Raw genomic sequence first — 131542 nt, forward strand, 5'->3', positions numbered from 1 at the left:
TGCAGAACTCACGAAATGCTTTTTCTCACTTTTCACTGCTTTTTACAAACTTTGGTCGGACGTTCACACCTTCTTGCATCCGAACACCTCCGCTTCCGCTTTTGATGATGTATATTCGGGCATTCGAACCTTTTTTTACCCGCTTTTTACAAACCATTGTCGGACTTTCACACCTTCTTGCAGCCGAACACCACCTCTCCCGCTTTTAATGATGTATGGTCCAGTATTCTTACCTTTTCTAACACATTTTTCAGCAATTATGGTCGGACATTCACACCTACTCACAGCTGGACACCTCCGCTCTCGCTTTTGATTATACAATGAAGGGACATCGCTCCTTGTCTTACCAGCTTTTTACAAACTTTAGTCGAACATTCACACCTTCTTGCAGCTGAACACCTCCGCTCCCGCTTTTGATGATGTATAGTCGGGCTTTCGAGCCTTTTCTTACCCGGTTTTTACAAATTATGGTTGGACATTCAGACCTTGCAGCCGAACACCTCCGCTCTCTCTTTTGATCATACATTGTTGGGCATTCGCACCTTGTCTTACCCGCTTTTTACAAACTATAGTCAGACATTCACACCTTGCAGCTGAACCTCCGCTCCCTGTTTTGATCATGTGTGGTCTGGTAATACTACCTTTTCTTCCCCCGTTTGTGAGTAATTATGGCTGGACATTCACACCTACTTGCAGTCGAACAGCTCTGCTCCCGCTTTTGATTATGTTTGGTTGGATATTCGAACCTTTTCTTAACTGCTTTTTACAAACCATGGTCGGACTTTCACACCTTCTTGTAGCCGAACAACTCCGCTCCCGCTATTGATTGTGTACAGTCGGGTATTTTAACCTTTTCTTACCCGCTTTTTACCAACTATGGTCGGACATTCACACCGTCTTACAGCGGAACACCTCCGCTCCCGCTTTTTATGGTGTATAGTCGGGCATTCGAACCTTTTCTTACCCGCTATTTACAAACTATGGTAGGACATACAAACCTTCGTGTATCCGAAAACCTCCGCTCTCTCTTTTGATCATACATTGTCGGACATTCGCACCTTTTCTTACCCGCTTTTTACAAACCATGGTCGGACTGTCACACCTTCTTGTAGCCGAACACATCCGCTCCCGCTATTGATTGTGTACAGTCGGGTATTTTAACCTTTTCTTACCCGCTTTTTACCAAGTATGGTTGGACATTCACACTTTCGTACAGCGGAACACCTCCGCTCCCTCTTTTGATGGTGTATGTTCGGGCATTCAAACCTTTTCTTACCCGCTTTTTCCAAACTATGGTCGGCTATTCACAGCTTCCTCTCCACCATACTTGTATGGTGGGATATTCACACCCACTTGCATCCGAAAACCTCCGCCCCAAATTTTGTTGATATTTAGTCGGACATTCGCACCTTACCCGCTTCTGGCAAACTATGGCCTTCTTGCAGCCAAACAACTCTGATCTCGCTTTTGATGATGTAAGGTTGGGCATTCAGACCTTGCTTCACCTGCTTTTCACCAAATATAGTCGGACATTCACACCTTCTTGCAGCCGAACACTTCCGCTCCACCTTTTAGTGTTCTATCACACCTTTTTTTTCACCGCATTTTATACATTATGGTTGGAAATTTTCAACCACTTTCATCCGAAGACCTCTCCTCCCGCTTTTGTTAATATATTTGAACTTTACTTTGACATTCAAACCTTCTTGCAGCTGAACCACCTCCGCTCCCTGTTTTGATCATATATGGTCTGGCAATACTACCTTTTCTTACCCGTTTGTGAGTAATTATGGCTGGACATTCACACCTACTCACAGCCGAACACCTCCGCTCCCGCATTTGATGGTGTATAGTCGGGCATTCTCACCCTTTCTCATCAGCTTTTTGCAAATTATGATCTGACATTCACACCTACTTGCAGTCGAACAGCTCTGCTCCCGCTTTTGATTATGTTTGGTTGGATATTCGAACCTTTTCTTAACTTCTTTTTACATATTTTGGTTGGACGTTCACACCTTCTTGTTGCCGAACACTTCCACTCCTGCTTTTGATGATGTATGGTTGGGCATTCACACCTTTTTTTGCCCATTTTTCAGGAATTATGGGTGGACATTCACACCTTGCAGCTGAACACCTCCTATCCCACTTATGATCATGTGCGGTTTGATTTTCGAAAAGTTTCTTTCATGTTTTCTAGCAATTATTGATGGACATGTAGACCTTCTTGCAGCTGAACACCTCCGCTCCCGCTTTTGATCATACATTGTCAGGCATTCGCACCTTGTCTTACCCACTTTTTACAAACTTTAGTCGAACAGTCACATCTTTTTGCAGCCGAACACCACCTCTACCGCTTTTGATGATGTATGGTCCAGCATTCTTACCTTTTCTAACACATTCTTCAGCAATTATGGTCGGACATTCACACCTACTCAGAGCCGAACACCTCCGCTCCCGCATTTGATGGTCTATAGTCGGGCATTCTACAGCGGAAAAGACTCATTCTTATGTTTGGTTAGATATTCGAACCTTTTCTTAACTGCTTTTTACAAACTTTGGTCGGACGTTCACAATATATTGCAGCCGAACACCTCCGCTTCCGCTTTTGATGGTGTATATTCGGGCATACGAACCTTTTCTTACCCGCTTTTTACAAACCAAGGTCGGACTTTCACACCTTCTCTTAGCTGAACAACTCCGCTCCCTCTTTTGATGGTGTACAGTCGGGTAATTTAACCTTTTCTTACCCGCTTTTTACCATCTATGGTCGGACATTCACACCGTCTTACAGCGGAACACCTCCGCTCCCTCTTTTGATGATGTATGGTTAGGCAATCGCACCTTTTCTTACCCATTTTTCAGTAATTATGGGTAGACATTCACACCTTCTTGCAGCTGAACACCTCCTCTCCTGCTTATGATCATGTGCAGTTTGATATTTGAAAATTTTCTTTCATGTTTTCTAGCAATTATTGATGGACATTCAGACCGTCTTGAAGTTGAACACCTCCGCTCCCACTTTTGATGGTGTATAGTCGGGCTTTCGAGCCTTTTCTTCCCCGGTTTTTACAAATTATGGTTGGACATTCAGACCTTCTTGCAGCCGAAAACCTCCACTCCCTCTTTTGATCATACATTGTCGGGCATTCGCACCTTTTCTTACCCGCTTTTTACAAACCATGGTCGGACTTTCACACCTTCTTGTAGCGGAACAACTCCGCTCCCGCTATTGATTGTGTACAGTCGGGTATTTTAACCTTTTCTTACCCGCTTTTTACCAACTATTGTTGGACATTCACACCGTCTTACAGCGGAACACCTCCGCTCCCTCTTTTGATGGTGTATGTTCGGGCACTCGAACCTTTTCTTACCCGCTTTTTACAAACTATGGTCAGACATTCAAACCTTCTTGTAGCCGAACACATCCACTCCTGCTTTTGATGATGGGTATTCAAACCTACTTGTTGCCCGCTTTTTATTAATTATGGGTGGACATACACACCTTGTCGCAGCCAAACACCTCCGCTCCCTGTTTTGATCATGTATGATTGGACATTCGCACCTTTTCTCACCCGCTTTTTACTATGGTCGGCCATTCACAGCTTCCTCTCCACCATACTTGTATGGTGGAATATTCACACCCACTTGCATCCGAAGACCTCCGCCCCCACTTTTGTTGATATTTAGCCGGTCATTCGCAGCTTACCCGCTTTTGGCAAACTATGGCCTTCTTGCAGCCAAACACCTCTGATCTCGTTTTTGATGATGTAAGGTTGGGCATTCAGACCTTGCTTCACCTGCTTTTCACCAAATATAGTCGAACAGTCACACCTTCTTGCAGCCGAACACTTCTGCTCCACCTTTTAGTGTTCTATGGGGTATTCACACCTTTTTTTTCATCGCATTTTATTGATTATGGTTGGAAATTCTCACCCACTCTTATCCGAAGACCTCTCCTTCTGCTTTTGTTAATATATAGTCGAGCATTCAAACCTTTTCTTACCCGCTTTTTACAAATTATGGTTGAACATTCACACCTACTTGCAGCCGAACACCTCCGCTCCCGCTTTTGATGGTGTATAGTCGGGCTTTCGAGCCTTTTCTTCCCCGGTTTTTACAAATTATGGTTGTACATTCAGACCTTGCAGCCGAAAACCTCCGCTCCCTCATTTGATCATACATTGTCAGGCATTCGCACCTTGTCTTACCCGCTTTTTATAAACTTTAGTCAGATATTCACACCTTGCAGCTGAACCACCTCCGCTCCCTGTTTTGATAATGTATGGTCTGGCAATACTACCTTTTCTTACCGGTTTGTGAGTAATTATGGCTGTATATTCACACCTACTTGCAGCCGAACACCACTTTTCCCGCTTTTGATGATGTATGGTCCGGCATTCTAGTCTTTTCTAACACATTTTTCAGCAATTATGGTTTGACATTCACACCTACTCACAGCCGAACACTTCCGCTCCCGCATTTGATGGTGTATAGCCGGGCATTCTCACCCTTTCTCATCAGCTTTTTGCAAATTATGATCTGACATTCACACCTACTTGCAGTCGAACAGCTCTGCTCCCGCTTTTGATTATGTTTGGTTGGATATTCGAAACTTTTCTTCACTGCTTTTTACAAACTTTGGTCGGACGTTCACACCTTCTTGTAGCCGAACACATCCACTCCTGCTTTTGATGATGGGTATTCAAACCTACTTGTTGCCCGCTTTTCATTAATTATGGGTGGACATACACACCTTGTCGCAGCCAAACACCTCCGCTCCCTGTTAGGATCATGTATGGTTGGGCATTCGTACCTTTTCTTACCCATTTTGCAGTAATTATGGGTGGACATTCACACCTTCTTGCATTTGAACACCTCCTCTCCCGCTTATGATCATGTGCGGTTTGATATTCGAAAATTCTCTTCCATGTTTTCTAGCAATTATTGATGGACATTCAGACCTTCTTGCAGCTGAACACCTCCGCTCCAGCTGTTGATGGTGTATAGTCGGGCTTTCGAGCCTTTTCTTCCCAGATTTTTACAAAATATGGATGGACATTCAGACCTTGTTTCAGCCGAAAACCTCCTCTCCCTCTTTTGATCATACATTGTCGGGCATTCACACCTTTTCTTACCCGCTTTTTACAAACCATGGTCGGACTTTCACACCTTTTAGTAGCGGAACAACTCTGCTCCCGCTATTGATTGTGTACAATCGGGTATTTTAACCTTTTCTTACCTGCTTTTTGCCAACTATGGTCGGACATTCACACCTTCTTACAGCTGAACACCTCCGCTCCCTCCTTTGATGGTGTATGTTCGGGCATTCGAACCTTTTCTTACCCGCTTTTTACAAACTATGGTCAGACATTCACACCTTCTTGCAGCCGAACACTTCCGCTCTACCTTTTAGTGTTCTATGGGGTATTCACACCTTTTTTTTCACCGCATTTTATAGATTATGGTTGTAAATTCTCACCCACTCTTATCCGAAGACCTCTCCTCCTGCTTTGGTTAATATATAGTCGGGCATTCGAACCTTTTCTTACCCGCTTTTTACAAATTATGGTCGAACATTCACACCTACTTGCAGCCGAACACCTCCGCTCCCGCTTTTGATGGTGTATAGTCGGGCTTTCGAGCCTTTTCTTCCCCGGTTTTTACAAATTATGGTTGGACATTCAGACCTTGCAGCCGAAAACCTCCGCTCCCTCTTTTGATCATACATTGTCATGCATTCGCACCTACTTGCAGCCGAATACTTCCGCTCCACCTTTTAGTGATGTATGGTTGGCATTTGCACCTTTTCTTACCCTTTCTTACCCTACTGATTGCTTAAGATGAAGTTGTTTTTTCTCAAACTACAACATTTTTTTAATTGTTGAAACTTGATTTGAAGTGGATAAATAAGGAGGACAAACAGTTTTAAGTCAGGCTGATAGAAGGAATTAATTTTATAGCAAAATCTGTATTTCGTCATATGTCGAGAGATGCTTATTGCTGAAGAAGTTCTTTCTCATTCTAGAAAGTACAACGTTGTTTATCGTTGAAACTTGATTAGACATGAATAAATATGAAGTACAAAGCAGTCTTAACTTGGTTAGAGTTAAGGAATTCGTTTTATAGGAGAATCCGAATTCGTGCATAACTCGTAAAATAGAGCTTATTTTCGGATTCCTGAAGAATGAGTCTGGTTCTTTCTCATAATACAAAGTTTGTTGTTTATTGTTGAAACTTCATCAGAAGTGAAGAAATAAATGAATGCCTATCAACAAATGTGGGATCTAAACTCTAGTGCTTCCTCTAAAATAATTTCCTTTCTCAATTCAGAAATGTGTGTGTGTAAGTCACAACACCCGTGACACCAAAACGGCTTTCTTTTCTCTCTTTTCTCTACACTCTGCACTGTGAGCACACACACCAAATCAGAAAGGCTTTTTTCTCTCTTTTCTACATTATGGACTGTGGGGACACAAAACCGCTCTCTCTTTTTTTTTTTGATTGTGTGCCAGGGCGTTGTCTCACGTATTAGATTATGCTTACGATACGAATGGGTTTATCAGTCACATCAGAATCCATACATACTGATCCTCCCCTAATAAAATGGTCGGATCTTATCAAACACACTTTGTTTCTTGTGACAATCAAGTCAGCGAAACAGCGTATACACGTCAAGACACTGAATCAAGTTTGCCACAAGAACTCATAAGTTTGGCAGTATTGCTCTGCCGTCAGCAATCATACACCCATTTTATTTTCGTGAGACATGTGCAGGCACCTGTTCATCTACTGTTCTATCACTATGAATTAGTTTATCTATTATCAATAAGGATACTTCTACAACTACTCTATCAAAGTATGTCCAGACTTCTTATGTTGTCAGTTGCTATATATGAATAAGTGGGTAGCTACTGACAAGCATTAAGCATGTCACACAGCCCAAACATATAACATTTCAGGACACACCACACAGTTAACAACCACAGTGAAGTGTCAAAGCCCAAACATGTAACATTCAACAGGACACTTACACAACACATTCAAATCAAACAGTCAGACAACATACAAGAACATATACCCCAGCCGGCATTGCTCCCTGCCTATTTTCCTACAGCTCACTATGTGTGCGCACACCTTTATTCACAAACTCTTCAACTTATACTCTTTTACCAAAGCTGCTACAGCTCGATTGGCCGAATACCGAATAATCCTAATTCGGTGAATTTGACATCTGCCTTACATGTAACAGATTAGCGGTTTAGCAGTTTTAATTTAGTTTGAGTGAAGGAATTCATTTTATAGCAAAATCCGAAATCGTGAAGAACTCATGAAAGTAAGCTTATTCTCGGATTCCTGAAACTTTAGATTTGCTATTTCTTTTACTGCAAAGTACAACGTTGTTTTTTTTGTTTAAATCTTTCAAGACATGGTAAATATGAAGGACAAAGCAGTTTTAACATAGTTTGAGTGAAGGAATTCATTTTATTGATAAAATCCCAAGAGTCTGCTGAGAAAAGAGAGTGAATGCGAAGTAGACTTTAACACGGCTCTGGGAGCGAGCCGAGTGCGGGCTAACCGGGAGAATTGCTTGAAAGAAACGCGACACCGAATGAGCGGTCAGAACAAAGCCTCAATACGGTTTTCCCGTGGTGTTTTTGTTGCTGCCTTGTCTTTTGCACAGAGTAAAAGACAAGGCAGCCATCGAATAGGGCCCGATTGTTCCTACTTGGTCAGCCGAGGAGCAAGGGGGGGGGGCAAGCGTCTCAACCAAGCAAAGCTCACCATGGGGAAGGTGGCTATGACAACTAGCCTGCACTAATGCACGAGCAGCACTAATGAGTTGTTTCTATTTTTGGCAGGCTTTACCTTTGCGGGTGAAGCCCTTTCTGTCTGTGCAAAAGAAATCTTGTTACTGTGCAGAGTGACTTCTCTGAGTAGAGTCGCCTTACTTGTTGCGACTGTGCCGATGTTCGAAGCTGGAGTGCAAAGTTGTTGCTTGAATGGTGCTTGCTGGAGCGTGCGGGAGAGCAAAGTTATACCATTTAAAAGGGCTGAAGAGTGCTCAGTGCAGCAGGTGGGCGGAGGTGCAAAGTGACACTCTGGCCACCTATGGCCATAAAAAGAACAGGGGTGTTAGCGGACAAGTGCGCATTGTGCCAGGAAGGGCCCTCGGACGTGAACCAGTGCATAGTTGTCGCTTCTCGGCCTTTTGGCTAAGATCAAGTGTAGTATCTGTTCTTATCAGTTTAATATCTGATATGTCCTCTATACGAGGACTACATATTAAATGGATTTTTAGCAATAGGAGTTGAAAAATTAGCTTGCTCCGTTCACTCCAAGCATTGACCCCGTACTGCAGTGCCGCTGGGAACGGTGCGCTCTTCTCTACTCTTGTGAAAAAGCAAACAGCGGTGCAGGATGCAAGTTTCAGGGAGCCCAAGATGAAACTTTCTTTTAGTCTGCTGAGAAAAGAGAGTGAATGCGAAGTAGACTTTAACACGGCTCTGGGAGCGAGCCGAGTGCGGGCTAACCGGGAGAATTGCTTGAAAGAAAAGCCATACCAAATGAGCGGTCAGAACAAAGCCTCAATACAGTGTTCCCGTTGTGTTTTTGTTGCTGCCGCTGTTTGCTTTTTCACAAGAGCGCACCTGTTGAGGGGGGTTCTGGGGGGGCCTGGGTGATGGTGGGTCTCAGGCCTGGGCTGCTGCGACTGGTGTGACCGGGTGGTTTGTTTGTTTGTTTTTTGTTGTTGTTTGTTTGTTTTTTGTAGAGGTCCTCCGGAGTGGGGTTGGGTTGAGTGGGGTGGGGCGGGATGGGTACCTTCTGGGGGTACAGTAGCTCCCAGAATATGGTCGCTGCAGGCCCCGAGCCTGGTGGACATCAGGCCCTCCTGTCCTGTGTTGGCTCCCTGGTAGCGGGGATGCCTATTGCAGCCAGTCCCTGGCTGCCCCCAGTGTATATCCCCATACCCCTCTCCCTTCTGGCTCCTGTACACAGCACACACTCACACATGAAGGGTATTGGGGGCGTGTGTGTTCGGTGGGGTGTAGTGGACTCTGCAGTAGTTGCACTCTGCAGTTCCCACCCCTGTTTTAATTACACCTTAGACATTACTACTTATCAAACACACTCACACACACACATTAGGTCTTGGGGGGTGGTTACACTGAGTGGCATCTGGTGGGCGGGGCTCTTTGGGTATGTAGGCTTCCCAGAGGGCCACGCTCCCAGTTCTACAAGTTTGGCTGCCCCTCAATTTTAATTGCTCACTATTAGAAAATATTGAAGAGCCAGAAGGGTGAGGGGAGGGGTCTTCTTCGCACACCCCTGCTTCCTGGTTGCTGCTCGGGGTGGGAGGGGCCAGGAGGATTAATTAATTGTTCTGCTGGTTTGGGGTCTGTGGTGGCTGGGGGGCTGCTGGCCCCCTGGTGTGCCCGCTGCACTACACCCCAGCGGAGTCGAGGGAGGGAGGACGTGTGGATGTATGGGACATGAAAGTGTGTGTGGTAATGATTGGGCCTGGATCTTGGACTTGCTGTCGCCTGGCCTGCCTGTGCTTCTCCCGATGGGGGGGGGCGGCGTGGCCTCTCTCCGCTGCTCGCGACTTCACCCACCTGTGGGCACGTCTTGACTCCCAGGGCACTTGGCCAGGGGTGCTGGGGCAGGCGCTGACCCACTGTGTGGCTGTCTGGGGCGCTTGGCCCTCCTGGGTATTGGGTGGGGCCTCTGCCGGGGGGTTTGGGGGCGCTCGGGCTCCTGGGGCCCGGATCCAGTGCACGGCCCATGTCTGGGCGGCTGGGGCCTGGCGACGTCGGTGGGCTGTTGCCCCTGGCTCCCGGAGGGCCTCTGCCCTATGCTTATGGGGGCTCTTTCCGGGGGCTTCCTCTGCAGTCTTCTGGGTGGATGCGTGGTTGCCCCTGCGGTGGGCTTCCTGGGTTCTGTGCTCTGTGGGGGCTGCTGGTGGCCCGGGTCTTGTGGCCCTCTCTGCCTGCTTCTGATTGCTTGGGGGGGCTGTGGATTGTGGCCCTGTATGCTTATACACTCATAACTAAGCACGGTTATCATGTAGGTCCTGTGCCATGGGTGTTGCATGTTCTCACACACACACAACCACATTCATTAGTCCAGTAGCATGGTCGCTAAGCAGTTGATGTATTATCATGTCGTCTCAGGTCATCTATATCCACAGCTGTGTTGTATGCGATGTATGTTCTGTTTTTCTCTTCTTTCCTCTTCTTCTTTCCTTGTCCCCCGGTCCGGTTCAGTTCTATTACATGTCATATATTGTAAACAGAAATAAATAAATGGGCATCAAGGGGAGCTTTACATTTATAAAACTTCCCTTGGCAAAGCAAATCTGTTTGGCATCAAAGGTATTCAGACTACAATTCTGCTGCCATAATGCTGAACACGATAAGGGGAAAAAAAAGTAAAGAAGACAGTTCTGCCGAAAGCCAGGGACTAGACCTGTTCTAAGTTCTGTACTTTTTAAAAGGGAGCCAACACAGGACAGGAGGGCCTGATGTCCACCAGGCTCGGGGCCTGCAGCGACCATATTCTGGGAGCTACTGTACCCCCAGAAGGTACCCATCCCGCCCCACCCCACTAAACCCAACCCCACTCCGGAGGACCTCTACAAAAAACAAACAAACAACAACAAAAAACAAACAAAGAAACCACCCGGTCACACCAGTCGCAGCAGCCCGGGCCTGAGACCCACCATCACCCAGGCCCCCCCAGGCCCCCCCTCAACAGGTGCGCTCTTGTGAAAAAGCAAACAGCGGCAGCAACAAAAACACAACGGGAACACCGTATTGAGGCTTTGTTCTGACCGCTCATTTGGTATGGCGTTTCTTTCAAGCAATTCTCCCGGTTAGCCCACACTCGGCTCGCTCCCAGAGCTGTGTTAAAGTCTACTTCGCATTCACTCTCTTTTCTCAGCAGACTAAAAGAAAGTTTCATCTTGGGCTCCCTGAAACTTCCATCCTGCACCGCTGTTTGCTTTTTCACAAGAGCAGAGAAGAGCGCACCGTTCCCAGCGGCACTGCAGTACTGGGTCGATGCTTGGAGTGAACGGAGCAAGCTTCTTTTTCAACTCCTATTCTTAAAAATCCATTTAATATGTAGTCCTCGTATAGAGGACATATTAAACTGATAAGAACAGATACTACACTTGATCTTAGCCAAAAGGCCGAGAAGCGATAACTGTCCACTGTTTCAGGTCCGAGGGCCCTTGCTGGCACAATGCGCACTTGTAGCAGTGTTCTTTTTATGGCCATAGGTGGCCAGAGTGTCACGTTGCACCTCCGCCCACCCGCTGCACTGAGCACTCTTCAGCCCTTTTAAATGGTATAACTTTGCACTCCCGCATGCTCCAGCAAGCACCATTCAAGCAACAACTTTGCACTCCAGCTTCGAACATCGGCACAATCGCAACAAGTAAGGCGACTCTACTCAGAGAAGTCACTCTGCACAGTAACAAGATTTCTTTTGCACAGACAGAAAGGGCTTCACCCGCAAAGGTAAAGCCTGCCAAAAATAGAAACAACTCATTAGTGCTGCTCTCCACGAAAGTCTTTAGTAAAAGGCGAAAGACTTGTATGTTATGAAGAGAAACCAGAGTACGATTATCCGTCACTGCGGGAGCAGGGCATCAGGCTAGTTGCCATAGCCACCTTCCCCATGGTGAGCGTTGCTTGGTTGAAACGCTTGCCCCTGTGCAATCGACAAGGCAGCAACAAAAACACCACGGGAACACCGTATTGAGGCTTTGTTCTGACCGCTCATTTGGTGTCGCGTTTCTTTCAAGCAATTCTCCCGGTTAGCCCACACTCGGCTCGCTCCCAGAGCCGTGTTAAAGTCTACTTCGCATTCACTCTCTTTTCTCAGCAGACTCTTGGGATTTTATCTATAAAATGAATTCCTTCACTCAAACTATGTTAAAACTGCTTTGTCCTTCATATTTACCATGTCTAGAAAGATTTAAACAAAAAAAAAACAACGTTGTACTTTGCAGTAAAAGAAAGAGCAAATCTAAAGTTTCAGGAATCCGAGAATAAGCTTACTTTCATGAGTTCTTCACGATTTCGGATTTTGCTATAAAATGAATTCCTTCACTCAAACTAAATTAAAACTGCTAAACCGCTAATCTGTTACATGTAAGGCAGATGTCAAATTCACCGAAATAGGATCTAAGGGTATTCGGCCAATCGAGCTGTAGCAGCTTTGGTAAAAGAGTATAAGTTGAAGAGTTTGTGAATAAAGGTGTGCGCACACATAGTGAGCTGTAGGAAAATAGGCAGGGAGCAATGCCGGCTGGGGTATATGTTCTTGTATGTTGTCTGACTGTTTGATTTGAATGTGTTGTGTAAGTGTCCTGTTGAATGTTACATGTTTGGGCTTTGACTGTGTGGTTGTTAACTGTGTGGTGTGTCCTGAAATGTTATATGTTTGGGCTGTGTGACATGCTTAATGCTTGTCAGTAGCTACCCACTTATTCATATATAGCAACTGACAACATAAGAAGTCTGGACATACTTTGATAGTAGTTGTAGAAGTATCCTTATTGATAATAGATAAACTAATTCATAGTGATAGAACAGTAGATGAACAGGTGCCTGCACATGTCTCACGAAAATAAAATGGGTGTATGATTGCTGACGGCAGAGCAATACTGCCAAACTTATGAGTTCTTGTGGCAAACTTGATTCAGTGTCTTGACGTGTATACGCTGTTTCGCTGACTTAATTGTCACAAGAAACAAAGTGTGTTTGATAAGATCCGACCATTTTATTACGGGAGGATCAGTATGTATGGATTCTGATGTGACTGATAAACCCATTCGTATCGTAAGCATAATCTAATACGTGAGACAACGCCCTGGCACACAATCAAAAAAAAAAAGAGAGAGCGGTTTTGTGTCCCCACAGTCCATAATGTAGAAAAGAGAGAAAAAAGCCTTTCTGATTTGGTGTGTGTGCTCACAGTGCAGAGTGTAGAGAAAAGAGAGAAAAGAAAGCCGTTTTGGTGTCACGGGTGTTGTGACTTACACACACACATTTCTGAATTGAGAAAGGAAATTATTTTAGAGGAAGCACTAGAGTTTAGATCCCACATTTGTTGATAGGCATTCATTTATTTCTTCACTTCTGATGAAGTTTCAACAATAAACAACAAACTTTGTATTATGAGAAAGAACCAGACTCATTCTTCAGGAATCCGAAAATAAGCTCTATTTTACGAGTTATGCACGAATTCGGATTCTCCTATAAAACGAATTCCTTAACTCTAACCAAGTTAAGACTGCTTTGTCCTTCATATTTATTCATGTCTAATCAAGTTTCAACGATAAACAACGTTGTACTTTGTACTTCTTCAGCAATAAGCATCTCTCGACATATGACGAAATACAGATTTTGCTATAAAATTAATTCCTTCTATCAGCCTGACTTAAAACTGTTTGTCCTCCTTATTTATCCACTTCAAATCAAGTTTCAACAATTAAAAAAATGTTGTAGTTTGAGAAAAAACAACTTAATCTTAAGCAATCAGTAGGGTAAGAAAGGGTAAGAAAAGGTGCAAATGCCAACCATACATCACTAAAAGGTGGAGCGGAAGTATTCGGCTGCAAGTAGGTGCGAATGCCTGACAATGTATGATCAAAAGAGGGAGCGGAGGTTTTCGGCTGCAAGGTCTGAATGTCCAACCATAATTTGTAAAAACCGGGGAAGAAAAGGCTCGAAAGCCCGACTATACACCATCAAAAGCGGGAGCGGAGGTGTTCCGCTGCAAGTAGGTGTGAATGTTCGACCATAATTTGTAAAAAGCGGGTAAGAAAAGGTTCGAATGCCCGACTATATATTAACCAAAGCAGGAGGAGAGGTCTTCGGATAAGAGTGGGTGAGAATTTACAACCATAATCTATAAAATGCGGTGAAAAAAAAGGTGTGAATACCCCATAGAACACTAAAAGGTAGAGCGGAAGTGTTCGGCTGCAAGAAGGTGTGAATGTCTGACCATAGTTTGTAAAAAGCGGGAAAGAAAAGGTTCGAATGCCCGAACATACACCATCAAAGGAGGGAGCGGAGGTGTTCCGCTGTAAGAAGGTGTGAATGTCCGACCATAGTTGGCAAAAAGCAGGTAAGAAAAGGTTAAAATACCCGATTGTACACAATCAATAGCGGGAGCAGAGTTGTTCCGCTACTAAAAGGTGTGAAAGTCCGACCATGGTTTGTAAAAAGCGGGTAAGAAAAGGTGCGAATGCCCGACAATGTATGATCAAAAGAGGGAGCGGAGTTTTTCGGCTGAAACAAGGTCTGAATGTCCATCCATATTTTGTAAAAATCTGGGAAGAAAAGGCTCGAAAGCCCGACTATACACCATCAACAGCTGGAGCGGAGGTGTTCAGCTGCAAGAAGGTCTGAATGTCCATCAATAATTGCTAGAAAACAGGGAAGAGAATTTTCGAATATCAAACCGCACATGATCATAAGCGGGAGAGGAGGTGTTAAAATGCAAAAAGGTGTGAATGTCCACCCATAATTACTGCAAAATGGGTAAGAAAAGGTACGAATGCCCAACCATACATCATCAAAAGCAGGAGTGGATGTGTTCGGCTACAAGAAGGTTTTAATGTCCGACCATAGTTTGTAAAAAGCGGGTAAGAAAAGGTTCGAGTGCCCGAATATACACCATCAAAAGAGGGAGCGGAGGTGTTCCGCTGTAAGACGGTGTGAATGTCCAACAATAGTTGGTAAAAAGCGGGTAAGAAAAGGTTCGTATGCCCGAATATACACCATCAAAAGCGGAAGCGGAGGTGTTCGGCTGCAAGATATTGTGAACGTCCGACCAAAGTTTGTAAAAAGCAGTTAAGAAAAGGTTCGAATATCTAACCAAACATAAGAATGAGTCTTTTCCGCTGTAGAATGCCCGACTATAGACCATCAAATGCGGGAGCGGAGGTGTTCGGCTCTGAGTAGGTGTGAATGTCCGACCATAATTGCTGAAGAATGTGTTAGAAAAGGTAAGAATGCTGGACCATACATCATCAAAAGCGGTAGAGGTGGTGTTCGGCTTCAAAAAGGTGTGACTGTTCGACTAAAGTTTGTAAAAAGTGGGTAAGACAAGGTTGCTAATGCCTGACAATGTATGATCAAAAGCGGGAGCGGAGGTGTTCAGCTGCAAGAAGGTCTACATGTCCATCAATAATTGCTAGAAAACATGAAAATCATGAACATCGAAAATCATACCGCACATGATCATAAGTGGGATAGGAGGTGTTCAGCTGCAAGGTGTGAATGTCCACCCATAATTCCTGAAAAATGGGCAAAAAAAAGGTGTGAATGCCCAACCATACATCATCAAAAGCAGGAGTGGAAGTGTTCAGCTACAAGAAGGTGTGAACGTCCAACCAAAATATGTAAAAAGAAGTTAAGAAAAGGTTCGAATATCCAACCAAACATAATCAAAAGCGGGAGCAGAGCTGTTCGACTGCAAGTAGGTATGAATGTCAGAACATAATTTGCAAAAAGCTGATGAGAAAGGGTGAGAATGCCCGACTATACATCATCAAATGCGGGAGCGGAGTTGTTCGGCTGTGAGTAGGTGTGAATCTCCGACCATAATTGCTGAAAAATGTGTTAGAAAAGGTAAAAATGCCGGTCCATACATCATCAAAAGCGAGAGAGGTTGTGTTCGGCTGCAAGTAGGTGTGAATGTCCAGCCATAATTACTCACAAACGGGTAAGAAAAGGTAGTATTGCCAGACCATATATGATCAAAACAGGGAGCGGAGGTGGTTCAGCTGCAAGAAGGTTTGAATGTCAAACTAAAGTTAAAATATATTAACAAAAGCGGGAGGAGAGGTCTTCGGATGAAAGTGGTTGAAAATTTCCAACCATAATGTATAAAATGCGGTGAAAAAAAAGGTGTGATAGAACACTAAAAGGTGGAGCGGAAGTGTTCGGCTGCAAGAAGGTGTGAATGTCCGACTATATTTGGTGAAAAGCAGGTGAAGCAAGGTCTGAATGCCCAACCTTACATCATCAAAAGCGAGATCAGAGTTGTTTGGCTGCAAGAAGGCCATAGTTTGCCAAAAGCGGGTAAGGTGCGAATGTCCGACCAAATATCAACAAAATTTGGGGCGGAGGTTTTCGGATGCAAGTGGGTGTGAATATCCCACCATACAAGTATGGTGGAGAGGAAGCTGTGAATAGCCGACCATAGTTTGGAAAAAGCGGGTAAGAAAAGGTGCGAATGTCCGACAATGTATGATCAAAAGAGAGAGCGGAGGTTTTCGGATACACGAAGGTTTGAATGTCCTACCATAGTTTGTAAATAGCGGGTAAGAAAAGGTTTGAATGCCCGACTATACACCATCAAAAGAGGGAGCGGAGGTGTTCCGCTGTACGAAGGTGTGAATGTCCGACCATACTTGGTAAAAAGCGGGTAAGAAAAGGTTAAAATACCCGACTGTACACAATCAATAGCGGGAGCGGAGTTGTTCGGCTACAAGAAGGTGTGAAAGTCCGACCATGGTTTGTAAAAAGCAGTTAAGAAAAGGTTCGAATATCCAACCAAACATAATCAAAAGCGGGAGCAGAGCTGTTCGACTGCAAGTAGGTGTGAATGTCCAGCCATAATTACTCACAAACGGGGGAAGAAAAGGTAGTATTGCCAGACCATACATGATCAAAACAGGGAGCGGAGGTTCAGCTGCAAGGTGTGAATGTCTGACTATAGTTTGTAAAAAGCGGGTAAGACAAGGTGCGAATGCCCAACAATGTATGATCAAAAGAGAGAGCGGAGGTGTTCGGCTGCAAGGTCTGAATGTCCAACCATAATTTGTAAAAACCGGGTAAGAAAAGGCTCGAAAGCCCGACTATACATCATCAAAAGCGGGAGCGGAGGTCTTCAGCTGCAAGAAGGTGTGAATGTTCGACTAAAATTTGTAAAAAGCTGGTAAGACAAGGAGCGATGTCCTGACATTGTATGATCAAAAGCGGGAGCGGAGGTGTCCAGCTGTGAGTAGGTGTGAATGTCCGACCATAATTGCTGAAAAATGTGTTAGAAAAGGTAAGAATACTGGACCATACATCATCAAAATTGGGAGAGGTGGTGTTCGGCTGCAAGAAGGTGTGAAAGTCTGACAATGGTTTGTAAAAAGCGGGTAAAAAAAGGTTCAAATGCCCGAATATACATCATCAAAAGCGGAAGCGGAGGTGTTCGGATGCAAGAAGGTGTGAACGTCCGACCAAAGTTTGTAAAAAGCAGTGAAAAGCGAGAAAAAGCATTTCGTGAGTTCTGCATGATTTGGGATTTTGCTTATAAAATGCATTACTTCACTCAAACTATGTTAAAACTGATTTGTCCTTCATATTTACCATGTCTAGAAATATTTAAACAAAGCACAGACAGAAAGGGCTTCATTCGCAAAGGTAAAGCCTGCCAAAAACAGAAACAACTCATTAGTGCTGCTCAACGTTGTACTTTGCAGTAAAAGAAAGAGCAAATCTAAAGTTTCAGGAATCCGAGAATAAGCTTGCTTTCATGAGTTCTGCACGATTTTGAATTTTGCTATAAAATGAATTGCTTTGCTCAAACCAAGTTAAAACTGCTTTGTCCTTCCATATTCATCAATGTCTAGATCGACTTCAACAAAGAAAAACATTGGACTTTGCAGTAGAAGAAGTTGAAATCCATCTACACATTGATAATTATGAAGGACAAAGCAGTTCCCACTTGCCCATAAGAAAATAAGCTTATTCTCGGATTCCTGATCCTTCAGTGTTGCTCTTTCTTCTACTGCAAAATACAATGTTGTTCTTTGTTGAAGTCGATCTAGACATTGATAAATATGAAGGAAAAAGCAGTTTTAACTTGGTTTGAGTGAATGAATTCATTTTATACATAAAATCCGAAATCGTGCAGAACTCATGAAAATAAGCTTATTCTCGGATTCCTAAAACTTTTGATTGGCTCTTTCTTTTACTGCAAAGTACAACGTTGTTTTTTTGTTTAAATCTATCGAGACATTGATAAATATGAAGGTAAAAGCCGTTTTAACATAGTTTGAGTGAAGGAATTGATTTTATAGATAAAATCCCAAATCATGCAGAACTCCTCAAAAGGGGCGTATGGCTTAATCACAAGTGTGGTTCTTTCTCATTCAGGGTAGTATGAGGAAGTTTATGCTTGAAATATATGTAGAAATGGGTACATATGAAGGACAAAGCAGTGTTAACTTAGTTTGAGTGAAGGAATTCATTTTATACATAAAATCCCAAATCATGCAGAACGTATGAAAAGAAGCTTATTCTCGGATTCCTGATCCTTCAGTTTTGCTCTTTCTTCTACTGCAAAATACAATGTTGTTCTTTGTTGAAGTCGATCTAGACATTGATAAATATGAAGGAAAAAGCAGTTTTAACTTGGTTTGAGTGAATGAATTCATTTTATACATAAAATCCGAAATCGTGCAGAACTCATGAAAATAAGCTTATTCTCGGATTCCTAAAACTTTTGATTTGCTCTTTCTTTTATTGCAAAGTACAACGTTGTTTTTTTTGTTTAAATCTATCGAGACATTGATAAATATGAAGGTAAAAGCCGTTTTAACATAGTTTGAGTGAAGGAATTAATTTTATAGATAAAATCCCAAATCATGCAGAACTCCTCAAAAGGGAGGTATGGCTTAATCACAAGTGTGGCTCTTTCTCATTCAGGGTAATATGAGGAAGTTTATGCTTGAAATATATGTAGAAATGGGTACATATGAAGGACAAAGCAATGTTAACTTAGTTTGCGTGAAGAAATTCATTTTATACATAAAATCCGAAATCGTGCAGAACTCATGAAAATAAGCTTATTCTCGGATTCCTAAAACTTTTGACTTGCACTTTCTTTTACTGCAAAGTACAACGTTGTTTTTTGTTGAAATCTATCTAGACATTGATAAATACCAGCCGAAACTCTGCTGCCGCTTATGATAATTTATGGTTGGGCATTCTTACCTTTTCTTACCCGCTTTTTACAAATTATGATCTTACATTCACACCTACTTGCAGTCGAACACCTTCTCATCCACTTATGATCATGTGCGGTTGGGCTTTCGCACCTTTTCTTACCCATTTTTCAGTAATTATGGGTGGACATTCAGACCTTCTTGCAGCCGAAAACCTCCGCTCCTCTTTTGATCATACATTGTCGGGCATTCACACCTTGTCTTACCCGCTTTTTACAAACTTTAGTCGGACTTTCAAACCTTCTTGCAGCTGAACCACCTCCGCTCCCTGTTTTGATCATATATGGTCTGGCAATAGTACCTTTTCTTACCCGTTTGTGAGTAATTATGGCTGGACATTCACACCTTCTTGCAGCCGAACACAACCTCTCCCGCTTTTGATGATATATGGTCCGGCATTCTTACCTTTTCTAACACATTTTTCAGCAATTATGGTCGGACATTCACACCTACTCACAGACGAACACCTCCGCTCCCACATTTGATAGTGTATAGTCGGGCATTCTCACCCTTTCTCATCAGCTTTTTGCAAATTATGATCTGACATTCACACCTACTTGCAGTCGAAAAGCTCTGCTCCCGCTTTTGATTATGTTTGGTTGGATATTCGAACCTTTTCTTAACTGCTTTTTACATATTTTGGTTGGACGTTCACACCTTCTTGTAGCCGAACACTTCCACTCCTGCTTTTGATGATGTATGGTTGGGCATTCACACCTTTTTTTTGCCCATTTTTCAGGAATTATGGGTGGACATTCACACCTTGCAGCTGAACACCTCCTATCCCACTTATGATCATGTGCGGTTTGATTTTCGAAAAGTTTCTTTCATGTTTTCTAGCAATTATTGATGGACATTTAGACCTTCTTGCAGCTGAACACCACCTCTCCCGATTTTGATTATGTATGGACCGGCATTTTTACCTTTTCTAACACATTTTTCAGCAATTATGGTTGGAGATTCACACCTACTCACAGCCGAACAACTCCGCTCCCGCATTTGATGGTGTATAGTCGGGCATTCTCACCCTTTCTCATCAGCTTTTTGCAAATTATGATCTGACATTCACACCTACTTGCAGTTGAACAGCTCTGCTCCCGCTTTTGATTATGTATGGTTGGATATTCGAACCTTTTCTTAACTGCTTTTTACAAACTTTGGTTGGACGTTCACACCTTCTTGTAGCCGAACACATGTACTCCTGCTTTTGATGATGTATGGTTGGGCATTCGCACCTTTTTTTTTACCCATTTTTCAGGTATTATGGGTGGACATTCACACCTTTTTGCAGCTGAACACCTCCTCTCCCACTTATGATCATGTGTGGTTTGATTTTCGAAAATTTTCTTTCATGTTTTCTAGCAATTATTGATGGACATTTAGACCTTCTTGCAGCTGAACACCACCTCTCCCGATTTTGATTATGTATGGACCGGCATTTTTACCTTTTCTAACACATTTTTCAGCAATTATGGTTGGAGATTCACACCTACTAACAGCCGAACAACTCCGCTACCGCATTTGATGGTGTATAGTCAGGCATTCTCACCCTTTCTCATCAGCTTTTTGCAAATTATGATCTGACATTCACACCTACTTGCAGTCGAACAGCTCTGCTCCCGCTTTTGATTATGTTTAGTTAGATATTCGAACCTTTTCTTAACTGCTTTTTACAAACTTTGGTCGGACGTTCACAATATCTTGCAGCCGAACACCTCCGCTTCCGCTTTTGATGGTGTATATTCGGGCATACGAACCTTTTCTTACCCGCTTTTTACAAACCAAGGTCGGACTTTCACACCTTCTCTTAGCTGAACAACTCCGCTCCCTCTTTTGATTGTGTACAGTCGTGTAATTTAACCTTTTCTTACCCGCTTTTTACCATCTATGTTCGGACATTCACACCGTCTTACAGCGGAACACCTCCGCTCCCTCTTTTGATGATGTATGGTTAGGCATTCGCACCTTTTCTTACCCATTTTTCAGTAATTATGGGTAGACATTCACACCTTCTTGCAGCTGAACACCTCCTCTCCCGCTTATGATCATGTGCAGTTTGATATTCGAAAATTTTCTTTCATGTTTTCTAGCAATTATTGATGGACATTCAGACCGTCTTGCAGCTGAACACCTCCGCTCCCACTTTTGATGGTGTATAGTCGGGCTTTCGAGCCTTTTCTTCCCCGGTTTTTACAAATTATGGTTGGACATTCAGACCTTCTTGCAGCCGAAAACCTCCACTCCCTCTTTTGATCATACATTGTCGGGCATTCGCATCTTTTCTTACCCGCTTTTTACAAACCATGGTCGGACTTTCACACCTTTTAGTAGCCGAACAACTCCGCTCCCGCTATTGATTGTGTACAGTCGGGTATTTTAACCTTTTCTTACCCGCTTTTTACCAACTATGGTTGGAAATTCACACCTTCTTACAGCAGAACACCTCCGCTCCCTGTTTTGATTATGTATGGTTTGACATTCGCACCTTCTCTCACCCGCCTTTTACTATGGTCGGCCATTCACAGCTTCCTCTCCACCATACTTGTATGGTGGGATATTCACACCCACCTGCATCCGAAGACCTCCGCCCCCACTTTTGTTGATATTTAGTCGGTCATTCGCACCTTACCCGCTTTTGGCAAACTATGGCCTTCTTGCAGCCCAACACCTCTGATCTCGCTTTTGATGATGTAAGGTTGGGCATTCAGACCTTGCTTCACCTGCTTTTCACCAAATATAGTCGGACATTCACACCCACTTGCATCCGAAGACCTCCGCCCCAAATTTTGTTGATATTTAGTCGGACATTCGCACCTTACCCGCTTTTGGCAAACTATGGCCTTCTTGCAGCCAAACACCTCTGATCTCGCTTTTGATGATGTAAGGTTGGGCATTCAGACCTTGCTTCACCTGCTTTTCACCAAATATAGTCGGACATTCACACCTTCTTGCAGCCGAACACTTCCGCTCCACCTTTTAGTGTTCTATCACACCTTTTTTTCACCGCATTTTATACATTATGGTTGGAAATTTTCAACCACTCTCATCCGAAGACCTCTCCTCCCGCTTTTGTTAATATATTTGAACTTTAGTCGGACATTCAAACCTTCTTGCAGCTGAACCACCTCCGCTCCCTGTTTTGATCATATATGGTCTGGCAATACTACCTTTTCTTACCCGTTTGTGAGTAATTATGGCTGGACATTCACACCTACTTGCAGCCGAACACAACCTCTCTCGCTTTTGATAATGTATGGACCGGCATTCTTACCTTTTCTAACACATTTTTCAGCAATTATGGTCGGAGATTCACACCTACTCACAGCCGAACAACTCCGCTCCCGCATTTGATGGTGTATAGTCGGGCATTCTCACCCTTTCTCATCAGCTTTTTGCAAATTATGATCTGACATTCACACCTACTTGCAGTCGAACAGCTCTGCTCCCGCTTTTGATTATGTATGGTTGGATATTCGAACCTTTTCTTAACTGCTTTTTACAAACTTTGGTTGGACGTTCACACCTTCTTGTAGCCGAACACATGCACTCCTGCTTTTGATGATGTATGGTTGGGCATTCGCACCTTTTTTTTACCCATTTTTCAGGTATTATGGGTGGACATTCACACCTTCTTGCAGCTGAACACCTCCTCTCCCACTTATGATCTTGTGTGGTTTGATTTTCGAAAATTTTCTTTCATGTTTTCTAGCAATTATTGATGGACATTTAGACCTTCTTGCAGCTGAACACCACCTCTCCCGATTTTGATTATGTATGGACCGGCATTTTTACCTTTTCTAACACATTTTTCAGCAATTATGGTTGGAGATTCACACCTACTAACAGCCGAACAACTCCGCTACCGCATTTGATGGTGTATAGTCGGGCATTCTCACCCTTTCTCATCAGCTTTTTGCAAATTATGATCTGACATTCACACCTACTTGCAGTCGAACAGCTCTGCTCCCGCTTTTGATTATGTATGGTTGGATATTCGAACCTTTTCTTAACTGCTTTTTACAAACTTTGGTCGGACGTTCACACCTTCTTGTAGCCGCACACATGCACTCCTGCTTTTGATGATGTATGGTTGGGCATTCGCACCTTTTTTTTACCCATTTGTCAGGTATTATGGGTGGACATTCACACCTTCTTGCAGCTGAACACCTCCTCTCCCACTTATGATCATGTGTGGTTTGATTTTCGAAAATTTTCTTTCATGTTTTCTAGCAATTATTGATGGACATTTAGACCTTCTTGCAGCTGAACACCACCTCTCCCGATTTTGATTATGTATGGACCGGCATTTTTACCTTTTCTAACACATTTTTCAGCAATTATGGTTGGAGATTCACACCTACTCACAGCCGAACAACTCCGCTACCGCATTTGATGGTGTATAGTCGGGCATTCTCACCCTTTCTCATCAGCTTTTTGCAAATTATGATCTGACATTCACACCTACTTCCAGTCGAACAGCTCTGCTCCCGCTTTTGATTATGTTTAGTTAGATATTCGAACCTTTTCTTAACTGCTTTTTACAAACTTTGGTCGGACGTTCACAATATCTTGCAGCCGAACACCTCCGCTTCCGCTTTTGATGGTGTATATTCGGGCATACGAACCTTTTCTTACCCGCTTTTTACAAACCAAGGTCGGACTTTCACACCTTCTCTTAGCTGAACAACTCCGCTCCCTCTTTTGATTGTGTACAGTCGTGTAATTTAACCTTTTCTTACCCGCTTTTTACCATCTATGTTCGGACATTCACACCGTCTTACAGCGGAACACCTCCGCTCCCTCTTTTGATGATGTATGGTTAGGCATTCGCACCTTTTCTTACCCATTTTTCAGTAATTATGGGTAGACATTCACACCTTCTTGCAGCTGAACACCTCCTCTCCCGCTTATGATCATGTGCAGTTTGATATTCGAAAATTTTCTTTCATGTTTTCTAGCAATTATTGATGGACATTCAGACCATCTTGCAGCTGAACACCTCCGCTCCCACTTTTGATGGTGTATAGTCGGGCTTTCGAGCCTTTTCTTCCCCGGTTTTTACAAATTATAGTTGGACATTCAGACCTTCTTGCAGCCGAAAACCTCCACTCCCTCTTTTGATCATACATTGTCGGGCATTCGCACCTTTTCTTACCCGCTTTTACAAACCATGGTCGGAATTTCACACCTTTTAGTAGCCGAACAACTCCGCTCCCGCTATTGATTGTGTACAGTCGGGTATTTTAACCTTTTCTTACCCGCTTTTTACCAACTATGGTTGGACATTCACACCTTCTTACAGCAGAACACCTCCGCTCCCTGTTTTGATTATGTATGGTTTGACTTTCGCACCTTCTCTCACCCGCCTTTTACTATGGTCGGCCATTCACAGCTTCCTCTCCACCATACTTGTATGGTGGGATATTCACACCCACCTGCATCCGAAGACCTCCGCCCCCACTTTTGTTGATATTTAGTCGGTCATTCACACCTTACCCGCTTTTGGCAAACTATGGCCTTCTTGCAGCCCAACACCTCTGATCTCGCTTTTGATGATGTAAGGTTGGGCATTCAGACCTTGCTTCACCTGCTTTTCACCAAATATAGTCGGACATTCACACCTTCTTGCAGCCGAACACTTCCGCTTTTAGTGTTCTATGAGGCATTCACATATTTTCTTTCACCGTATTTTATAGATTATGGTTGGAAATTCTCACCCACTCTCATCCGAAGACCTCTCCTCCCGCTTTTGTTAATATATAGTCGGGCATTCGAACCTTTTCTTACCCGCTTTTTACAAATTATGGTCGAACATTCACACCTACTTGCAGCTGAATACTTCCGCTCCACCTTTTAGGTATGTATGGTTGGCATTTGCACCTCTTTTTATACTGATTGCTGAAGATTAAGTTGTTCTTTCTCAAACTACAAATTTTTTTTAATTGTTGAAACTTGATTTGAAGTGGATAAATAAGGAGGACAAACAGTTTTAAGTCAGGCTGATAGAAGGAATTAATTTTATAGCAAAATCTGTACTTCGTCATATGTCGAGAGATGCTTATTGCTGAAGAAGTTCTTTCTCATTCTACAAAGTACAACGTTGTTTATCGTTGAAACTTGATTAGACATGAATAAATATGAAGGACAAAGCAGTCTTAACTTGGTTTGAGTTAAGGAATTCGTTTTATAGGAGAATCCGAATTCGTGCATAACTCATAAAATAGAGCTTATTTTCGGATTCCTGTAGAATGATTCTGGTTCTTTCTCATAATACAAAGTTTGTTGTTTATTGTTGAAACTTCATCAGAAGTGAAGAAATAAATGAATGCCTATCAACAAATTGACCTTCTGTTGACCTTCGGGGAGGTGAGTATCTTCACTAGACTCACCTGTCTGCTCTTCCTCCTCATTTAGCGTAGCTCCACCCTCTGCCTTTGAATTCTCACAGACTTCAACACTGAGTGGTGAGGCCTCTACAGGCCCCTCCCCTTTTTGCTCCTCACTTCCAATCCAAGCTTTTGGCGGGAAGTTTGAATTTATTGGGTCAACCTCTTCACTTTGTTCACCAACTGCCACCTTTGGTCCTTCTCTTTGTTGGCTTGACTGTGGCTTTACCGTCTTTAATTTGTTGGCAAAAGATTTAGGGCAATCTCTGAAGAGGTGATTTAATTCTCCACAGAGATTACATTTCCTGCCATTTGGACACTCTCCAAAAGTTTGCCCAATTTCTCTGCTCTTCCCACATAACACCTTGGTACAAGCCTCAACCAGGTGCCCATGCTCACCACACTTGCGGCAGAACTTGGGCTGACCCTGGTAGTGGATGTAACCTCGGTTTTCAAGGTGGCCAGAGTGTCGCCCACCCGCTGCACTGAGCACTCTTCAGCCCTTTTAAATGGTATAACTTTGCACTCCCGCACGCTCCAGCAAGCACCATTCAAGCAACAACTTTGCACTCCAGCTTCGAATATCGGCACAGTCGCAAATAGTAAGGCGACTCTACTCAGAGAAGTCACTCTGCACAGTAAGAAGATTTCTTTTGCACAGACAGAAAGGGCTTCACCCGCAAAGGTAAAGCCTGCCAAAAATAGAAACAACTCATTAGTGCTGCTCTCCACAGAAATCTTTAGTAAAAGGCGAAAGACTTGTACGTTATGAAGAGAAACCAGAGTACGATTATCCGTCACTGCGGGAGCAGGGCATCAGGCTTGTTGGCATAGCCACCTTCCCCATGGTGAGCTTTGCTTGGTTGAGACGCTTGCTCCCCCCCCTTGCTCCTCGGCTGACCAAGTAGGAACAATCGGGCCCTATTCGATGGCTGCCTTGTCTTTTACTCTGTGCAAAAGACAAGGCAGCAACAAAAACACCACGAGAATCCCGTATTGAGGCTTTGTTCTGACCGCTCATTCGGGGTCGCGTTTCTTTCAAGCAATTCTCCTGGTTAGCACACACTCGGCTCGCTCCCATAGCCGTGTTAAAGTCTACTTCGCATTCACTCTCTTTTCTCAGCAGACTCTTGGGATTTTATCTATAAAATTAATTCCTTCACTCAAACTATGTGAAAACTGCTTTGTCCTTAATATTTACCATGTCTAGAAAGATTTAAACAAAAAAAACAACGTTGTACTTTGCAGTAAAAGAAAGAGCAAATCTAAAGTTTCAGGAATCCGAGAATAAGCTTACTTTCATGAGTTCTTCACGATTTCGGATTTTGCTATAAAATGAATTCCTTCACTCAAACTAAATTAAAACTGCTAAACCGCTAATCTGTTATATGTAAGGCAGATGTCAAATTCACCGAAATAGGATCAAAGGGTATTCGGCCAATCGAGCTGTAGCAGCTTCGGTAAAAGAGTATAAGTTGAAGAGTTTGTGAATAAAGGTGTGCGCACACATAGTGTGCTGTACGAAAATAGGCAGGGAGCAATGCCGGCTGGGGTATATGTTCTTGTATGTTGTCTGACTGTTTGATTTGAATGTGTTGTGTAAGTGTCCTGTTGAATGTTACATGTTTGGGCTTTGACACGCTTCACTGTGGTTGTTAACTGTGTGGTGTGTCCTGAAATGTTATATGTTTGGGCTGTGTGACATGCTTAATGCTTGTCAGTAGCTACCCACTTATTCATATATAGCAACTGACAACATAAGAAGTCCGGACATACTTTGATAGTAGTTGTAGAAGTATCCTTATTGATAATAGATCACTAATTCATAGTGATAGAACAGTAGATGAACAGGTGCTTGCACATGTCTCACGAAAATAAAATGGGTGTATGATTGCTGACGGCAGAGCAATACTGCCAAACTTATGAGTTCTTGTGGCAAACTTGATTCAGTGTCTTGACGTGTATACGCTGTTTCGCTGACTTGATTGTCACAAGAAACAAAGTGTGTTTGATAAGATCCGACCATTTTATTACGGGAGGATCAGTATGTATGGATTCTGATGTGACTGATAAACCCATTCGTATCTTAAGCATAATCTAATACGTGAGACAACGCCCTGGCACACGATAAAAAAAAAAAAAGAGAGAGAGCGGTTTTGTGTCCCACTCTAAAACTATCAGGCAGTCGGTCGAGTTTTTCAAAATCTTTAAAAACATCTAAAATGTCTGATGATAAAAGGTCCCAATAGGTCAGATAGAATTCTGCAGGAAGCCCGTCTAAACCCGGAGCTCGACTTCTCTTAAAACCTGTTAGGCATTTTTTTTACTCTAAAGCAGTAAAATTCTGTTTCAAGTGTGCATTCTCTTTTACGGTTTTGTCAACGAATTTTAAGATTTCTGCCGATGTTTCCAAGTGCACTGGTTTCTCTTTGTACATGTTACTATAAAAGGTATGTACAGTTTCAATCATCTCTTGTGTGGATTTTGTTAAAAACCCATCTTCTCTTTTTAGATTTTGAATACACTCCTTTTTATTTATAACTTTCTTTCTTTTTCACCTTCCTCAATTTCCTGCTCCCTGCTTCTTACAAAAATTCCTTTACTCTTTATTTCTGCTAAAACTGACATTTCCTTTTTGACATCTTTGATTTCTTCTTTAAAGTCTATGCCACACTGATTTAGTTTAAAGTAGCGCTGTAAGCGTTTATGTAGTCCCATCATACATCTATTCTCTTTCCTTTTTTTACGTTTACCTTGCTGTTTAAAAAAAGTCTGGGTCGTTTCCTTCACCATTTCCCACCATTGTGCATGTGTTTCGTAGAGGTCTTGAAGGGTCTGCCACTCTTTATAACATTCCCTGTACTGACTGACTATGATTTCATCCTCCAACAGGGAACAGTTGAGTTTCCACAGACCACTTCCTACCGTCACACCAGAAGGGGGTGAAAGGGTGCAGGAGAGCATAAGGTGGTCTGAAAAGAAAACAGGGGTTAATCTAACATCAGTGGGTGGGCAATCTCTCGTAAAGAAATAATCAATGCGAGAGGCTCTGGTGCCATCATGACTAAACCAGGTGAAGCCCTCCTCTCTGGGATGCATGGTTTTAAAACAGTCAGTAAGCTTAAAATCCCTGCATATGCCCTGAAATAAAATCGAAGTCTTATCCACTTTAAAATCTACCCCTGCTCTTTTTCTATCTTTCCTGCTCAAGATACAGTTAAAATCCCCTCCTACAACTAAAGGTACTTGCCCTAGCATGTAAAGCTGTATATCTTCTAAAAGGTCATACCTTTCATTTTTTCCATTGAAACCATAAATATTTAAGAGGTTAAAGTCTTGCCCCATAAAATTCAAGTGTGTTAAAAGTGCCCGTCCGTCTCTCACCACTGTGCTACCTTTCACCAGAACATGCGGATTTTTAATTAGAATGGCCACACCATCATTTTTATTTTGATTTGAGCCACTCCATATCGATAAATGGGGCCACATTTCCTCCCATTGTCTATGGTTTTTTAAAAAAGGTAGTCCACATTCTTGTATTAAAAACACATCTGATTTTATGGAGTCTAAGAAGGATAAAATACTCTGGGCTCTTGTCTTTGATTTCACACTTCTCACATTTAGTGTTGAGAAGGTGAGAACCATTAAAAGCATAAAGGAAAGTAGGTATGTCATTTTCGTTTTTCTAAGTTATCAAAACAAATTACACACAGGTTATTTCTTGGGAAACTAGCTCTTCCTTCATTTCTTTAGGTGAAAAGTGAGTAGGGTGATCTATATTTCCTTTTCGGACTCTCGGTGTTGGCCTCTGACGCAATGTTGCATTTAACTTTGAGTCCCTGGGGGTTGATTGCAGAGCTGAAGTTAAAAAGGAGACCTCATTTGGTGAGTCGGAGGGGAAGACTCTAGGTTCTTCCACTGAAGAACTGTCTGAAAGGGACCTAACCCTTCCCCTCTTCTCTGATACCACTGGGGAATCAGAGGCTCAGATGCCGTCCTCTTCGGCTGTTGACCTTCGGGGAGGTGAGTATCTTCACTAGACTCACCTGTCTGCTCTTCCTCCTCATTTAGCGTAGCTCCACCCTCTGCCTGTGAATTCTCACAGACTTCAACACTGAGTGGTGAGGCCTCTACAGGCCCCTCCCCTTTTTGCTCCTCACTTCCAATCCAAGCTTTTGGCGGGAAGTTTGAATTTATTGGGTCAACCTCTTCACTTTGTTCACCAACTGCCACCTTTGGTCCTTCTCTTTGTTGGCTTGACTGTGGCTTTACCGTCTTTAATTTGTTGGCAAAAGATTTAGGGCAATCTCTGAAGAGGTGATTTAATTCTCCACAGAGATTACATTTCCTGCCATTTGGACACTCTCCAAAAGTTTGCCCAATTTCTCTGCTCTTCCCACATAACACCTTGGTACAAGCCTCAACCAGGTGTCCATGCTCACCACACTTGCGGCAGAACTTGGGCTGCCCCTGGTAGTGGATGTAACCTCGGTTTTCAAGGTGGCCAAAGTGTCGCCCACCCGCTGCACTGAGCACTCTTCAGCCCTTTTAAATGGTATAACTTTGCACTCCCGCACGCTCCAGCAAGCACCATTCAAGCAACAACTTTGCACTCCAGCTTCGAACATCGGTACAGTCGCAACAAGTAAGGCGACTCTACTCAGAGAAGTCACTCTGCACAGTAAGAAGATTTCTTTTGCACAGACAGAAAGGGCTTCACCCGCAAAGGTAAAGCCTGCCAAAAATAGAAACAACTCATTAGTGCTGCTCTCCACAGAAATCTTTAGTAAAAGGCGAAAGACTTATGAGAAAGAGTTATGAAGAGAAACCAGAGTACGATTATCCGTCACTGCGGGAGCAGGGCATCAGGCTAGTTGGCATAGCCACCTTCCCCATGGTGAGCTTTGCTTGGTTGAGACGCTTGCCCCCCCCCCTTGCTCCTCGGCTGACCAAGTAGGAACAATCGGGCCCTATTCGATGGCTGCCTTGTCTTTTACTCTGTGCAAAAGACAAGGCAGCAACAAAAACACCACGAGAATCCCGTATTGAGGCTTTGTTCTGATCGCTCATTCGGTGTCGCGTTTCTTTCAAGCAATTCTCCCGGTTAGCCCACACTCGGCTCGCTCCCATAGCCGTGTTAAAGTCTACTTCGCATTCACTCTCTTTTCTCAGCAGACTCTTGGGATTTTATCTATAAAATTAATTCCTTCACTCAAACTATGTGAAAACTGCTTTGTCCTTAATATTTACCATGTCTAGAAAGATTTAAACAAAAAAAACAACGTTGTACTTTGCAGTAAAAGAAAGAGCAAATCTAAAGTTTCAGGAATCCGAGAATAAGCTTACTTTCATGAGTTCTTCACGATTTCGGATTTTGCTATAAAATGAATTCCTTCACTCAAACTAAATTAAAACTGCTAAACCGCTAATCTGTTATATGTAAGGCAGATGTCAAATTCACCGAAATAGGATCAAAGGGTATTCGGCCAATCGAGCTGTAGCAGCTTCGGTAAAAGAGTATAAGTTGAAGAGTTTGTGAATAAAGGTGTGCGCACACATAGTGTGCTGTACGAAAATAGGCAGGGAGCAATGCCGGCTGGGGTATATGTTCTTGTATGTTGTCTGACTGTTTGATTTGAATGTGTTGTGTAAGTGTCCTGTTGAATGTTACATGTTTGGGCTTTGACACGCTTCACTGTGGTTGTTAACTGTGTGGTGTGTCCTGAAATGTTATATGTTTGGGCTGTGTGACATGCTTAATGCTTGTCAGTAGCTACCCACTTATTCATATATAGCAACTGACAACATAAGAAGTCCGGACATACTTTGATAGTAGTTGTAGAAGTATCCTTATTGATAATAGATCACTAATTCATAGTGATAGAACAGTAGATGAACAGGTGCTTGCACATGTCTCACGAAAATAAAATGGGTGTATGATTGCTGACGGCAGAGCAATACTGCCAAACTTATGAGTTCTTGTGGCAAACTTGATTCAGTGTCTTGACGTGTATACGCTGTTTCGCTGACTTGATTGTCACAAGAAACAAAGTGTGTTTGATAAGATCCGACCATTTTATTACGGGAGGATCAGTATGTATGGATTCTGATGTGACTGATAAACCCATTCGTATCTTAAGCATAATCTAATACGTGAGACAACGCCCTGGCACACGATAAAAAAAAAAAAAGAGAGAGAGCGGTTTTGTGTCCCCACAGTCCATAATGTAGAAAAGAGAGAAAAAAGCCTTTCTGATTTGGTGTGTGTGCTCATAGTGCAGAGTGTAGAGAAAAGAAAGCCGTTTTGGTGTCACGGGTGTTGTGACTTACACACACACATTTCTAAATTGAGAAAGGAAATTATTTTAGAGGAAGCAGTAGAGTTTAGATCCCACATTTGTTGATAGGCATTCATTTATTTCTTCACTTCTGATGAAGTTTCAACAATAAACAACAAACTTTGTATTATGAGAAAGAACCAGACTCATTCTTCAGGAATCCGAAAATAAGCTCTATTTTATGAGTTATGCACGAATTCGGATTCTCCTATAAAACGAATTCATTAACTCAAACCAAGTTAAGACTGCTTTGTCCTTCATATTTATTCATGTCTAATCAAGTTTCAACGATAAACAACGTTGTACTTTGTAGAATGAGAAAGAACTTCTTCAGCAATAAGCATCTCTCGACATATGACGAAATACAGATTTTGCTATAAAATTAATTCCTTCTATCAGCCTGACTTAAAACTGTTTGTCCTCCTTATCTATCCACTTCAAATCAAGTTTCAACAATTAAAAAAAAATTGTAGTTTGAGAAAGAACAACTTAATCTTCAGCAATCAGTATAAAAAGAAGTGCAAATGCCAACCATACATACCTAAAAGGTGGAGCGGAAGTATTCAGCTGCAAGTAGGTGTGAATGTTTGACCATAATTTGTAAAAAGCGGGTAAGAAAAGGTTCGAATGCCCGACTATATATTAACAAAAGCGGGAGGAGAGGTCTTCGGATGAGAGTGGGTGAGAATTTCCAACCATAATCTATAAAATACGGTGAAAGAAAATATGTGAATGCCTCATAGAACACTAAAAGCGGAAGTGTTCGGCTGCAAGAAGGTGTGAATGTCCGACTATATTTGGTGAAAAGCAGGTGAAGCAAGGTCTGAATGCCCAACCTTACATCATCAAAAGCGAGATCAGAGGTGTTTGGCTGCAAGAAGGCCATAGTTTGCCAAAAGCGGGTAAGGTGCGAATGTCCGACTAAATATCAACAAAATTTGGGGCGGAGGTCTTCGGATGCAAGTGGGTGTGAATGTCCGACTATATTTGGTGAAAAGCAGGTGAAGCAAGGTCTGAATGCCCAACCTTACATCATCAAAAGCGAGATCAGAGGTGTTTGGCTGCAAGAAGGCCATAGTTTGCCAAAAGCGGGTAAGGTGCGAATGACCGACTAAATATCAACAAAAGTGGGGGCGGAGGTCTTCGGATGCAAGTGGGTGTGAATATCCCACCATACAAGTATGGTGGAGAGAAAGCTGTGAATGGCCGACCATAGTAAAAGGCGGGTGAGAGAAGGTGCGAATGTCAAACCATACATAATCAAAAAAGGGAGCAGAGGTGTTATGCTGTAAGAAGGTGTGAATGTCCAACCATAGTTGGTAAAAAGCGGGTAAGAAAAGGTTAAATTACCCGACTGTACACAATCAAAAGAGGGAGCGGAGTTGTTCAGCTAAGAGAAGGTGTGAAAGTCCGACCTTGGTTTGTAAAAAGCGGGTAAGAAAAGGTTCGTATGCCCGAATATACACCATCAAAAGCGGAAGCGGAGGTGTTCGGCTGCAAGATATTGTGAACGTCCGACCAAAGTTTGTAAAAAGCAGTTAAGAAAAGGTTCGAATATCTAACCAAACATAATCAAAAGCGGGAGCAGAGCTGTTCGACTGGAAGTAGGTGTGAATGTCAGATCATAATTTGCAAAAAGCTGATGAGAAAGGGTGAGAATGCCCGACTATATACTATCAAATGCGGTAGCGGAGTTGTTCGGCTGTGACTAGGTGTGAATCTCCAACCATAATTGCTGAAAAATGTGTTAGAAAAGGTAAAAATGCCGGTCCATACATCATCAAAATCGGGAGAGGTGGTGTTCAGCTGCAAGAAGGTCTAAATGTCCATCAATAATTGCTAGAAAACATGAAAGAAAATTTTCGAAAATCAAACCACACATGATCATAAGTGGGAGGGGAGGTGTTCAGCTGCAAGAAGGTGTGAATGTCCACCCATAATACCTGAAAAATGGGTAAAAAAAAGGTGCGAATGCCCAACCATACATCATCAAAAGCAGGAGTGCATGTGTTCGGCTAGAAGAAGGTGTGAACGTCCAACCAAAGTTTGTAAAAAGCAGTTAAGAAAAGGTTCGAATATCCAACCATACATAATCAAAAGCGGGAGCAGAGCTGTTCGACTGCAAGTAGGTGTGAATGTCTGATCATAATTTGCAAAAAGCTGATGAGAAAGGGTGAGAATGCCCGACTATACACCATCAAATGCGGTAGCGGAGTTGTTCGGCTGTGAGTAGGTGTGAATCTCCGACCATAATTGCTGAAAAATGTGTTAGAAAAGGTAAAAATGCCGGTCCATACATAATCAAAATCGGGAGAGGTGGTGTTCAGCTGCAAGAAGGTCTGAATGTCCATCAATAATTGCTAGAAAACATGAAAGAAAATTTTCGAATATCAAACTGCACATGATCATAAGCGGGAGAGGAGGTGTTCAGCTGCAAGAAGGTGTGAATGTCTACCCATAATTACTGAAAAATGGATAAGAAAAGGTGCGAATGCCTAACCATACATCATCAAAAGAGGGAGCGGAGGTGTTCCGCTGTAAGACGGTGTGAATGTCCGACCATAGATGGTAAAAAGCGGGTAAGAAAAGGTTAAATTACCCGACTGTACACAATCAAAAGAGGGAGCGGAGTTGTTCAGCTAAGAGAAGGTGTGAAAGTCCGACCTTGGTTTGTAAAAAGCGGGTAAGAAAAGGTTCGTATGCCCGAATATACACCATCAAAAGCGGAAGCGGAGGTGTTCGGCTGCAAGATATTGTGAACGTCCAACCAAAGTTTGTAAAAAGCAGTTAAGAAAAGGTTCGAATATCTAACCAAACATAATCAAAAGCGGGAGCAGAGCTGTTCGACTGAAAGTAGGTGTGAATGTCAGATCATAATTAGCAAAAAGCTGATGAGAAAGGGTGAGAATGCCCGACTATACACCATCAAATGCGGTAGCGGAGTTGTTCGGCTGTGAGTAGGTGTGAATCTCCAACCATAATTGCTGAAAAATGTGTTAGAAAAGGTAAAAATGCCGGTCCATACATAATCAAAATCGGGAGAGGTGGTGTTCAGCTGAAAGAAGGTCTAAATGTCCATCAATAATTGCTAGAAAACATGAAAGAAAATTTTCGAAAATCAAACCACACATGATCATAAGTGGGAGAGGAGGTGTTCAGCTGCAAGAAGGTGTGAATGTCCACCCATAATACCTGAAAAATGGGTAAAAAAAAGGTGCGAATGCCCAACCATACATCATCAAAAGCAGGAGTGCATGTGTTCAGCTACAAGAAGGTGTGAACGTACAACCAAAGTTTGTAAAAAGCAGTTAAGAAAAGGTTCGAATATCCAACCATACATAATCAAAAGCGGGAGCAGAGCTGTTCGACTGCAAGTAGGTGTGAATGTCAGATCATAATTTGCAAAAAGCTGATGAGAAAGGGTGAGAATGCCCGACTATACACCATCAAATGCCGTAGCGGAGTTGTTCGGCTGTGAGTAAGTGTGATTCTCCAACCATAATTGCTGAAAAATGTGTTAGAAAAGGTAAGAATGCCGGTCCATACATCATCAAAAGCGGGAGAGGTGGTGTTCGGCTGCAAGTAGGTTTGAATGTCCATTAATAATTGCTTTAAAACATGAAAGAAAATTTTCGAATATCAAACCTTACATGATCATTAGCGGGAGAGGAGGTGTTCAGCTGCAAGAAGATGTGAATATCCACCCATAATTACTGAAAAATGGATAGTAAAAGATGCGAATGTCCAACTATAAATCATCAAAATTAGGAGTGGAGTTGTTCAGCTACAAGAAGGTATGAATGTCCAACCATGGTTTGTAAAAAGCGGGTAAGAGAAGGTTCGAATACCCGAATATATACCATCAAAAGCGGAAGCGGGGGTGTTCGGCTGCAAGAAGGTGTGAACGTCCGACCAAAGTTTGTAAAAAGCAGTTAAGAAAAGGTTTGAATATCCAACCGAACATAATCAAAACCGGGAGCAGAGCTGTTCGACTGCAAGTAGGTGTGAATATCAGATCATAATTGCTGAAAAATGTGATAGAAAAGACTAGAATGCCGGACCATATATCATCAAAAGCGGGAGAGGTTGTGTTCGGCTGCAAGAAGGTGTGAATGTCCAGCCATAATTACTCACAAACGGGTAAGAAAAGGTACTATTACCAGACCATATATGATCAAAACAGGGAGCGGAGGCGGTTCAGCTGCAAGAAGGTTTGAATGTCCGACTAAAGTTTGTAAAAAGCGGGTAAGACAAGGTGTCAATGCCCGACAATGTATGATCAAAAGAGGAGCGGAGGTTTTCGGCTGCAAGAAGGTCTGAATGTCCACCCATAATTACTGAAAAATGGGTAAGAAAAGGTGCGAAAGCCCAACCGCACATGATCATAAGTGGATGAGAAGTTGTTCGACTGCAAGTAGGTGTGAATGTAAGATCATAATTTGTAAAAAGCGGGTAAGAAAAGGTAAGAATGCCCAACCATAAATTATCAAAAGCGGCAGCAGAGTTTCGGCTGGTATTTATCAATGTCTAGATAGATTTCAACAAAAAACATCGTTGTACTTTGCAGTAAAAGAAAGTGCAAATCAAAAGTTTTAGGAATCCGAGAATAAGCTTATTTTCATGAGTTCTGCACGATTTCGGATTTTATGTATAAAATGAATTTCTTCACGCAAACTAAGTTAACACTGCTTTGTCCTTCATATGTACCCATTTCTACATATATTTCAAGCATAAACTTCCTCATATTACCCTGAATGAGAAAGAGCCACACTTGTGATTAAGCCATACCTCCCTTTTGAGGAGTTCTGCATGATTTGGGATTTTATCTATAAAATTAATTCCTTCACTCAAACTATGTTAAAACGGCTTTTACCTTCATATATATCAATGTCTCGATAGATTTAAACAAAAAAACAACGTTGTACTTTGCAATAAAAGAAAGAGCAAATCAAAAGTTTTAGGAATCCGAGAATAAGCTTATTTTCATGAGTTCTGCACGATTTCGGATTTTATGTATAAAATGAATTCATTCACTCAAACCAAGTTAAAACTGCTTTTTCCTTCATATTTATCAATGTCTAGATCGACTTCAACAAAGAACAACATTGTATTTTGCAGTAGAAGAAAGAGCAAAACTGAAGGATCAGGAATCCGAGAATAAGCTTCTTTTCATAAGTTCTGCATGATTTGGGATTTTATCTATAAAATCAATTCCTTCACTCAAACTATGTTAAAACGGCTTTTACCTTCATATTTATCAATGTCTCGATAGATTTAAACAAAAAAACAACGTTGTACTTTGCAGTAAAAGAAAGAGCCAATCAAAAGTTTTAGGAATCCGAGAATAAGCTTATTTTCATGAGTTCTGCACGATTTCGGATTTTATGTATAAAATGAATTCATTCACTCAAACCAAGTTAAAACTGCTTTTTCCTTCATATTTATCAATGTCTAGATCGACTTCAACAAAGAACAACATTGTATTTTGCAGTAGAAGAAAGAGCAACACTGAAGGATCAGGAATCCGAGAATAAGCTTATTTTCTTATGGGCAAGTGGGAACTGCTTTGTCCTTCATATTTATCAATGTGTAGATGGATTTCAACTTCTTCTACTGCAAAGTCCAATGTTTTTCTTTGTTGAAGTCGATCTAGACATTGATGAATATGGAAGGACAAAGCAGTTTTAACATAGTTTGAGTGAAGTAATGCATTTTATAAGCAAAATCCCAAATCATGCAGAACTCACGAAATGCTTTTTCTCGCTTTTCACTGCTTTTTACAAACTTTGGTCGGACGTTCACACCTTCTTGCATCCGAACACCTCCACTTCCGCTTTTGATGATGTATATTCGGGCATTCGAACCTTTTTTTACCCGCTTTTTACAAACCATTGTCGGACTTTCACACCTTCTTGCAGCCGAACACCACCTCTCCCGCTTTTGATGATGTATGGTCCAGTATTCTTACCTTTTCTAACACATTTTTCAGCAATTATGGTCGGACATTCACACCTACTCACAGCTGGACACCTCCGCTCCCGCTTTTGATCATACAATGTCGGGACATCGCTCCTTGTCTTACCAGCTTTTTACAAACTTTAGTCGAACATTCACACCTTCTTGCAGCTGAACACCTCCGCTCCCGCTTTTGATGATGTATAGTCGGGCTTTCGAGCCTTTTCTTACCCAGTTTTTACAAATTATGGTTGGACATTCAGACCTTGCAGCCGAACACCTCCGCTCTCTCTTTTGATCATACATTGTTGGGCATTCGCACCTTGTCTTACCCGCTTTTTACAAACTATAGTCAGACATTCACACCTTGCAGCTGAACCTCCGCTCCCTGTTTTGATCATGTATGGTCTGGCAATACTACCTTTTCTTCCCCCGTTTGTGAGTAATTATGGCTGGACATTCACACCTACTTGCAGTCGAACAGCTCTGCTCCCGCTTTTGATTATGTTTGGTTGGATATTCGAACCTTTTCTTAACTGCTTTTTACAAACCATGGTCGGACTTTCACACCTTCTTGTAGCCGAACAACTCCGCTCCCGCTATTGATTGTGTACAGTCGGGTATTTTAACCTTTTCTTACCCGCTTTTTACCAACTATGGTCGGACATTCACACGTCTTACAGCGGAACACCTCTGCTCCAGCTTTTGATGGTGTATAGTCGGGCATTCGAAGCTTTTCTTACCCGCTTTTTACAAACTATGGTCGGACATTCAAACCTTCTTGTATCCGAAAACCTCCGCTCTCTCTTTTGATCATACATTGTCGGACATTCGCACCTTTTCTTACCCTCTTTTTACAAACCATGGTCGGACTTTCACACCTTCTTGTAGCCGAACACATCCGCTCCCGCTATTGATTGTGTACAGTTGGGTATTTTAACCTTTTCTTACCCGCTTTTTACCAACTATGGTCGGACATTCACACCTTCGTACAGCGGAACACCTCCGCTCCCTCTTTTGATGGTGTATGTTCGGGCATTCAAACCTTTTCTTACCCGCTTTTTCCAAACTATGGTCGGCTATTCACAGCTTCCTCTCCACCATACTTGTATGGTGGGATATTCACACCCACTTGCATCCGAAGACCTCCGCCCCAAATTTTGTTGATATTTAGTCGGACATTCGCACCTTACCCGCTTTTGGCAAACTATGGCCTTCTTGCAGCCAAACACCTCTGATCTCGCTTTTGATGATGTAAGGTTGGGCATTCAGACCTTGCTTCACCTGCTTTTCACCAAATATAGTCGGACATTCACACCTTCTTGCAGCCGAACACTTCCGCTCCACCTTTTAGTGTTCTATCACACCTTTTTTTCACCGCATTTTATACATTATGGTTGGAAATTTTCAACCACTCTCATCCGAAGACCTCTCCTCCCGCTTTTGTTAATATATTTGAACTTTAGTCGGACATTCAAACCTTCTTGCAGCTGAACCACCTCCGCTCCCTGTTTTGATCATATATGGTCTGGCAATACTACCTTTTCTTACCCGTTTGTGAGTAATTATGGCTGGACATTCACACCTACTTGCAGCCGAACACAACCTCTCTCGCTTTTGATGATGTATGGACCGGCATTCTTACCTTTTCTAACACATTTTTCAGCAATTATGGTCGGAGATTCACACCTACTCACAGCCGAACAACTCCGCTCCCGCATTTGATGGTGTATAGTCGGGCATTCTCACCCTTTCTCATCAGCTTTTTGCAAATTATGATCTGACATTCACACCTACTTGCAGTCGAACAGCTCTGCTCCCGCTTTTGATTATGTATGGTTGGATATTCGAACCTTTTCTTAACTGCTTTTTACAAACTTTGGTTGGACGTTCACACCTTCTTGTAGCCGAACACATGCACTCCTGCTTTTGATGATGTATGGTTGGGCATTCGCACCTTTTTTTTACCCATTTTTCAGGTATTATGGGTGGACATTCACACCTTCTTGCAGCTGAACACCTCCTCTCCCACTTATGATCATGTGTGGTTTGATTTTCGAAAATTTTCTTTCATGTTTTCTAGCAATTATTGATGGACATTTAGACCTTCTTGCAGCTGAACACCACCTCTCCCGATTTTGATGATGTATGGACCGGCATTTTTACCTTTTCTAACACATTTTTCAGCAATTATGGTTGGAGATTCACACCTACTTGCAGCCGAACAACTCCGCTACCGCATTTGATGGTGTATAGTCGGGCATTCTCACCCTTTCTCATCAGCTTTTTGCAAATTATGATCTGACATTCACACCTACTTCCAGTCGAACAGCTCTGCTCCCGCTTTTGATTATGTTTGGTTAGATATTCGAACCTTTTCTTAACTGCTTTTTACAAACTTTGATCGGACGTTCACAATATCTTGCAGCCGAACACCTCCGCTTCCGCTTTTGATGGTGTATATTCGGGCATACGAACTTTTTCTTACCCGCTTTTTACAAACCAAGGTTGGACTTTCACACCTTCTCTTAGCTGAACAACTCCGCTCCCTCTTTTGATTGTGTACAGTCGGGTAATTTAACCTTTTCTTACCCGCTTTTTACCATCTATGGTCGGACATTCACACCGTCTTACAGCGGAACACCTCCGCTCCCTCTTTTGATGATGTATGGTTAGGCATTCGCACCTTTTCTTACCCTTTTTTCAGTAATTATGGGTAGACATTCACACCTTCTTGCTGCTGAACACCTCCTCTCCCGCTTTTGATGGTGTATAGTCGGGCTTTCGAGCCTTTTCTTCCCCGGTTTTTACAAATTATGGTTGGACATTCATACCTTCTTGCAGCCGAAAACTTCCACTCCCTCTTTTGATCATACATTGTCGGACATTCGCACCTTTTCTTACCCGCTTTTTACAAACCATGGTCGGACTTTAACACCTTTTAGTAGCCAAACAACTCCGCTCCCGCTATTGATTGTGTACAGTCGGGTATTTTAACCTTTTCTTACCCGCTTTTTACCAACTATGGTTGGACATTCACACCTTCTTACAGCAGAACACCTCCGCTCCCTGTTTTGATTATGTATGGTTTGACATTCGCACCTTCTCTCACCCGCCTTTTACTATGGTCGGCCATTCACAGCTTCCTCTCCACCATACTTGTATGGTGGGATATTCACACCCACTTGCATCCGAAGACCTCCGCCCCCACTTTTGTTGATATTTAGTCGGTCATTCACACCTTACCCGTTTTCTTGCCGCCAAACACCTCTGATCTCGCTTTTGATTATGTAAGATTGGGCATTCAGACCTTGCTTTTCCTGCTTTTCACCAACTATATATATAACATTCACACCTTCTTGCAGCCGAACACTTCCGCTCCACCTTTTAGGTATCTATCACACCTTTTTTTTTCACCGCATTTTATAGATTATGGTTGGAAATTCTCGACCACTCATCCGAAGACCTCTCCTCCCGCTTTTGTTAATATATTTGAACTTTAGTCAGACATTCACACCTACTTGCAGCCGAACACCACCTCTTTAGCTTTTGATGATGTATGGTCCGGCATTCTTACCGTTTCTAACACATTTTTCAGCAATTATGGTAGGACATTCACACCTTCTTGCAGCTGAACACCTCCTCTCCCACTTATGATCATGTGCGGATTGATTTTCGAAAATTTTCTTTCATGTTTTCTATTAATTAAAAATGGACATTTAGACCTTCTTGCAGCTGAACACCTCCGCTCCCGCTTTTGATCATACATTGTCAGGCATTCGCACCTTGTCTTACCCGCTTCTAACAAAATTTAGTCGAACATTCACACCTTTTTGCAGCCGAACACAGTTTTTTGCAGCCGAATTTGGGCATTCGAACCTTTTCATACCCACTTTTTACCAACTATGGTCGGACATTCACACCGTCTTACAGCGGAACACCTCCGCTCCCTCTTTTGATGGTGTATGTTCGGGCATTCGAACCTTTTCTTACCCGCTTTTTACAAACTATGCTCGGACATACAAACCTTCTTGTAGCCGAACACATCCACTCCTACTTTTGATGATGTATGGTTGGGCATTCGAACCTACTTGTTGCCCGCTTTTCATTAATTATGGGTGGACATTCACACCTTCTTGCAGCGAAACACCTCCGCTCCCTCTTTTGATTGTGTATGTACAGGCATTCGAACCTTTTCTTACCTGCCTTTTACAAACTATGCTCGGACATTCAAACGTTCTTGTGGCCGAACACATCCACTTCTGCTTTTGATGATGTATAGTTGGGCATTCACACCTTTTCTTACCCATTTTTCAGTAATTATTGGTGGACTTTCACACCTTCTTGTAGCCGAACAACTCCGCTTCCGCTATTGATTGTGTACAGTCGGGTTTTTTAACCTTTTCTTACCCGCTTTTTACCAACTATGGTCGGACATTCGCAGCATCTTACAGCGGAACACCTCCGCTCCCTCTTTTGATGGTGTATGTTCGGGCATTCGAACTTTTTCTTACCAACTTTTTACAAACTATGGTCGGACATTCAAACCTTCTTGTAGCAGAACACATCCACTTCTTCTTTTGATGATGTATGGTTGGGCATTCGCACCTTTTCTTACCCATTTTTCAGGAATTATGGGTGGACATTCACACCTACTTGCAGTCGAACAGCTCTGCTCCCACTTTTGATTATGTTTGGTTGGATATTCGAACCTTTTCTTAACTGCTTTTTACAAACTTTGGTCGGACGTTCACAACTTCTTACAGCTGAACACCTCCGCTTCCGCTTTTGATGGTATATATTCGGGCATTCGAACCTTTTCTTACCCGCTTTTTACCAACTATGTTCGGACATTCACACCGTCTTTCAGCGGAACACCTCCGCTCCCTCTTTTGATGGTGTATGTTCAGGCATTCGCACCTTTTCTTACCCGCTTTTTACAAACTATGCTCGGACATTCAAACCTTCTTGTAGCCAAACACATCCACTCCTGCTTTTGTTGATGTATGGTTGGGCATTCGAACCTACTTGTTGCCCGCTTTTCATTAATTATGGGTGGATATTCACACCTTGTCGCAGCCAAACACCTCCGCTCCCTGTTTTGATCATGTATGGTTGGACATTCGCACCTTTTCTCACCCGCTTTTTGCAAACTATGGTCGGCCATTCACAGCTTCCTCTCCACCATACTTGTATGGTGGGATATTCACACCCACTTGCATCCGAAGACCTCCGCCCCCACTTTTGTTGATATTTAGTCGGTCATTCACACCTTACCCGTTTTCTTGCCGCCAAACACCTCTGATCTCGCTTTTGATTATGTAAGATTGGGCATTCAGACCTTGCTTTTCCTGCTTTTCACCAACTATATATATAACATTCACACCTTCTTGCAGCCGAACACTTCCGCTCCACCTTTTAGGTATCTATCACACCTTTTTTTTTCACCGCATTTTATAGATTATGGTTGGAAATTCTCGACCACTCATCCGAAGACCTCTCCTCCCGCTTTTGTTAATATATTTGAACTTTAGTCAGACATTCACACCTACTTGCAGCCGAACACCACCTCTTTAGCTTTTGATGATGTATGGTCCGGCATTCTTACCGTTTCTAACACATTTTTCAGCAATTATGGTAGGACATTCACACCTTCTTGCAGCTGAACACCTCCTCTCCCACTTATGATCATGTGCGGATTGATTTTCGAAAATTTTCTTTCATGTTTTCTATTAATTAAAAATGGACATTTAGACCTTCTTGCAGCTGAACACCTCCGCTCCCGCTTTTGATCATACATTGTCAGGCATTCGCACCTTGTCTTACCCGCTTTTTACAAAATTTAGTCGAACATTCACACCTTTTTGCAGCCGAACACAGTTTTTTGCAGCCGAATTTGGGCATTCGAACCTTTTCATACCCACTTTTTACCAACTATGGTCGGACATTCACACCGTCTTACAGCGGAACACCTCCGCTCCCTCTTTTGATGGTGTATGTTCGGGCATTCGAACCTTTTCTTACCCGCTTTTTACAAACTATGCTCGGACATACAAACCTTCTTGTAGCCGAACACATCCACTCCTGCTTTTGATGATGTATGGTTGGGCATTCGAACCTACTTGTTGCCCGCTTTTCATTAATTATGGGTGGACATTCACACCTTGTCGCAGCCAAACACCTCCGCTCCCTGTTTTGATCATGTATGGTTGGACATTCGCTCCTTTTCTCACCCGCTTTTTGCAAACTATGGTCGGCCATTCACAGCTTCCTCTCCACCATACTTGTATGGTGGGATATTCACACCCACTTGCATCCGAAGACCTCCGCCCCCACTTTTGTTGATATTTAGCCGATCATTCACACCTTACCCGCTTTTGGCAAACTATGGCCTTCTTGCAGCCAAAAACCTCTGATCTCGCTTTTGATGATGTAAGGTTGGGCATTCAGACCTTGCTTCACCTGCTTTTCACCAAATATAGTCGGACATTCACACCTTCTTGCAGCCGAACACTTCCGCTCCACCTTTTAGTTTTCTATGGGGCATTCACACCTTTTTTTACACCGCATTTTATAAAAACACCACAGGAACACCGTATTGAGGCTTTGTTCTGACCGCTCATTCGGTGTCGCGTTTCTTTCAAGCAATTCTCCTGGTTAGCCCGCACTCGGCTCGCTCCCAGAGCCGTGTTAAAGTCTGCTTTGCATTCACTCTCTTTTCTCAGCAGATTAAAAGAAACTTCCATCCTGCACCGCTGTTTGCTTTTTCACAAGAGCAGAGGAGAGCGCACCGTTCCCAGCGGCACTGCAGTACCGGGTCAATGCTTGGAGTGAACGGAGCAAGCTCCTTTTTCAACTCCTATTGATAAAAATCCATTTAATATGTAGTCCTTGCATAGACATATCACATATTAAACTGATAAGAACAGATACTACACTTGATCTTAGCCAAAAGGCCGAGAAGCGATATCTGTCCACTGGTTCACGTCCGAGGGCCCTTCCTGGCACAATGCGCACTTGTAGCGGTGTTCTTTTTATGGCCATAGTGTCACTTTGCACCTCCGCCCACCCGCTGCACTGAGCACTCTTCAGCCCTTTTAAATGGTATAACTTTACACTACCACACGCTCCAGCGAGCACCATTCAAGCAACAACTTTGCACTCCAGCTTCAAACATCGGCACAGTCGCAACAAGTAAGGCGACTCTACTCAGAGAAGTCACTCTGCACAGTAACAAGATTTCTTTTGCACAGACAGAAAGGGCTTCACCCGCAAAGTTAAAGCCTGCCAAAAATAGAAACAACTCATTAGTGCTGCTCTCCACGGAAGTCTTTAGCAAAAGGCGAAAGACTTGTACATTATGAAGAGAAACCAGTGTATGATTATCCATCACTGCAGGAGCAGGGCATCAGCCTAGTTGGCATAGCCACCTTCCCCATGGTGAGCTTTGCTTGGTTGAGACGCTTGCCCCCCCCCCTTGCTCCTCGGCTGACCAAGTAGGAACAATCAGGCCCTATTCGATGGCTGCCTTGTCTTTTAATCTGTGCAAAAGACAAGGCAGCCACAAACAACACGGGAACACCGTATTGAGGCTTTGTTCTGACTGCTCATTCGTATCTTAAGCATAATCTAATACGTGAGACAACGCCCTGGCACACAATCAAAAAAAAAAAGAGAGAGAGCGGTTTTGTGTCCCCACAGTCCATAATGTAGAAAAGAGAGAAAAAAGCCTTTCTGATTTGGTGTGTGTGCTCACAGTGCAGAGTGTAGAGAAAAGAGAGAAAAGAAAGCCGTTTTGGTGTCACGGATGTTGTGACTTACACACACACATTTCTGAATTGAGAAAGGAAATTATTTTAGAGAAGCACTAGAGTTTAGATCCCACATTTGTTGATAGGCATTCATTTAATTTATCTTTTAATCAGTTTTAAAGTGAATACTAACTGAGAAATGAAAAAGGTGAAGAGTTTAGAAGCTTGGTTCAAGAGCAAAACTTGGTTTATGATCAGCTGAGTCTCTAAACAGAACAGCAAAGGGCTTCATCGAACATTTAAAAAAGATTCAGATTGTTAGAATATCCAGAATTTATAGGAATGGTGGTGATTACTCTTATTTTCTAGAATGGAAATAACTGCACCATGTCTGTTTTATGAATTTAAGGGGCTAAAAAGTTTTGTTCTCGTTTTTCTATGATTAACCGAATGTATGTGAGAGTCCAAACAGACAGAAGGGTTACGGCCGAGCGCTGGACCTTCCAAAAAAGATGAGACAGGCTGGACCTGTGCCATACTAGTTAAGACCTGCCTGTGGATAACAGGTTCATTAAACTCTCACATACACAAACTCACACACGTTCGCACACATACACCCATTCACACACACATTCTTGAACTTGCTGCAAGATTAAACATTTGCATTAACTGACTCCAGCAACTCTGAGTCTCATTGAGAGACTTTTCTCAACAATTGGGTTCTCAAACCAGATCTCAACGTTTTTTCCGCTTTCCAGGGTCGGAGCTGAAACCGTGCACGGGGGAGTCCAGTACTCCTAATGAAAGACCCCCTGCTGAATTGCGGTAATTAGGGGCCAGTGTCCACTGAAAGGGGGAAAAAGGGACGAGATCGTACTTTTGAATCAATGGCCAGAAGCCATTGGCAGTGCAGGCATCAACAATAATGGTGTTATTTCACCCATTAACACTTAAGGTACCTCATGCAGTGGCTGTGATATGGTTACTTAACAAAATATCTTTACCAGACATCTCTCCTACATAACAGTTCTTCTTTCACAGCCACACCTTGTTGTCGAGAGATGTGCTACACTTAATCCATCCACACTGCTACCTACCCCACAGATGGAAAGCCTCATGATTGCATGTCAGAAATAACCATCAGTGTTTTACCCAGGCCAGACTTAACTGATATACGTTATGAAAATGCAGAAATAACTATATTTATTCAACAGGTCAAGCAAAAAACCCTGATGGCACAAATGCTACAGGATTTGCAGTAGTAACAGAAACTGAAGTTTTCTTAAAACAACCACTACCAAAAAATTACTCGAATTGGTAGCTTTAACTGAAGCTTGTAAATTAAATAACAAAAAGGTTGTTAACCTTTACACTGACAGTCAGTATGCCTTCTCAACTGTACATGTGTTAACACAGCATTGGAAAAACAGGTATGTAGACATCCACAGCTAAATGTATAAACTACAAATATTTTAGCATTATTAGATGTTATTCAATTGCCATCTACAATAGACTCGTATGAATGACCGGAAGGAAAACCATACTGCCAAAGAATTTGTTTAAATATGCTGCAGTATTGAGCCACGGACCATGTCATGTCTCAACAGGAGGGATGGAAGCAATAATGAACCAGGTTTTTACAGCATATGGTTTTACTAATTATTGAATTTTTTTTTTAGAATAAATAAATTAATAAAGTTTTGTCTAGCAGGTCAAATATGTGCAAAATACATTCCACAGGGCAATCTAAGACCAAAACGAAGATAATTCCCTAAGCCAGTGTATCTTTTTCAACATATTTGTTTGGATTTCATTATTTCATTATTGTGTAGATTTCATTGAACTAAATAAATGTTAAGGGAAACGATTCTGCTCAGTGACAACAGAGGTTTTTACCAAATGGTCTGAAATATTTCCATGTGCACAAGCAGATGCACTCTCAGTAGCAAAATCACGCGTAAAATAACTCATTTCTAGATTTGAAATTCCTGAAAAGATCTTCAGTGATAATTTGACACACTTTGTAAACAATGTCATCTCACTGATGGCAAAGAACTTAAAATAGACCTTAGAAACCACTGTGATATAGAAGGTTTCGCTAACACATTGGAAATGTTTTACTATTTACATATGCATGTGCAGTGAAGAATTGCTTGCTGCTGATAAATGCAAAGAAGAACAGCTTACACATAGATGCTCACATATAGGCTGCTGAATGCAATGAAGACCTGCTTATCCAGTAAAGTTCAATGTCAATGTGTAATATTCAATTTTTATTCAATATTCTGATTTGCAAAACAGTGAAGTTAAACAATGAATGGGTCCATAGTCGGTATGAGAAGACTACAGGAATATTTACCTGGGTGTACGTTCAAACAGAGATGAGAAAATTGCGATAAATTATTGTTTGTTTGTTTGTTAGTATGTATATGAATGTTATGTGTATAAACTGTGTTGAGTTATAGTTACTCAGTAGTGTCTCAGTGAAACAACCGACGGGGGAAGCCTTGCGGTGACAACAAAAGCAGTGTTTTACTGATCAGTCAAGTTGCTCCAGTGTACTCCATACAAACTGGTTGGCTACTGAAGGGATAGAAAATGGGGAATACTTGTTTTAAAGCAAACAAGGAATTAGATGGGAAAAATACATGTTTTAACGGGACCCAGACAATATTATATAGATGTCGCCACTGAAGTAAAGAACATTTACGTGGGATGGTGTGAGGGTCCTCGTTTGGCTGACGTTCGCCGATATGCTCGCCATGCTCAGAACCAAGTTGAGACGCGTAAGACAACCAAAAGGGACAAGTGTGAAAAGGAGCTGCATTTGGCAACCATGACCATGTATTACGCAGTTGGTGTAAACAGAGGACGAGGCCGAAGTCGAAGACGTGGACGTGTGGGAGAGGAGGTCAAAATGGGCCACGCCAGAGCTATGATCCGAATATTTGTTTTTACTGTGGCCAGACTGGACACTGGAAAAAGGACTGTCCACAGCTAAAAAGTGATGAAATTGGGCAAAAGGCTGACTGAGGGTGGGAGGCAGGTTCTGGACGTCACACGGCAGCGGAGCTTCCACTAATGGGTGATAGCACAAACACACTCACACATTTTTCCTGCTCTGTGTAGTGAAGCAACGCTTGCCGACTGTGATTCACGTAGTAAAGTTTTGCATGCTATTTCCGTCCTAGAGCAAAGATATTTCTCTCAGAATATAGGAACTTATGTTCATCAGTAGTGACGTCAGGGGAGTTTGATTGTCCTCCAAAGTTAAGTGGAAACCACGTTTACTGTATGTCTGCATCAGGCCAGGTTGTGAAGGAGAAAATGACAATGCCCATTGCGTGTTGTCACTCCCGATGAGCTCTCCTTCAAACACTCATTTTTGTTATCAGAGTTGTGTCCCATTAACCTGATGGGCTGTGATCTCATGTGTAAATTAGGCATTATTTTAACTTCTACACCAGAGGGTGTTAAGGTTATGTTACAGCCTGACAAAGTTTTCACAGCAGTGCAGTTTGATTCATCGGCACTTACATATGCTTATGAGTGGAAACTTCCCAGCTCTCCTTTTTCACAACAACTAGTGGAAGAAGCAAAAGCGTTAGTTTCACCCCTTTCTGATTTCATGCAACCTACTGATTTGCACTGCACATCACACATTTCTTTGGGGCCTGACAATGAAGAAGAATGAGAAGAAGTGAAAAAATATGTGCGCCTACTTTATTGGCTGTGTCGCTCACTCCAGAGCACTTCGATTTTTTTAATGTTTGTGGTACTCGCCCTCACATTTCCTTGGCCAAACGTACACACTGGCAGTGACAAGGTGTGGGAGAGTTTGTTGCTACATGTCAGAAAGAAATGGAGTGGACTGTTTCACCTGCTGATCCAAATTTGATGTTTTCTGAACGATTGTCAGCATACAAAAAAATATTTTTGAGTACAATGCATTGTCAAAGAACTGTGGACTTAATTCCTACCACAGAATCACATTTTGAAGCATGTTTTTTATCTGAAACAGATTTGTCTTCGATACCCATGTTGGCTGAAGTGCCCAATGATCTTTGGGCTAAGAGCAAATATGATGTGGGGTTGATAAAAGGCTGTGAACCAGTAATTGTCACCCCTAAATCAGACTTTTGTCGATGTAAAAAACAATACCCTTTTAAGCCTGAAGCAATTAAAGGGATTAAACCTGTTTTTCAATCTTTTCAGAAAACAGGCGTTATTGTTCCTTTTGAAAATTCACCTGTGCTTACTCCATTGTTTCCTGTTAAAAAGATTAAAGATGCTGGCCAGCCAGATGAATGGCGTTTTGTACAGGACCTCCAAGCGGTGAATGCTGCAGTTCAGCCACATGCTCCTACTGTGCCCAACCCACACACTATTTTGTCTCAAATTACATCAGATGCACAGTTTTTCTCAGTGGTTGACTTGTCGCCAGTGCACCCTGATAGCCCATTTTGGTTTGCTTTTTAGTTTGAAGGGAGATCTTGGACTTTTACCCGGTTATGCCAGGGGTACTGTGAAAGTCCCACTATTTACAATGCTGCCCTCAAAGCTAGTCTGGATTAACTTCAATCAACCACAGGCTCTGCTCTTTTGCAGTATGTGGATGACATCCTTTTATGTAGTCCATCTAAACAACAGTGTGAAAAAGACCAAATGACTCAAATAACTTTCTTGCTTTCAAAATTTTTCCTCTAGTGACGCTGACTTAGAGAGGGATGAAGATAATCATGTTTAATTGTTCATGTTTTGATTGTTTATCATTGGACCCTTTATTACTATGATGCCTGCATTTTAAACTCACGTTGTGTGCAAATGCAGGCTGATGTTTTACAGATAAAGTTATTATTTTCCTTGTTTCTTTTGGGTTGATTAATATAATGGTATTATTATAATCAAAAGGGAGGAATGTAATGGAAAATAATTCTTATATGCATTGTATTGAGTGTTACTGTGTATAACCTGCAAATGACCGAGCTGCAAGGTACCACCCTGCCCTGTTTTCTTAAATTCCTCTTTACAATGGTGGGCTTGTTATAATGAGATAGGTGCACTTTAGGGGGGACAGGGTTAGGCTGGTATTTACGAGTGTGTCTGGGTAACCTCAACTGATGGTTGGGGAGGAAAGTTAGAAGAACAATCAATTATACCCAAAAACAGATGACGTGATGAGCGGGCAATATAACTGTGTGTTTTTGCTTCAGTGGTCAGAGCAACTCTGTATTCTGTACTGTGTTGTTCTCTCTTGCAAGATATTATTATTAAAGCCTCTTATCTCCTCACAAGAAAATAACTGACTCCCCAAATGCAAGTGTCAGGACAAATGATCAAACTTCTCCAAGCTTCAGTCTGCAGAGAAGTACAAGACAGGGTTGCTCACTTTCTCCCTCACTTTTTGCTATTTTCATCAAACCTTTAGCAGCTGCTATCAGACAAGATAGAAATATTAAAGACATCCAACCCCAAAATATTGAGCATAAAATAAGTCTTTATGCTGATGATGTATTACTTTTCCTTCAGAACTCACAGACGTCTCTCACTCACACGATCACACTCATAAATAAATTCTCAGCACTTTCTGACTACTCTATCAATTGGTCTAAGACCACAGTTCTGCCCATTAACTGTAGGGTCCAGAATATACCTGCGATCACTTTACAGTCAGGAAATATTAGATATTTAGGCATAAACATTTCCTCCAGGCTCTCAGAGCTAACAAAGCTAATTTATGTGCAATTATTAAAGACAGTAGAGGACAATCTCTCTCGTTGGAAGTCCTTACCTATATCACTTATGGGGAGTGTTACAACCATTAAAATGATGATACTACCAAAAGTTAACTATTTGTTCTCAATGATCCCCATAAAACCAACCTGCTACTTGGTTTAAGTCACTAGATTCATGCATCTCCAAATTTCTGTGGAAAAACAAACCACCGCGTATTAGTTTAAAAACCCTACAGAAGACCAAGGACAGTGGTGGATTAGATTTACCTAATTTTCAGCACTATTCCTTAGCCAATAGGTTACGGTATATATCAAAATGGTTTAAACCTAGCCCAATAGATGAACATGGATAAATATAGAACAAGCATTGTGTGATAATCTGTAAATCTCTGACCTGCCACTTATTAGTCAAAACGTAAAAAATCACAAATGTTTCAAAAGCATTAACATCAGCACCTCTCTGACAGCCTGGTGGGAATTTCTTAAAATAACAAAGTCTTCACTTGTCCCGTGTAAGCTTACACCCATCTGGAACAATCCTGACATCCTGCAAAACAAAAAAATGCTAAACTTTACTCTATGGAAGATCAAAGGAATCAAACATCTGGAACATATAATCCAAAATGGACATTTTATTTCATTTGATGAGCTCATATCACAACATGAGATAGGCAGCAATAAATTCCTAGAATATCAACAACTTAAGTCTATAATAACAAAGAAATATATCCTCCACCAACCAGACTTACAACTCCCAATTAGGGTAGCAGAATTTCTAAGCATCTGCACCCCAAAACTACTATCAAAAATATATAAATTATTGTCTAAGATAGATGACACAATGTCTCTACCGTCCTCAAAATGGGAGGCAGATTTATCCATCAGTTCTAGTCATAGCTTCTGGCCACAAATATGTTTGAACACCTTCAGAATGACTCAAAATCCTAATTTACAGCTCATACAATACAAAATTCTTCATAGAACACACTATACAGGACAAAGGATGTTCAGGATGGGTCTAACACACTCAAACATCTGCTCACATTGCACAGATAACACACCTGATGATTATGCACACGCTTTGTGGTTTTGTGCGCCTGTCCAGAAGTTCTGGCTTGAAGTCTGTGCGGACCTGTCAACATGGCTAAAGTGTAGCATTCCTGCATGCCCCACACTGTGCATACTGGGTGACTTAGACAACATCAACGTGGAATTTAGCTTAGCACACATGATCCTCACAGTGTTATGTATAGCAAAGAAAACTATTCTCATGAACTGGAAAGCGAAGAACAATCTGTGTATTAACCAGTTTAGAAATCGCTCTGGGCGGTTGGGTGTGTGCTGGGGGGGGCTGTGTGGCTTCGGGCGTCTGGTGGTCTCTCGGGTCGTGGGGACCGGGTTGGTCATTGTTGGGGGGGACTGTGTGTCGGGCTTGGAGGGCAGTTTTGGGGGCTTGCGGGTGGGGCTGTCTTGCGGTGTGGGGCGGGGTCCCTTAGGGGCCTTGGGGTGGTGGCTGCTGGCTCTGTACCGGGTGACCGGGCCGCTCTGGCGTGGGTGGTGGAGCTGGGCCTGGACCTGGTGGCTTGCCGCTGCCTTGCGCCCGGGGCGGGGCCCTGCCTGTGCCTGGGGGGTCTGGGTTGCCCTGGACATGCCACAGTATGCGTGGGTTGGTGCAGGTCCTGGTGCCGGCCTTGTTGCTCTGGGAACTCCAAGGTGTCCGCAGGTGGTTGTTTTTTTTAGGGTGTTGGGGCGTGCGGTGAGGAGGAGGGGGTCTGTATGGGGGTGTGCTTTTCCCCAGTTGGGGGGGGCCTGGGGGGGCCTGGGTGATGGTGGGTCTCAGGCCCGGGCTGCTGCGACTGGTGTAACCGGGTGATTTGTTTGTTTGTTTGTTTGATTTTTGTTGTTGTTTGTTTGTTTTTGTAGAGGTCCTCCGGGATGGGGTTGGGTTGAGTGGGGTGGGGCGGGATGGGTTCCTTCTGGGGGTACAGTAGCTCCCGGAATATGGTGACTGCAGGCCCCGAGCCTGGTGGACATCAGGCCCTCCTGCCCTGTGTTGGGTCCCAGGTAGCGGGGATGCCTATTGCAGCCAGTCTCTGGCTGCCCTCTCTGGGGTGGGAGGGACAAGGAGGATGAATTAATTATTCTGCTAGTTTATATATTGTAAACATAAACAATAAACATTTATAAAACTTCCCTTGGCAAAGCAAATCTGTTTGGCATAAAGGTATTCAGACTACAATTCTAGTGCAGCAAGTTCAAGAATGTGTGTGTGTATGGGTGTATGTGTGTGAACGTGTGTGAGTTTGTGTGTGTGAGAGTTTAAAGAACCTGTTATCCACAGGCAGGTCTTAACTAGTATGGCACGGGTCCAGCCTGTCTCATCTTTTTTGAAGGTTCAGCGCTCGGCCGTAACCCTTCTGTCTGTTTGGACTCTCACATACATTCGGTTAATCATAGAAAAACGAGAACAAAACTTTTTAGCCCCTTAAATTCATAAAACAGATATGGTGCAGTTATTTCCATTCTAGAAAATAAGAGTAATCACCACCATTCCTATAAATTCTGGATATTCTAACAATCTGAATCTTTTTTAAATGTTCGATGAAGCCCTTTGCTGTTCTGTTTAGAGACTCAGCTGATCATAAACCAAGTTTTGCTCTTGAACCAAGCTTCTAAACTCTTCACCTTTTTCATTTCTCAGTTAGTATTCACTTTAAAACTGATTAAAAGAAAAATTAAATGAATGCCTATCAACAAATGTGGGATCTAAACTCTAGTGCTTCCTCTAAAATAATTTCCTTTCTCAATTCAGAAATGTGTGTGTGTAAGTCACAACACCCGTGACACCAAAACGGCTTTCTTTTCTCTCTTTTCTCTACACTCTGCACTGTGAGCACACACAACAAATCAGAAAGGCTTTTTTCTCTCTTTTCTACATTATGGACTGTGGGGACACAAAACCGCTCTCTCTTTTTTTTTTTTTGATTGTGTGCCAGGGCGTTGTCTCACGTATTAGATTATGCTTAAGATACGAATGGGTTTATCAGTCACATCAGAATCCATACATACTGATCCTACCGTAATAAAATGGTCGGATCTTATCAAACACACTTTGTTTCTTGTGAAAAGTCAGCCAAACAGCGTATACACGTCAAGACACTGAATCAAGTTTGCCACAAGAACTCATAAGTTTGGCAGTATTGCTCTGCCGTCAGCAATCATACACCCATTTTATTTTCATGAGACATGTGCAGGCACCTGTTCATCTACTGTTCTATCACTATGAATTAGTTTATCTATTATCAATAAGGATACTTCTACAACTACTATCAAAGTATGTCCGGACTTCTTATGTTGTCAGTTGCTATATATGAATAAGTGGGTTGCTACTGAAAAGCATTAAGCATGTCACACAGCCCAAACATATAACATTTCAGGACACACCACACAGTTAACAACCACAGTGAAGCATGTCAAAGCCCAAACATGTAACATTCAACAGGACACTTACACAACACATTCAAATCAAACAGTCAGACAACATACAAGAACCTATACCCCAGCCGGCATTGCTCCCTGCCTATTTTCCTACAACTCACTATGTGTGCGCACACCTTTATTCACAAACTCTTCAACTTATACTCTTTTACCGAAGCTGCTACAGCTCGATTGGCCAAATACCCTTAGATCCTATTTCGGTGAATTTGACATCTGCCTTGTATGTAACAGATTAGCGGTTTAGCAGTTTTAATTTAGTTTGAGTGAAGGAATTCATTTTATAGCAAAATCCGAAATCGTGAAGAACTCATGAAAGTAAGCTTATTCTCGGATTCCTGAAACTTTAGATTTGTTCTTTCTTTTACTGCAAAGTACAACGTTGAGCAGCACTAATGAGTTGTTTCTATTTTTGGCAGGCTTTACCTTTGCGAATGAAGCCCTTTCTGTCTGTGCAAAAGAAATCTTGTTACTGTGCAGAGTGACTTCTCTGAGTAGAGTCGCCTTACTTGTTGCGACTGTGCCGACGTTCGAAGCTGGAGTGCAAAGTTGTTGCTTGAATGGTGCTCGCTGGAGCGTGTGGTAGTGTAAAGTTATACCATTTAAAAGGGCTGAAGAGTGCTCAGTGCAGCGGGTGGGCGGAGGTGCAAAGTGACACTATGGCCATAAAAAGAACACCGCTACAAGTACGCATTGTGCCAGGAAGGGCCCTCGGACGTGAACCAGTGGACAGTTATCGCTTCTCGGCCTTTTGGCTAAGATCAAGTGTAGTATCTGTTCTTATCAGTTTAATGTCTGATATGTCCTCTATGCGAGACTACATATTAAATGGATTTGTATCAATAGGAGTTGAAAAAGGAGCTTGCTCCGTTCACTCCAAGCATCGACCCGGTACTGCAGTGCCGCTGGGAACGGTGCGCTCTTTGCTGCTCTTGTGAAAAAGCAAACAGCGGTGCAGGATGGAAGTTTCAGGGAGCCTAAGATGAAACTTTCTTTTAATCTGCTGATAAAAGAGAGTGAATGCGAAGCAGACTTTAACGCGGCTCTGGGAGCGAGCCGAGTGCGGGCTAACCGGGAGAATTGCTTGAAAGAAACGCGACACCGAATGAGCAGTCAGATCAAAGCCTCAATACGGTGTTCCCGTGTTGTTTGTGGCTGCCTTGTCTTTTGCACAGAGTAAAAGACAAGGCAGCCATCGAATAGGGCCCGATTGTTCCTACTTGGTCAGCCGAGGAGCAAGGGGGGGGAGCAAGCGTCTCAACCAAGCAAAGCTCACCATGGGGAAGGTGGCTATGCCAACTAGCCTGATGCCCTGCCCCGCAGTTCACTGGTTTCTCTTCATAATGTACAAGTCTTTCGCCTTTTACTAAAGACTTCCGTGGAGAGCAGCACTAATGAATTGTTTCTATTTTTGGCAGGCTTTACCTTTGCGGGTGAAGCCCTTTCTGTCTGTGCAAAAGAAATCTTGTTACTGTGCAGAGTGACTTCTCTGAGTAGAGTCACCTTACTTGTTGCGACTGTGCCGATGTTGCTTGAATGGTGCTCGCTGGAGCGTGCGGTAGTGTAAAGTTATACCATTTAAAAGGGTTGAAGAGTGCTCAGTGCAGCGGGTGGGCGGAGGTGCAAAGTGACACTATGGCCATAAAAAGAACACCGCTACAAGTGCGCATTGTGCCAGGAAGGGCCCTCGGACGTGAACCAGTGGACAGTTATCGCTTCTCGGCCTTTTGGCTAAGATCAAGTGTAGTATCTGTACTTATCAGTTTAATATGTGATATGTCTATGCAAGGACTACATATTAAATGGATTTTTATCAATAGGAGTTGAAAAAGGAGCTTGCTCCGTTCACTCCAAGCATCTACAAGAAGGTGTGAATGGCCGACCATTTTTTGTAAATAGCGGGTAAGAAAAGGTGCGAATGCCCGACAATACACCATCAAAAGCGGGAGCAGAGGGGTTCAGCTGCAAGAAGGTCTGAATTTCCAACCATAATTTGTAAAAACCGGGGAAGAAAAGGCTCGAAAGCCCGACTATACACCATCAAAAGCGGGAGCAGAGGGGTTCAGCTGCAAGAAGGTCTGAATTTCCATCAATAATTGCTAGAAAACATGAAAGAAAATTTTCGAATATCCAACCGCACATGATCATAAGTGGGAGAGGAGGTGTTCAGCTGCAAGAAGGTGTGAATGTCCACCCATAATTCCTGAAAAATGGGTAAAAAAAGGTGCGAATGCCCAACCATACATCATCAAAAGCATGTGTGAATGTCAGATCATAATTTGCAAAAACCTGATTGTGTGCAGCTGAACACCTCTGCTCCCGCTTTTGATGGTGTATAGTCGGGCTTTCGAGGCTTTTCTTCAACGGTGTTTACAAATTATGGTTGGAAATTCAGACCTTGCAGCCGAACACCTACGCTCCCTCTTTTGATCATACATTGTCGGGCATTCGCACCTTGTCTTACCCGCGTTTTACAAACCATGGTCGGACTTTCACACCTTCTTGTAGCTGAACAACTCCGCTCCCGCTATTGATTGTGTACAGTCGGGTATTTTAACCTTTTCTTACCCGCTTTTTACCAATTATGGTCGGACATTCACACCGTCTTACAGCGGAACACCTCCGCTCCCTCTTTTGATGATGTATGGTCCGGCATTCTTACCGTTTCTAACACATTTTTCAGCAATTATGGTAGGACATTCACACCTTCTTGCAGCTGAACACCTCCTCTCCCACTTATGATCATGTGCGAATTGATTTTCGAAAATTTTCTTTCATGTTTTCTATTAATTAAAAATGGACATTTAGACCTTCTTGCAGCTGAACACCTCCGCTCCCGCTTTTGATCATACATTGTCAGGCATTCGCACCTTGTCTTACCCGCTTTTTACAAAATTTAGTCGAACATTCACACCTTTTTGCAGCCGAACACAGTTTTTTGCAGCCGAATTTGGGCATTCGAACCTTTTCATACCCACTTTTTACCAACTATGGTCGGACATTCACACCGTCTTACAGCGGAACACCTCCGCTCCCTCTTTTGATGGTGTATGTTCGGGCATTCGAACCTTTTCTTACCCGCTTTTTACAAACTATGCTCGGACATTCAAACCTTCTTGTAGCCGAACACATCCACTCCTGCTTTTGATGATGTATGGTTGGGCATTCGAACCTACTTGTTGCCCGCTTTTCATTAATTATGGGTGGACATTCACACCTTGTCGCAGCCAAACACCTCCGCTCCCTGTTTTGATCATGTATGGTTGGACATTCGCACCTTTTCTCACCCGCTTTTTGCAAACTATGGTCGGCCATTCACAGCTTCCTCTCCACCATACTTTTATGGTGGGATATTCACACCCACTTGCATCTGAAGACCTCCGCCCCCACTTTTGTTGATATTTAGCCGATCATTCGCACCTTACCCGCTTTTGGCAAACTATGGCCTTCTTGCAGCCAAAAACCTCTGATCTCGCTTTTGATTATGTAAGGTTGGGCATTCAGACCTTGCTTCACCTGCTTTTCACCAAATATAGTCGGACATTCACACCTTCTTGCAGCCGAACACTTCCGCTCCACCTTTTAGTTTTCTATGGGGCATTCACACCTTTTTTTACACCGCATTTTATAAAAACACCACAGGAACACCGTATTGAGGCTTTGTTCTGACCGCTCATTCGGTGTCGCGTTTCTTTCAAGCAATTCTCCTGGTTAGCCCGCACTCGGCTCGCTCCCAGAGCCGTGTTAAAGTCTGCTTTGCATTCACTCTCTTTTCTCAGCAGATTAAAAGAAAGTTTCATCTTAGGCTCCCTGAAACTTCCATCCTGCACCGCTGTTTGCTTTTTCACAAGAGCAGAGGAGAGCGCACCGTTCCCAGCGGCACTGCAGTACCGGGTCGATGCTTGGAGTGAATGGAGCAAGCTCCTTTTTCAACTCCTATTGATAAAAATCCATTTAATATGTAGTCCTCGCATAGAGGACATATCAGACATTAAACTGATAAGAACAGATACTACACTTGATCTTAGCCAAAAGGCCGAGAAGCGATAACTGTCCACTGGTTCACGTCCGAGGGCCCTTCCTGGCACAATGCGCACTTGTAGCGGTGTTCTTTTATGGCCATAGTGTCACTTTGCACCTCCGCCCACCCGCTGCACTGAGCACTCTTCAGCCCTTTTAAATGGTATAACTTTACACTACCACACGCTCCAGCGAGCACCATTCAAGCAACAACTTTGCACTCCAGCTTCGAACATCGGCACAGTCGCAACAAGTAAGGCGACTCTACTCAGAGAAGTCACTCTGCACAGTAACAAGATTTCTTTTGCACAGACAGAAAGGGCTTCACCCGCAAAGGTAAAGCCTGCCAAAAATAGAAACAACTCATTAGTGCTGCTCAACGTTGTACTTTGCAGTAAAAGAAAGAGCAAATCTAAAGTTTCAAGAATCCGAGAATAAGCTTACTTTCATGAGTTCTTCACGATTTTGGATTTTGCTATAAAATGATTTCCTTCACTCAAACTAAATTAGAACTGCTAAACCGCTAATCTGTTACATACGAGGCAGATGTCAAATTCACCGAAATAGGATCTAAGGGTATTTGGCCAATCGAGCTGTAGCAGCTTCGGTAAAAGAGTATAAGTTGAAGAGTTTGTGAATAAAGGTGTGCGCACACATAGTGAGTTGTAGGAAAATAGGCAGGGAGCAATGCCGGCTGGGGTATATGTTCTTGTATGTTGTCTGACTGTTTGATTTGAATGTGTTGTGTAAGTGTCCTGTTGAATGTTACATGTTTGGGCTTTGACATGCTTCACTGTGGTTGTTAACTGTGTGGTGTGTCCTGAAATGTTATATGTTTGGGCTGTGTGACATGCTTAATGCTTTTCAGTAGCAACCCACTTATTCATATATAGCAACTGACAACATAAGAAGTCCGGACATACTTTGATAGTAGTTGTAGAAGTATCCTTATTGATAATAGATAAACTAATTCATAGTGATAGAACAGTAGATGAACAGGTGCCTGCACATGTCTCATGAAAATAAAATGGGTGTATGATTGCTGACGGCAGAGCAATACTGCCAAACTTATGAGTTCTTGTGGCAAACTTGATTCAGTGTCTTGACGTGTATACGCTGTTTCGCTGACTTGTCACAAGAAACAAAGTGTGTTTGATAAGATCCGACCATTTTATTACGGGAGGATCAGTATGTATTGATTCTGATGTGACTGATAAACCCATTCGTATCTTAAGCATAATCTAATACGTGAGACAACGCCCTGGCACACAATCAAAAAAAAAAAGAGAGAGAGCGGTTTTGTGTCCCCACAGTCCATAATGTAGAAAAGAGAGAAAAAAGCCTTTCTGATTTGGTGTGTGTGCTCACAGTGCAGAGTGTAGAGAAAAGAGAGAAAAGAAAGCCGTTTTGGTGTCACGGGTGTTGTGACTTACACACACACATTTCTGAATTGAGAAAGGAAATTATTTTAGAGAAAGCACTAGAGTTTAGATCCCACATTTGTTGATAGGCATTCATTTAATTTTTCTTTTAATCAGTTTTAAAGTGAATACTAACTGAGAAATGAAAAAGGTGAAGAGTTTAGAAGCTTGGTTCAAGAGCAAAACTTGGTTTATGATCAGCTGAGTCTCTAAACAGAACAGCAAAGGGCTTCATCGAACATTTAAAAAAGATTCAGATTGTTAGAATATCCAGAATTTATAGGAATGGTGGTGATTACTCTTATTTTCTAGAATGGAAATAACTGCACCATGTCTGTTTTATGAATTTAAGGGGCTAAAAAGTTTTGTTCTCGTTTTTCTATGATTAACCGAATGTATGTGAGAGTCCAAACAGACAGAAGGGTTACGGCCGAGCGCTGGACCTTCCAAAAAAGATGAGACAGGCTGGACCTGTGCCATACTAGTTAAGACCTGCCTGTGGATAACAGGTTCATTAAACTCTCACATACACAAACTCACACACGTTCGCACACATACACCCATTCACACACACATTCTTGAACTTGCTGCAAGATTAAACATTTGCATTAACTGACTCCAGCAACTCTGAGTCTCATTGAGAGACTTTTCTCAACAATTGGGTCCTCAAACCAGATCTCAACGTTTTTTCCGCTTTCCAGGGTCGGAGCTGAAACCGTGCACGGGGGAGTCCAGTACTCCTAAAGAAAGACCCCCTGCTGAATTGCGGTAATTAGGGGGCAGTGTCCACTGAAAGGGGGAAAAAGGGACGAGATCGTACTTTTGAATCAATGGCCAGAAGCCATTGGCAGTGCAGGCATCAACAATAATGGTGTTATTTCACCCATTAACACTTAAGGTACCTCATGCAGTGGCTGTGATATGGTTACTTAACAAAATATCTTTACCAGACATCTCTCCTACATAACAGTTTTTCTTTCACAGCCACACCTTGTTGTCGAGAGATGTGCTACACTTAATCCATCCACACTGCTACCTACCCCACAGATGGAAAGCCTCATGATTGCATGTCAGAAATAACCATCAGTGTTTTACCCAGGCCAGACTTAACTGATATACGTTATGAAAATGCAGAAATAACTATATTTATTCAACAGGTCAAGTAAAAAACCCTGATGGCACAAATTCTACAGGATTTGCAGTAGTAACAGAAACTGAAGTTTTCTTAAAACAACCACTACCAAAAAATTACTCGAATTGGTAGCTTTAACTGAAGCTTGTAAATTAAATAACAAAAAGGTTGTTAACGTTTACACTGACAGTCAGTATGCCTTCTCAACTGTACATGTGTTAACACAGCATTGGAAAAACAGGTATGTAGACATCCACAGCTAAATGTATAAACTACAAATATTTTAGCATTATTAGATGTTATTCAATTGCCATCTACAATAGGCTCGTATGAATGACCGGAAGGAAAACCATACTGCCAAAGAATTTGTTTAAATATGCTGCAGTATTGAGCCACGGACCATGTCATGTCTCAACAGGAGGGATTGAAGCAATAATGAACAAGGTTTTTACAGCATATGGTTTTACTAATTATTGAATTTTTTTTTTTAGAATAAATAAATGAATAAAGTTTTGTCTAGCAGGTCAAATATGTGCAAAATACATTCCACAGGGCAATCTAAGACCAAAACGAAGATAATTCCCTAAGCCAGTGTATCTTTTTCAACATATTTGTTTGGATTTCATTATTTCATTATTGTGTAGATTTCATTGAACTAAATAAATGTTAAGGGAAACGATTCTGCTCAGTGACAACAGAGGTTTTTACCAAATGGTCTGAAATATTTCCATGTGCACAAGCAGATGCACTCTCTGTAGCAAAATCACGCGTAAAATAACTCATTTCTAGATTTGAAATTCCTGAAAAGATCTTCAGTGATAATTTGACACACTTTGTAAACAATGTCATCTCACTGATGGCAAAGAACTTAAAATAGACCTTAGAAACCACTGTGATATAGAAGGTTTCGCTAACACATTGGAATTGTTTTACTATTTACATATGCATGTGCAGTGAAGAATTGCTTGCTGCTGATAAATGCAAGGAAGAACAGCTTACACATAGATGCTCACATATAGGCTGCTGAATGCAATGAAGACCTGCTTATCCAGTAAAGTTCAATGTCAATGTGTAATATTCAATTAGGATTTGCAAAACAGTGAAGTTAAACAATGAATGGGTCCATAGTCGGTATGAGAAGACTACAGGAATATTTACCTGGGTGTACGTTCAAACAGAGATGAGAAAATTGCGATAAATTATTGTTTGTTTGTTTGTTAGTATGTATATGAATGTTATGTGTATAAACTGTGTTGAGTTATAGTTACTCAGTAGTGTCTCAGTGAAACAACCGACGGGGGAAGCCTTGCGGTGACAACAAAAGCAGTGTTTTACTGATCAGTCAAGTTGCTCCAGTGTACTCCATACAAACTGGTTGGCTACTGAAGGGATAGAAAATGGGGAATACTTGTTTTAAAGCAAACAAGGAATTAGATGGGAAAAATACATGTTTTAACGGGACCCAGACAATATTATATAGATGTCGCCACTGAAGTAAAGAACATTTACGTGGGATGGTGTGAGGGTCCTCGTTTGGCTGACGTTCGCCGATATGCTCGCCATGCTCAGAACCAAGTTGAGACGCGTAAGACAACCAAAAGGGACAAGTGTGAAAAGGAGCTGCATTTGGCAACCATGACCATGTATTACGCAGTTGGTGTAAACAGAGGACGAGGCCGAAGTCGAAGACGTGGACGTGTGGGAGAGGAGGTCAAAATGGGCCACGCCAGAGCTATGATCCGAATATTTGTTTTTACTGTGGCCAGACTGGACACTGGAAGAAGGACTGTCCACAGCTAAAAAGTGATGAAATTGGGCAAAAGGCTGACTGAGGGTGGGAGGCAGGTTCTGGACGTCACACGGCAGCGCAGCCTCCACTAATGGGTGATAGCACAAACACACTCACACATTTTTCCTGCTCTGTGTAGTGAAGCAACGCTTGCCGACTGTGATTCACGTAGTAAAGTTTTGCATGCTATTTCCGTCCTAGAGCAAAGATATTTCTCTCAGAATATAGGAACTTATGTTCATCAGTAGTGACGTCAGGGGAGTTTGATTGTCCTCCAAAGTTAAGTGGAAACCACGTTTACTGTATGTCTGCATCAGGCCAGGTTGTGAAGGAGAAAATGACAATGCCCATTGCGTGTTGTCACTCCCGATGAGCTCTCCTTCAAACACTCATTTTTGTTATCAGAGTTGTGTCCCATTAACCTGATGGGCTGTGATCTCATGTGTAAATTAGGCATTATTTTAACTTCTACACCAGAGGGTGTTAAGGTTATGTTACAGCCTGACAAAGTTTTCACAGCAGTGCAGTTTGATTCATCGGCACTTACATATGCTTATGAGTGGAAACTTCCCAGCTCTCCTTTTTCACAACAACTAGTGGAAGAAGCAAAAGCGTTAGTTTCACCCCTTTCTGATTTCATGCAACCTGCTGATTTGCACTGCACATCACACATTTCTTTGGGGCCTGACAATGACTATGAGAAGAAGTGAAAAAATATGTGCGCCTACTTTATTGGCTGTGTCGCTCACTCCAGAGCACTTCGATTTTTTTAATGTTTGTGGTACTCGCCCTCACATTTCCTTGGCCAAACGTACACACTGGCAGTGACAAGGTGTGGGAGAGTTTGTTGCTACATGTCAGAAAGAAATGGAGTGGACTGTTTCACCTGCTGATCCAAATTTGATGTTTTCTGAACGATTGTCAGCATACAAAAAAATATTTTTGAGTACAATGCATTGTCAAAGAACTGTGGACTTAATTCCTACCACAGAATCACATTTTGAAGCATGTTTTTTATCTGAAACAGATTTGTCTTCGATACCCATGTTGGCTGAAGTGCCCAATGATCTTTGGGCTAAGAGCAAATATGATGTGGGGTTGATAAAAGGCTGTGAACCAGTAATTGTCACCCCTAAATCAGACTTTTGTCGATGTAAAAAACAATACCCTTTTAAGCCTGAAGCAATTAAAGGGATTAAACCTGTTTTTCAATCTTTTCAGAAAACAAGCGTTATTGTTCCTTTTGAAAATTCACCTGTGCTTACTCCATTGTTTCCTGTTAAAAAGATTAAAGATGCTGGCCAGCCAGATGAATGGCGTTTTGTACAGGACCTCCAAGCGGTGAATGCTGCAGTTCAGCCACATGCTCCTACTGTGCCCAACCCACACACTATTTTGTCTCAAATTACATCAGATGCACAGTTTTTCTCAGTGGTTGACTTGTCGCCAGTGCACCCTGATAGCCCATTTTGGTTTGCTTTTTAGTTTGAAGGGAGATCTTGGACTTTTACCCGGTTATGCCAGGGGTACTGTGAAAGTCCCACTATTTACAATGCTGCCCTCAAAGCTAGTCTGGATTAACTTCAATCAACCACAGGCTCTGCTCTTTTGCAGTATGTGGATGACATCCTTTTATGTAGTCCATCTAAACAACAGTGTGAAAAAGACCAAATGACTCAAATAACTTTCTTGCTTTCAAAATTTTTCCTCTAGTGACGCTGACTTAGAGAGGGATGAAGATAATCATGTTTAATTGTTCATGTTTTGATTGTTTATCATTGGACCCTTTATTACTATGATGCCTGCATTTTAAACTCACGTTGTGTGCAAATGCAGGCTGATGTTTTACAGATAAAGTTATTATTTTCCTTGTTTCTTTTGGGTTGATTAATATAATGGTATTATTATAATCAAAAGGGAGGAATGTAATGGAAAATAATTCTTATATGCATTGTATTGAGTGTTACTGTGTATAACCTGCAAATGACCGAGCTGCAAGGTACCACCCTGCCCTGTTTTCTTAAATTCCTCTTTACAATGGTGGGCTTGTTATAATGAGATAGGTGCACTTTAGGGGGGACAGGGTTAGGCTGGTATTTACGAGTGTGTCTGGGTAACCTCAACTGATGGTTGGGGAGGAAAGTTAGAAGAACAATCAATTATACCCAAAAACAGATGACGTGATGAGCGGGCAATATAACTGTGTGTTTTTGCTTCAGTGGTCAGAGCAACTCTGTATTCTGTACTGTGTTGTTCTCTCTTGCAAGATATTATTATTAAAGCCTCTTATCTCCTCACAAGAAAATAACTGACTCCCCAAATGCAAGTGTCAGGACAAATGATCAAACTTCTCCAAGCTTCAGTCTGCAGAGAAGTACAAGACAGGGTTGCTCACTTTCTCCCTCACTTTTTGCTATTTTCATCAAACCTTTAGCAGCTGCTATCAGACAAGATAGAAATATTAAAGACATCCAACCCCAAAATATTGAGCATAAAATAAGTCTTTATGCTGATGATGTATTACTTTTCCTTCAGAACTCACAGACGTCTCTCACTCACACGATCACACTCATAAATAAATTCTCAGCACTTTTTGACTACTCTATCAATTGGTCTAAGACCACAGTTCTGCCCATTAACTGTAGGGTCCAGAATATACCTGCGATCACTTTACAGTCAGGAAATATTAGATATTTAGGCATAAACATTTCCTCCAGGCTCTCAGAGCTAACAAAGCTAATTTATGTGCAATTATTAAAGACAGTAGAGGACAATCTCTCTCGTTGGAAGTCCTTACCTATATCACTTATGGGGAGTGTTACAACCATTAAAATGATGATACTACCAAAAGTTAACTATTTGTTCTCAATGATCCCCATAAAACCAACCTGCTACTTGGTTTAAGTCACTAGATTCATGCATCTCCAAATTTCTGTGGAAAAACAAACCACCACGTATTAGTTTAAAAACCCTACAGAAGACCAAGGACAGTGGTGGATTAGATTTACCTAATTTTCAGCACTATTCCTTAGCCAATAGGTTACGGTATATATCAAAATGGTTTAAACCTAGCCCAATAGATGAACATGGATAAATATAGAACAAGCATTGTGTGATAATCTGGAAATCTCTGACCTGCCACTTATTAGTCAAAACGTAAAAAATCACAAATGTTTCAAAAGCATTAACATCAGCACCTCTCTGACAGCCTGGTGGGAATTTCTTAAAATAACAAAGTCTTCACTTGTCCCGTGTAAGCTTACACCCATCTGGAACAATCCTGACATCCTGCAAAACAAAAAAATGCTAAACTTTACGCTATGGAAGATCAAAGGAATCAAACATCTGGAACATATAATCCAAAATGGACATTTTATTTCATTTGATGAGCTCATATCACAACATGAGATAGGCAGCAATAAATTCCTAGAATATCAACAACTTAAGTCTATAATAACAAAGAAATATATCCTCCACCAACCAGACTTACAACTCCCGATTAGGGTAGCAGAATTTCTAAGCATCTGCACCCCAAAACTACTATCAAAAATATATAAATTATTGTCTAAGATAGATGACACAATGTCTCTACCGTCCTCAAAATGGGAGGCAGATTTATCCATCAGTTCTAGTCATAGCTTCTGGCCACAAATATGTTTGAACACCTTCAGAATGACTCAAAATCCTAATTTACAGCTCATACAATACAAAATTCTTCATAGAACACACTATACAGGACAAAGGATGTTCAGGATGGGTCTAACACACTCAAACATCTGCTCACATTGCACAGATAACACACCTGATGATTATGCACACGCTTTGTGGTTTTGTGCGCCTGTCCAGAAGTTCTGGCTTGAAGTCTGTGCGGACCTGTCAACATGGCTAAAGTGTAGCATTCCTGCATGCCCCACACTGTGCATACTGGGTGACTTAGACAACATCAACGTGGAATTTAGCTTAGCACACATGATCCTCACAGTGTTATGTATAGCAAAGAAAACTATTCTCATGAACTGGAAAGCGAAGAACAATCTGTGTTTTAACCAGTTTAGAAATCGCTCTGGGCGGTTGGGTGTGTGCTGGGGGGGGCTGTGTGGCTTCGGGCGTCTGGTGGTCTCTCGGGTCGTGGGGACCGTGTTGGTCATTGCTGGGGGGGACTGTGTGTCGGGCTTGGAGGGCAGTTTTGGGGGCTTGCGGGTGGGGCTGTCTTGCGGTGTGGGGCGGGGTCCCTTAGGGGCCTTGGGGTGGTGGCTGCTGGCTCTGTACCGGGTGACCGGGCCGCTCTGGCGTGGGTGGTGGAGCTGGGCCTGGACCTGGTGGCTTGCCGCTGCCTTGCGCCCGGGGCGGGGCCCTGCCTGTGCCTGGGGGGTCTGGGTTGCCCTGGACATGCCACAGTATGCGTGGGTTGGTGCAGGTCCTGGTGCCGGCCTTGTTGCTCTGGGAACTCCAAGGTGTCCGCAGGTGGTTGTTTTTTTTAGGGTGTTGGGGCGTGCGGTGAGGAGGAGGGGGTCTGTATGGGGGTGTGCTTTTCCCCAGTTGGGGGGGGCCTGGGGGGGCCTGGGTGATGGTGGGTCTCAGGCCCGGGCTGCTGCGACTGGTGTAACCGGGTGATTTGTTTGTTTGTTTGTTTGATTTTTGTTGTTGTTTGTTTGTTTTTGTAGAGGTCCTCCGGGGTGGGGTTGGGTTGAGTGGGGTGGGGCGGGATGGGTTCCTTCTGGGGGTACAGTAGCTCCCGGAATATGGTGACTGCAGGCCCCGAGCCTGGTGGACATCAGGCCCTCCTGCCCTGTGTTGGGTCCCAGGTAGCGGGGATGCCTATTGCAGCCAGTCTCTGGCTGCCCTCTCTGGGGTGGGAGGGACAAGGAGGATGAATTAATTATTCTGCTAGTTTATATATTGTAAACATAAACAATAAACATTTATAAAACTTCCCTTGGCAAAGCAAATCTGTTTGGCATAAAGGTATTCAGACTACAATTCTAGTGCAGCAAGTTCAAGAATGTGTGTGTGTATGGGTGTATGTGTGCGAACGTGTGTGAGTTTGTGTGTGTGAGAGTTTATAGAACCTGTTATCCACAGGCAGGTCTTAACTAGTATGGCACGGGTCCAGCCTGTCTCATCTTTTTTGGAAAGTTCAGCGCTCGGCCGTAACCCTTCTGTCTGTTTGGACTCTCACATACATTCGGTTAATCATAGAAAAACGAGAACAAAACTTTTTAGCCCCTTAAATTCATAAAACAGACATGGTGCAGTTATTTCCATTCTAGAAAATAAGAGAAATCACCACCATTCCTATAAATTCTGGATATTCTAACAATCTGAATCTTTTTTAAATGTTCGATGAAGCCCTTTGCTGTTCTGTTTAGAGACTCAGCTGATCATAAACCAAGTTTTGCTCTTGAACCAAGCTTCTAAACTCTTCACCTTTTTCATTTCTCAGTTAGTATTCACTTTAAAACTGATTAAAAGAAAAATTAAATGAATGCCTATCAACAAATGTGGGATCTAAACTCTAGTGCTTCCTCTAAAATAATTTCCTTTCTCAATTCAGAAATGTGTGTGTGTAAGTCACAACACCCGTGACACCAAAACGGCTTTCTTTTCTCTCTTTTCTCTACACTCTGCACTGTGAGCACACACAACAAATCAGAAAGGCTTTTTTCTCCCTTTTCTACATTATGGACTGTGGGGACACAAAACCGCTCTCTCTTTTTTTTTTTTGATTGTGTGCCAGGGCGTTGTCTCACGTATTAGATTATGCTTAAGATACGAATGGGTTTATCAGTCACATCAGAATCCATACATACTGATCCTCCCGTAATAAAATGGTCGGATCTTATCAAACACACTTTGTTTCTTGTGACAAGTCAGCCAAACAGCGTATACACGTCAAGACACTGAATCAAGTTTGCCACAAGAACTCATAAGTTTGGCAGTATTGCTCTGCCGTCAGCAATCATACACCCATTTTATTTTCATGAGACATGTGCAGGCACCTGTTCATCTACTGTTCTATCACTATGAATTAGTTTATTTATTATCAATAAGGATACTTCTACAACTACTATCAAAGTATGTCCGGACTTCTTATGTTGTCAGTTGCTATATATGAATAAGTGGGTTGCTACTGAAAAGCATTAAGCATGTCACACAGCCCAAACATATAACATTTCAGGACACACCACACAGTTAACAACCACAGTGAAGCATGTCAAAGCCCAAACATGTAACATTCAACAGGACACTTAAACAACACATTCAAATCAAACAGTCAGACAACATACAAGAACCTATACCCCAGCCGGCATTGCTCCCTGCCTATTTTCCTACAACTCACTATGTGTGCGCACACCTTTATTCACAAACTCTTCAACTTATACTCTTTTACCGAAGCTGCTACAGCTTGATTGGCCAAATACCCTTAGATCCTATTTCGGTGAATTTGACATCTGCCTTGCATGTAACAGATTAGCGGTTTAGCAGTTTAAATTTAGTTTGAGTGAAGGAATTCATTTTATAGCAAAATCCAAAATCGTGAAGAACTCATGGAAGTAAGCTTATTCTCGGATTCCTGAATCTTTAGATTTGCTCTTTCTTTTACTGCAAAGTACAACGTTGAGCAGCACTAATGAGTTGTTTCTATTTTTGGCAGGCTTTACCTTTGCGGATGAAGCCCTTTCTGTCTGTGCAAAAGAAATCTTGTTACTGTGCAGAGTGACTTCTCTGAGTAGAGTCGCCTTACTTGTTGCGACTGTGCCGATGTTGCTTGAATGGTGCTCGCTGGAGCGTGCGGTAGTGTAAAGTTATACCATTTAAAAGGGCTGAAGAGTGCTCAGTGCAGCGGGTGGGCGGAGGTGCAAAGTGACACTATGGCCATAAAAAGAACACCGCTACAAGTGCGCATTGTGCCAGGAAGGGCCCTCGAACGTGAACCAGTGGACAGTTATCGCTTCTCGGCCTTTTGGCTAAGATCAAGTGTAGTATCTGTACTTATCAGTTTAATGTCTGATGTGTCCTCTATGCAAGGACTACATATTAAATGGATTTGTATCAATAGGAGTTGAAAAAGGAGCTTGCTCCGTTCACTCCAAGCATCGACCCGGTACTGCAGTGCCGCTGGGAACGGTGCGCTCTCCTCTGCTCTTGTGAAAAAGCAAACAGCGGTGCAGGATGGAAGTTTCTTTTAATCTGCTGAGAAAAGAGAGTGAATGCGAAGCAGACTTTAACACGGCTCTGGGAGCGAGCCGTGTGCGGGCTAACCGGGAGAATTGCTTGAAAGAAATGCGACACCGAATGAGCGGTCAGAACAAAGCCTCAATACGGTGTTCCTGTGGTGTTTTTATAAAAAAAAAGGTGTGAATGCCCGATAGAAAACTAAAAGGTGGAGCGGAAGTGTTCGGCTGCAAGAAGGTGTGAATGTCCGACTATATTTGGTGAAAAGCAGGTGAAGCAAGGTCTGAATGCCCAACCTTACATCATCAAAAGCGAGATCAGAGGTTTTTGGCTGCAAGAAGGCCATAGTTTGCCAAAGGTGCGAATGACCGACTAAATATCAACAAAAGTGGGGGCGGAGGTCTTCGGATTCAAGTGGGTGTGAATATCCCACCATACAAGTATGGTGGAGAGGAAGCTGTGAATGGCCGACCATAGTTTGCAAAAAGCGGGTGAGAAAAGGTGCGAATGTCCAACCATACATGATCAAAACAGGGAGCGGAGGTGTTTGGCTGCGACAAGGTGTGAATGTCCACCCATAATTAATGAAAAGCGGGCAACAAGTAGGTTCGAATGCCCAACCATACATCATCAAAAGCAGGAGTGGATGTGTTCGGCTACAAGAAGGTTTGTATGTCCGAGCATAGTTTGTAAAAAGCGGGTAAGAAAAGGTTCGAATGCCCGAACATACACCATCAAAAGAGGGAGCGGAGGTGTTCCGCTGTAAGACGGTGTGAATATCCGACCATATTTGGTAAAAAGTGGGTATGAAAAGGTTTGAATGCCCAAATTCGGCTGCAAAAAACTGTGTTCGGCTGCAAAAAGGTGTGAATGTTTGACTAAAGTTTGTAAACAGCGGGTAAGACAAGGTGCGAATGCCTGACAATGTATGATCAAAAGCGGAAGAAGAGGTGTTCAGCTGCAAGAAGGTCTAAATGTCCATCATTAATTGCTAGAAAACATGAAAGAAAATTTTCGAAAATCAATCCGCACATGATCATAAGTGGGAGAGGAGGTGTTCAGCTGCAAGAAGGTGTGAATGTCCTACCATAATTGCTGAAAAATGTGTTAGAAACGGTAAGAATGCCGGACCATACATCATCAAAAGCTAGAGAGGTGGTGTTCGGTTGCAAGTAGGTATGAGTGTCTGACTAAAGTTGAAATATATTAACAAAAGCGGGAGGAGAGGTCTTCGGATGAGTGGTTGAGAATTTTCAACTATAATCTATAAAATGCGGTGAAAAAAAAGGTGTGATAGAAACCTAAAAGGTGGAGCGGAAGTGTTGCAAGAAGGTGTGAATGTCCGTCTATAGTTGGTGAAAAGCAGGAAAAGCAAGGTCTTATTGCCCAATCTTACATCATCAAAAGCGAGATCAGAGGTGTTTGGCTGCAAGAAAACGGGTAAGGTGTGAATGACCGACTAAATATCAACAAAAGTGGGGGCGGAGGTCTTCGGATGCAAGTGGGTGTGAATATCCCACCATACAAGTATGGTGGAGAGGAAGCTGTGAATGGCCGACCATAGTTTGCAAAAAGCGGGTGAGAAAAGGTGCGAATGTCCAACCATACATGATCAAAACAGGGAGCGGAGGTGTTTGGCTGCGACAAGGTGTGAATGTCCACCCATAATTAATGAAAAGCGGGCAACAAGTAGGTTCGAATGCCCAACCATACATCATCAAAAGCAGGAGTGGATGTGTTCGGCTACAAGAAGGTTTGTATGTCCGAGCATAGTTTGTAAAAAGCGGGTAAGAAAAGGTTCGAATGCCCGAACATACACCATCAAAAGAGGGAGCGGAGGTGTTCCGCCATAAGAAGGTGTGAATGTCCGACCGTAGTTGGTAAAAAGCGGGTAAGAAAAGGTTAAAATACCCGACTGTACACAATCAATAGCGGGAAGGGATGTGTTCGGCTACAAGAAGGTGTGAAAGTCCGACCATGTTTTGTAAAAAGCGTTTAAGAAAAGGTGCGAATGCCCGACAATGTATGATCAAAAGAGGGAGCGGAGGTTTTCGGCTGCAAGAAGGTCTGAATGTCCAACCATAATTTGTAAAAACCGGGGAAGAAAAGGCTCGAAAGCCCGACTATACACCATCAAAAGCGGGAGCAGAGGTGTTCAGCTGCAAGATGGTCTCAATGTCCATCAATAATTGCTAAAAAACATGAAAGAAAATTTTCGAATATCAAACCGCACATGATCATATGCGAGAGAGGAGGTGTTCAGCTGCAAGAAGGTGTGAATGTCCACCCATAATTCCTGAAAAATGGGTAAAAAAAGGTACGAATGCCCAACCATACATCATCAAAAGCCGGTGTGAATGTCAGATCATAATTTGCAAAAACCTGATGAGAAATGGTGAGAATGCCTGACTATACATCATCAAATGCGGGAGCGGAGGTGTTCGGCTGTGAGTAGGTGTGAATGTCCGACCATACTTGCTGAAAAATATGACAAAGCAGTTTTCACTTGGTTCTAGTGAAGGAATTCATTTTATATCAAAATCCGAAATTGTGTAGAACTCGTGGAAATAAGTTTATTCTTTGATTCCTAAAGGTTTAATGTTGTTCTTTGGTATACTGCAAAGTAATACTTTCTATTTTGTTGAAACCGATTCAGACATAGATGAATATGAAGGACAAAGCAGTTTTAACTTGGTTTGAGTGAAGGAATTCATTTTATATCAAAATCCGAAATTGTGTAGAACTTGTCAATCGACGCTTATTCTCGGATTCCTGAAAAGGTTTAGAGTTGTTCTTTCCTATCCTGCAAAGTACAACGTTCTTTTTTTGTTTAAAGCTATTTAGACATGGATGAATATGAAGGACAAAGCAGTTCCTTCTGTGGGTACAGTAGCTCCCGGAATATGGTGACTGCAGGCCCTGAGCCTGGTGGACATAAGGCCCTCCTGCCCTGTGTTGGGTCCCAGGTTGCGGGGATGCCTATTGCAGCCAGTCTCTGGCTGCCCTCTCCGGGGTGGGAGGGACCAGGCGGATGAATTAATTATTCTGCTAGTTTATATATTTTAAACATAAACAATAAACATTTATAAAACTTCCCTTGGCAAGGCAAATCTGTTTGGCATAAAAGGTATGCAGACTACAATTCTGCTGCCATAATGCACAACTCTGGATTTTGATATAAAATGAATTCCTTCACTCAAACCAAGTTAAAACTGCTTTGTCCTTCATATTTATCCATGTCATAATAGCTTTAAAGAAAAAAAGAACGTTGTACTTTGCAGGATAGGAAATAACAACACTAAACCTTTAGGAATCCGAGAATAATCTTATTTTCACGAGTTCTACACAATTTCGGATTTTGATATAAAATGAATTCCTTCACTCAAACCAAGTTAAAACTGCTTTGTCCTTCATATTTATCCATGTCTAAATAGCTTTAAACAAAAAAAGAACGTTGTGCTTTGCAGGATAGGAAAGAACAACTCTAAACCTTTTCAGGAATCCGAGAATATGCGTCGATTGACGAGTTCTACACAATTTCGGATTTTGATATAAAATGAATTCCTTCACTCAAACCAAGTTAAAACTGATTTGTCCTTCATATTTATCCATGTCTGAATAGGTTTCAACAAAAAAGAAAGTATTACTTTGCAGTATAGGAAAGAACAACACTAAACCTTTAGTAATCCGAGAATAAGCTTCTTTTCACCAGTTCTACACAATTTAGGATTTTGATATAAAATGAATTCCTTCACTCAAACCAAGTTAAAACTGCTTTGTCCTTCATATTTATCCATGTCTGAATCGGTTTCAACAAAATAGAAAGTATTACTTTGCAGTATACCAAAGAACAACACTAAACCTTTAGGAATCCGAGAATAAACTTATTTCCACGAGTTCTACACAATTTCGGATTTTGATATAAAATGAATTCCTTCACTCAAACCAAGTGAAAACTGCTTTGTCATATTTTTCGGCAAGTATGGTCGGACATTCACACCTACTCACAGCTGAACACCTCCGCTCCCGCATTTGATGGTGTATAGTCGGGCATTCTCACCATTTTTCATCAGGTTTTTAAATTATGATCTGACATTCACACCTGCTTTTGATGTTGTATGGTTGGGCATTCGCACCTTTTTTTTATCCATTTTTCAGGAATTATGGGTGGACATTCACACCTTCTTGCAGCTGAACACCTCCTCTCCCGCATATGATTGTGTGCGGTTTGATATTCAAAAAATTTTCTTTCATGTTTTCTAGCAATTATTGATGGACATTGAGACCTTCTTGCAGCTGAACACCTCTGCTCCCGCTTTTGATGGTGTATAGTCGGGCTTTCGAGCCTTTTCTTCCCCGGTTTTTACAAATTATGGTTGGACATTTAGACCTTCTTGCAGCCGAAAACCTCCGTTCCCTCTTTTGATCATACATTGTCCGGCATTCGCACCTTTTCTTACCCGCTTTTTACAAACCATGGTCGGACTTTCACACCTTTTAGTAGCCAAACAACTCCGCTCCCGCTATTGATTGTGTACAGTCGGGTATTTTAACGTTTTCTTACCCGCTTTTTACCAATTATGGTCGGACATTCACACCTTCTTACAGCGGAACACCTCCGCTCCCTGTTTTGATCATTTATGGTCTGGCAATACTACCTTTTCTTACCCATTTTTGAGTAATTATGGCTGGACATTCACAGCTTCTTGCAGCCGAACACCTCTTCTCCTGCTTTTGATGATGAATGGTCCGGCATTCTTACCTTTTCTAACACATTTTTCAGCAATTATTGTCGGTCATTCACACCTTTCTCATCAGCTTTTTGCAAATTATGATTTGACATTCACACCTACTTGCAGCTGAACACCTCGGCTTCCGCTTTTGATGGTGTATATTTTGGCATTCGAACCTTTTCTTACCCGCTTTTTACAAACCATGGTCGGACTTTCACACCTTCTTTTAGCCGAACAACTCCGCTCCCGCTATTGATTGTGTAGAGTCGGGTATTTTAACCTTTTCTTACCCGCTTTTTACCAACTATGGTCGGACATTCACACCTTCTTGCAGCGAAACACCTCCGCTCCCTCTTTTGATTGTGTATGTTCGGTCATTCGAACCTTTTCTTACCCGCCTTTTACAAACTATGGTCGGACATTCAAACCTTCTTGTGGCCGAACACTTCCACTTCTGCTTTTGATGATGTATAGTTGGGCATTCACACCTTTTCTTACCCATTTTTCAGTAATTATTGGTGGACATTCAGACCTTCTTGCAGCTGAACACCTCCGTTCCCTCTTTTGATCATACATTGTCCGGCATTCGCACCTTTTCTTACCCGCTTTTTACAAACCATGGTCGGACTTTCACACCTTTTAGTAGCCAAACAACTCCGCTCCCGCTATTGATTGTGTACAGTCGGGTATTTTAACGTTTTCTTACCCGCTTTTTACCAATTATGGTCGGACATTCACACCTTCTTACAGCGGAACACCTCCGCTCCCTGTTTTGATCATTTATGGTCTGGCAATACTACCTTTTCTTACCCATTTTTGAGTAATTATGGCTGGACATTCACAGCTTCTTGCAGCCGAACACCTCTTCTCCTGCTTTTGATGATGAATGGTCTGGCATTCTTACCTTTTCTAACACATTTTTCAGCAATTATTGTCGGTCATTCACACCTTTCTCATCAGCTTTTTGCAAATTATGATCTGACATTCACACCTACTTGCAGCTGAACACCTCGGCTTCCGCTTTTGATGGTGTATATTTTGGCATTCGAACCTTTTCTTACCCGCTTTTTACAAACCATGGTCGGACTTTCACACCTTCTTTTAGCCGAACAACTCCGCTCCCGCTATTGATTGTGTAGAGTCGGGTATTTTAACCTTTTCTTACCCGCTTTTTACCAACTATGGTCGGACATTCACACCTTCTTGCAGCGAAACACCTCCGCTCCCTCTTTTGATTGTGTATGTTCGGTCATTCGAACCTTTTCTTACCCGCCTTTTACAAACTATGGTCGGACATTCAAACCTTCTTGTGGCCGAACACTTCCACTTCTGCTTTTGATGATGTATAGTTGGGCATTCACACCTTTTCTTACCCATTTTTCAGTAATTATTGGTGGACATTCAGACCTTCTTGCAGCTGAACACCTCCGCTCCCGCTTTTGATGGTGTATGGTCAGGCTTTCAAGGCTTTTCTTCAACGGTGTTTACAAATTATGGTTGGAAATTCAGACCTTGCAGCCGAACACCTCCGCTCCCTCTTTTGATCATACATTGTCGGGTATTCGCACCTTGTCTTACCCGCGTTTTACAAACCATGGTCGGACTTTCACACCTTCTTGTAGCCGAACAACTCCGCTCCCGCTATTGATTGTGTACAGTCGGGTTTTTTAACCTTTTCTTACCCGCTTTTTACCAACTATGGTCGGACATTCGCAGCATCTTACAGCGGAACACCTCCGCTCCCTCTTTTGATGGTGTATGTTCGGGCATTCGAAGTTTTTCTTACCCACTTTTTACAAACTATGGTCGGACATTCAAACCTTCTTGTAGCAGAACACATCCACTTCTTCTTTTGATGATGTATGGTTGGGCATTCGCACCTTTTCTTACCCATTTTTCAGGAATTATTGGTGGACATTCACACCTACTTGGAGTCGAACAGCTCTGCTCCCACTTTTGATTATGTTTGGTTGGATATTCGAACCTTTTCTTAACTGCTTTTTACAAACTTTGGTCGGATGTTCATACCTTCTTGCAGCCGAACACCTCCGCTTCCTCTTTTGATGGTATATATTCGTGCATTCGCACCTTTTCTTACCCGCTTTTTACAAACTATGGTCGGACATTCAAACCTTCTTGTAGCCGAAAACCTCCACTCCCTCTTTTGATCATACTTTGTCGGGCATTCGCACCTTTTCTTACCCGCTTTTTACAAACTATGCTCGGACATTCAAACCTTCTTGTAGCCAAACACATCCACTCCTGCTTTTGTTGATGTATGGTTGGGCATTCGAACCTACTTGTTGCCCGCTTTTCATTAATTATGGGTGGACATTCACACCTTGTCGCAGCCAAACACCTCCGCTCCCTGTTTTGATCATGTATGGTTGGACATTCGCACCTTTTCATACCCGTTTTTTGCAAACTATGGTCGGTCATTCACAGCTTCCTCTCCACCATACTTGTATGGTGGGATATTCACACCCACTTGCATCCGAAGATCTCCGCCCCCACTTTTGTTGATATTTAGTCGGTCATTCACACCTTATCCGTTTTCTTGCCGCCAAACACCTCTGATCTCACTTTTGATGATGTAAGATTGGGCATTCAGACCTTGCTTTTCCTGCTTTTCACCAACTATAGATGGACATTCACACCTTCTTGCAGCCGAACACTTCCGCTCCACCTTTTAGGTTTCTATCACACCTTTTTTTTCACCGCATTTTATAGATTATGGTCGGAAATTCTCAACCACTCATCCGAAGACCTCTCCTCCCGCTTTTGTTAATATATTTCAACTTTAGTCAGACATTCACACCTACTTGCAGCCGAACACCACCTCTCTAGCTTTTGATGATGTATGGTCCGGCATTCTTACCGTTTCTAACACATTTTTCAGCAATTATGGTAGTACATTCACACCTTCTTGCAGCTGAACACCTCCTCTCCCACTTATGATCATGTGCGGATTGATTTTCGAAAATTTTCTTTCATGTTTTCTAGCAATTAATGATGGACATTTAGACCTTCTTGCAGCTGAACACCTCCGCTCCCGCTTTTGATCATACATTGTCAGGCATTCGCACCTTGTCTTACCCGCTTTTTACAAACTTTAGTCAAACATTCACACCTTTTTGCAGCCGAACACAGTTTTTTGCAGCCGAATTTGGGCATTCGAACCTTTTCATACCCACTTTTTACCAAATATGGTCGGACATTCACACAGTCTTACAGCGGAACACCTCCGCTCCCTCTTTTGATGGTGTATGTTCGGGCATTCGAACCTTTTCTTACCCGCTTTTGACAAACTATGCTCGGACATACAAACCTTCTTGTAGCCGAACACATCCACTCCTGCTTTTGATGATGTATGGTAGGGCATTCGAACCTACTTGTTGCCCGCTTTTCATTAATTATGGGTGGACATTCACACCTTGTCGCAGCCAAACACCTCCGCTCCCTGTTTTGATCATGTATGGTTGGACATTCGCACCTTTTCTCACCCGCTTTTTGCAAACTATGGTCGGCCATTCACAGCTTCCTCTCCACCATACTTGTATGGTGGGATATTCACACCCACTTGCATCCGAAGACCTCCGCCCTCACTTTTGTTGATATTTAGTCGGTCATTTGCACCTTACCCGCTTTTGGCAAACTATCGCCTTCTTGCAGCCAAAAACCTCTGATCTCGCTTTTGATGATGTAAGGTTGGGCATTCAGACCTTGCTTCACCTGCTTTTCACCAAATATAGTCGGACATTCACACCTTCTTGCAGCCGAACACTTCCGCTCCACCTTTTAGTTTTCTCTGGGGCATTCACACCTTTTTTTTCAACGCATTTTATAAAAACACCACAGGAACACCGTATTGAGGCTTTGTTCTGACCGCTCATTCGGTTCGCGTTTCTTTCAAGCAATTCTCCTGGTTAGCCCGCACTCGGCTCGCTCCCAGAGCCGTGTTAAAGTCTACTTCGCATTCACTCTCTTTTCTCAGCAGATTAAAAGAAAGTTTCATCTTGGGCTCCCTGAAACTTCCATCCTGCACCACTGTTTGCTTTTACACAAGAGCAGAGGAGAGCGCACCGTTCCCAGCGGTACTGGAGTACCGGGTCGATGCTTGGAGTGAACGGAGCAAGCTCCTTTTTCAACTCCTATTGATAAAAATCCATTTAATATGTAGTCCTCGCATAGAGGACATATCAGACATTAAACTGATAAGAACAGATACTACACTTGATCTTAGCCAAAAGGCCGAGAAGCGATAACTGTCCACTGGTTCACGTCCGAGGGCCCTTCCTGGCACAATGGGCACTTGTAGCAGTGTTCTTTTTATGGCCATAGTGTCACTTTGCACCTCCGCCCACCCGCTGCACTGAGCTCTCTTCAGCCCTTTTAAATGGTATAACTTTACACTACCGCATGCTCCAGCGAGCACCATTCAAGCAACAACTTTGCACTCCAGCTTCGAACATCGGCACAGTCGCAACAAGTAAGGCGACTCTACTCAGAGAAGTCACTCTGCACAGTAACAAGATTTCTTTTGCACAGACAGAAAGGGCTTCATCCACAAAGGTAAAGCCTGCCAAAAATAGAAACAACTCATTAGTGCTGCTCAATGTTGTACTTTGCAGTAAAAGAAAGAGCAAATCTAAAGTTTCAGGAATCCGAGAATAAGCTTACTTTCTTCTTTCTTCTTCACGATTTTGGATTTTGCTATAAAATGAATTCCTTCACTCAAACTAAATTAAAACTGCTAAACCGCTAATCTGTTAAATGCAAGGCAGATGTCAAATTCACCGAAATAGGATCTAAGGGTATTTGGCCAATCGAGCTGTAGCAGCTTCGGTAAAAGAGTATAAGTTGAAGAGTTTGTGAATAAAGGTGTGCGCACACATAGTGAGTTGTAGGAAAATAGGCAGGGAGCAATGCCGGCTGGGGTATATGTTCTTGTATGTTGTCTGACTGTTTGATTTGAATATGTTGTGTAAGTGTCCTGTTGAATGTTACATGTTTGGGCTTTGACACGCTTCACTGTGGTTGTTAACTGTGTGGTGTGTCCTGAAATGTTATATGTTTGGGCTGTGTGACATGCTTAATGCTTTTCAGTAGCAACCCACTTATTCATATATAGCAACTGACAACATAAGAAGTCCGGACATCTTTGATAGTAGTTGTAGAAGTATCCTTATTGATAATAGATAAACTAATTCATAGTGATAGAACAGTAGATGAAGAGTTGCCTTCATATGTCTCATGAAAATAAAATGGGTGTATGATTGCTGACGGCAGAGCAATACTGCCAAACTTATGAGTTCTTGTGGCAAACTTGATTCAGTGTCTTGACGTGTATACGCTGTTTCGCTGACTTGTCACAAGAAACAAAGTGTGTTTGATAAGATCCGACCATTTTATTACGGGAGGATCAGTATGTATTGATTCTGATGTGACTGATAAACCCATTCGTATCTTAAGCATAATCTAATACGTGAGACAACGCCCTGGCACACAATCAAAAAAAAAAAAAGAGAGCGGTTTTGTGTCCCCACAGTCCATAATGTAGAAAAGAGAGAAAAAAGCCTTTCTGATTTGGTGTGTGTGCTCACAGTGCAGAGTGTAGAGAAAAGAGAGAAAAGAAAGCCGTTTTGGTGTCACGGGAGTTGTGACTTAAACACACACATTTCTGAATTGAGAAAGGAAATTATTTTAGAGGAAGCACTAGAGTTTAGATCCCACATTTGTTGATAGGCATTCATTTAATTTTTCTTTTAATCAGTTTTAAAGTGAATACTAACTGAGAAATGAAAAAGGTGAAGAGTTTAGAAGCTTGGTTCAAGAGCAAAACTTGGTTTATGATCAGCTGAGTCTCTAAACAGAACAGCAAAGGGCTTCATCGAACATTTAAAAAAGATTCAGATTGTTAGAATATCCAGAATTTATAGAAATGGTGGTGATTACTCTTATTTTCTAGAATGGAAATAACTGCACCATGTCTGTTTTATGAATTTAAGGGGCTAAAAAGTTTTGTTCTCGTTTTTCTATGATTAACCGAATGTATGTGAGAGTCCAAACAGACAGAAGGGTTACGGCCGAGCGCTGGACCTTCCAAAAAAGATGAGACAGGCTGGACCCGTGCCATACTAGTTAAGACCTGCCTGTGGATAACAGGTTCTTTAAACTCTCACAAACTCACACACGTTCGCACACATACACCCATACACACACACATTCTTGAACTTGCTGCAAGATTAAACCTTTGCATTAACTGACTCCAGCAACTCTGAGTCTCATTGAGAGACTTTTCTCAACAATTGGGTCCTCAAACCAGATCTCAACGTTTTTTCTGCTGTCCAGGGTCGGAGCTGAAACCATGCACGGGGGAGTCCAGTACTCCTAATGAAAGACCCCCTGCTGAATTGCGGTAATTAGGGGCCAGTGTCCACTGAAAGGGGGAAAAAGGGACGAGATCGTACTTTTGAATCAATGGCCAGAAGCCATTGGCAGTGCAGGCATCAACAATAATGGTGTTATTTCACCCATTAACACTTAAGGTACCTCATGCAGTGGCTGTGATATGGTTACTTAACAAAATATCTTTACCAGACATCTCTCCTACATAACAGTTCTTCTTTCACAGCCACACCTTGTTGTCGAGAGATGTGCTACACTTAATCCATCCACACTGCTACCTACCCCACAGATGGAAAGCCTCATGATTGCATGTCAGAAATAACCATCAGTGTTTTACCCAGGCCAGACTTAACTGATATACGTTATGAAAATGCAGAAATAACTATATTTATTCAACAGGTCAAGCAAAAAACCCTGATGGCACAAATGCTACAGGATTTACAGTATTAACAAAAACTGAAGTTTTCTTAAAACAACCACTACCAAAAAATTACTCTGTTCAAGCGGTCGAATTGGTAGCTTTAACTGAAGCTTGTAAATTAAATAACAAAAAGGTTGTTAACGTTTACACTGACAGTCAGTATGCTAAGTGTGACCAAATTTCATCTGCAGAGGCAAAAGTTTGCAAAGCATGGAGATCTGTGAGGGAGTCTTCTGCCTGCAAAGAGAGGGAAGCGAAAACAGGAAAAGATTTAGCTGCTTGCTTAGCTGCAGCATCAGCTCTGGCATTGCCACAAGCAACAGGATCGTCTGAGTTAGTGTGAGCCGCACACTTACAGACCGAGATTGCTGTAGGCAAAAGGATCGCATCAAGAAGATCAGAAACCTGCTTGGAGTTCAGAATAGTTTTACCATCTGATTTAAGGAAATGCCTGTGTTTCCACAGCGCACCAAAGTCATGAACAACACCAAAAGCATATCTGGAATCTGTGTAAATAGTGACTTACCAGCTGCCAACTTACAAGCTTCAGTAAGTGCAATAAGCTCAGTAGTTTGAGCAGAGAAATGTTTAGGAAGAGAACCAGACAACAAAGTGTCATGTGAAGAACATACTGCAAACCAAACACAGTTAGTACCTGTGGCTGGATCACGCAAAGCTGATCCATCTACAAAAAGAATCATGTCAGAGTTTGGAAGAGGAGTCTCTAAAAGATCAGGTCGGGGTGTACAAACTTGTTCCAAAACAGCTTCACAGTCATGAGGCTCCCCATCCTCAGGAGTCGGAAGCAAAGTAGCAGGATTCAGAACAGTACAACGTTTAACAGTGACATTTGGCATATCACAGAGGTGTATCTGAGCCAACGAGCAGTTGAAAGATGTGAAGTTTTCTGCTCGAGAAGAATAAAGGCAACAGCATGAGGAACCAAAACAGTCAAATTAGCGTAGCCCACAATATCTTGGGAGGCCAGGACAGCTTTCTCTGCAGCTGCAACAGCACGAAGACAACCAGGCAGGCCTGCAGCCACAGAGTCCAGTTTTGCTGAGAAATGAGCCACTGGCCTTTGCCTGCCCCATGTTCCTGCATAAGAACAGATGTCATACAACCATGCTTCTCATCAACTGCCTGTATGAAAGGTTTATGAGGATCTGGAATGCCAAGTGTTGGTGCTGTTTGAAGAGCCAGCTTAAGCTGACTAAAGGCTGATTCAGCCTCAGGAGTCAGCTGACTGGAGGCCTTTACCATGGATAAGAGCACCTAAGAGAGCTTCGAGAAAAGAGTAGTTAGGAATAAAGTTCCTGCAGTAAGATGTTATACCTAAGAATGACATAAGCTGTTTTTTAGTAACCGGTTTAGGAATGATCTGAACTGCAGCAACACGTTTAGGAGAAAGTGAGCGCCCATCCTTAGAAATCACATGACCCAAAAAGGTGACTTCGTCCTGTACAAACTGTAAAACTGTAAAAAATTTTGAAAGCAAGAAAGTTATTTGAGTCATTTGGTCTTTTTCACACTGTTGTTTAGATGGACTACATAAAATGATGTCATCCACATACTGCAAAAGAGCAGAGCCTGTGGTTGATTGAAGTTAATCCAGACTAGCTTTGAGGGCAGCATTGTAAATAGTGGGACTTTCACAGTACCCCTGGCATAACCGGGTAAAAGTCCAAGATCTCCCTTCAAACTAAAAAGCAAACCAAAATGGGCTATCAGGGTGCACTGGCGACAAGTCAACCACTGAGAAAAACTGTGCATCTGATGTAATTTGAGACAAAATAGTGTGTGGGTTGGGCACAGTAGGAGCATGTGGCTGAACTGCAGCATTCACCGCTTGGAGGTCCTGTACAAAACGCCATTCATCTGGCTGGCCAGCATCTTTAATCTTTTTAACAGGAAACAATGGAGTAAGCACAGGTGAATTTTAAAAAGGAACAATAACGCCTGTTTTCTGAAAAGATTGAAAAACAGGTTTAATCCCTTTAATTGCTTCAGGCTTAAAAGGGTATTGTTTTTTACATGGACAAAAGTCTGATTTAGGGGTGACAATTACTGGTTCACAGCCTTTTATCAACCCCACATCATATTTGCTCTTAGCCCAAAGATCATTGGGCACTTCAGCCAACATGGGTATCGAAGACAAATCTGTTTCAGATAAAAAACATGCTTCAAAATGTGATTCTGTGGTAGGAATTAAGTCCACAGTTCTTTGACAATGCATTGTACTCAAAAATGTTTTTTTGTACGCTGACAATCGTTCAGAAAACATCAAATTTGGATCAGCAGGTGAAACGGTCCACTCCATTTCTCTCTGACATGTAGCAACAAACTCTCCCACACCTTGTCACTGCCAGTGTGTACGTTTGGCCAAGGAAATGTGAGGGCGAGTACCACAAACATTAAAAAAATCGAAGTGCTCTGGAGTGAGCGACACAGCCAATAATAACAATAATAACACATATTTTTTCACTTCTTCTCATAGTCATTGTCAGGCCCCAAAGCAATGTGTGATGTGCAGTGCAAATCAGTAGGTTGCATGAAATCAGAAAGGGGTGAAACTAACGCTTTTGCTTCTTCCACTAGTTGTTGTGAAAAAGGAGAGCTGGGAAGTTTCCACTCATAAGCATATGTAAGTGCCGATGAATCAAACTGCACTGCTGTGAAAACTTTGTCAGACTGTAACATAACCTTAACACCCTCTGGTGTAGAAGTTAAAATAATGCCTAATTTACACATGAGATCACAGCCCATCAGGTTAATGGGACACAACTCTGATAACAAAAATGAGTGTTTGAAGGAGAGCTCATCGGGAGTGACAACACGCAATGGGCATTGTCATTTTCTCCTTCACAACCTGGCCTGATGCAGACATAGAGTAAACGTGGTTTCCACTTAACTTTGGAGGACAATCAAACTCCCCTGACGTCACTACTGATGAACATAATTTCCTATATTCTGAGAAAAATATCTTTGCTCTAGGACGGAAATATCATGCAAAACTTTACTACGTGAATCACAGTCGGCAAGCGTTTCTTCACTACACAGAGCAGGAAAAATGTGTGAGTGTGTTTATGCTATCACCCATTAGTGGAGGCTCCGCTGCCGCGTGACGTCCAGAACCTGCCTCCCACCCTCAGTCAGCCTTTTGCCCAATTTCATCACTTTTCAGCTGTGGACAGTCCTTCTTCCAGTGTCCAGTCTGGCCACAGTAAAAACAAATATTCGGATCATAGCTCTGGCGTGGCCCATTTCGACCTCCTCTCCCACACGTCCACGTCTTCGACTTCGGCCTCGTCCTCTGTTTACACACACTGCGTAATACATGGTCATGGCTGCCAAATGCAGCTCCTTTTCACACTTGTCCCTTTTGGTTGTCTTACGCGTCTCAACTTGGTTATGAGCATGGCGAGCATATCGGCGAACGTCAGCCAAACGAGGACCCTCACACCATCCCACGTAAATGTTCTTTACTTCAGTGGCGACATCTGGCATGAGGCCTTTAATTATTGCATCGCAAACTGTGGCCTTCTCTCAGCCAAACACCTCTGATCTCGCTTTTCATGATGTAAGTTCCTGCGTATGCTGCCGCTTACCTGGATGACGTCATCATCCATAGCAACAGCTGGGCGGAGCATGTTCAGCAGATGGCGGCAGTGCTGGAGTCACGGGGCTCACGGCCAAACCAAAGAAGTGTGCAGTTGGATGGAGGGAGGTACGGTATCTGGGGTACCACTTGGGCGGCGGACAGGTGCGTCCACAGGTAGACAAGACAGCAGCGATTGCAGCCTGCCCAAAACCTAAGACCAAGAAAGAGGTGAAGCGGTTTTTGGGGCTGGCCGGATATTACCGGCGATTTATTCCCAACTTCGCGGAGCTGACCAGCCCTTTGACCAACCTTACCCGAAAAGGTGCCTCTGATCCGGTCCGGTGGACGAAGCAGTGCCAGGTGTCACTTGAGAGGGTAAAGCAGACCCTCTGTGGGGAGCCTCTTCTCCACACACCTAACTCCTCTCTCCCATTTGTCCTGCAGACTGATGCATCGGGAAGGGGGTTGGGGGCTTTTCTGTCCCAGCAGGTGCGGGGCGTTGACCACCCAGTGCTTTACATCAGCCAGAAACTATCCGAGAGGGAGACCAGATACAACACGGTGGAGAGGGAGTGCCTGGCCATCCGGTGGGTGGTCGGCGCTCTGCGATATTACTTGCTGGGGCGCCCATTCACCCTTTGCTCGGACCTTGCTCCCCTCCAGTGGCTCCACCGAATGAAAAATGTCAATGCACGGATCACCCGCTGGTATCTGGCACTACAGCCTTTTAAATTCAAAGTGGTCCATAGGCCGGGGGCACAGATGGCTGTGGCCGACTTCCTTTACAGCTCGCATGGCGAGGTGTGTGTGTGTGTGTGTGTGAGTGTGTGTGTGTGTGTGTGGGGGGGGGGGGTTAGGCTGGACCGCTCCCCGGCCAAGGTCAGGCGGTGGAGGTATGTGGAGGGGGCGTGGTGCATCAGCTGCAGGAGAGAGCTGTGGAGAGAGCTCTGGGGAGCAGGACTAGGTGAGTGATTAGTACACCGGCAGTCACTTGTCTAATCACTCTCCTCTTTAAAAAACTCAGAGCTGTAAGGAGGATTGAAGTGGAGTCGGCAGCACGAACCGGGAGGGAAGGCCTGCGAACGACTCCACATTCATGAAAAAGGGTTAAATAAACTATACGTTGAACCGTCCTCTGTCTCTGAGTCTCTCTGAAAGAACCCGCAGTGGCAACAGGCCGCCTCAATGTGGAATTATTAAAGACAGTAGAGGACAATCTCTCTCGTTGGAAGTCCTTACCTATATCACTTATGGGGAGAGTTACAACCATTAAAATGATGATACTACCAAAAGTTAACTATTTGTTCTCAATGATCCCCATAAAACCAACCTGCTACTTGGTTTAAGTCACTAGATTCATGCATCTCCAAATTTCCGTGGAAAAACAAACCACCACGTATTAGTTTAAAAACCCTACAGAAGACCAAGGACAGTGGTGGATTAGATTTACCTAATTTTCAGCACTATTCCTTAGCCAATAGGTTACAGTATATATCAAAATGGTTTAAACCTAGCCCAATAGATGAACATGGATAAATATAGAACAAGCATTGTGTGATAATCTGGAAATCTCTGACCTGCCACTTATTAGTCAAAACGTAGAAAATCACAAATGTTTCAAAAGCATTAACATCAGCACCTCTCTGACAGCCTGGTGGGAATTTCTTAAAATAACAAAGTCTTCACTTGTCCCGTGTAAGCTTACACCCATCTGGAACAATCCTGACATCCTGCAAAACAAAAAAATGCTAAACTTTACTCTGTGGAAGATCAAAGGAATCAAACATCTGGAACATATAATCCAAAATGGACATTTTATTTCATTTGATGAGCTCATATCACAACATGAGATAGGCAGCAATAAATTCCTAGAATATCAACAACTTAAGTCTATAATAACAAAGAAATATATCCTCCACCAACCAGACTTACAACTCCCGATTAGGGTAGCAGAATTTCTAAGCATCTGCACCCCAAAACTACTATCAAAAATATATAAATTATTGTCTAAGATAGATGACACAATGTCTCTACCGTCCTCAAAATGGGAGGCAGATTTATCCATCAGTTCTAGTCATAGCTTCTGGCCACAAATATGTTTGAACACCTTCAGAATGACTCAAAATCCTAATTTACAGCTCATACAATACAAAATTCTTCATAGAACACACTATACAGGACAAAGGATGTTCAGGATGGGTTTAACACACTCAAACATCTGCTCACATTGCACAGATAACACACCTGATGATTATGCACACGCTTTGTGGTTTTGTGCGCCTGTCCAGAAGTTCTGGCTTGAAGTCTGTGCGGACCTATCAACATGGCTAAAGTGTAGCATTCCTGCATGCCCCACACTGTGCATACTGGGTGACTTAGACAACATCAACGTGGAATTTAGCTTAGCACACATGATCCTCACAGTGTTATGTATAGCAAAGAAAACTATTCTCATGAACTGGAAAGCGAAGAACAATCTGTGTATTAACCAGTTTAGAAATTTTCTTTTAGATTATATTAGCATGGAAACAATGTCTGCCTCCTCAAAACATCAATTGGCTGAATTTAATTCTCTCTGGTCCCCTCTGATTAGCTTGATCACATAGTGTTGGTGGTGGGTTGCTGTCCCGTCGCTCTGGGCGGTTGGGTGTGTGCTGGGGGGGGTTGTGTGGCTTCGGGCGTCTGGTGGTCTCTCGGGTCGTGGGGACCGGGTTGGTCATTGCTGGGGGGGACTGTGTGTCGGGCTTGGAGGGCAGTTTTGGGGGCTTGCGGGTGGGGCTGTCTTGCGGTGTGGGGCGGGGTCCCTTAGGGGCCTTGGGGTGGTGGCTGCTGGCTCTGTACCGGGTGACCGGGCCGCTCTGGCGTGGGTGGTGGAGCTGGGCCTGGACCTGGTGGCTTGCCGCTGCCTTGCGCCCGGGGCGGGGCCCTGCCTGCGCCTGGGGGGTCTGGGTTGCCCTGGACATGCCACAATATGCGTGGGTTGGTGCAGATCCTGGTGCCGGCCTTGTTGCTCTGGGAACTCCAAGGTGTCCGCAGGTGGTTATTTTTTTTAGGGTGTTGGGGCGTGCGGTGAGGGGGAGGGGGTCTGTGTGGGGGTGTGCTTTTCCCCTGTTGGGGGGGGCCTGGGTGATGGTGGGTCTCGCTGCTGCGACTGGTGTGACCGGGTGATTTGTTTGTTTGTTTGTTTGATTTTTGTTGTTGTTTGTTTGTTTTTGTAGAGGTCCTCCGGGGTGGGGTTGGGTTGAGTGGGGTGGGGCGGGATGGGTTCCTTCTGGGGGTACAGTAGCTCCCGGAATATGGTGACTGCAGGCCCCGAGCCTGGTGGACATCAGGCCCTCCTGCCCTGTGTTGGGTCCCAGGTAGCGGGGATGCCTATTGCAGCCAGTCTCTGGCTGCCCTCTCCGGGGTGGGAGGGACCAGGAGGATGAATTAATTATTCTGCTAGTTTATATATTGTAAACATAAACAATAAACATTTATAAAACTTCCCTTGGCAAAGCAAATCTGTTTGGCATAAAGGTATTCAGACTACAATTCTGCTGCCATAATGCACAATTCCGGATTTTGATATAAAATGAATTCCTTCACTCAAACCAAGTTAAAACTGCTTTGTCCTTCATATTTTTGCATGTCTAAATAGGTTTCAGGCATAAAATTCTTCATATTACCCTGTATGTGAAAGAAGCATACTTGTGATGGAGCAATACACTCCTTTTGGGTAACCTAAACTGATGGTTGGGGAGGAAAGTTAGAAGAACAATCAACTATCAACCAAAGACAGATGACGTGATGAGCGGGCAATATAACTGTGTGTTTTTGCTTCAGTGGTCAGAGCAACTCTGTATTCTGTACTGTGTTGTTCTCTCTTTCAAGATATTATTATTAAAGCCTCTTATCTCCTCAGAAGAAAATAACTGACTCTGTGCGTTACTAAATTTCCACCACAATTTTGGCGTCACGAACAGGATCCCTCGACTGGTGTCTCTGGACCGGATCGCAGTGCATGGCCAGCCTGGACTGAAGTAGCTGTTCCAGCCTCATACCTCCAAGGCCTTTTCTGAGAGAGAGGACTGGCAGGTCCTTTTCTTGAATACCAGCGCTGGGATCATTTTTGAAATATGATAGTCTGAGACGATAGGACTGCTTTTTAGTTTTTATTTGAATAAAAGAGTGTTTCCCGGTTGTGTCATCAGTGAGACAGAGATTTCATGAGTAAGTGAAACTTTTGAAGCAGTCCGAAGAAGTGTGAAGTACTCCGAAGAAGTGTGAGTACAGATTAAGGTCCTCATTGGAGACGTCCTTTGAGTGAAGGAATATATTTCCCCATTCCAAGTCTGAGAATGGGAAACAGTAGGTCTCAGACTTTTGACCCTACCGGGGGACCTAAGCATGATGAAATGAAAAAGACATATGGTCCAGAGGTTTTCCACCTGAAGGTTCTTTTAGTATGTTAGAAATAAGAAAATTAGAAGAAAAGTTTTGCAAATATGAGAAAGAGATGAAGCAAAAAAAAGAAAATTAAGTTTAAATAAGAAGTAAGAAAGGTATAGAATTTTGGAAAAAATAAAGTGTATTAAGAGAAAGAAAGGAAAATGTTAAACAAATGCCATGACGGAATGATGATAATAATTTAGTATTAGCTGTGCCGGATCCAGACCTGGACTCCTGCCCTGCAACAACAACAGCCAGCCCTGCCACAAGCCTCTCGGGAAGAAGGGACTTCTTCCATCCTCCCTCTGGAAGAAATTCCATCATTCTCACAACATCAGTTACATAGGTCTGATGATGAGGAAAAGGAAGACGTTTGGTTCTCCAGCGTACCTGCCCAAGAACTTTTAACGCAAGTGACAAAAATCCTTTACCCACAATCTGGACTTCAGAGATCTAAACGTGAGAAAAAACAAAACCAGATTCAAACCATGCCTATGGTTAAAGTTGCAGTTCCCACTGGACCATTACTGGTTTATCGACCCTGGACTGAGACTGACATCATGGAAGCATAACAATGCTTACCAGATCCAGAGATTTCTGGACCCCATTTTGCTGACGAGTTGCGAGATTTCTGCGCACAATCTGCCCGACTGGGGTTGAATTGCGTCGCACATTGGCAAAAAAGTTCAAACCGACCGACCTCTGCAAAATAGAGGCCAGTATGCTACAACTGGATTTGCGACCTACCAACAGTGAACGAGGACATAATGATAACGCTCAATATGAAGCAGCCATCCAAAGACTGTGTCAAGCCATCACCACTCAATTTCCAACCAAAATCAATATGTCCCACATTTACACCTGCAAACAGAAACCCGGTGAAGGGACTGATGATTTTGTACACCGCATCCTTGAGGAAGTCAGCAAGCACAGCGGTCATCAGAGACCAAGGGATTTGGGTAATGAATCAGGACCATGGGAGAGTATTGCATGCAATGCAATAATTAAAGGCCTCATGCCAGATGTCGCCACTGAAGTAAAGAACATTTACGTGGGATGGTGTGAGGGTCCTCGTTTGGCTGACGTTCGCCGATATGTTTGCCATGCTCATAACCAAGTTGAGACGCGTAAGACAACCAAAAGGGACAAGTGTGAAAAGGAGCTGCATTTGGCAGCCATGACCATGTATTACGCAGTTGGTGTAAACAGAGGACGAGGCCGAAGTTGAAGACGTGGACGTGTGGGAGAGGAGGTCGAAATGGGCCACGCCAGAGCTATGATCCGAATATTTGTTTTTACTGTGGCCAGACTGGACACTGGAAGAAGGACTGTCCACAGCTGAAAAGTGATGAAATTGGGCAAAAGGCTGACTGAGGGTGGGAGGCAGGTTCTGGACGTCACGCGGCAGCGGAGCCTCCACTGATGGGTGATAGCACAAACACACTCACACATTTTTCCTGCTCTGTGTAGTGAAGAAACGCTTGCCGACTGTGATTCACGTAGTAAAGTTTTGCATGCTATTTCCGTCCTAGAGCAAAGATATTTCTTTCAGAATATAGGAACTTATGTTCATCAGTAGTGACGTCAGGGGAGTTTGATTGTCCTCAAAAGTTAAGTGGAAACCACGTTTACTGTATGTCTGCCTCAGGCCAGGTTGTGAAGGAGAAAATGACAATGCCCATTGCGTGTTGTCACTCCCGATGAGCTCTCCTTCAAACACTCATTTTTGTTATCAGAGTTGTGTCCCATTAACCTGATGGGCTGTGATCTCATGTGTAAATTAGGCATTATTTTAACTTCTACACCAGAGGGTGTTAAGGTTATGTTACAGCCTGACAAAGTTTTCACAGCAGTGCAGTTTGATTCATCGGCACTTACATATGCTTATGAGTGGAAACTTCCCAGCTCTCCTTTTTCACAACAACTAGTGGAAGAAGCAAAAGCGTTAGTTTCACCCCTTTCTGATTTCATGCAACCTACTGATTTGCACTGCACATCACACATTTCTTCGGGGCCTGACAATGACTATGAGAAGAAGTGAAAAAATATGTGCGCCTACTTTATTGGCTGTGTCGCTCACTCCAGAGCACTTCGATTTTTTTAATGTTTGTGGTACTCGCCCTCACATTTCCTTGGCCAAATGTACACACTGGCAGTGACAAGGTGTGGGAGAGTTTGTTGCTACATGTCAGAAAGAAATGGAGTGGACCGTTTCACCTGCTGATCCAAATTTGATGTTTTCTGAACGATTGTCAGCATACAAAAAAACATTTTTGAGTACAATGCATTGTCAAAGAACTGTGGACTTAATTCCTACCACAGAATCACATTTTGAAGCATGTTTTTTATCTGAAACAGATTTGTCTTCGATACCCATGTTGGCTGAAGTGCCCAATGATCTTTGGGCTAAGAGCAAATATGATGTGGGGTTGATAAAAGGCTGTGAACCAGTAATTGTCACCCCTAAATCAGACTTTTGTCCATGTAAAAAACAATACCCTTTTAAGCCTGAAGCAATTAAAGGGATTAAACCTGTTTTTCAATCTTTTCAGAAAACAGGCGTTATTGTTCCTTTTGAAAATTCACCTGTGCTTACTCCATTGTTTCCTGTTAAAAAGATTAAAGATGCTGGCCAGCCAGATGAATGGCGTTTTGTACAGGACCTCCAAGCGGTGAATGCTGCAGTTCAGCCACATGCTCCTACTGTGCCCAACCCACACACTATTTTGTCTCAAATTACATCAGATGCACAGTTTTTCTCAGTGGTTGACTTGTCGCCAGTGCACCCTGATAGCCCATTTTGGTTTGCTTTTTAGTTTGAAGGGAGATCTTGGACTTTTACCCGGTTATGCCAGGGGTACTGTGAAAGTCCCACTATTTACAATGCTGCCCTCAAAGCTAGTCTGGATTAACTTCAATCAACCACAGGCTCTGCTCTTTTGCAGTATGTGGATGACATCCTTTTATGTGGTCCATCTAAACAACAGTGTGAAAAAGACAGTGAATCTGTTGAAACATCTTCCTTCTTATGGCCATAAAGCCAGCCTTTCTAAGTTACAGTTTGTACAGGACGAAGTCACCTTTTTGGGTCATGTGATTTCTAAGGATGGGCGCTCACTTTCTCCTAAACGTGTTGCTGCAGTTCAGATCATTCCTAAACCGGTTACTAAAAAACAGCTTATGTCATTCTTAGGTATAACATCTTACTGCAGGAACTTTATTCCTAACTACTCTTTTCTCGAAGCTCTCTTAGGTGCTCTTATCCATGGTAAAGGCAGCTGCAGTTCTGACATGCAGCTCCAGCCTTTAGTCAGCTTAAGCTGGCTCTTCAAACAGCACCAACACTTGGCATTCCAGATCCTCATAAACCTTTCATACAGGCAGTTGATGAGAAGCATGGTTGTATGACATCTGTTCTTATGCAGGAACATGGGGCAGGCAAAGGCCAGTGGCTCATTTCTCAGCAAAACTGGACTCTGTGGCTGCAGGCCTGCCTGGTTGTCTTCGTGCTGTTGCAGCTGCAGAGAAAGCTGTCCTGGCCTCCCAAGATATTGTGGGCTACGCTAATTTGACTGTTTTGGTTCCTCATGCTGTTGCCTTTATTCTTCTCGAGCAGAAAACTTCACATCTTTCAACTGCTCGTTGGCTCAGATACACCTCTGTGATATGCCAAATGTCACTGTTAAACGTTGTACTGTTCTGAATCCTGCTACTTTGCTTCCGACTCCTGAGGATGGGGAGCCTCATGACTGTGAAGCTGTTTTGGAACAAGTTTGTACACCCCGACCTGATCTTTTAGAGACTCCTCTTCCAAACTCTGACATGATTCTTTTTGTAGATGGATCAGCTTTGCGTGATCCAGCCACAGGTACTAACTGTGTTTGGTTTGCAGTATGTTCTTCACATGACACTTTGTTGTCTGGTTCTCTTCCTAAACATTTCTCTGCTCAAACTACTGAGCTTATTGCACTTACTGAAGCTTGTAAGTTGGCAGCTGGTAAGTCTGTCACTATTTACACAGATTCCAGATATGCTTTTGGTGTTGTTCATGACTTTGGTGCGCTGTGGAAACACAGGCATTTCCTTAAATCAGATGGTAAAACTATTCTGAACTCCAAGCAGGTTTCTGATCTTCTTGATGCGATCCTTTTGCCTACAGCAATCTCGGTCTGTAAGTGTGCGGCTCACACTAACTCAGACAATCCTGTTGCTTGTGGCAATGCCAGAGCTGATGCTGCAGCTAAGCAAGCAGCTAAATCTTTTCCTGTTTTCGCTTCCCTCTCTTTGCAGGCAGAAGACTCCCTCACAGATCTCCATGCTTTGCAAACTTTTGCCTCTGCAGATGAAATTTGGTCCTCTGGACGCATTTGGTCCTCTGTGGGTGCAACTTATATGGATGGTGTTTGGATGGGACCTGATGGTAAACCCTGTCTACCTAAACATTTTTTTCCTCATTTTTCAAAATTGACACATGGGTTGGACCATGTGTCAAAAGGGGGGATGCTGAATGCACTCACTGCTCAGTGGTTCACAAAAGGGTTCAGTTCATATGCGCAAAAATACTGTCAGTCATGTATGGTTTGTGCCACACATAATGTAGGAAAGGCATTACACACATCGCAAGTTGCACACCCTCCATCAGAGAAACCTTTTGAACATTTGATGATGGATTTTGTTGAACTCACACCAGCTGAAGGAAAGAAATATGCACTAGTAATAGTGGACGTGTTTAGTAAATGGGTTGAAGTTTTCCCTGCAAAACATGCAAACAGTAATGCAGTGACTAAAGCACTGCTAAACAGAAATCATTCCTAGATGGGGCATTCCAGAGAAGATCAGCAGTGATAATGGCACACATTTTGTAAACACTGCATTGACTGAGGTTGGTAAATTCCTGGGAATAACCTTGCGCACACATTGTGCTTATCATCCACAGAGTGGAGGTGCTGTGGAAAGAGAAAATGGTACATTAAAGTCCAAGTTAGCCAAATGTTGTGAAGAAACAGGTCTGCCATGGACAAAAACATTACCTATTGTGCTTACCTACATGAGAATGAGAATCAGAGCTCAAGTGAATCTCAGCCCATTTGAAATTTTATTTGGCAGACCTCCTAACCTGGGATTGGGACCTGTAACCAGACCCCTCCCTTCCACAACTGTTTGTGATGATGCTATGTTGTCTTACTGTCGAAACCTTTCCACTGTTCTATCTCAAGTTTCACAGACAGTAAAAGCAGCCCTTCCAGCCACAGAAAACACACCACTCCAACCAGATGACAGGTGGTGAAGGAACTTCGCAGGAAACATTGGAAGTCCAAACGTTGGCAAGGCCCGTTCCAGGTGCTACTGGTCACTCATACAGCTGTTAAAGTTGCAGAGAGAGCAACCTGGATTCATGCCAGTCACTGTAAGAAGGTACCAGAACCAGTAGATGACTTCCACCCTGACATACATCAGCCTAACCAACACGCCCGGAAGGACAAAGATAAGAGTCAGCAGTAAAAGCTGTACTCCACCGGTGTGTTAAGTGCTAGTAACCTCTGACACCGAAGATTGAAACATCCTTACTGAGACCTGTGATGAAGATGATCATACACATGCTGTGAACCATGGAAGAAACTGTTTGTTGTTTGTATTTTCTTATTTGTAACCAGCATGTGCACATTGTATCTTGATTTCACAGGAAGCAATAATACAGGGCTGCTGTATTTTTCCCTGTGTGAAAGGCCTCATTGTATGTATCTCACCAAATGATTCAAATGACTCAAAGAACTTTTTTGCTTTCAAAATTTTTCCTCTAGTGACGCTGACTTAGAGAGGGATGAAGATAATCATATTTAATTGTTCATGTTTTGATTGTTTATCATTGGACCCTTTATCACTATGATGCCTGCATTTTAAACTCACGTTGTGTGCAAATGCAGGCTGATGTTTTACAGATAAAGTTATTATTTTCCTTGTTTCTTTTGGGTTGATTAATATAATGGTATTATTATAATCAAAAGAGAGGAATGTAATGGAAAATAATTCTTATATGCATTGCATTGAGTGTTACTGTGTATAACCTGCAAAACACTGAGCTGCAAGGTACCACCCTGCCCTGTTTTCTTAAATTCCTCTTTACAATGGTGGGCTTGTTATTATGAGATAGCTGCACTTTAGGGGGGACAGGGTTAGGCTGGTATTTACGAGTGTGTCTGGGTAACCTCAACTAATGGTTGGGGAGGAAAGTTAGAAGAACAATCAACTATACCCAAAAACAGATGACGTGATGAGTGGGCAATATAACTGTGTGTTTTTGCTTCAGTGGTCAGAGCAACTCTGTATTCTGTACTGTGTTGTTCTCTCTTGCAAGATATTATTATTAAAGCCTCTTATCTCCTCAAAAGAAAATAACTGACTCCCCAAGTGCAAGTGTCAGGACAAATGATCAAACTTCTCCAAGCTTCAGTCTGCAGAGAGGTACAAGACAGGGTTGCCCACTTTCGCCCTCACTTTTTGCTATTTTCATCGAACCTTTAGCAGCTGCTATCAGACAAGATAGAAATATTAAAGGCATCCAACCCCAAAATATTGAGCATAAAATAAGTCTTTATGCTGATGATGTATTACTTTTCCTTCAGAACTCACAAACGTCTCTCACTCACACGATCACACTCATAAATAAATTCTCAGCACTTTCTGACTACTCTATCAATTGGTCTAAGACCACAGTTCTGCCCATTAACTATAGGGACCAGAATATACCTGCGATCACTTTACAGTCAGGAAATATTAGATATTTAGGAATAAACATTTCCTCCAGGCTCTCAGGGCTAACAAAGCTAAATTATGTGCAATTATTAAAGACAGTAGAGGACGATCTCTCTCGTTTGAAGTCCTTACCTATATCACTTATGGGGAGAGTTACAACCATTAAAATGATGATACTACCAAAAGTTAACTATTTGTTCTCAATGATCCCCATAAAACCATCTGCTACTTGGTTTAAGTCACTAGGTTCATGCATCTCCAAATTTCTGTGGAAAAACAAACCACCACGTATTAGTTTAAAAACCCTACAGAAGACCAAGGACAGGGTGGATTAGATTTACCTAATTTTCAGCACTATTCCTTAGCCAATAGGTTACAGTATATATCAAAATGGTTTAAACCTAGCCCAATAGATGAACCATGGATAAATATAGAACAAGCATTGTGTGATAATCTGGAAATCTCTGACCTGCCACTTATTAGTCAAAACGTAAAAAATCACAAATGTTTCAAAAGCATTAACATCAGCACCTCTCTGACAGCCTGGTGGGAATTTCTTAAAATAACATAGTCTTCACTTGTCCCGTGTAAGCTTACACCCATCTGGAACAATCCTGACATCCTGCAAAACAAAAAAATGCTAAACTTTACTCTCTGGAAGATCAAAGGAATCAAACATCTGGAACATATAATCCAAAATGGACATTTTATTTTATTTGATGAGCTCATATCACAACATGAGATAGGCAGCAATAAATTCCTAGAATATCAACAACTTAAGTCTATAATAAAAAAGAAATATATCCTCCACCAACCAGACTTACAACTCCCGATTAGGGTAGTAGAATTTCTAAGCATCTGCACCCCAAAACTACTATCAAAAATATATAAATTATTGTCTAAGATAGATGACACAATGTCTCTACCGTCCTCAAAATGGGAGGCAGATTTATCCATCAGTTCTAGTCATAGCTTCTGGCCACATATATGTTTGAACACCTTCAGAATGACTCGAAATCCTAATTTACAGCTCATACAATACAAAATTCTTCATAGAACACACTATACAGGACAAAGGATGTTCAGGATGGGTTTAACACACTCAAACATCTGCTCACATTGCACAGATAACACACCTCACACCTTCTTACAGCGGAACACCTCCGCTCCCTCCTTTGATGGTGTATGTTCGGGCATTCGAACCTTTTCTTACCCGTTTTTACAAACTATGGTCAGACATTCACACCTTCTTGCAGCCGAACACTTCCGCTCTACCTTTTAGTGTTCTATGGGGTATTCACACCTTTTTTTTCACCGCATTTTATAGATTATGGTTGTAAATTCTCACCCACTCTTATCCGAAGACCTCTCCTCCTGCTTTGGTTAATATATAGTCGGGCATTCGAACCTTTTCTTACCCGCTTTTTACAAATTATGGTCGAACATTCACACCTACTTGCAGCCGAACACCTCCGCTCCCGCTTTTGATGGTGTATAGTCGGGCTTTCGAGCCTTTTCTTCCCCGGTTTTTACAAATTATGGTTGGACATTCAGACCTTGCAGCCGAAAACCTCCGCTCCCTCTTTTGATCATACATTGTCAGGCATTCGCACCTACTTGCAGCCGAATACTTCCGCTCCACCTTTTAGTGATGTATGGTTGGCATTTGCACCTTTTCTTACCCTTTCTTACCCTACTGATTGCTAAAGATGAAGTTGTTTTTTCTCAAACTACAACATTTTTTTAATTGTTGAAACTTGATTTGAAGTGGATAAATAAGGAGGACAAACAGTTTTAAGTCAGGCTGATAGAAGGAATTAATTTTATAGCAAAATCTGTATTTCGTCATATGTCGAGAGATGCTTATTGCTGAAGAAGTTCTTTCTCATTCTAGAAAGTACAACGTTGTTTATCGTTGAAACTTGATTAGACATGAATAAATATGAAGTACAAAGCAGTCTTAACTTGGTTAGAGTTAAGGAATTCGTTTTATAGGAGAATCCGAATTCGTGCATAACTCGTAAAATAGAGCTTATTTTCGGATTCCTGAAGAATGAGTCTGGTTCTTTCTCATAATACAAAGTTTGTTGTTTATTGTTGAAACTTCATCAGAAGTGAAGAAATAAATGAATGCCTATCAACAAATGTGGGATCTAAACTCTAGTGCTTCCTCTAAAATAATTTCCTTTCTCAATTCAGAAATGTGTGTGTGTAAGTCACAACACCCGTGACACCAAAACGGCTTTCTTTTCTCTCTTTTCTCTACACTCTGCACTGTGAGCACACACACCAAATCAGAAAGGCTTTTTTCTCTCTTTTCTACATTATGGACTGTGGGGACACAAAACCGCTCTCTCTTTTTTTTTTTTGATTGTGTGCCAGGGCGTTGTCTCACGTATTAGATTATGCTTACGATACGAATGGGTTTATCAGTCACATCAGAATCCATACATACTGATCCTCCCCTAATAAAATGGTCGGATCTTATCAAACACACTTTGTTTCTTGTGACAATCAAGTCAGCGAAACAGCGTATACACGTCAAGACACTGAATCAAGTTTGCCACAAGAACTCATAAGTTTGGCAGTATTGCTCTGCCGTCAGCAATCATACACCCATTTTATTTTCGTGAGACATGTGCAGGCACCTGTTCATCTACTGTTCTATCACTATGAATTAGTTTATCTATTATCAATAAGGATACTTCTACAACTACTATCAAAGTATGTCCAGACTTCTTATGTTGTCAGTTGCTATATATGAATAAGTGGGTAGCTACTGACAAGCATTAAGCATGTCACACAGCCCAAACATATAACATTTCAGGACACACCACACAGTTAACAACCACAGTGAAGTGTCAAAGCCCAAACATGTAACATTCAACAGGACACTTACACAACACATTCAAATCAAACAGTCAGACAACATACAAGAACATATACCCCAGCCGGCATTGCTCCCTGCCTATTTTCCTACAGCTCACTATGTGTGCGCACACCTTTATTCACAAACTCTTCAACTTATACTCTTTTACCGAAGCTGCTACAGCTCGATTGGCCGAATACCGAATAATCCTAATTCGGTGAATTTGACATCTGCCTTACATGTAACAGATTAGCGGTTTAGCAGTTTTAATTTAGTTTGAGTGAAGGAATTCATTTTATAGCAAAATCCGAAATCGTGAAGAACTCATGAAAGTAAGCTTATTCTCGGATTCCTGAAACTTTAGATTTGCTATTTCTTTTACTGCAAAGTACAACGTTGTTTTTTTTTGTTTAAATCTTTCAAGACATGGTAAATATGAAGGACAAAGCAGTTTTAACATAGTTTGAGTGAAGGAATTCATTTTATTGATAAAATCCCAAGAGTCTGCTGAGAAAAGAGAGTGAATGCGAAGTAGACTTTAACACGGCTCTGGGAGCGAGCCGAGTGCGGGCTAACCGGGAGAATTGCTTGAAAGAAACGCCATACCAAATGAGCGGTCAGAACAAAGCCTCAATACAGTGTTCCCGTTGTGTTTTTGTTGCTGCCGCTGTTTGCTTTTTCACAAGAGCGCACCTGTTGAGGGGGGTTCTGGGGGGGCCTGGGTGATGGTGGGTCTCAGGCCTGGGCTGCTGCGACTGGTGTGACCGGGTGGTTTGTTTGTTTTTTGTAGAGGTCCTCCGGAGTGGGGTTGGGTTGAGTGGGGTGGGGCGGGATGGGTACCTTCTGGGGGTACAGTAACTCCCAGAATATGGTCGCTGCAGGCCCCGAGCCTGGTGGACATCAGGCCCTCCTGTCCTGTGTTGGCTCCCTGGTAGCGGGGATGCCTATTGCAGCCAGTCCCTGTCTGCCCCCAGTGTATATCCCCATACCCCTCTCCCTTCTGGCTCCTGTACACAGCACACACTCACACATGAAGGGTTTTGGGGGCGTGTGTGTTCGGTGGGGTGTAGTGGACTCTGCAGTAGTTGCACTCTGCAGTTCCCACCCCTGTTTTAATTACACCTTAGACATTACTACTTATCAAACACACTCACACACACACATTAGGTCTTGGGGGGTGGTTACACTGAGTGGCATCTGGTGGGCGGGGCTCTTTGGGTATGTAGGCTTCCCAGAGGGCCACGCTCCCAGTTCTACAAGTTTGGCTGCCCCTCAATTTTAATTGCTCACTATTAGAAAATATTGAAGAGCCAGAAGGGTGAGGGGAGGGGTCTTCTTCGCACACCCCTGCTTCCTGGTTGCTGCTCGGGGCGGGAGGGGCCAGGAGGATTAATTAATTGTTCTGCTGGTTTGGGGTCTGTGGTGGCTGCTGGCCCCCTGGTGTGCCCGCTGCACTACACCCCAGCGGAGTCGAGGGAGGGAGGACGTGTGGATGTATGGGACATGAAAGTGTGTGTGGTAATGATTGGGCCTGGATCTTGGACTTGCTGTCGCCTGGCCTGTCTGTGCTTCTCCCGATGGGGGGGGCGGCGTGGCCTCTCTCCGCTGCTCGCGACTTCACCCACCTGTGGGCACGTCTTGACTCCCAGGGCACTTGGCCAGGGGTGCTGGGGCAGGCGCTGACCCACTGTGTGGCTGTCTGGGGCGCTTGGCCCTCCTGGGTATTGGGTGGGGCCTCTGCCGGGGGGTTTGGGGGCGCTCGGGCTCCTGGGGCCCGGATCCAGTGCACGGCCCATGTCTGGGCGGCTGGGGCCTGGCGACGTCGGTGGGCTGTTGCCCCTGGCTCCCGGAGGGCCTCTGCCCTATGCTTATGGGGGCTCTTTCCGGGGGCTTCTTCTGCAGTCTTCTGGGTGGATGCGTGGTTGCCCCTGCGGTGGGCTTCCTGGGTTCTGTGCTCTGTGGGGGCTGCTGGTGGCCCGGGTCTTGTGGCCCTCTCTGCCTGCTTCTGATTGCTTGGGGGGGCTGTGGATTGTGGCCCTGTATGCTTATACACTCATAACTAAGCACGGTTATCATGTAGGTCCTGTGCCATGGGTGTTGCATGTTCTCACACACACACAACCACATTCATTAGTCCAGTAGCATGGTCGCTAAGCAGTTGATGTATTATCATGTCGTCTCAGGTCATCTATATCCACAGCTGTGTTGTATGCGATGTATGTTCTGTTTTTCTCTTCTTTCCTCTTCTTCTTTCCTTGTCCCCCGGTCCGGTTCAGTTCTATTACATGTCATATATTGTAAACAGAAATAAATAAATGGGCATCAAGGGGAGCTTTACATTTATAAAACTTCCCTTGGCAAAGCAAATCTGTTTGGCATCAAAGGTATTCAGACTACAATTCTGCTGCCATAATGCTGAACACGATAAGGGGAAAAAAAAAAAAGTAAAGAAGACAGTTCTGCCGAAAGCCAGGGACTAGACCTGTTCTAAGTTCTGTACTTTTTAAAAGGGAGCCAACACAGGACAGGAGGGCCTGATGTCCACCAGGCTCGGGGCCTGCAGCGACCATATTCTGGGAGCTACTGTACCCCCAGAAGGTACCCATCCCGCCCCACCCCACTAAACCCAACCCCACTCCGGAGGACCTCTACAAAAAACAAACAAACAACAACAAAAAACAAACAAACAAACCACCCGGTCACACCAGTCGCAGCAGCCCGGGCCTGAGACCCACCATCACCCAGGCCCCCCCAGGCCCCCCCTCAACAGGTGCGCTCTTGTGAAAAAGCAAACAGCGGCAGCAACAGAAACACAACGGGAACACCGTATTGAGGCTTTGTTCTGACCGCTCATTTGGTATGGCGTTTCTTTCAAGCAATTCTCCCGGTTAGCCCACACTCGGCTCGCTCCCAGAGCTGTGTTAAAGTCTACTTCGCATTCACTCTCTTTTCTCAGCAGACTAAAAGAAAGTTTCATCTTGGGCTCCCTGAAACTTCCATCCTGCACCGCTGTTTGCTTTTTCACAAGAGCAGAGAAGAGCGCACCGTTCCCAGCGGCACTGCAGTACTGGGTCGATGCTTGGAGTGAACGGAGCAAGCTTCTTTTTCAACTCCTATTCTTAAAAATCCATTTAATATGTAGTCCTCGTATAGAGGACATATTAAACTGATAAGAACAGATACTACACTTGATCTTAGCCAAAAGGCCGAGAAGCGATAACTGTCCACTGTTTCAGGTCCGAGGGCCCTTGCTGGCACAATGCGCACTTGTAGCAGTGTTCTTTTTATGGCCATAGGTGGCCAGAGTGTCACGTTGCACCTCCGCCCACCCGCTGCACTGAGCACTCTTCAGCCCTTTTAAATGGTATAACTTTGCACTCCCGCATGCTCCAGCAAGCACCATTCAAGCAACAACTTTGCACTCCAGCTTCGAACATCGGCACAATCGCAACAAGTAAGGCGACTCTACTCAGAGAAGTCACTCTGCACAGTAACAAGATTTCTTTTGCACAGACAGAAAGGGCTTCACCCGCAAAGGTAAAGCCTGCCAAAAATAGAAACAACTCATTAGTGCTGCTCTCCACGAAAGTCTTTAGTAAAAGGCGAAAGACTTGTATGTTATGAAGAGAAACCAGAGTACGATTATCCGTCACTGCGGGAGCAGGGCATCAGGCTAGTTGCCATAGCCACCTTCCCCATGGTGAGCGTTGCTTGGTTGAAACGCTTGCCCCTCTGCAATCGACAAGGCAGCAACAAAAACACCACGGGAACACCGTATTGAGGCTTTGTTCTGACCGCTCATTCGGTGTCGCGTTTCTTTCAAGCAATTCTCCCGGTTAGCCCACACTCGGCTCGCTCCCAGAGCCGTGTTAAAGTCTACTTCGCATTCACTCTCTTTTCTCAGCAGACTCTTGGGATTTTATCTATAAAATGAATTCCTTCACTCAAACTATGTTAAAACTGCTTTGTCCTTCATATTTACCATGTCTAGAAAGATTTAAACAAAAAAAAAACAACGTTGTACTTTGCAGTAAAAGAAAGAGCAAATCTAAAGTTTCAGGAATCCGAGAATAAGCTTACTTTCATGAGTTCTTCACGATTTCGGATTTTGCTATAAAATGAATTCCTTCACTCAAACTAAATTAAAACTGCTAAACCGCTAATCTGTTACATGTAAGGCAGATGTCAAATTCACCGAAATAGGATCTAAGGGTATTCGGCCAATCGAGCTGTAGCAGCTTTGGTAAAAGAGTATAAGTTGAAGAGTTTGTGAATAAAGGTGTGCGCACACATAGTGAGCTGTAGGAAAATAGGCAGGGAGCAATGCCGGCTGGGGTATATGTTCTTGTATGTTGTCTGACTGTTTGATTTGAATGTGTTGTGTAAGTGTCCTGTTGAATGTTACATGTTTGGGCTTTGACACTTCACTGTGGTTGTTAACTGTGTGGTGTGTCCTGAAATGTTATATGTTTGGGCTGTGTGACATGCTTAATGCTTGTCAGTAGCTACCCACTTATTCATATATAGCAACTGACAACATAAGAAGTCTGGACATACTTTGATAGTAGTTGTAGAAGTATCCTTATTGATAATAGATAAACTAATTCATAGTGATAGAACAGTAGATGAACAGGTGCCTGCACATGTCTCACGAAAATAAAATGGGTGTATGATTGCTGACGGCAGAGCAATACTGCCAAACTTATGAGTTCTTGTGGCAAACTTGATTCAGTGTCTTGACGTGTATACGCTGTTTCGCTGACTTGATTGTCACAAGAAACAAAGTGTGTTTGATAAGATCCGACCATTTTATTACGGGAGGATCAGTATGTATGGATTCTGATGTGACTGATAAACCCATTCGTATCGTAAGCATAATCTAATACGTGAGACAACGCCCTGGCACACAATCAAAAAAAAAAAGAGAGAGCGGTTTTGTGTCCCCACAGTCCATAATGTAGAAAAGAGAGAAAAAAGCCTTTCTGATTTGGTGTGTGTGCTCACAGTGCAGAGTGTAGAGAAAAGAGAGAAAAGAAAGCCGTTTTGGTGTCACGGGTGTTGTGACTTACACACACACATTTCTGAATTGAGAAAGGAAATTATTTTAGAGGAAGCACTAGAGTTTAGATCCCACATTTGTTGATAGGCATTCATTTATTTCTTCACTTCTGATGAAGTTTCAACAATAAACAACAAACTTTGTATTATGAGAAAGAACCAGACTCATTCTTCAGGAATCCGAAAATAAGCTCTATTTTACGAGTTATGCACGAATTCGGATTCTCCTATAAAACGAATTCCTTAACTCTAACCAAGTTAAGACTGCTTTGTCCTTCATATTTATTCATGTCTAATCAAGTTTCAACGATAAACAACGTTGTACTTTGTACTTCTTCAGCAATAAGCATCTCTCGACATATGACGAAATACAGATTTTGCTATAAAATTAATTCCTTCTATCAGCCTGACTTAAAACTGTTTGTCCTCCTTATTTATCCACTTCAAATCAAGTTTCAACAATTAAAAAAATGTTGTAGTTTGAGAAAAAACAACTTAATCTTAAGCAATCAGTAGGGTAAGAAAGGGTAAGAAAAGGTGTAAATGCCAACCATACATCACTAAAAGGTGGAGCGGAAGTATTCGGCTGCAAGTAGGTGCGAATGCCTGACAATGTATGATCAAAAGAGGGAGCGGAGGTTTTCGGCTGCAAGGTCTGAATGTCCAACCATAATTTGTAAAAACCGGGGAAGAAAAGGCTCGAAAGCCCGACTATACACCATCAAAAGCGGGAGCGGAGGTGTTCGGCTGCAAGTAGGTGTGAATGTTCGACCATAATTTGTAAAAAGCGGGTAAGAAAAGGTTCGAATGCCCGACTATATATTAACCAAAGCAGGAGGAGAGGTCTTCGGATAAGAGTGGGTGAGAATTTACAACCATAATCTATAAAATGCGGTGAAAAAAAAGGTGTGAATACCCCATAGAACACTAAAAGGTAGAGCGGAAGTGTTCGGCTGCAAGAAGGTGTGAATGTCTGACCATAGTTTGTAAAAAGCGGGAAAGAAAAGGTTCGAATGCCCGAACATACACCATCAAAGGAGGGAGCGGAGGTGTTCCGCTGTAAGAAGGTGTGAATGTCCGACCATAGTTGGCAAAAAGCAGGTAAGAAAAGGTTAAAATACCCGATTGTACACAATCAATAGCGGGAGCAGAGTTGTTCCGCTACTAAAAGGTGTGAAAGTCCGACCATGGTTTGTAAAAAGCGGGTAAGAAAAGGTGCGAATGCCCGACAATGTATGATCAAAAGAGGGAGCGGAGTTTTTCGGCTGAAACAAGGTCTGAATGTCCATCCATATTTTGTAAAAATCTGGGAAGAAAAGGCTCGAAAGCCCGACTATACACCATCAACAGCTGGAGCGGAGGTGTTCAGCTGCAAGATGGTCTAAATGTCCATCAATAATTGCTAGAAAACATGGAAGAGAATTTTCGAATATCAAACCGCACATGATCATAAGCGGGAGAGGAGGTGTTCAAATGCAAGAAGGTGTGAATGTCCACCCATAATTACTGCAAAATGGGTAAGAAAAGGTACGAATGCCCAACCATACATGATCCTAACAGGGAGCGGAGGTGCTTGGCTGCGACAAGGTGTGTATGTCCACCCATAATTAATGAAAAGCGGGCAACAAGTAGGTTTGAATACCCATCATCAAAAGCAGGAGTGGATGTGTTCGGCTACAAGAAGGTTTGAATGTCTGACCATAGTTTGTAAAAAGCGGGTAAGAAAAGGTTCGAATGCCCGAACATACACCATCAAAGGAGGGAGCGGAGGTGTTCCGCTGTAAGAAGGTGTGAATGTCCAACCATAATTGGCAAAAAGCAGGTAAGAAAAGGTTAAAATACCCTATTGTACACAATCAATAGCGGGAGCAGAGTTGTTCCGCTACTAAAAGGTGTGAAAGTCCGACCATGAATTGTAAAAAGCAGGTAAGAAAAGGTGCGAATGCCCGACAATGTATGATCAAAAGAGGGAGCGGAGGTTTTCGGCTGAAAGAAGGTCTGAATGTCCATCCATAATTTGTAAAAATCGGGGAAGAAAAGGCTCGAAAGCCCGACTATACACCATCAACAGCTGGAGCGGAGGTGTTCAGCTGCAAGAAGGTCTGAATGTCCATCAATAATTGCTAGAAAACATGGAAGAGAATTTTCGAATATCAAACCGCACATGATCATAAGCGGGAGAGGAGGTGTTAAAATGCAAAAAGGTGTGAATGTCCACCCATAATTACTGCAAAATGGGTAAGAAAAGGTACGAATGCCCAACCATACATCATCAAAAGCAGGAGTGGATGTGTTCGGCTACAAGAAGGTTTTAATGTCCGACCATAGTTTGTAAAAAGCGGGTAAGAAAAGGTTCGAATGCCCGAACATACACCATCAAAAGAGGGAGCGGAGGTGTTCCACTGTAAGAAGGTGTGAATATCTGACCATAGTTGGTAAAAAGCGGGTAAGAAAAGGTGAAAATACCCGACTGTACACAATCAATAGCGGGGAGCGGAGTTGTTCGGCTACTAAAAGGTGTGAAAGTCCGACCCTGGTTTGTAAAAAGCGGGTAAGAGAAGGTGCGAATGCCCGACAATGTATGATCAAAAGAGGGAGCGGAGGTTTTCGGCTGCAAGAAGGTCTGAATGTCCAACAATAATTTTGTAAAAACCGGGGAAGAAAAGGCTCGAAAGCCAAACTATACATCATCAAAAGCGGGAGCGGAGGTGTTCAGCTGCAAGAAGGTCTGAATGTCCATCAATAATTGCTAGAAAAAATGAAAGAAAATTTTCGAATATCAAACCACACATCATCATAAGCGGGAGAGGAGGTGTTCAGCTGCAAGAAGGTGTGAATGTCCGACCATAGTTTGTAAAAAATGGGTAAGAAAAGGTGCGAATGCTCAACCATACATCATAAAAAGCAGGAGTGGATGTGTTCGGCTAAAAGAAGGTTTGAATATCCGACCATAGTTCGTAAAATGCGGGTAAGAAAAGGTTCGAATGCCCGAACATACACCATCAAAAGAGGGAGCGGAGGTGATCCGCTGTAAGACGGTGTGAATGTCCAACAATAGTTGGTAAAAAGCGGGTAAGAAAAGGTTAAAATACCCGACTGTACACAATCAATAGCGGGAGCGGAGTTGTTCGGCTACAAGAAGGTGTGAAAGTCCAACCATGGTTTGTAAAAAGCGGGTAAGAAAAGGTTCGAATGCCCGAATATATACCATCAAAAGCGGGAGCAGAGCTGTTCGACTGCAAGTAGGTGTGAATGTCAGATCATAATTTGCAAAAAGCTGATGAGAAATGGTGAGAATGCCCGACTATACACCATCAAATGCGGGAGCGGAAGTGTTCGGCTGTGAGTAGGTGTGAATGTCAAACCATAATTGCTGAAAAATGTGTTAGAAAAGACTAGAATGCCGGACCATACATCATCAAAAGCGGGAAAAGTGGTGTTCGGCTGCAAGTAGGTGTGAATGTCCAGCCATAATTACTCACAAACCGGTAAGAAAAGGTAGTATTGCCAGACCATAAATTATCAAAACAGGGAGCGGAGGTGGTTCAGCTGCAAGGTGTGAATGTCTGACTAAAGTTTATAAAAAGCGGGTAAGACAAGGTGCGAATGACCGACTAAATATCAACAAAAGTGGGGGCGGAGGTCTTCGGATGCAAGTGGGTGTGAATATCCCACCATACAAGTATGGTGGAGAGGAAGCTGTGAATGGCCGACCATAGTAAAAAGCGGGTGAGAAAAGGTGCGAATGTCCAATCATACATGATCAAAACAGGGAGCGGAGGTGTTTGGCTGCGACAAGGTGTGTATGTCCACCCATAATTAATGAAAAGCGGGCAACAAGTAGGTTTGAATACCCATCATCAAAAGCAGGAGTGGATGTGTTCGGCTACAAGAAGGTTTGAATGTTTGACCATAGTTTGTAAAATGCGGGTAAGAAAAGGTTCGAGTGCCCGAATATACACCATCAAAAGAGGGAGCGGAGGTGTTCCGCTGTAAGACGGTGTGAATGTCCAACAATAGTTGGTAAAAAGCGGGTAAGAAAAGGTTAAAATACCCGACTGTACACAATCAATAGCGGGAGCGGAGTTGTTCGGCTACAAGAAGGTGTGAAAGTCCGACCATGGTTTGTAAAAAGCGGGTAAGAAAAGGTACGAATGCCCGACAATGTATGATCAAAAGAGGGAGTGGAGGTTTTCGGCTGCAAGAAGGTCTGAATGTCCAACCATAATTTGTAAAAACCGGGGAAGAAAAGGCTCGAAAGCCCGACTATACACCATCAAAAGTGGGAGCGGAGGTGTTCAGCTTCAAGACGGTCTGAATGTCCATCAATAATTGCTAGAAAACATGAAAGAAAATTTTCGAATATCAAACTGCACATGATCATAAGCAGGAGAGGAGGTGTTCAGCTGCAAGAAGGTGTGAATGTCTACCCATAATTACTGAAAAATGGGTAAGAAAAGGTGCGAATGCCTAACCATACATCATCAAAAGAGGGAGCGGAGGTGTTCCGCTGTAAGACGGTGTGAATGTCCGACCATAGATGGTAAAAAGCAGGTAAGAAAAGGTTAAATTACCCGACTGTACACAATCAAAAGAGGGAGCGGAGTTGTTCAGCTAAGAGAAGGTGTGAAAGTCCGACCTTGGTTTGTAAAAAGCGGGTAAGAAAAGGTTCGTATGCCCGAATATACACCATCAAAAGCGGAAGCGGAGGTGTTCGGCTGCAAGATATTGTGAAGAATGAGTCTTTTCCGCTGTAGAATGCCCGACTATAGACCATCAAATGCGGGAGCGGATGTGTTCGGCTCTGAGTAGGTGTGAATGTCCGACCATATTTGCTGAAGAATGTGTTAGAAAAGGTAAGAATGCTGGACCATACATCATCAAAAGCGGTAGAGGTGGTGTTCCGCTTCAAAAAGGTGTGACTGTTCGACTAAAGTTTGTAAAAAGTGGGTAAGACAAGGTGCCAATGCCTGACAATGTATGATCAAAAGCGGGAGCGGAGGTGTTCAGCTGCAAGAAGGTCTACATGTCCATCAATAATTGCTAGAAAACATGAAAGAAACTTTTCGAAAATCATACCGCACATGATCATAAGTGGGATAGGAGGTGTTCAGCTGCAAGGTGTGAATGTCCACCCATAATTCCTGAAAAATGGGCAAAAAAAAGGTGTGAATGTCCAACCATACATCATCAAAAGCAGGAGTGGAAGTGTTCAGCTACAAGAAGGTGTGAACGTCCAACCAAAATATGTAAAAAGAAGTTAAGAAAAGGTTCGAATATCCAACCAAACATAATCAAAAGCGGGAGCAGAGCTGTTCGACTGCAAGTAGGTGTGAATGTCAGATCATAATTTGCAAAAAGCTGATGAGAAAGGGTGAGAATGCCCGACTATACATCATCAAATGCGGGAGCGGAGTTGTTCGGCTGTGAGTAGGTGTGAATCTCCGACCATAATTGCTGAAAAATGTGTTAGAAAAGGTAAAAATGCCGGTCCATACATCATCAAAAGCGAGAGAGGTTGTGTTCGGCTGCAAGTAGGTGTGAATGTCCAGCCATAATTACTCACAAACGGGTAAGAAAAGGTAGTATTGCCAGACCATATATGATCAAAACAGGGAGCGGAGGTGGTTCAGCTGCAAGAAGGTTTGAATGTCAAACTAAAGTTAAAATATATTAACAAAAGCGGGAGGAGAGGTCTTCGGATGAAAGTGGTTGAAAATTTCCAACCATAATGTATAAAATGCGGTGAAAAAAAAGGTGTGATAGAACACTAAAAGGTGGAGCGGAAGTGTTCGGCTGCAAGAAGGTGTGAATGTCCGACTATATTTGGTGAAAAGCAGGTGAAGCAAGGTCTGAATGCCCAACCTTACATCATCAAAAGCAAGATCAGAGTTGTTTGGCTGCAAGAAGGCCATAGTTTGCCAAAAGCGGGTAAGGTGCGAATGTCCGACCAAATATCAACAAAAATTGGGGCGGAGGTTTTCGGATGCAAGTGGGTGTGAATATCCCACCATACAAGTATGGTGGAGAGGAAGCTGTGAATAGCCAACCATAGTTTGGAAAAAGCGGGTAAGAAAAGGTTTGAATGCCCGAACATACACCATCAAAAGAGGGAGCGGAGGTGTTCCGCTGTACGAAGGTGTGAATGTCCGACCATACTTGATAAAAAGCGGGTAAGAAAAGGTTAAAATACCCGACTGTACACAATCAATAGCGGGAGCGGATGTGTTCGACTACAAGAAGGTGTGACAGTCTGACCATGGTTTGTAAAAAGCAGGTAAGAAAAGGTGCGAATGTCCGACAATGTATGATCAAAAGAGAGAGCGGAGGTTTTCGGATACAGGAAGGTTTGAATGTCCTACCATAGTTTGTAAATAGCGGGTAAGAAAAGGTTTGAATGCCCGACTATACACCATCAAAAGAGGGAGCGGAGGTGTTCCGCTGTACGAAGGTGTGAATGTCCGACCATACTTGGTAAAAAGCGGGTAAGAAAAGGTTAAAATACCCGACTGTACACAATCAATAGCGGGAGCGGAGTTGTTCGGCTACAAGAAGGTGTGAAAGTCCGACCATGGTTTGTAAAAAGCAGTTAAGAAAAGGTTCGAATATCCAACCAAACATAATCAAAAGCGGGAGCAGAGCTGTTCGACTGCAAGTAGGTGTGAATGTCCAGCCATAATTACTCACAAACGGGGGAAGAAAAGGTAGTATTGCCAGACCATATATGATCAAAACAGGGAGCGGAGGTTCAGCTGCAAGGTGTGAATGTCTGACTATAGTTTGTAAAAAGCGGGTAAGACAAGGTGCGAATGCCCAACAATGTATGATCAAAAGAGAGAGCGGAGGTGTTCGGCTGCAAGGTCTGAATGTCCAACCATAATTTGTAAAAACCGGGTAAGAAAAGGCTCGAAAGCCCGACTATACATCATCAAAAGCGGGAGCGGAGGTCTTCAGCTGCAAGAAGGTGTGAATGTTCGACTAAAATTTGTAAAAAGCTGGTAAGACAAGGAGCGATGTCCCGACATTGTATGATCAAAAGCGGGAGCGGAGGTGTCCAGCTGTGAGTAGGTGTGAATGTCCGACCATAATTGCTGAAAAATGTGTTAGAAAAGGTAAGAATACTGGACCATACATCATCAAAATTGGGAGAGGTGGTGTTCGGCTGCAAGAAGGTGTGAAAGTCTGACAATGGTTTGTAAAAAGCGGGTAAAAAAAGGTTCGAATGCCCGAATATACATCATCAAAAGCGGAAGCGGAGGTGTTCGGATGCAAGAAGGTGTGAACGTCCGACCAAAGTTTGTAAAAAGCAGTGAAAAGCGAGAAAAAGCATTTCGTGAGTTCTGCATGATTTGGGATTTTGCTTATAAAATGAATTACTTCACTCAAACTATGTTAAAACTGATTTGTCCTTCATATTTACCATGTCTAGAAATATTTAAACAAGAAAACAACGTTGTACTTTGCAGTAAAAGAAAGAGCAAATCTAAAGTTTCAGGAATCCGAGTATAAGCCTGCTTTCATGATTTCTGCACGATTTCGGATTTTGCTATAAAATGAATTGCTTTGCTCAAACCAAGTTAAAACTGCTTTGTCCTTCCATATTCATCAATGTCTAGATCGACTTCAACAAAGAAAAACATTGGACTTTGCAGTAGAAGAAGTTGAAATCCATCTACACATTGATAATTATGAAGGACAAAGCAGTTCCCACTTGCCCATAAGAAAATAAGCTTATTCTCGGATTCCTGATCCTTCAGTGTTGCTCTTTCTTCTACTGCAAAATACAATGTTGTTCTTTGTTGAAGTCGATCTAGACATTGATAAATATGAAGGAAAAAGCAGTTTTAACTTGGTTTGAGTGAATGAATTCATTTTATACATAAAATCCGAAATCGTGCAGAACTCATGAAAATAAGCTTATTCTCGGATTCCTAAAACTTTTGATTGGCTCTTTCTTTTACTGCAAAGTACAACGTTGTTTTTTTGTTTAAATCTATCGAGACATTGATAAATATGAAGGTAAAAGCCGTTTTAACATAGTTTGAGTGAAGGAATTGATTTTATAGATAAAATCCCAAATCATGCAGAACTCCTCAAAAGGGGCGTATGGCTTAATCACAAGTGTGGTTCTTTCTCATTCAGGGTAGTATGAGGAAGTTTATGCTTGAAATATATGTAGAAATGGGTACATATGAAGGACAAAGCAGTGTTAACTTAGTTTGAGTGAAGGAATTCGTTTTATACATAAAATCCCAAATCATGCAGAACGTATGAAAAGAAGCTTATTCTCGGATTCCTGATCCTTCAGTTTTGCTCTTTCTTCTACTGCAAAATACAATGTTGTTCTTTGTTGAAGTCGATCTAGACATTGATAAATATGAAGGAAAAAGCAGTTTTAACTTGGTTTGAGTGAATGAATTCATTTTATACATAAAATCCGAAATCGTGCAGAACTCATGAAAATAAGCTTATTCTCGGATTCCTAAAACTTTTGATTTGCTCTTTCTTTTATTGCAAAGTACAACGTTGTTTTTTTGTTCAAATCTATCGAGACATTGATAAATATGAAGGTAAAAGCCGTTTTAACATAGTTTGAGTGAAGGAATTAATTTTATAGATAAAATCCCAAATCATGCAGAACTCCTCAAAAGGGAGGTATGGCTTAATCACAAGTGTGGCTCTTTCTCATTCAGGGTAATATGAGGAAGTTTATGCTTGAAATATATGTAGAAATGGGTACATATGAAGGACAAAGCAGTGTTAACTTAGTTTGAGTGAAGGAATTCATTTTATACATAAAATCCCAAATCATGCAGAACGTATGAAAAGAAGCTTATTCTCGGATTCCTGATCCTTCAGTTTTGCTCTTTCTTCTACTGCAAAATACAATGTTGTTCTTTGTTGAAGTCGATCTAGACATTGATAAATATGAAGGAAAAAGCAGTTTTAACTTGGTTTGAGTGAATGAATTGATTTTATAGATAAAATCCCAAATCATGCAGAACTCCTCAAAAGGGGCGTATGGCTTAATCACAAGTGTGGTTCTTTCTCATTCAGGGTAGTATGAGGAAGTTTATGCTTGAAATATATGTAGAAATGGGTACATATGAAGGACAAAGCAATGTTAACTTAGTTTGCGTGAAAAAATTCATTTTATACATAAAATCCGAAATCGTGCAGAACTCATGAAAATAAGCTTATTCTCGGATTCCTAAAACTTTTGACTTGCACTTTCTTTTACTGCAAAGTACAACGTTGTTTTTTGTTGAAATCTATCTAGACATTGATAAATACCAGCCGAAACTCTGCTGCCGCTTATGATAATTTATGGTTGGGCATTCTTACCTTTTCTTACCCGCTTTTTACAAATTATGATCTTACATTCACACCTACTTGCAGTCGAACACCTTCTCATCCACTTATGATCATGTGCGGTTGGGCTTTCGCACCTTTTCTTACCCATTTTTCAGTAATTATGGGTGGACATTCAGACCTTCTTGCAGCCGAAAACCTCCGCTCCTCTTTTGATCGTACATTGTCGGGCATTCACACCTTGTCTTACCCGCTTTTTACAAACTTTAGTAGGACATTCAAACCTTTTTGCAGCTGAACCACCTCCGCTCCCTGTTTTGATCATATATGGTCTGGCAATAGTACCTTTTCTTACCCGTTTGTGAGTAATTATGGCTGGACATTCACACCTTCTTGCAGCCGAACACAACCTCTCCCGCTTTTGATGATATACGGTCCGTATATCATCTTCTTACCTTTTCTAACACATTTTTCAGCAATTATGGTCGGACATTCACACCTACTCACAGACGAACACCTCCGCTCCCACATTTGATAGTGTATAGTCGGGCATTCTCACCCTTTCTCATCAGCTTTTTGCAAATTATGATCTGATATTCACACCTACTTGCAGTCGAACAGCTCTGCTCCCGCTTTTGATTATGTTTGGTTGGATATTCGAACATTTTCTTAATGCTTTTTACAAACTTTGGTCGGACGTTCACACCGTCTTGCAGCCGAACACCTCCGCTTCCGCTTTTGATGGTGTATAGTCGGGCATTCGAGCCTTTTCTTACCCACCTATTACTTACTATGGTTGGACATTCAAACCTTCTTGTAGCCGAACACATCCGCTCCTGCTTTTGATGATGTATGATTTGGCATTCGCACCTTTTCTTACCCATTTTTCAGTAATTATTGGTCGGACGTTCAGACCTTCTTGCACCTGAACACCTCTGCTCCCGCTTTTGATGGTGTATAGTCGGGCTTTCGAGCCTTTTCTTCCCCGATTTTTACAAATTATGGTTGGACATTCAGACCTTGCAGCCGAAAACCTCCGCTCCCTCTTTTGATCATACATTGTCGGACATTCGCCCCTTGTCTTACACGGTTTTTACAAACTTTAGTCAGACATTCACACCTTGCAGCTGAACCACCTCCATTCCCTGTTTTGATCATGTGTGGTCTGGAAATACTACCTTTTCTTCCCCCGTTTGTGAGTAATTATGGCTGGACATTCACATCTACTTGCAGCCGAAAAACCACCTCTCCCGCTTTTGATGATGTATTGTCCGGCATTCTAGTCTTTTCTATCACATTTTTCAGCAATTATGATCTGACATTCACACCTACTTGCAGTCGAACAGCTCTGCTCCCGCTTTTGATTATGTTCGGTTGGATATTCAAACCTTTTCTTAACTGCTTTTTACAAACTTTGGTCGGACGTTCACACCTTCTTGCAGCCGAACACCACCTCTCCCGATTTTGATGATGTATGGACCGGCATTCTTACCTTTTCTAACACATTTTTCAGCAATTATGGTTGGAGAATCACACCTACTCACAGCCGAACAACTCCGCTACCGCATTTGATGGTGTATAGTCGGGATTTCTCACCCTTTCTCATCAGCTTTTTGCAAATTATTCTCTGACAGTCACACCTACTTGCAGTTGAACAGCTCTGCTCCCGCTTTTGATTATGTTTGGTTAGATAATCGAACCTTTTCTTAACTGCTTTTTTACAAACTTTGGTCGGACGTTCACACCTTCTTGCAGCCGAACACCTACGCTTCCGGTTTTGATAGTGTATATTCGGGCATACGAACCTTTTCTTACCCGCTTTTTACAAACCATGGTCGGACTTTCACACCTTCTCTTAGCTGAACAACTCCGCTCCCTCTTTTGATTGTGTACAGTCGGGTATTTTAACCTTTTCTTACCCGCTTTTTACCAACTATGATCGGACATTCACACCGTCTTACAGCGGAACACCTCCGCTCCCTCTTTTGATGGTGTATGTTCGGGCATTCGAACCTTTTCTTACCCGCTTTTACAAACCAGGGTCGGACTTTCACACCTTTTAGTAGCCGAACAACTCCGCTCCCGCTATTGATTGTGTACAGTCGGGTATTTTAACCTTTTCTTACCCGCTTTTTACCAACTATGGTCGGACATTCACACCGTCTTACAGCGGAACACCTCCTCTCCCGCTTATGATCATGTACGGTTTGATATTCGAAAATTGACTTTCTTGTTTTAAAGCAATTATTGATGGACATTCAAACCTTCTTTTTGATTGTGTATAGTCGGGCTTTCGAGCCTTTTCTTCCCGGTTTTTACAAACCATGGTGTGACTTTCACACCTTCTTGTAGCCAAACAACTCCGCTCCCGCTATTGATTGTGTACAGTCGGGCATTTTAACCTTTTCTTACCCGCTTTTTACCAACTATGGTCGGACATTCACACCGTCTTACAGCGGAACACCTCTGCTCCCGCTTTTGATGGTGTATAGTCGGGCTTTCGAACCTTTTCTTACCCGCTTTTTACAAACTATGGTGGGACATTCAAACCTTCTTGTATCCGAAAACCTCCGCTCTCTCTTTTGATCATACATTGTCGGACATTCGCACCTTTTCGTACCCGCTTTTTACAAACCATGGTCGGACTTTCACACCTTTTAGTAGCCGAACAACTCCGCTCCCGCTATTGATTGTGTACAGTCGGGTATTTTAACCTTTTCTTACCCGCTTTTTACCAACTATGGTTGGACATTAACACCTTCTTACAGCAGAACACCTCCGCTCCCTCCTTTGATGGTGTATGTTCGGGCATTCGAACCTTTTCTTTCCCGCTTTTTACAAACCATGGTCGGACTTTCACACCTTCTCTTAGCTGAACAACTCCGCTCCCTCTTTTGATTGTGTACAGTCGGGTATTTTAACGTTTTCTTACCCGCTTTTTACCAACTATGATCGGACATTCACACCGTCTTACAGCGGAACACCTCCGCTCCCTCTTTTGATGGTGTATGTTCGGGCATTCGAACCTTTTCTTACCCGCTTTTACAAACCAGGGTCGGACTTTCACACCTTTTAGTAGCCGAACAACTCCGCTCCCGCTATTGATTGTGTACAGTCGGGTATTTTAACCTTTTCTTACCCGCTTTTTACCAACTATGGTCGGACATTCACACCGTCTTACAGCGGAACACCTCTGCTCCCGCTTTTGATGGTGTATAGTCGGGCTTTCGAACCTTTTCTTACCCGCTTTTTACAAACTATGGTGGGACATTCAAACCTTCTTGTATCCGAAAACCTCCGCTCTCTCTTTTGATCATACATTGTCGGACATTCGCACCTTTTCGTACCCGCTTTTTACAAACCATGGTCGGACTTTCACACCTTTTAGTAGCCGAACAACTCCGCTCCCGCTATTGATTGTGTACAGTCGGGTATTTTAACCTTTTCTTACCCGCTTTTTACCAACTATGGTTGGACATTAACACCTTCTTACAGCAGAACACCTCCGCTCCCTGTTTTGATTATGTATGGTTTGACATTCGCACCTTCTCTCACCCGCCTTTTACTATGGTCGGCCATTCACAGCTTCCTCTCCACCATATTTGTATGGTGGGATATTCACACCCACTTGCATCCGAAGACCTCTGCCCCAAATTTTGTTGATATTTAGTCGGACATTCGCACCTTACCTGCTTTTGGCAAACTATGGCCTTCTTGCAGCCAAACACCTCTGATCTCGCTTTTGATGATGTAAGGTTGGGCATTCAGACCTTGCTTCACCTGCTTTTCACCAAATATAGTCGGACATTCACACCTTCTTGCAGCCGAACACTTCCGCTCCACCTTTTAGTGTTCTATCACACCTTTTTTTCACCGCATTTTATACATTATGGTTGGAAATTTTCAACCACTCTCATCCGAAGACCTCTCCTCCCGCTTTTGTTAATATATTTGAACTTTAGTCGGACATTCAAACCTTCTTGCAGCTGAACCACCTCCGCTCCCTGTTTTGATCATATATGGTCTGGCAATACTACCTTTTCTTACCCGTTTGTGAGTAATTATGGCTGGACATTCACACCTACTTGCAGCTAAACACAACCTCTCTCGCTTTTGATGATGTATGGACCGGCATTCTTACCTTTTCTAACACATTTTTCAGCAATTATGGTCGGAGATTCACACCTACTCACAGCCGAACAACTCCGCTCCCGCATTTGATGGTGTATAGTCGGGCATTCTCACCCTTTCTCATCAGCTTTATGCAAATTATGATCTGAGATTCACACCTACTTGCAGTCGAACAGCTCTGCTCCCGCTTTTGATTATGTATGGTTGGATATTCGAACCTTTTCTTAACTGCTTTTTACAAACTTTGGTTAGACGTTCACACCTTCTTGTAGCCGAACACATGCACTCCTGCTTTTGATGATGTATGGTTGGGCATTCGCACCTTTTTTTTACCCATTTTTCAGGTATTATGGGTGGACATTCACACCTTCTTGCAGCTGAACACCTCCTCTCCCACTTATGATCATGTGTGGTTTGATTTTCGAAAATTTTCTTTCATGTTTTCTAGCAATTATTGATGGACATTTAGACCTTCTTGCAGCTGAACACCACCTCTCCCGATTTTGATTATGTATGGACCGGCATTTTTACCTTTTCTAACACATTTTTCAGCAATTATGGTTGGAGATTCACACCTACTCACAGCCGAACAACTCCGCTACCGCATTTGATGGTGTATAGTCGGGCATTCTCACCCTTTCTCATCAGCTTTTTGCAAATTATGATCTGACATTCACACCTACTTGCAGTCGAACAGCTCTGCTCCCGCTTTTGATTATGTTTAGTTAGATATTCGAACCTTTTCTTAACTGCTTTTTACAAACTTTGGTCGGACGTTCACAATATCTTGCAGCCGAACACCTCCGCTTCCGCTTTTGATGGTGTATATTCGGGCATACGAACCTTTTCTTACCCGCTTTTTACAAACCAAGGTCGGACTTTCACACCTTCTCTTAGCTGAACAACTCCGCTCCCTCTTTTGATTGTGTACAGTCGTGTAATTTAACCTTTTCTTACCCGCTTTTTACCATCTATGTTCGGACATTCACACCGTCTTACAGCGGAACACCTCCGCTCCCTCTTTTGATGATGTATGGTTAGGCATTCGCACCTTTTCTTACCCATTTTTCAGTAATTATGGGTAGACATTCACACCTTCTTGCAGCTGAACACCTCCTCTCCCGCTTATGATCATGTGCAGTTTGATATTCGAAAATTTTCTTTCATGTTTTCTAGCAATTATTGATGGACATTCAGACCGTCTTGCAGCTGAACACCTCCGCTCCCACTTTTGATGGTGTATAGTCGGTCTTTTGAGCCTTTTCTTCCCCGGTTTTTACAAATTATGGTTGGACATTCAGACCTTCTTGCAGCCGAAAACCTCCACTCCCTCTTTTGATCATACATTGTCGGGCATTCGCACCTTTTCTTACCTGCTTTTTACAAACCATGGTCGGACTTTCACACCTTTTAGTAGCCGAACAACTCCGCTCCCGCTATTGATTGTGTACAGTCGGGTATTTTAACCTTTTCTTACCCGCTTTTTACCAACTATGGTTGGACATTCACACCTTCTTACAGCAGAACACCTCCGCTCCCTGTTTTGATTATGTATGGTTTGACATTCGCACCTTCTCTCATCCGCCTTTTACTATTGTCGGCCATTCACAGCTTCCTCTCCACCATACTTGTATGGTGGGATATTCACACCCACCTGCATCCGAAGACCTCCGCCCCCACTTTTGTTGATATTTAGTCGGTCATTCGCACCTTACCCGCTTTTGGCAAACTATGGCCTTCTTGCAGCCCAACACCTCTGATCTCGCTTTTGATGATGTAAGGTTGGGCATTCAGACCTTGCTTCACCTGCTTTTCACCAAATATAGTCGGACATTCACACCCACTTGCATCCGAAGACCTCCGCCCCAAATTTTGTTGATATTTAGTCGGACATTCGCACCTTACCCGCTTTTGGCAAACTATGGCCTTCTTGCAGCCAAACACCTCTGATCTCGCTTTTGATGATGTAAGGTTGGGCATTCAGACCTTGCTTCACCTGCTTTTCACCAAATATAGTCGGACATTCACACCTTCTTGCAGCCGAACACTTCCGCTCCACCTTTTAGTGTTCTATCACACCTTTTTTTCACCGCATTTTATACATTATGGTTGGAAATTTTCAACCACTCTCATCCGAAGACCTCTCCTCCCGCTTTTGTTAATATATTTGAACTTTAGTCGGACATTCAAACCTTCTTGCAGCTGAACCACCTCCGCTCCCTGTTTTGATCATATATGGTCTGGCAATACTACCTTTTCTTACCCGTTTGTGAGTAATTATGGCTGGACATTCACACCTACTTGCAGCCGAACACAACCTCTCTCGCTTTTGATGATGTATGGACCGGCATTCTTACCTTTTCTAACACATTTTTCAGCAATTATGGTCGGAGATTCACACCTACTCACAGCCGAACAACTCCGCTCCCGCATTTGATGGTGTATAGTCGGGCATTCTCACCCTTTCTCATCAGCTTTTTGCAAATTATGATCTGACATTCACACCTACTTGCAGTCGAACAGCTCTGCTCCCGCTTTTGATTATGTATGGTTGGATATTCGAACCTTTTCTTAACTGCTTTTTACAAACTTTGGTTGGACGTTCACACCTTCTTGTAGCCGAACACATGCACTCCTGCTTTTGATGATGTATGGTTGGGCATTCGCACCTTTTTTTTACCCATTTTTCAGGTATTATGGGTGGACATTCACACCTTCTTGCAGCTGAACACCTCCTCTCCCACTTATGATCATGTGTGGTTTGATTTTCGAAAATTTTCTTTCATGTTTTCTAGCAATTATTGATAGACATTTAGACCTTCTTGCAGCTGAACACCACCTCTCCCGATTTTGATTATGTATGGACCGGCATTTTTACCTTTTCTATCACATTTTTCAGCAATTATGGTTGGAGATTCACACCTACTCACAGCCGAACAACTCCGCTACCGCATTTGATGGTGTATAGTCGGGCATTCTCACCCTTTCTCATCAGCTTTTTGCAAATTATGATCTGACATTCACACCTACTTGCAGTCGAACAGCTCTGCTCCCGCTTTTGATTATGTATGGTTGGATATTCGAACCTTTTCTTAACTGCTTTTTACAAACTTTGGTTGGACGTTCACACCTTCTTGTAGCCGAACACATGCACTCCTGCTTTTGATGATGTATGGTTGGGCATTCGCACCTTTTTTTTACCCATTTTTCAGGTATTATGGGTGGACATTCACACCTTCTTGCAGCTGAACACCTCCTCTCCCACTTATGATCATGTGTGGTTTGATTTTCGAAAATTTTCTTTCATGTTTTCTAGCAATTATTCATGGACATTTAGACCTTCTTGCAGCTGAACACCACCTCTCCCGATTTTGATTATGTATGGACCGGCATTTTTACCTTTTCTAACACATTTTTCAGCAATTATGGTTGGAGATTCACACCTACTAACAGCCGAACAACTCCGCTACCGCATTTGATGGTGTATAGTCGGGCATTCTCACCCTTTCTCATCAGCTTTTTGCAAATTATGATCTGACATTCACACCTACTTGCAGTCGAACAGCTCTGCTCCCGCTTTTGATTATGTATGGTTGGATATTCGAACCTTTTCTTAACTGCTTTTTACAAACTTTGGTCGGACGTTCACACCTTCTTGTAGCCGAACACATGCACTCCTGCTTTTGATGATGTATGGTTGGGCATTCGCACCTTTTTTTTACCCATTTTTCAGGTATTATGGGTGGACATTCACACCTTCTTGCAGCTGAACACCTCCTCTCCCACTTATGATCATGTGTGATTTGATTTTCGAAAATTTTCTTTCATGTTTTCTAGCAATTATTGATGGACATTTAGACCTTCTTGCAGCTGAACACCACCTCTCCCGATTTTGATTATGTATGGACCGGCATTTTTACCTTTTCTAACACATTTTTCAATAATTATGGTTGGAGATTCACACCTACTCACAGCCGAACAACTCCGCTACCGCATTTGATGGTGTATAGTCGGGCATTCTCACCCTTTCTCATCAGCTTTTTGCAAATTATGATCTGACATTCACATCTACTTCCAGTCGAACAGCTCTGCTCCCGCTTTTGATTATGTTTAGTTAGATATTCGAACCTTTTCTTAACTGCTTTTTACAAACTTTGGTCGGACGTTCACAATATCTTGCAGCCGAACACCTCCGCTTCCGCTTTTGATGGTGTATATTCGGGCATACGAACCTTTTATTACCCGCTTTTTACAAACCATGGTCGGACTTTCACACCTTTTAGTAGCCGAACAACTCCGCTCCCGCTATTGATTGTGTACAGTCGGGTATTTTAACCTTTTCTTACCCGCTTTTTACCAACTATGGTTGGACATTCACACCTTCTTACAGCAGAACACCTCCGCTCCCTGTTTTGATTATGTATGGTTTGACTTTCGCACCTTCTCTCACCTGCCTTTTACTATGGTCGGCCATTCACAGCTTCCTCTCCACCATACTTGTATGGTGGGATATTCACACCCACCTGCATCCGAAGACCTCCGCCCCCACTTTTGTTGATATTTAGTCGGTCATTCGCACCTTACCCGCTTTTGGCAAACTATGGCCTTCTTGTAGCCCAACACCTCTGATCTCGCTTTTGATGATGTAAGGTTGGGCATTCAGACCTTGCTTCACCTGCTTTTCACCAAATATAGTCGGACATTCACACCCACTTGCATCCGAAGACCTCCGCCCCAAATTTTGTTGATATTTAGTCGGACATTCGCACCTTACCCGCTTTTGGCAAACTATGGCCTTCTTGCAGCCAAACACCTCTGATCTCGCTTTTGATGATGTAAGGTTGGGCATTCAGACCTTGCTTCACCTGCTTTTCACCAAATATAGTCGGACATTCACACCTTCTTGCAGCCGAACACTTCCGCTTTTAGTGTTCTATGAGGCATTCACATATTTTTTTTCACCGTATTTTATAGATTATGGTTGGAAATTCTCACCCACTCTCATCCGAAGACCTCTCCTCCCGCTTTTGTTAATATATAGTCGGGCATTCGAACCTTTTCTTACCCGCTTTTTACAAATTATGGTTCACACCTACTTGCAGCTGAATACTTCCGCTCCACCTTTTAGGTATGTATGGTTGGCATTTGCACCTCTTTTTAAAAGGTAAAAATCCAAGAAGGTTTGAATGTCCCACCATAGTTTGTAAAAAGCGGGTAAGAAAAGGTTCGAATGCCCGACTATACACCATCAAAAGCGGGAGCAGAGGTGTTCCGCTGTAAGACGGTGTGAATGTCCGACATAGTTGGTAAAAAGCGGGTAAGAAAAGGTTAAAATACCCGACTGTACACAATCAATAGCGGGAGCGGAGTTGTTCGGCTACAAGAAGGTGTGAAAGTCCAACCATGGTTTGTAAAAACCGGGAAGAAAAGGCTCGAAAGCCCGACTATACACCATCAAAAGCTGGAGCGGAGGTGTTCAGCTGCAAGAAGGTCTGAATGTCCATCAATAATTGCTAGAAAACATGAAAGAGAATTTTCGAATATCAAACCGCACATGATAATAAGCGGGAGAGGAGGTGTTCAGCTGCAAGAAGGTGTGAATGTCCACCCATAATTACTGAAAAATGGGTAAGAAAAGGTGCGAATTCCCAACCATACATCATCAAATGCACGAGTGGGTGTGTTCGGCTACAAGAAGGTTTGAATGTCCGACCATAGTTTGTAAAAAGCGGGTAAGAAAAGGTTCGAATGCCCAAACATACACCATCAAAAGAGGGAGCGGAGATGTTCCGCTGTAAGAAGGTGTGAATGTCCGACCATAGTTGGTAAAAAGCGGGTATGAAAAGGTTAAAATACCCGACTGTACACAATCAATAGCGGGAGCGGAGTTGTTCGGCTACTAAAAGGTGTGAAAGTCCGACCCTGGTTTTAAAAAGCGGGTAAGAAAAGGTTCGAATGCCCGAACATACACCATCAAAAGAGGTAGCGGAGGTGTTCCGCTGTAAGACGGTGTGAATGTCCGATCATAGTTGGTAAAAAGCGGGTAAGAAAAGGTTAAAATACCCGACTGTACACAATCAAAAGAGGGAGCGGAGTTGTTCAGCTAAGAGAAGGTGTGAAAGTCCGACCATGGTTTGTAAAAAGCGGGTAAGAAAAGGTTCGTATGCCCGAATATACACTATCAAAACCGGAAGCGTAGGTGTTCGGCTGCAAGAAGGTGTGAACGTCCGACCAAAGTTTGTGAAAAAGCAGTTAAGAAAAGGTTCGAATATCTAACCAAACATAATCAAAAGCGGGAGCAGAGCTGTTCGACTGCAAGTAGGTGTGAATGTCAGAGAATAATTTGCAAAAAGCTGATGAGAAAGGGTGAGAAATCCCGACTATACACCATCAAATGCGGTAGCGGAGTTATTCGGCTGTGAGTAGGTGTGATTTTCCAACCATAATTGCTGAAAAATGTGTTAGAAAAGGTAAAAATGCCGGTCCATACATCATCAAAAGCGGGAGAGGTGGTGTTCGGCTGCAAGTAGGTGTGAATGTCCATTAATAATTGCTTTAAAACATGAAAGAAAATTTTCGAATATCAAACCTTACATGATCATTAGCGGGAGAGGAGGTGTTCAGCTGCAAGAAGGTGTGAATATCCACCCATAATTACTGAAAAATGGATAGGAAAAGATGCGAATGTCCAACCATAAATCATCAAAAGCAGGAGTGGAGTTGTTCAGCTACAAGAAGGTATGAAAGTCCAACCATGGTTTGTAAAAAGCGGGTAAGAGAAGGTTCGAATACCCGAATATATACCATCAAAAGCGGAAGCGGAGGTGTTCGGCTGCAAGAAGGTGTGAACGTCCGACCAAAGTTTGTAAAAAGCAGTTAAGAAAAGGTTTGAATATCCAACCGAACATAATCAAAAGCGGGAGCAGAGCTGTTCGACTGCAAGTAGGTGTGAATGTCAGATCATAATTGCTGAAAAATGTGATAGAAAAGACTAGAATGCCGGACAATACATCATCAAAAGCGGGAGAGGTGGTTTTTCGGCTGCAAGTAGGTGTGAATGTCCAGCCATAATTACTCACAAACGGGGGAAGAAAAGGTAGTATTTCCAGACCACACATGATCAAAGCAGGGAATGGAGGTGGTTCAGCTGCAAGGTGTGAATGTCTGACTAAAGTTTGTAAAAACCGTGTAAGAAAAGGCTCGAAAGCCCGACTATACACCATCAAAACCGGGAGCAGAGGTGTTCAGGTGCAAGAAGGTCTGAATGTCCGACCAAAAATTACTGAAAAATGGGTAAGAAAAGGTGCGAATGCCAAATCATACATCATCAAAAGCAGGAGCGGGTGTGTTCGGCTACAAGAAGGTTTGAATGTCCAACCATAGTAAGTAATAGGCGGGTAAGAAAAGGCTCGAATGCCCGACTATATACCATCAAAAGCGGAAGCGGAGGTGTTCGGCTGCAAGACGGTGTGAACGTCCGACCAAAGTTTGTAAAAAGCAGTTAAGAAAATGTTCGAATATCCAACCAAACATAATCAAAAGCGGGAGCAGAGCTGTTCGACTGCAAGTAGGTGTGAATATCAGATCATAATTTGCAAAAAGCTGTTGAGAAAGGGTGAGAATGCCCGACTATACACTATCAAATGTGGGAGCGGAGGTGTTCGTCTGTGAGTAGGTGTGAATGTCCGACCATAATTTCTGAAAAATGTGTTAGAAAAGGTAAGAATGCCGGACCATATATAATCAAAAGCGGGAGAGGTTGTGTTCGGCTGCAAGTAGGTGTGAATGTCCAGCCATAATTACTCACAAACGGGTAAGAAAAGGTACTATTGCCAGACCATAAGATCAAAACAGGGAGCGGAGGTGGTTCAGCTGCAAGAAGGTTTGAATGTCCGACTAAAGTTCAAATATATTAACAAAAGCGGGAGGAGAGGTCTTCGGATGAGAGTGGTTGAAAATTTCCAACCATAATGTATAAAATGCGGTGAAAAAAAGGTGTGATAGAACACTAAAAGGTGGAGCGGAAGTGTTCGGCTGCAAGAAGGTTTGAATGTCCTACTAAAGTTTGTAAAAAGCGGGTAAGACAAGGTGTGAATGTCCGACAATGTATGATCAAAAGAGGAGTGGAGGTTTTTGGCTGCAAGAAGGTCTGAATGTCCACCCATAATTACTGAAAAATGGGTAAGAAAAGGTGCGAAAGCCCAACCGCACATGATCATAAGTGGATGAGAAGGTGTTCGACTGCAAGTAGGTGTGAATGTAAGATCATAATTTGTAAAAAGCGGGTAAGAAAAGGTAAGAATGCCCAACCATAAATTATCAAAAGCGGCAGCAGAGTTTCAGCTGGTATTTATCAATGTCTAGATAGATTTCAACAAAAAACAACGTTGTACTTTGCAGTAAAAGAAAGTGCCAATCAAAAGTTTTAGGAATCCGAGAATAAGCTTATTTTCATGAGTTCTGCACGATTTGGGATTTTATGTATAAAATGAATTCCTTCACTCAAACTAAGTTAACACTGCTTTGTCCTTCATATGTACCCATTTCTACATATATTTCAAGCATAAACTTCCTCATACTACCCTGAATGAGAAAGAGCCACACTTGTGATTAAGCCATACACCCCTTTTGAGGAGTTCTGCATGATTTGGGATTTTATCTATAAAATCAATTCCTTCACTCAAACTATGTTAAAACGGCTTTTACCTTCATATTTATCAATGTCTCGATAGATTTAAACAAAAAAAACAACGTTGTACTTTGCAGTAAAAGAAAGAGCCAATCAAAAGTTTTAGGAATCCGAGAATAAGCTTATTTTCATGAGTTCTGCACGATTTCGGATTTTATGTATAAAATGAATTCATTCACTCAAACCAAGTTAAAACTGCTTTTTCATTCATATTTATCAATGTCTAGATCGACTTCAACAAAGAACAACATTGTATTTTGCAATAGAAGAAAGAGCAACACTGAAGGATCAGGAATCCGAGAATAAGCTTATTTTCTTATGGGCAAGTGGGAACTGCTTTGTCCTTCATATTTATCAATGTGTAGATGGATTTCAACTTCTTCTACTGCAAAGTCCAATGTTTTTCTTTGTTGAAGTCGATCTAGACATTGATGAATATGGAAGGACAAAGCAGTTTTAACTTGGTTTGAGCAAAGCAATTCATTTTATAGCAAAATCCGAAATCGTGCAGAACTCATGAAAGCAGGCTTATACTCGGATTCCTGAAACTTTAGATTTGCTCTTTCTTTTACTGCAAAGTACAACGTTGTTTTTTTGTTTAAATCTTTCTAGACATGGTAAATATGAAGGACAAATCAGTTTTAACATAGTTTGAGTGAAGTAATGCATTTTATAAGCAAAATCCCAAATCATGCAGAGCTCACGAAAAGCTTTTTCTCGCTTTTCACTGCTTTTTACAAACTTTGGTCGGACGTTCACACCTTCTTGCATCCGAACAACTCCGCTTCCGCTTTTGATGATGTATATTCGGGCATTCGAACCTTTTATTACCCGCTTTTTACAAACCATTGTCGGACTTTCACACCTTCTTGCAGCCGAACACCACCTCTCCCGCTTTTGATGATGTATGGTCCAGTATTGTTACCTTTTCTAACACATTTTTCAGCAATTATGGTCGGACATTCACACCTACTCACAGCTGGACACCTCCGCTCCCGCTTTTGATCATACAATGTCGGGACATCGCTCCTTGTCTTACCAGCTTTTTAAAAACTTTAGTCGAACATTCACACCTTCTTGCAGCTGAACACTTCCGCTCCCGCTTTTGATGGTGTATAGTCGGGCTTTCGAGCCTTTTCTTCCCGGTTTTTACAAACCATGGTTGGACTTTCACACCTTCTTGTAGCCGAACAACTCCGCTCCCGCTATTGATTGTGTACAGTCGGGTATTTTAACCTTTTCTTACCCGCTTTTTACCAACTATGTCGGACATTCACACCGTCTTACAGCGGAACACCTCTGCTCCCGCTTTTGATGGTGTATAGTCGGGCATTCGAACCTTTTCTTACCCGCTTTTTACAAACTATGGTGGGACATTCAAACCTTCTTGTATCCGAAAACCTCCGCTCTCTCTTTTGATCATACATTGTCGGACATTCGCACCTTTTCTTACCCGCTTTTTACAAACCATGGTCGGACTTTCACATCTTCTTGTAGCCGAACACATCCGCTCCCGCTATTGATTGTGTACAGTCGGGTATTTTAACCTTTTCTTACCCGCTTTTTACCAAGTATGGTCGGACATTCACACCTTCGTACAGCGGAACACCTCCGCTCCCTCTTTTGATGGTGTATGTTCGGGCATTCAAACCTTTTCTTACCCGCTTTTTCCAAACTATGGTCGGCTATTCACAGCTTCCTCTCCACCATACTTGTATGGTGGGATATTCACACCCACTTGCATCCGAAGACCTCCGCCCCAAATTTTGTTGATATTTAGTCGGACATTCGCACCTTACCCGCTTTTGGCAAACTATGGCCTTCTTGCAGCCAAACACCTCTGATCTCGCTTTTGATGATGTAAGGTTGGGCATTCAGACCTTGCTTCACCTGCTTTTCACCAAATATAGTCGGACATTCACACCTTCTTGCAGCCGAACACTTCCGCTCCACCTTTTAGTGTTCTATCACACCTTTTTTTCACCGCATTTTATACATTATGGTCGGAAATTTTCAACCACTCTCATCCGAAGACCTCTCCTCCCGCTTTTGTTAATATATTTGAACTTTAGTCGGACATTCAAACCTTCTTGCAGCTGAACCACCTCCGCTCCCTGTTTTGAACATATATGGTCTGGCAATACTACCTTTTCTTACCCGTTTGTGAGTAATTATGGCTGGACATTCACACCTACTTGCAGCCGAACACAACCTCTCTCGATTTTGATGATGTATGGACCGGCATTCTTACCTTTTCTAACACATTTTTCAGCAATTATGGTCGGAGATTCACACCTACTCACAGCCGAACAACTCCGCTCCCGCATTTGATGGTGTATAGTCGGGCATTCTCACCCTTTCTCATCAGCTTTTTGCAAATTATGATCTGACATTCACACCTACTTGCAGTCGAACAGCTCTGCTCCCGCTTTTGATTATGTTTGGTTGGATATTCGAACCTTTTCTTAACTTCTTTTTACATATTTTGGTTGGACGTTCACACCTTCTTGTAGCCGAACACTTCCACTCCTGCTTTTGATGATGTATGGTTGGGCATTCACACCTTTTTTTTGCCCATTTTTCAGGAATTATGGGTGGACATTCACACCTTGCAGCTGAACACCTCCTATCCCACTTATGATCATGTGCGGATTGATTTTCGAAAAGTTTCTTTCATGTTTTCTAGCAATTATTGATGGACATGTAGACCTTCTTGCAGCTGAACACCTCCGCTCCCGCTTTTGATCATACATTGTCAGGCATTCGCACCTAGTCTTACCCACTTTTTACAAACTTTAGTCGAACAGTCACACCTTTTTGCAGCCGAACACCACCTCTCCCGCTTTTGATGATGTATGGTCCAGTTCTTACCTTTTCTAACACATTCTTCAGCAATTATGGTCGGACATTCACACCTACTCAGAGCCGAACACCTCCGCTCCCGCATTTGATGGTGTATAGTCGGGCATTCTCACCCTTTCTCATCAGCTTTTTACAAATTATGATCTGACATTCACACCTGCTTTTGATAATGTATTGTTAGGCATTCGCACCTTTTTTTTTACCCATTTTTCATGAATTATGGGTGGACATTCACACCTTCTTGCAGCCGAACACGTCCTCTCCCGCTTATGATCATGTGCGGTTTGATATTCGAAAATTTAATTTCTTGTTTTAAAGCAATTATTGATGGACATTCAAACCTTCTTTTTGATGGTGTATAGTCGGGCTTTCGAGCCTTTTCTTCCCGGTTTTTACAAACCATGGTCGGACTTTCACACCTTCTTGTAGCCGAACAACTCCGCTCCCGCTATTGATTGTGTACAGTCGGGTATTTTAACCTTTTCTTACCCGCTTTTTACCAACTATGGTCGGACATTCACACCGTCTTACAGCGGAACACCTCTGCTCCCGCTTTTGATGGTGTATAGTCGGGCATTCGAACCTTTTCTTACCCGCTTTTTACAAACTATGGTGGGACATTCAAACCTTCTTGTATCCGAAAACCTCCGCTCTCTCTTTTGATCATACATTGTCGGACATTCGCACCTTTTCTTACCCGCTTTTTACAAACCAGGGTCGGACTTTCACATCTTCTTGTAGCCGAACACATCCGCTCCCGCTATTGATTGTGTACAGTCGGGTATTTTAACCTTTTCTTACCCGCTTTTTACCAACTATGGTCGGACATTCACACCTTCGTACAGCGGAACACCTCCGCTCCCTCTTTTGATGGTGTATGTTCGGGCATTCAAACCTTTTCTTACCCGCTTTTTCCAAACTATGGTCGGCTATTCACAGCTTCCTCTCCACCATACTTGTATGGTGGAATATTCACACCCACTTGCATCCGAAGACCTCCGCCCCAAATTTTGTTGATATTTAGTCGGACATTCGCACCTTACCCGCTTTTGGCAAACTATGGCCTTCTTGCAGCCAAACACCTCTGATCTCGCTTTTGATGATGTAAGGTTGGGCATTCAGACCTTGCTTCACCTGCTTTTCACCAAATATAGTCGGACATTCACACCTTCTTGCAGCCGAACACTTCCGGTTTTAGTGTTCTATGAGGCATTCACATATTTTTTTTCACCGTATTTTATAGATTATGGTTGGAAATTCTCACCCACTCTCATCCGAAGACCTCTCCTCCCGCTTTTGTTAATATATAGTCGGGCATTCGAACCTTTTCTTACCCGCTTTTTACAAATTATAGTCGAACATTCACACCTACTTGCAGCTGAATACTTCCGCTCCACCTTTTAGGTATGTATGGTTGGCATTTGCACCTCTTTTTATACTGATTGCTGAAGATTAAGTTGTACTTTCTCAAACTACAACATTTTTTTATTTGTTGAAACTTGATTTGAAGTGGATAAATAAGGAGGACAAACAGTTTTAAGTCAGGCTGATAGAAGGAATTAATTTTATAGCAAAATCTGTACTTCGTCATATGTCGAGAGATGCTTATTGCTGAAGAAGTTCTTTCTCATTCTACAAAGTACAACGTTGTTTATCGTTGAAACTTGATTAGACATGAATAAATATGAAGGACAAAGCAGTCTTAACTTGGTTTGAGTTAAGGAATTCGTTTTATAGGAGAATCCGAATTCGTGCATAACTCATAAAATAGAGCTTATTTTCGGATTCCTGAAGAATGATTCTGGTTCTTTCTCATAATACAAAGTTTGTTGTTTATTGTTGAAACTTCATCAGAAGTGAAGAAATAAATGAATGCCTATCAACAAATTGACCTTCTGTTGACGTTCGGGGAGGTGAGTATCTTCACTAGACTCACCTGTCTGCTCTTCCTCCTCATTTAGCGTAGCTCCACCCTCTGCCTGTGAATTCTCACAGACTTCAACACTGAGTGGTGAGGCCTCTACAGGCCCCTCCCCTTTTTGCTCCTCACTTCCA

At 42.7% G+C, this 131542-nt stretch overlaps 14 non-coding genes and 1 pseudogene across 14 annotated transcripts; 5 read left to right on the forward strand and 10 right to left on the reverse strand.

The window, feature by feature from the left end:
* Positions 1 to 8193: 8193 nt before the first annotated feature.
* Positions 8194 to 8384, forward strand: LOC140314907 (U2 spliceosomal RNA). Its single transcript, XR_011917234.1, has one exon. It is a non-coding gene; the product is annotated as a U2 spliceosomal RNA (small nuclear RNA).
* Positions 8385 to 11019: 2635 nt separating this feature from the next.
* Positions 11020 to 11203, reverse strand: LOC140314925 (U2 spliceosomal RNA). Its single transcript, XR_011917250.1, has one exon. It is a non-coding gene; the product is annotated as a U2 spliceosomal RNA (small nuclear RNA).
* A 308-nt stretch (positions 11204 to 11511) lies between these two features.
* Positions 11512 to 11625, reverse strand: LOC140314862 (U5 spliceosomal RNA). The gene has a single exon (XR_011917192.1). It is a non-coding gene; the product is annotated as a U5 spliceosomal RNA (small nuclear RNA).
* Positions 11626 to 26081: 14456 nt separating this feature from the next.
* LOC140314854 (U5 spliceosomal RNA) lies at positions 26082 to 26195 on the reverse strand. Its single transcript, XR_011917184.1, has one exon. It is a non-coding gene; the product is annotated as a U5 spliceosomal RNA (small nuclear RNA).
* A 3929-nt stretch (positions 26196 to 30124) lies between these two features.
* On the reverse strand, positions 30125 to 30244 carry LOC140314879 (U5 spliceosomal RNA). Its single transcript, XR_011917207.1, has one exon. It is a non-coding gene; the product is annotated as a U5 spliceosomal RNA (small nuclear RNA).
* A 14236-nt stretch (positions 30245 to 44480) lies between these two features.
* Positions 44481 to 44668, reverse strand: LOC140314920 (U2 spliceosomal RNA). Its single transcript, XR_011917245.1, has one exon. It is a non-coding gene; the product is annotated as a U2 spliceosomal RNA (small nuclear RNA).
* A 298-nt stretch (positions 44669 to 44966) lies between these two features.
* On the reverse strand, positions 44967 to 45080 carry LOC140314874 (U5 spliceosomal RNA). The gene has a single exon (XR_011917203.1). It is a non-coding gene; the product is annotated as a U5 spliceosomal RNA (small nuclear RNA).
* Positions 45081 to 55416: 10336 nt separating this feature from the next.
* On the forward strand, positions 55417 to 55606 carry LOC140314911 (U2 spliceosomal RNA). Its single transcript, XR_011917237.1, has one exon. It is a non-coding gene; the product is annotated as a U2 spliceosomal RNA (small nuclear RNA).
* Positions 55607 to 56003: 397 nt separating this feature from the next.
* LOC140314871 (U5 spliceosomal RNA) lies at positions 56004 to 56117 on the forward strand. Its single transcript, XR_011917200.1, has one exon. It is a non-coding gene; the product is annotated as a U5 spliceosomal RNA (small nuclear RNA).
* Positions 56118 to 56392: 275 nt separating this feature from the next.
* Positions 56393 to 56560, forward strand: LOC140314936 (U2 spliceosomal RNA; annotated as a pseudogene).
* Positions 56561 to 58538: 1978 nt separating this feature from the next.
* Positions 58539 to 58729, reverse strand: LOC140314899 (U2 spliceosomal RNA). The gene has a single exon (XR_011917226.1). It is a non-coding gene; the product is annotated as a U2 spliceosomal RNA (small nuclear RNA).
* An 11262-nt stretch (positions 58730 to 69991) lies between these two features.
* On the forward strand, positions 69992 to 70182 carry LOC140314915 (U2 spliceosomal RNA). Its single transcript, XR_011917241.1, has one exon. It is a non-coding gene; the product is annotated as a U2 spliceosomal RNA (small nuclear RNA).
* An 8842-nt stretch (positions 70183 to 79024) lies between these two features.
* Positions 79025 to 79215, reverse strand: LOC140314900 (U2 spliceosomal RNA). Its single transcript, XR_011917227.1, has one exon. It is a non-coding gene; the product is annotated as a U2 spliceosomal RNA (small nuclear RNA).
* A 23254-nt stretch (positions 79216 to 102469) lies between these two features.
* On the reverse strand, positions 102470 to 102653 carry LOC140314926 (U2 spliceosomal RNA). Its single transcript, XR_011917251.1, has one exon. It is a non-coding gene; the product is annotated as a U2 spliceosomal RNA (small nuclear RNA).
* A 308-nt stretch (positions 102654 to 102961) lies between these two features.
* Positions 102962 to 103075, reverse strand: LOC140314863 (U5 spliceosomal RNA). Its single transcript, XR_011917193.1, has one exon. It is a non-coding gene; the product is annotated as a U5 spliceosomal RNA (small nuclear RNA).
* Between the last annotated feature and the right edge of the window lie 28467 nt (positions 103076 to 131542).

Source organism: Leuresthes tenuis, unplaced genomic scaffold, assembly GCF_036924035.1.
Source record: "Leuresthes tenuis unplaced genomic scaffold, fLeuTen1.0.hap1 SCAF_9, whole genome shotgun sequence".
Lineage (NCBI taxonomy): Eukaryota > Metazoa > Chordata > Actinopteri > Atheriniformes > Atherinopsidae > Leuresthes > Leuresthes tenuis.